Source organism: Plectrocnemia conspersa, unplaced genomic scaffold (assembly GCF_051122295.1).
Source record: "Plectrocnemia conspersa isolate PC_06_02 unplaced genomic scaffold, ASM5112229v1 ptg000013l, whole genome shotgun sequence".
NCBI classification, from domain to species: domain Eukaryota; kingdom Metazoa; phylum Arthropoda; class Insecta; order Trichoptera; family Polycentropodidae; genus Plectrocnemia; species Plectrocnemia conspersa.
In genome coordinates this window covers 3137418-3248452 of record NW_028277177.1, presented here as the reverse complement: position 1 = coordinate 3248452, position 111035 = coordinate 3137418, and the positions used below count along the sequence as shown (strand labels likewise).

The 111035-nt window shown below is 31.0% G+C and overlaps 5 protein-coding genes across 7 annotated transcripts; 4 read left to right on the top strand and 1 right to left on the bottom strand.

Annotated features, from left to right (window-relative positions):
• Positions 1-2196: 2196 nt before the first annotated feature.
• Positions 2197-2681, bottom strand: Spase12 (Signal peptidase complex subunit Spase12). The gene has a single exon (XM_088202795.1). It carries the CDS (start codon positions 2622-2624, stop codon positions 2337-2339), a length of 288 nt encoding a protein of 95 aa, XP_088058921.1. The 5' UTR covers positions 2625-2681; the 3' UTR covers positions 2197-2336.
• Positions 2682-6938: 4257 nt separating this feature from the next.
• On the top strand, positions 6939-8270 carry LOC148227026 (uncharacterized). Its single transcript, XM_088202794.1, has 2 exons — positions 6939-7735; positions 7870-8270. The coding sequence occupies exons 1-2, from the start codon at positions 7245-7247 to the stop codon at positions 7871-7873; spliced, it is 495 nt and encodes a 164-aa protein (XP_088058920.1). The 5' UTR covers positions 6939-7244; the 3' UTR covers positions 7874-8270.
• A 445-nt stretch (positions 8271-8715) lies between these two features.
• Positions 8716-15014, top strand: LOC148227025 (uncharacterized). Of its 2 annotated transcripts, none has more exons than XM_088202790.1 (4): positions 8716-8842; positions 9013-9119; positions 9198-9295; positions 13227-15014. In XM_088202790.1, the coding sequence occupies exons 2-4, from the start codon at positions 9020-9022 to the stop codon at positions 14082-14084; spliced, it is 1056 nt and encodes a 351-aa protein (XP_088058916.1). In that variant the 5' UTR covers positions 8716-8842; positions 9013-9019; the 3' UTR covers positions 14085-15014. The 2 variants fall into 2 exon arrangements, with proteins under 2 accessions (XP_088058916.1, XP_088058915.1); XM_088202789.1 differs by having other exon boundaries at positions 9009-9119.
• Positions 15015-17399: 2385 nt separating this feature from the next.
• LOC148227024 (solute carrier family 23 member 2) lies at positions 17400-29659 on the top strand. Its single transcript, XM_088202754.1, has 12 exons — positions 17400-17562; positions 20261-20395; positions 20463-20583; positions 20642-20875; positions 23549-23684; positions 23757-23877; positions 24576-24717; positions 28126-28239; positions 28306-28445; positions 28615-28762; positions 29127-29348; positions 29415-29659. Exons 1-12 carry the CDS (start codon positions 17530-17532, stop codon positions 29597-29599), a joined length of 1731 nt encoding a protein of 576 aa, XP_088058880.1. The 5' UTR covers positions 17400-17529; the 3' UTR covers positions 29600-29659.
• A 5212-nt stretch (positions 29660-34871) lies between these two features.
• Positions 34872-109687, top strand: LOC148227023 (uncharacterized). Of its 2 annotated transcripts, XM_088202792.1 has the most exons (4): positions 37945-38080; positions 90647-90832; positions 100553-100719; positions 109341-109687. In XM_088202792.1, exons 2-4 carry the CDS (start codon positions 90662-90664, stop codon positions 109567-109569), a joined length of 567 nt encoding a protein of 188 aa, XP_088058918.1. In that variant the 5' UTR covers positions 37945-38080; positions 90647-90661; the 3' UTR covers positions 109570-109687. The 2 variants fall into 2 exon arrangements, with proteins under 2 accessions (XP_088058917.1, XP_088058918.1); XM_088202791.1 differs by lacking the exons at positions 90647-90832; positions 100553-100719; positions 109341-109687 and adding exons at positions 34872-34984; positions 58357-59605 and having other exon boundaries at positions 37846-38080.
• Positions 109688-111035: the final 1348 nt, after the last annotated feature.

Genomic DNA, 111035 nt, shown 5'->3' with positions numbered 1-111035 from the left:
CATCGCAGTACAGAAAAGTTATCTCCTAGTCTCCCGCCTTTAACTAATAAGTGTCACGAAAAAGATGATCTCATCTTTCGCATACAGTGTTAATTTAATACCAATAGTCTTAATCATATATGTATATTTTTGAATTCCTAACTTGAATCAAAGTGAACAGTGAAAATATATACTTTATTAAAGATATTCTTAAATTACTAATACATTAATTTATATTCATGTATAACTCATATTTAAAAGCTTCTGCATCCGATAACTAGGCTGTCTTGGGTATAATTTGTTATAAAAATATAATTTTTCATATACACCAATAGCGTTCAAATAGTTATCTTTTTACTAAAAAAAATTGCTAGTCAATACAAATATTGTGTACAAATAAATTTGTTAACCATCTTCAAACCACGTTTGCCTCCGACTTTGTGAACACGTTTGTTGTGTAGTTTTACAAATAAGCGAATCGTTATAAAGATAGATTTAACAATGGTCTTACATGTTCTATGTATAATAATATAATAATGATAATGTTGTTCAATTATTCCTTATTGGATGCGAATTTGTATTCGAGTCATATGAACGAACGCATTTATGATTTTCAGTATTAATGTCTTCCTAACGACCGTCCACTACATATATGTGGTCACACTGAATAGTTTATAGTGAATAAAATGTTTTATTGCTTGCGAAACTTAGTGACAAAATCGACAATGGTCTAATGAAAACGAAAAGAACTGGTATTTTTAATCAATACGAAATTTAAGTATTTCTCTCTATAGTCAAATCAATTAGTGAAGTACGTACGTTGTACAGATCATATGCCTTATAGTTATGTAAGTGTGGATTTTAATTTTTTAAGGAATACATATTGTAAAAATTGTTATTATATTATACATAGATCATTTTAGCTTTCTTGCTTATACGGCTGTAGATGTTATGATTGATATCATACTATACATTATTTACGCAGTCATAGTTTTAAATAATATCGTAATGATAATTGCATAATTTTAGTGTAGAATATTTTTGCACGTTTTCCGGCACTGTGTTCTGTTTGCAATTTTTGTCAATTAATATTTTATTTTTTATTGCATTTTCTATTTTATAAATAAAATTATACTTACTATTTTTTTAATTAAAATATGAAGCACTTCAAATAGACTGTTATCGATTAAATGTTGTGAAATATTATATATAAAGTATATATAAGGTTTTATTATGTACTACTCATTTTAAATCGTTAAATATCAACTAGTCCAATTCACTAAGAGAAAAGTACATGAAGCACTACAGCTAAAATTAACACGTTGTGGTTCTTTATTTATAAGTTGAGCAATACATTTTATCAATTATGTATGTACCAGTATAGTTTCTAGTAACTTAAGAATTCCTGGAACTCATTAGCGTAAAACTCATACAAGTGGTTCTTACAAGAGTTCTTTTAAATTTACACCAATATGAAAATTCTGCAAAGCTCTTAACTGATGATAGTAGGAAAGAGCAAGATTCGAATATATAGTGTGTTCTAAAAATTTTTATTGACAAACACTGTCGACTGTTTGCAGCACTTAGTAGAATTCTGCTGCACCATTGATCTAGAATCGGAGTTGTCAACCTTTTTATACCTATCGCCCATTTTTGTGTATTTCTTATGGTAAAAATTCCTTACTGCCCGCTAATGTCGCAGTAACTCTATACATAGTTACTGTGACAAAGGAAAGGTTTATAAAAAAATGGCTGCTTAAATTATTTTTTTATTTATACAAACATGTGAGGTTATTAGATAGTAAAAAAAACATCCATGGTTTTTGTTGCTGCTTTAATATCTCCCCTGCATTACTTGTCCAACTATTTAGATCATAATTTACCTTTTTTAAAATCACATTACATGTTGAAAAATGTCACAATAATGACTAACAAAAAAGACATCTAATGTGTCTTGTAAATTAAAAATGATTTAAATTCCCAGAACCCAACGTGTTAATAATATCATATTACCAAAATAATAAATTGACTTTATATTAATATACATATAAACGGAGTATAAATATTTTTAAATTTATATGACTTGTTGAACTCTAGTTGTTAAGTCATAGTGAACAAATTGTAACGTAACGTAGAGCTTGTACTACGAAAACATAGAAGTAGATTAGTATTAAAATGTTTGAATCAAAAATATTACACGAATAAAATACGATTGAGTTGACGTAAATTGGTTTTATTTCATTTTCGAAATTAATACAGCACAATAGTGCAATGCGTGGAATAGAACGAACGCGTTTAGAGCGCAAAATAGTTATATAAAAAAATCAAAAGTTCATAAATTAAGTGTCGGTAGATCGTTAATCCTTGCTCCTCCCCTTCTTGGGGTTCTTTTTGTTCCCTTGGCTGCTCGACGGCTGCCACTGCAGCGGCTTCCTTCTAAACATGGGCCAAGGAGGAACGGTGAGGATCGTGGCCAGTATGACTCCGGCGCCCAAGATGTACACCGACTGCGAGAACTGCTGGACGATGTAGCCCCAAACGAGGCCAACGATGCTGAACAGCGTGATGATGAACTTGTATAGCTGCTCGGCGTGCGCCTGGCCAGCGTAGTCGATATGCGTCGGGATTGAGCGGAAAAAATCCATGTTGCTGGCTGATTCGAACGTCACACGTCAGAGCCGGCTTGACAATGGTCCTAACACAGCGTTTGTCGACCAAGTCGTAACAACGTTTTTATCGACCATATAAAAAAAGAATATATGTACATTCACTATCAAAAAGGGTTCAAAAAAATTATATATATTAAAAAATCGGTAAAGGTGACGATTAGCGTTCGATACTATTAAGTTGGCAGCACTACATTGCACGCACACGCACACATGCTCATTCGCAGTTTGACGTTTGATGGAATGCTGCACGCGCATTCATAATATGACATTTGTATATGTCAGCTTCTGCATACCTAATAGATAAATGATGAACATGAATAAAAAATAAAGTTTTGTTATTTATTTTATCGATAATTTGTAATTTAAAAAAATGTTCATCTCTGAAATGATTTCTATACGTAAATTCGTGTAGATATGACTCGAACAAATAAATAGTAAATAAGGATAAATTATGAATATGAATAAAAAAAATTAAAATATTTGTTTATTTATTTTATTGATAATTTTCAATTAAAGTAATTATAAATTTTATAAATATATCTTCGTCTCTAAAATAATTTCTAAACATAAATTCGTCTAGATATGACTTAAACAGACTCTCTTCAATCTCGAAATGCCGCTTTAATTTCGTCTTGGCCCGCATCCACAAATTCTCTATATTTTGAGTGTGGACAAACGAGTCGTTTGGATCCACGAAGTTTTGTTCGTGGATCACTACCGAGTGCTGATAGATTCCCTGGTTGATCCTTTCAATGTTTGCATATGATGCCCATCCGTCTGAGATAATGTGGGTACCGGGGAGAATATGCTGCAATATGCAGGCCTCTAAAGTGGCTGCAGTACGATTCGGTACCTCTACGAGAAAGCATTTGTTACTTCCTCTCTCAGTGCCGCCGAAGACCCAATGTCCCTCTCTGTAGTGGCCTCGATGGTACTTCCGGTGAAAAAATTTTGATTCGTCAATTTCCACGACAATTGCCTCACCATTATTGTCAGTACCACCGATTCCCTCATAATGTTTATTCAACCATGTTGAGCATTCAACCCGCATAAAGTTACACCAATCGATCACATTTCTTTTATACACATTGGCTTCACGGGCCATTCGCCGCTGAGGATCATCACAGCACCAAGTGTATAATAGTATTAAAACTTGTTGAATTTGGAGATGACTGCGGGAGAAAAATGAATTTTCACGCACAGACTTTTTGGTTCCGCATGTTGAACAACTCCATCTATACCCGTCTACTCCTTGGCTATATTTTTGGAGTGTGCAGAGTTGTTCACAAATACATGTCCTTGAATTTTGGATTAACTGCCGACGAGCACACCATCGAAGAACACCTTCCTTGTCAGAGGTTTCCTCCAGCAACGTCTTAAGACGCCAGGTTTCTTCACTTCGAATCTCTTCCAAGGTAAGTCGTTCGTCTGTTATTGTCGTTGAGTTTTGTCGTCTTCCTGCCATCGTGGGATCAAGAAACAGTAATGCAATGCCAATCGCGCGATACTCCCCAAACGTCAAACTTTGAATGAGTAATTGTGTGTGCATGCACGTGTAAGCTGTGCTCTGCAGTGCTGCCAACTTGACAATATCGACCGCTAATCGTCACCTTTACCAAAAAATCTTTAAGGTGCGCACTTTTTTAAAAATATATATAAATCGCAGCAAAAATATATAATACAGAAATGGCCTTATTTTCCCAAATGAACATTAGATGTACAATATTATGACTCTGACAACGTATTTTATTTCATATTTCTTTGTATTTTTTTTTTATTATTTATTCTAAATTAAATATTTAATTTCAATTATTAATAAACATACACATTCATCAAATATATTACTAAAATTATTTATGTAATATGTTAATATTACTTAAACATTTTTAAAAACAATAATACACGCAAGGAATCTTTGGTGCTTTTTATGAATATTCTTTTGTTACGAAACGGTCACGGCAAACAACATATCACCGGGACACAAAAACACCGTAAGGTCACAAATTCCTGTTGCACAATTCGACCTCAGATATGTCCATCAAGCAAATGTCACTTTCTAAAAGTGTTTCGTTGTTCTATGAAGCGAGTAAACATATTTCGTTGTTCTATGAAGCGAGTGCAACGATTGGCTGGATGATCGGTCAACATCCCTGCGCCAGCTTCTCTACCACTTCTCGGAGAATATAATACTCACCCGTTATAGTAACTCGCAATATATGCAATTAAAATAATAAATTATTACCAATTACGACCTACTTTTTACTGGTTGCGAAGTTACACCCCTTAGGGTTACGAAACCTTAAAGTCTCTTAACAAATATACTGTAATATTGATTTTAGAGATCGTAACTTTGAAAAATTATATTTATAGTTAACTTCCTCAATCCTAACATTTATTTCGAATTTCATGCACTGTGCTTCAAGTTAAAAAAAATATTAATTTATTGTGTTTTTATTCTATTTTAATAATTTAATTGAATTAGCCACGTATTTTTAATTTTATTATTATTCGAAAATGATTCATTTTTAAATAAATTTATATAAATGTAATTTTAAACTTTAAAATGAATTCATAAACGTTAGCAGAGCAATGTCATGAATTTATTTTGTAGTAAAATTGATTTGGAGGGAAAAAATAGTGATGATATAATTTCGATAAGCACTGACATGCCTATCATATATTCTAACAATGAAAACATTACACTAGCATTAAAAGAAATAAATTTAAATATTACTACAAAATTTACTAACAAAGTCAACGATTTGTTATGATCAGAAAAACAACACGATTTTTTCTCAAAAAAATATTTATTGTTAGTTAATAAAACAAAATTAAAAGTGTCGGTTGTTAAGTTAGTGCTAATTTAGAATTATCAAATGTAGAATCTGAGAAACATACTCATATTTCTAAAGAATGAAGTAAAATAAATACCATTACATACAGTTCTACTAAAATAATTTTATCATTGCTGCTTCAATAAATAAAACGAATAAAGAGTTTGTTTTTCCACAATTATTTTTTTTTAATTCAGTTTAGTCTTGATGTTGGGGTCTAATACAAAATGGATTCTTTAGGTTAGATACAAAATAATAAAAATCGAAAATGTTTTTCTATATTTCTAAAATAGATAAATTAACTTTGAAAATATATTGTAGTTATTATTTAAAAAATATATACATAGGATATTAAAAAATAGGAACTTTGTTTAAACAGTTAGGCTTTAATGATCAATTGTGAGTTGGTCTTTTTTTGTGTATTTTCAGGTAAAAATCTACAGTCATACTTCGATTTGCTCAGTAGATAGGATTTACAAAATTTCGCGTAAATCGAAACGTAGAACACATTCAACATTGAAAGATATGTTGCTAAAAATAAAAATTTGCGTAAATAGAGACTTACTCTATACAAAATTGGAATATAAATTACAAAATATCTCTGAAAGCGAACACATGCAATCATATATGTATAATACATATGTACAGTCTCGTATATCAATACAAAAAATGTCAGTGTGGTAAAAATATTGTTTATTATTACTTTACAACAGTACTATGTACCCAAAAATATGTTATAACAATTCTTTATAATATGTACATAGCTTTGAACGGGATAACAATTTTAATATCTCTTCGTCCTTAGAATTGATTCAAAATCATTATTATCATAGTAATATCTAGCAGTACATTTCTATTGACTTACACTTTAATAATCTTTTACCAATTCTTGCGTTTTATTTGTTCTCATTTGTTGATAATAAAATGCAGTAATTGTTGGGCTCAGTTTTAGTAATTCATAATGCAGAATCCATTGCATATTTTACCAAACGCACAAAATAACTTTACGAAGTGTCTTCTTAGCTTAGGGATTGAAACAGATACTTGGTTCTTCGAAAGCCATTATTTGTTTTGTGTCATATTATCGTACACTATCCACTTCTTATCCCCTGTTTTAATTTGAGACAAAAACGGATCGCGTTTTTGCCTCGACGATAGCGAGATGAACGTGCTTGTTGACACCGAACATTGCGTGTTTGTTTTGCCAATCAGTTTTAAGTGTTCCTATATTGTGAACCATGGAGATGCAAGTCGCCTTTTAAATCCCTGTTGCCCGATTTGAATCGTTGAAACCAAATCTGTTTACTGTCAGAATTACTCCATAAAATACTCTGTAAAGAGTTGAGTGGCCATCGAAATAAAGCAGCATACAATGTCTAACAAAATAAAATTGATGACACACGTAAAAAGAATAATAATATATATACCTATAAACGCATAATTGTCAAATAAATATTTGAAGTATGGTCGAAATCTAAGGTGCTAAGATATTAAAAAGTAGCAAGTTTGTCATTGCTACCGACGTTTACTTGTTTATGCAGTAGAACAGTACTATGTTTATTTATTATACTCATGCCGTCGCCTTGGAATCGCGTTAAAGGTTAATGAACATATTTTAAGATCGCTCGTTTAATTATGAACGAATTGGTGGTTTATTTTATATTGGCGACCAACTGTCTACAGTCTAATACAGTGACAGGCAGCAGACAATAATAAAAGATGATTATTCATTGACGTTTATCGATGTGAGGGAGTGCGAGATATGGATCTGGAGGGCCTGCGATCTATGGGCGTAGACTATGCCATTCTCGACAAGGAGTCCTCCGAGTCGTACCGCTTGTACGAAGACATCTGTCTGGGGGGCGAGACCAAAGCGAGCACCGTCAAAAGCGTCAAGGATCCCGAGGAGAAGAGGCTGCTGAAGCTGGAGATCAACCGGATCCGCATGGCGGAGCGCCGCGCCAACGAAACCGACGAAGAGCGGTCGCTCAGATTGTACAAGAACAAGATGCGCAACAAAATTAGGAGGGCCACCGAGACGCCGGAGCAGAGATCGGCCAGGAACCGCAGCAACATGGAGAGGAACAGGCAGCGCAGGATCAAGCAGAGGGAGCAGCACCCGGACGCAGAGAGGCTGTCGATAGCGACCAACGAGAGCGGCTCGTCGTATTACATCAACGATTTAGTGCGAGCGGAGCTGTCCGCTACGCCGCCGACGATACACGACATCGGTGTAAAAGACTATGAAAATCGGTAATAATAACATCCGTTGATTCGCTTTTACTAGCGACTTTGATCATAAGTGAACTATAAACTTTTTATTGTTAAATTAATTAGCTAATCAATTAGACTTATTCTCAACTAAGATATTTTTTTATATTTTTCAGATGAAGGAATAATTGGAAAGATTTATTAACTATTACCGAATTTATCAAGAGTACGCGAAAAACATATACTATCATACATAATAATTGTTTTGTATTCTATATTACTTATACAACTGGCGGCTATGGCTATGTGGAAATGTGGAAATGTCTATTAAAAAATTTAATAGTGTTTATTTGAAATATTGTTTTAATCATATTTCTGTATATAAAGATGTATTTTAAACAATCCTATTTTAAGTATTTATTATTTTTGATGTAATGAATTTATTCAGTCATTTTTTTAATAAAATTTACATTGTATACAGCTTATTGTTTTATTCAATAAATAAAGATAGAAAATGTTAATTGTGTAAACCAGTGTTTAGCAATCTTTTTTAAACAAAAATAAATTGTCAACAGTATTATTTTTTAATGGTTTTATTTGTAAAACAAAATTATTTACTACCATAATTAAGAATATGTTATTCCTTCTTTTGTAATAAGCATACTACACGAATTAACGTAAATACAAATTCGTATATACACTTCATAATTTTATAAGTCGTAATATTGTTATAAAAAGTCTATTATTGATCGCTAGATAACCAAGCGTTTTCTTTTGGCATAAAATTTAAACAAGGATTCCTCGAATTTGGCAAGAACAACTGCATGTCATTTAATGCAATATTATGAATCCTAATGAAGTGGCAATTAAATTTAAATTTAAAAAATAAAAAAACGACCACTGACTGGCCACTTTCATAGACGTTAGGGCCAAACGCACAACAAATACTTTTTTATTTGAAATTAAAAATAAATTATAAGTACAATAATTTGATTATGGTCGAAAATAAAGGTGTTGAGACCGCATCAGTTTACCGCTCGTCCGTCATGTCACCATGTTATTTGACAACCCGTCTTGTGATTTGACTTACGTGTTTTATACGCCGACATGAGACTTCTACAGACGTATTAGCGACGCAGTACTCGTTCGGTACACTGGTTTTATACTTTTGCGCAATCTTAGCCTTATTGTTGTTTTATTGAATTGTTTTTGTATGGAAAAACTTTTTCCTTTCACTGAATCGCTATTTTTATAATTTTGTGCCAAATATACGTATTCTATTCATATTTAGATAACAACTCTTGTATTCGCTTAGGTAGAAGTAAAATGGCGTCCAAATACCCAGAAGACGACTCCGACGATGCAGATAGTTGTAAGGTTAACTCTAAACAATCAAGTTTTTCGTCTTTAGAATTAATAAGCGATGGTAACTTATTATTGTTGTATAATCTAATAAACCTTGATGTATTTTTAATTACATTTGCTTTTTAATATTGTCATATAGATTTCGAAAACATGGTCGAATATGAAGCTCCGGAAGAAGATTATATGAATGACCTGAATGGTCCAGATTTACACTTGATATCGTCGATGGTAAAAAAAGTATGTATTCAATTACAATTCCTAGTGTTTTTGAGAAGTCATCCTTTTTCAAATAAATGGCTTTTCTTTTTTAGAACATATTAAATATTTTATGCGATTATTTTGGCTCATTTAGGCTCATTTCTCGATACTTTTAATGATCGTTATCTCGTGTTTATGATTATTAAGCTCAAATATCCAATTCAAATTTTTTATACTGGTGTAACAACAATCATGTTATTGTTTAGCTCCGCCTCCAATACATCCCTTAGTGTAACTGTAAATTTCAAGATGACTGTCTGATAATTACAAAGGATACTTGATCTAGACGTGTGTCTGGAAGCTTATGAACAAAAACTCTTCAATAGTATTGAAATGCCATAATCAGTGCATTTTTAAAACAAAAAAGATGCTGGAACTCACTTTTTATCAAGATTTTTACTAAAGAAAATTATATACGAATATCATTTAAATTTAGCACTATGTTTACGGGTACAAGTATATCAATTTGATGGTTGTCATTAAAAATAGGTATATAGTAACCAGATTTTCAAAAATAACAAGTTTTTGACAATAAAAATAGTGTTAATATATTTGCATTGAAACTTTGAATTTATTGATATTTTTTTTATTACATTAACACTTAGGCGGGTCTATTTACCGATTTCGTCCACTGGTGGTAGCTGGCGGGATAGGTAATAACTACCTTTTACGATTTCTGACGTTTAACAATGGGTCCAGTTGTTTCTACCCCGCAAACACTAAAGTGTTTTGTGATGATATCTATGAATGAAGGTTTGTACTACAAGAAAAAAAATATTTCAAGGCGAAAATATTTTTATTGTCGCCACAACTTCACATGTGGGGGACAATCAAAGAACTCTTTGCATCAACAAGCTAAAGTAATAAAACACAATCATAAATTACTTTTAAAGCGTGACAAAGCTTGGCATAACAAATTTAGCCCATGGAAGACCGAAATATAATTTACATATGATAATTCACATAGTTTATTTTATTTACATAATTAATTATTATCTATTTTTTAAACTAGAGATATAATAAAGTAGAATAAAGCAAATTTTATGATATTAATAATTATTTTATGCAACACAGATTGAAAACCATTGATAAAATAATTTTAACATATGAACCAATACAATGCAGAACATTTGATAAATTTTTGTTTTTTAATTCTGTTTAATTCAAAAATTATCATATATTTTTGTTATAAATCTGTGTTGCGTAAAGTTCTTGCGAAACAGCCCATTTTTACAGATCATGCGGGAAAAAAACGACCCCCCGGTTAAGTGTTAATATATAAAACACTAAATATATTTATGTATGTACATTACAATTACTTACATATTTATATACTTGATGTTTGATTATATTTGTCCATCGTATGATATTTATCGAAGTAATCTTTCATATGAACATATGATTTTAAATTACATTTTTAAACATCTTTGTTTTCCTTTACCAGTTTTTTAAACCTATTTGATAAGCCACGCCTAGTCCACACTATGACGATTTTTAGTCCTTCTATCAAAATACTATAATATTATTATTCATTCATATATATGTCACAACTTCTCCCTTGCGTATTTTTTATTGCTTGTGTACTAGTTAAATGTAATTTTTAGAAAAGTAAATTGGCCATTATACAGAGCAATCCAATTCGAGTTTCAATAATGGCAGCGCTGTAAATCAGACAGCTGTCAATAATCACGCATGTTCAAAGTATCAAATACCAGGACGTCGTTTTAACTTTTTCCATGGGGGAAGGGCGCGAAAGTTGGTTAGTCAGTGGTCGTTTTTTTAATATTATGATTTCATTCATATTCATAGTATTTCATTAAATGGCATGCATTTTTCTAGCCAAATTCAAGGGGGCGTCCCTGTTAGTGAGAATCGAATGAAGCATATCTAAACCGAAAACGGTGCCGTCGCTGTCGCAATGGGCGTTCACACTACGACTTATAATAATATTACAAATTTAATAAGGAACATATAAACCTAATTTTGCCCAATAGGAGAGCGCAAAAAACAATTATCGCTTCTCAGAAGTTAAAAATCCACATCAAAAGCAATAAAATCGTGCTGGCGCCATAGCAGTGGGAACGCCGACACGATTTTATTGCTTTTGACGTGAATTTTTTACTTCTGAGAAGGGATAATTGTTTTTGCACCCTCCTATTAACCAAAATTTGCTTTGAATACACTGACCAATATTCTTATATCAGAAGTTCATTTTAATATTGATAAGAATAGCTATCATATTTTTAAAACAGCGCCGACACGATTTTATTGCTTTTGCCGTGAATTTTTGACTTCTGAGAAGTGATAATTGTTTTTACGCCCCCTTATTAACCAGAATTCACTTTAATCTACACTTACATATATTAAGTTCATAGTAATATCGGTAAGAATAGCTATCATATCTTTAAAACATAGCTATGAAATCTTTAAATCATATCTTTAAACATTATTGAAGTGCAGATGCGAAATCTGTCTGTACTTCTTCTTCTGCTTATTTTCCCCCGAGAGTAATATTTTGGACTTGCATAATGAAAGTTTTAAAACTTCTAAATTAGTTTTAGAACTTTCATTACGTTAGGTTTGCTTTTGAACAGAAAATGGATGTTTCGCAACCGTCAAATAGTTTCATAGACATTTAAGAGCAGCATATAATTTCACTTGCGCCTATCAGCTAAATTATATTTTCGCTAGTAGAAATATATATCTTGGTGAAAATGTATTTAAACTTCACCAGTGAAAATATAACTTCACTAAAAAAAATACAACCATTTATACATCACATGTAAATAAATAATGATAAGTATGTATGTAAACATATTTATTACTATGTATGCCAGATAAATTATATTTTCACTTGTAAAAATATATATATATCTACCGGTGAAAATGTATTACGATATAATTTCATTGAAATGCCATATTTTCGGGATAGATTCAAGACTGTTTTTTTTTATATATTTTGTTTGAGGGATAACCCGATAATTTCTGGTTTAGAATCAGGTATGTTATTTCTAGAAGAGGGGGGGGGGGGGAAAGTTGGCCAGTTTGCGATTATTTTTTTAATATTTCGTTTTAATTAAAATTCATAGTATTTCATTAAATGACATGCATTTTTCTAGCAAAATTCAGAGGGGGGGAATCTCTCCCCCTCCCTGCAAACGCCGTCCTTGTTGAATATACGAATTTGTTTCGAATAATAAATTATATTTTTTTTGTATTAAATATTTCTAGTTATTATTTATGTAACTAGAAGTATTTAATAATAAATAAACGGAATAAAATATTCTAAATTGTGGTAGTAAATATTTTTTTAATACAAATAATACATCACTTAGAGCCGAACCGAAAACCACGTTAATTTTTCTGCAACCGAACTGATATATTTTTTTTTAATTGAACCGGAACGGAAAATATATTCTGATATAATTTCACTGAAATGACATACACCCAACTCTTTTTTTTCACAGTGGATATGTTCTACAAAAATCGTTCTAAAAAGTGATAGAATACATAACAAAATCGAAGATTGGTTCCCTAAATGATAAATATAAAAAATATAGTAATGATTTTAATTTCTATAAATTTGTTCAAAATATAAACAGGAGTAATGATAAGTATATCGAACGTATATCCGTATCGTGTGCTTTAGAGCTAATAGTAGGGACGTATACCCAAACTTGCCATCTCTTTCTCAATTATGAATAATGATGAGATGAATAGCTCTTGAACTGACTGTGTTAATGCAAATAGGGTATAGTTAATATTTAATTTCGAAAATACGGAAAATTCCGTTGCCTGCCAATAACGATAGTCCAGAAAAACATGGAATTTTTCATAACCCGACAAGTGTTAATAATACAATTTTTTTAATACCGTATAAAAAATTTTAAATTTGCCATTATTTTTTTAGGTTGGGTGCTGTTCTTATTTAAACGAAGATGTTGAAGCAGCATATGGAGCAAACGGATATTTATTTTCGGATCAACCTCAGCCTAGCACTAGCGGAATATCTACCAAAACTTCATTAAATCCGTGTTCGTCCGAGTTTTACCCCGAAAAGAGCAATAAATCTTCCAAAACTCCATTAAATCCGATCTCGCCTGAATTCAACCCCGAAAGGAGCGATAAAACGTTTTCCAAAATAGAAGAAACAGTCACTAAAGGTACCAAAAATAATTTTAAATCAAAAAAACGTCTTCGAAACAAAGGTGAAAGTGATGACTACGATAGCAAAATCTCAGAGAATCCGCGTAAAGAAATTAAAAACTGTGAATATGAATCTAGTAGTACAGATGTAAATAAAAAGATACGATGCGTCGCATTATTGAGCATCATGCAAAATGAAAAAAAAATAACGGGAGTATCTGAAATCTCTGAATCGGACAAATTATGTGACGGCGTGAAAAAAGCTTTTGCAAATATAACCGACGATGACTTTGAATCGTCTTTGAAGCGTATGGAATTGATGAACATCGACAATGATATTAAAGAGGGCTTGTCAGATCGCAATTTGACCACGCTCTCGAGCGACATTAACCCTATACAGAAAGTCTTATGCTGGCTAGAAGAACCGGGTAACTATGGGAAAAAAATTGGAGAAGAACCGAAACATATCCTGTCGACCGAGCCGTCGGTTTACGTGCCAAAGCAAGAGGTCCTAGATTTATACAATGAATTAAAGAAGAAAAAAGAGCTGAAGCACAAAGACGCGCAAGAAAATCAAATATCTTGGGGATGTGTTCAAGATAAAGTGAACAAAGCAAATTGATATATTTGTTTATTATTGTACATTGATCCCTGGTTATAAATGTAGATAATTCAACTTTCTGGAAATTTCGTTAGTCAGCGTAAAAATCATAAAATATCCTTTCACGTCCGGAACGATTATGTAATTCGATTTTTAATATTTAGTTAAAAATCTGGACTTTTATTGCTACAAACTCTTATCTTAGAATTACACTGTTACTTTTCACTTATCTTATTTACAAACCAAGGGATCGATTGAACGATATATTGTCAAGTTTTTGCTAAAGTTGTATCATTATCGAGCTGTTAAAATCAGTTTTTACTATTTTTATTCCGGACAGCCTTTCTTTAAGAAACGGCCTCCTTTTAAATTTTATATCATCAACAATTTTTACAGTTCTATTTTGATATAAGAACACTTCATCAACCACCGAAGATCTACCAATCAATCTTCTGTTGTTTCTTCGGTGGTTAAACGATATCCATTCTTGCGATGCGATATGCACACATGTTTTCCGATTTTGATAAAGATTAAAAATAACTCCCTTATGGAGACTAGAGCTTCTATTGGTCCTGATGCATCAGACATTGCCCTTTTATACTGATCTAGCAATTGACTTTCCATATCAACACAGGCTTGAGAATGTTATAAACATTTGTAATTTTGTCTAATAAAATAGTATCATCGGCTTTTATTGATTTATTAGACCGAAATAACATTTATTTAAAGATACTATTCGGATTTTTTCTTTCTAATACTACTAGTGTTAGTTACAAAGGTTTAACGTTATGTAAAAGGTTCAACCACCTTCGAAAGTATATCCATTTACTTGTATGTTTTAATAATCTTGATCCCGCCGAGTTGTGTGTTTTTCAATGCTGTAAATATTAATAATTTTGTATCATGAGAATGCGTATTTTTACATTGAAATAAATTTATATTTTAAATGTTTTATTTGTTTCTAATTTTCATTAAAAAATCCATATATTTATTTCACCGATATACTAAATGCTACAAAAAAGAGAAACAACCAACACGTAAAATATCTTTATCATACTGAAAATAAGTTTAAGAACTGCTGGTATTTCATGAACACTAATTAAATAAATTTATACACGGAAGTATTAAGTAATAAAACCTAAGGCTGTGTAGAATTTTACTGGCAAACAGACTTAATACTATTTGATGTACCAGTTATGGATTGACGACAGTGCTGTCCAATATTATTTATAAAACTATAATCGTTTTAAGAGTGTTATGGTAAGAATCATGAAATTAATCTTAATAATAAATTGCTGATTTTAAAATAATTTTACGGGATCACTCTTATAAACCTAATTAATTTGTGTCCCTTATAGTAGTGAGCGTCACGCTTCCACTTTTTATCCAAAACACACAGACGCTGGAACTAACACAACGATACGATAGGAGTTGACTACCAGTTACTGTGATATTACATATTTATTTTGTGCGAAATGGGCTGAAATATTTATTTTTATAGCTGGATGTGACATTGTGTGCGCCACTGCCGTTACCAGTACTTGGACCCTACAAGTCCAACCATCAAACTGTCTGGATTCGATACACTCACAATTTTTAATAGTGACTTTTTAAAAATTGTAAATGAACTACCAATCTTCTTATAAAAGTATTTTTGGAACGAAACCAAAGAAAACTGCCCAAAGGAGGTTTGTTTAACATTATGTAATTATAATTAGTCTGTATTATTTTTTTCTTATAAGCTAAAATTTGCTTTTTATTCATTTTAAGATATATAATAATTCTGCTTTTATAAAATATGAATTTACCAATATCAAACATGATGGAGTATTTCTTCCCAAATGCGTCAATTGTCATTGAATGTTCTCAAATAATTCGACGAAACCTTCATTATTTAAAAAACACCTGTTAGCATTTCATCTTGGATTGGCAAACGAAGACACCGAATTCTTTAAGCAACAGTTTAAAATATGTATATTATATATTATATGTATGTAATTTTTATCACCATATAAAAAAAATATTTTATTTATTTTGGAAATATTTTTAATTGCATTTTTTAAATAATATATTGTTTTTGATTGTTATCGACCTCTGTTAAACTCGCCAAGTATAATAACCGTTATTGCAGCGCAGATTGAAACAAAAACAACACACAATCATATTTTCGTGGAACTTATACGACTTTCTTCTTGTGACTCTTGACTCTATGTGTGTAAAAATTGGAAACTGTGGCGTACACTGCTTTAAGCCATCGATATAATATTATTGAGTACCATTTTTGTTAGAGCCTCGTATATTTCACAAAACATGGTTGTAGTTCCTGAAATACAACGGTTAAGTAATGATTTATTTTATATATTTTAGAATATTACTTCCGTCGATAGTAGGAAGAGCGAATTTCATCAATACCTTTCATGGAACACTAGACTAAGTAAGCAGCCACTTCACGTAAACCACTTGAAAACTACATGACGCAGACAAGGCTATGAGAACATTACGTATTTATACAAATTAAACAATACAGTTATTGAGATGATGAAAGAATAAGTATTTAAAAACATTTAGTCGTGCAGCGAAATGAAATTCTAAAAATATATTTCCCAAAGTTTGAAGCACAGTTTGTGTGGAAATATTATTAGATTTTAATTAAACTATGTTTTCGTATGTCTATGGATTCTCATACTAGCTTTTGTAATAATATAAATAATAGCTAACGTACAACACATTTTTATACATATTGTTCTCATTTAAACGCGTGAGAGGACTCGGACAAAACAATTATTTATGGTGGCCACCCCTAAGAATTTTGAATAATATTCTCTAAAAGACTTGTCTAAAAAAAAACTTCATGCATTAATTTTGAACAAAGTCACACAAAAAAGATATGCTTTATTCAAAATATTTTGGTGCGAGGATGGCTGACATTTGTGAAAGAGAGGGGAGGGTTAAATATTTGCCATATCTGTGATATTTATCGTTCACACTATAACGGACATAGAATGAAGATACTTGGTATTGATATGTTATGCAAAAAATATTCACTTTCCGGAAGTCGAGAATTAACGTCAAAAGCCTGAACCTTACAAAATACCACTTTGATTTTTTCCAAACTATAATCCAGTTTTTTAGTGTCGAATGTAATATGTTTAAGTAATTACGACTACGGTAATGTATTCTAATAAAGTGTACTTAGCAAAAAAAGTCTTGTTTAAGTAGTTATTTAAATGCATATTTACATATAGTTAAAACATAGCGTTTAACGTCACAATCCCAATGTAAACCGTCTTATTTGCTCGCGTTAAGACACTCAATTAGACTCAATTTACGAATCGCTCCGAGACATGTCACATTGATCGATATCTCATAACTGAAACGAGCGTTGACAAAAGTCTTATTTTGTCTGGCGACAAAACCAGTCGTTGTGCCATAGTTTAAGAATGGTTAGATCACACTTCTAATTAATATGGATAATCAAAGCTTTGAAATGGCAGAAAACGTAAGTATTGACTATAGATTATAAATTAGTGTATAAGAAAATTGAAGAAAACTACTTACAAAATAAAAATCCATCATTTAGATAAGAATATTATTTGTTTTTGGAATATATTTATTTGATTTGAATTCAAATTCATAAAAATTCATTTAACATAAAAATATATTATTTTGTTTAATTACCTTACATATTTGTTAGTAATCACCTATTTATCCTTGAAGTATAAATGGTTATCGTAATAATTAATTATGCAAACTGTCGGTAGTAAGTATATTAAATTATATTGCAATAACGATAATCACACGTGTATTAGCTTGTTTTATTGTGCTTTGTTTGATAATGATTGACTTTATTAAAATAAATTCATATTTTTTTTTATGCTTATATTTGCCTATTTGATCAGTATAATGCTATACATTGCTATATATTATATCTGCGTTATACATTTCAACCACCTAAACATGATTTTGACAATGTTCAAATGATTCTAATTTATTATTTACTTTACTTTTGTTAAATATCTATCATCTTAACTTAGAATGTTAATGATTATCAACCTCGTTGAAAAATAGAGTTACAAGAATAATTCAGATTGTAAAGGTTATTTTTTAACTATTGCATCACAGACAATTCACAGTTATAACAATCCATCGTACAACGAAAAAACTCAAATAAATACACAATTAAAACATAATATGCATAATAACCTATATAATATGTTCAATAATATATAAACCTTAAATAGCACATGCCTGCTATGTAAAAGATCTTGAATGTAAATAGTGATTTATATAGTTTTTCATGTGCTGGTTGTTGAAAAATCGACTACGCACAGTTTATTCACTAATCATAATTTATAATTTTGCCATTTAGTAGAATAAAAAGTATAGTGAAACGGTTTTTATGTACAACACATAACAATTAACACTTCTAAAGAGAGTATTAATCAGATTCAGAAGTATTTGCCCCCAAAATAGTTGATACTAGCATAATTACAACAATAAAACTAGTGTAAACCAATTCAATAGCCTGTTGGCGCATCTGTTTTCCTATCCCCAACATATTTCCTTTCCATCTCAGTGTCTCTTCGGTCCGTTCATCCATCTATAATGTGTATATAGTCTCTTTTCAATACACATGTCAGTGTCAGAGTGTTTGTGTTTGTTTTTTTAAACGACCATGGCTTCCCAAGGATGTGTTTCTACTATATTTGTGCCAATTATACTGTAAAAATACAGCAAATAAACATTTCAGAGTTTGTGGAAAAAGTGTACTTTGTTTATTTTGGCATGTTGGGGATCAGGAAAAGAGTTTAGTCCCCCATAAAGTTTATTCGATTTGCGTGAAAGGATTGAGGCAGTGGTTTCATGACAAAAGGCCATCATTTTGCTTTGATATACGAGGGTAAGTCAATAACTTCTTACAAAACAATAGAAGAACACATCATTTTGGGTTGATTCATTTTTATTTCTTAACATAGTCTCCTTTTAGCTCGATAAACTTCGCCCAGCGCTTTTCCAACTTTGTCAAGCCATCCAAAAAGTAAGATCCCAGAAGGAACTGAAAATAGGCTTCTGTTTCGGCGATGACCTCCTCGTTAAACGTGAATCTTTTTCCGGCGAGCTATTTCTTCATGTTTGGACACAGAAAAAAACGCTGGGGGATAAATCTGGTGAATACGGTGGATGCGAAATGTAATTCATGCATTTTCACCTTTAAAACTGCACAAATGTATACCCGTGCATTGTCTTGATAAAAGAGTTCTTTCATCTTAACCAAACGTGGGCGAATATTCTGATTTTTGTTCTTAGACCGGTCCAATAACAATGTATAACACTCTCCATATATCATTCGTCCTTATTCCAGGTAGACAATGGGAATGATTCAATGTGCTTCCCAAAAAACAGTGCCGGCCGATTTCAATGTCTTTGCTTTCTTCGGAGCCGGATCATTTCCAGAAACCGGCACCCATCTTGCCGATATCCTTTGCATACCCAATTTAAACCACTGATCCATATGATATGCATATAGCTTTAACAAGTTCGCGCACATTGACTCGTCGATCATTTCTTGCGTAGTCACCGCAAGTGGACGTCCCAAACGATGTTCATCACTTGTGGATGTACGACCACGCTTAAACTCATTCACCCAATTGTGAACAGTTTTAAACGCCAGTATAGATGTGCCATGAACTTCGTCCAACTTGGCTTTAATTTCTTATAATAGGCTACAAACTGTATACGAGCAACTAAGGTCCTACAATTTTTTAATAATAACCGATGAAAAACCTTTAAGAAGACTCTCTCAAAATCAGTTTATACGACGTCTTAATTAACGTCTATGAATGAACGCAATAGAAGTGCATATCGGAGCGCCGGCGCACATAGCGGGGGTGCGCGTTACATGATAAATGGCAATCTTTGATTAATTAACAGTAATTTAGCTACTTTTTCAGTTTGTTTTAATTTTATTATAAATTATTATTATATAATAAATAAGATTATCAATAAATTAATTTGTATGGTTTAGTGTTCCGTAGAACGCGATAATTTTAACGTAATTTTTCTACGCCCAGTGGTGTCAAATCGTTGGTTTAGGTTCCTCTAATTATTATTTATGATAATATTATATAAACATAATATTTTAAAATAAACCTGCATGCTTGGTAATATAATCATCTCAAATCGAAATGCAATTCTAGGGCATCGACGTAGAAACAAATCAAACGACAACCAATCATCAACCAACGGCAAAAGCTGCTAATAATAGATCAGATATAACATACGGAATAGACGACGCACCTCCGTGGTATCTCTGTATCTTTATGGCCCTACAGGTAAGTTAACACCTTTATCTTTCCACACGAATAAAAATAACCATAATAACCACGTATTTTTTAATAGCATTATTTAACTATGATTGGGGCTATAGTAGCGATTCCTTTCATCCTGTGTCCTGCACTCTGCATGTCAGAGAATAATCCTTCTCGCGGATACATAATTTCGACAATGATCTTTGTTACAGGTAATTATTGTGATTTCGATACTAAAAGCATATATTTATTACTTATTTTATCTTTCAGGTATAGTTACATTGTTTCAAACGACGTTCGGATGTCGACTTCCGATAGTACAAGGGGGTACTATATCTTTTTTAGTACCCACTCTGGCTATTCTTAATCTCCCTCAATGGAGATGTCCTGGAGATCAAGATTTAAGTTTAATGACAGAAGAACAAAGAGAGCAAGTGTGGATGACTAGAATGTGCGAGTTGTCTGGCGCAATCGCAGTATCAGCGCTCTTTCAAGTTTTTATTGGTAATAACATATAATTAATTTTAGACTACAACATAAAATGATAAAATAATATTACTTCCTCGTTGATCAATAGCATGGATTGATATCTACATATTTTTCCGTCACCAATATTTTTCCTTTTAGGTTATAATATTAAAAGATAAGCATAATTATTTAATCTTATCAACTACAAATCTCAAATTTTTACATGATCTAACGAGTATCTAGATAATCGACAATTTTCTGCTTATGATTTTCAATATTCAAAAGAATATTTAACGTACTCTGAAACGCCGCAAAGATCAAATCTTAATCCATTATTGCTTCTGCTGCTAGTAAATGGCTTAACCACATAGCAGTTGTTCACTATATTTTTTTATTATTCACTGAATATTTTAAGTGTTATCGATAAGATTAAACAAATATTGACTTCTCTTATTACTTAATCATTCTCATGCCATAAAAGATAGCTTGTGCTCTCATTCATACTTTCTAATCTATTTATCTACAGATTTTTTTTGCCAGTTTTTTTCTGTAGTACCGCGATGACTTAACCACACAACTCAATACTTTGTCAGTTTATATTTCTTTTTTTTAGAATTTTTTGGTATATCATGAGCTTACTAGATATCAGTTTTTGCTTTAACTTACACCAAATCTAGACCTTATGGATGTTATTTTTCTTTTGGCGTGGATTTTTAACTTCTGAGAAAGGAAAATTGTTTTTTGCGCTCTCCTATCGGTCAAAATTCGGCTTAGTCATTCCATTCTCAGTTACTGTGAGTCATAATATTGCTATAAAAGTTTTAACCCTCTATGTGCTAGGTGCGGACAAATCCGAATCACCGTGTACGGCTCTTAAGTGCGAAATTCATATTTATTCTTTTGTTGAGGTGCTGAATTAATATTCTAAGTATAACTATATAAAAAGTCACGCAATTAGCAAATTATATAGTAATTTTATCCTGAATGTGAATATAGATGTATATACATATAAAAAAATCATAATTAAATTGTCGGGTTCAATAACCTCATTTTATTTTATTAAAAATAAATTCGCATAGCAACGAATAAATTATTATAGAAACATGCTACAAATTTTTAAAATTGTATGTAATTAATTATTTACATTAATGTGTTATGCCTGAACTACACTCTCTGGAAGTTGGCCAAGGTGATCGATCATAATGGGTTACTTCGGTCGAGTTCAGTTCTGCCCGCTCTAAAATCTCTCAGAAGTTGTCCGAGGTTACCGAGAACGGGAGGTAAAGTGGGGGTAATTCAGTCGACTTGGCCAGTTTCAAGCGCTTCCGAACATTGTCAAAGGGATCGAAGTCGGAGCTGCTCTTTCGAGCGCGAGCTGTGAGATACTTCCCCTTTCGCTCTCTCACGTGTTAAGTGACGAGAGTGAGAGAGATAATGATATGGTGTTTCGCAAATGGAGATAGAACGAGTAACTCGGTTCAATTTCAGTATGCGCGTAGGCGTCCTATGGTTAACACGCATGTCGAGCACTGCATCGTGGTCATGTGGTCAAGTTATAATACCACATGCTTATCGGGGACTTCAACAGACTCTTACTGACATCTTTGAATATTTTAGGGCAGCAAATTGGATTATTTATATTTTTGATAGTATATTATTCTAACAGATATCGTTATTATATTTTTTTTCATATAAAATTAAATAATTAAAAAATAATTAGTGGTACTTGATTTTGTTAAAAAAAATCTTTTCCAATATCCTTATGTATTTTTCTAGATCGGTTTATATAAATGTCACACCATAACGAATTCTTATTTAGAATCGATGGTGACAAATTCTAGGATAGTCACAGGTGTAGTGTTCGTATTCTAAAGTATCATTTCTATGCCTTTTGGCATTTTGCAAAAGCCGACAAAGATTTTTGCGTAAATTGAATATTTACGACCGATAAGTCTTCACTGATATTGTATTGGTGAGTGCCCACACAAACTTTTATAGTTATCAGTAGCGTATTTTTAATAAAATGACAATTTAAAAATTGCGATTATTTGGCACATTTTTCGATCGCGCGCAAATATGCCGACTATATGTGACAGTAGCCACCGTCCGGACGGCATATGAAATTTGCGACAGTGTGGTCGCTTACTCGAACTCGTAGCTCTCGGCTGACTTCAGTTGTAACTTCGGCTCGGACAACTTCCAGAGAGTGTAGTGCAGACATTATCATTATTCACACGTGTCATTGTAATGCTTTTTTAATAAATATATATAGAGTAAATATTGAAAAAAGTAGGAGAAAAACACATCCTTGTCTGACACCTCTCTGTAATATAATATTTTCAGTTTAATCTCTCTCAACGCTTATTTCTGCTAATTGATTATAATACAGATCATGTTTTAATGGTCACAAAAATAATAACAAATGACAATCACTAGCGAGATAAGATATATGGTTTTTGACGCGTGTTTCGAATGGTAAAAATGAACTGTATATGTATTCATAAACGGCTAAAAAAATTGTGACAGGGAAGTCTGTCGCAAAATCTAAATCAGACGATTTTGTTTGTAAAGCACCTTTGTTTAGTCGTCGCTTTCTACCGGGCAGATATAAAAGAACCATTCAGTTATCTATTTAAATATACTGTAGCACATATTTTATGTGCTTGTATATTGTGTGTGTTATGTTCAAAATATATTATTAAATTTTAGGCGCCACTGGCTTAATTGGAAAGTTCCTCAAATTTGTATCACCGCTCACGATTGCTCCGACTGTAGCATTAGTCGGATTAACATTATTCAAGAATGCTGCTGATGCAGCATCCAAACATTGGGGAGTCGCCGCTGGGTAATATATTATATAATAGGAAAAACATAATATAAATATAAATCAAAACTTTATTTAAAAAAAATCTTCTAGGACTATCATCTTACTAACGCTATTTTCGCAGTGCATGGGTAACGTTAATATACCAGTTTTTACATACAAAAGAGGCGAAGGTTGTGTCTTATCAAAATTTCCGCTGTTCAAACTTTTCCCTGTAAGTATTTAGTTAATAAATCACTTTTTACTATTTTATCCGAAACACGCCACATCTTAAATGCCTCCCGGAGATATTTGTCTAAAAACTTTGTTCTAAGACGTAATTAAAGGAAAGTTTAAAACTTCCGCACAAAGTTTAATATCTTAGAGATTCTTCTAATTTCGTATTTTATCGTTGAAACTTTTTATCGTCGTATCAGCATTGAAGAAAGATTATTAGTACCTCCTTTAAGATCTTTTAATTAATTTTTAAAGTGATGTAAAATTACAATAAAAGTTCAAAGATATTTGCAATACTATTGTATAAAAACAAATTTGTTAAGCTAGAACATCGTAAAGAACTTCTTAATAACATAATACTAAACAGAATATAACCCTTCGTTTATGGATTACAAGTATATATATTAATCTATGCTATCAAGACATCCTACATATTTAATATAACTCTATTCACACCTAGTTGCTAGTGGTAATATATGGCAGAAAAACAATTGGATTACTTCAACTGAAACACTCGTAACCCCTAATCCAAGATTAACGCTCAAGGGTTGCTTTATGTATCTGACGTGATGTATCCGGAATTATTCATCACAAGTTTCCGTATACTAGTTAATATGTAATACATGTACACTGATATTGTATATGAAAATCAATCAATCTACATGGTTACCATAATTGTTTGTTTGTTTGTTTCAGGTGCTGTTGACTATATTATTAATGTGGGGCTTATGTCTTGTGCTAACGATTACCGACCATTTACCAAAAGGTCATCCTGCTCGCACTGATATCAAAATAGCAATCCTCAACGATGCCCCATGGTTTCATTTGCCATATCCAGGTATGTATATTTTTTATTTTTTCAATAAAAAAATGTATCGTTAATTAAACTGATAAAAATCAGATTGTACATTTCCGCAGACATTAATTATCATATATATATATGGGTTGCCAAAGCGTCAATCGCTATCGACCTGTCGACAGCAAAACTATTTGTGATCGCCCGAATTTTAATCCGTTATACATCATATCCAATATTAAAACATTTGTCTAAACAACATAATGATTGGAATAAGATAAAAATATATTTTAGATTGCTCTATCACATATACTAGAATAATATGAAATTAAGCAACATCACAACAACAGGAAGTAAAAGTCTGGTCATCCCTGATGTATATAAATTGCATTGTAAATACAGCTGTCCCCAATTGTCTTATATAAATATCGTGATAAATTCTTTGATTTAAATTGAAAAGCAGTTGCTTTCTTCATCGTCTAAGTTCTCCTGACCTGATAATGGTAGCTCCGCTTGGTACGAGCTTAGCTTAGCACCTTGAGATAAGTGAGATGCATAACTTTTTATACTCTTGACTAGGCATTCTGATTTCTCGATGATTTTTATTTCTCGAGAAATGAAAATTTTTGACTTTACTTCTTAAATTTTTCTCGAAAATTCTCGAGAATTTTTTTCGATTTAAATATGTTGAACTCTTTCTCCATTAATCTGTAAGCTTCATAAGATTCCCATGTCGTCTGGACGAAGTACTGTTACACGAAATAGCATGTTTTATTACACCCCTCCCACTTCTATTTCTAGGGGATCAGCATCAGTTCTGGATTGTTAAATGAATAAATTTGATTAACCTACAATACAACTAACTTTATTCCATAATTTTGCTAATTATGTATCTGATTTTTTTTAATTTTGGGCAGAATTTCAAAGATTTTTTAAATAAATATAATTATTATAGACATTATTAAATGTGTTCCTACTATTGTTGTTTCCAAAAGCAATAAAATATTTTTATTTATTATAAGAAAAGAGCATTATTATATAATACAAATAAAATGGTGAATATTTTTTTAGAAGCGCAGGGTAACACCCCCCACGGTGTATGGCTGAGAGGCAAATAGTAGTGGATTCTAATTAGAATGTAACGGTAAACCGTCGAACTCAATAGGGAATATTATGATGCAATCTGTAAGATGTTACTTTTCTTACACTACTTTCTGTAAGGTTAAAAGAAAATTATTTTTTTTAATTGTTGCGCCAATGATAAATTTTTAATTTCATCAATGGATTCTAATGATTTAATGGAATCGCGAGCGTCCTTAGAATTCGTCAAATCATTAAATAATCTGCGAATAATTTCTTTCTTCATTTTATATATTTCTTCTTTTGAAGAATAACTAAAAAAGTCATTCTTTTTTTGACTGGTGAAAGATTCTGGATTTTACAAATGTTTAATTAATGACATCAATGTCTGGTTTCTTCGATTATATAATTTCTCTTTTTTTGCCCGTTGAAATTTCGAGCTTAGCTCAGAATTGATATTTTCTAATTGTTCATTTTCGTCTATCGATAATAATCGTGAGACAATTGTCAATAACAGCTGTGCCTACTTTACAAAAACAATATAAATTTTTTTTTGGATCATCAAAAATAATAGCCCTTAATCGTTTTGCATTCTGCAGATTCTCATGCGTAATTTATTTTATCGAAACAGGTTCTTAGATCACCAAAGCAAAGATAAAGCCGCCGGCAGGTTAGAGTAGAAAAAAATACCAAAAAAATTGTTGTTCATTCAAATAATTTCGATCTGCCGAAAAGTATGCATATTTTCAAACATCTGTCACGAACACCTTCGGAATGGTTTCTTATCTGAGTATCTTATTTTATTACTTAATAAAAAATCAAGTATTAAAAATTTGTAGACAATTTTTTGTCATTCCCGGACCATTTTAAAACCTTCCAAAAAGTATGCACATTAGTGTTATTAAATGATTCAAAATATGAGATGGAGCTAAATACTAACGCGAATGGCTATCAATTAGCCTTTGCTTCCATTCGTCCAAGCTTTAATCACTCATCACTAAAGACACAAATATTCGAGTACGACATATATTGACCTGTTTTTTTAACTATCCGTTATACAAATATTCGTTTAAATTCATAATGAAATATAATATTTAAAAAAAATATTTTCTAGTTGAATATTGCTACTCTAATAATAATATGTATTTTCAACAACGCAGGTAGTCATCACCTCTTCTCCTGATATACCGACTGTGCCCTATTTTTACTTTGCAAAATGTATCTTCTTATTTTAATTTTATTTAAAAGACAAAATAATCGACAAACAAAACAATAATGAAATAACACTGTAATTGCCAAAATTCTATAAATGACTCATATTACTGGGTTAATATTATATAGCCGTGGAGTTTGTAAATCAATACTAATATTGTTTTATTTTTAGTATATATATATATTAAGATAATATTTTTTAAGCATACTGAGTTGAAGTTTCGGCAACACATTATTGACAATAAAGTCCATAATAATACTAACTAAATGAGTATTTTCGGCAGCAGGAATAATTAAAACGAAGCTTCGTTTAAAATTAAAATATTTTAATATAATTATCATTTACTAACCAAGCAAATATTTAGATATTCTACTTATCATTTATCGATCATCAATCATTCGATGGACTCGGTAATTCGATTCAGCTGTCAGACAAGATGCCAGAGACCAGAGCCATTTTTTTTATCAAAACTGCAATGATCTATAATATTTTAGGTATTTATAACGGTATAAATGATACATTTACGTGTCAATTAAATACTGTACCTAACAGCTCTTTTGACGTTTAAATAATTGCAACAATCACAGAAAAAAAATTGAGAGCAATGCATGTTGGTGGAATGTGGATAGCAGATATAAAATTTCGTGTGTCCAGTGATAGCGTTGCCAAATCTCCAGCTGTTTAAACTTTGCCCGGTACGTAAAAGGGCATTCTTAAAAGGAATGTATTAGAAAATAAAAATCTGTTTCCGCTACAAAGTGTCACATTGGACTAAAGTAATGTTTCTTCTCGATAATTTCTAGAAAAAAATGTCAAATCGAGAATTCTCATTTCTCGTGAAATTTTATAAAGCATTTTTTAATATATAAAATTTAATTTGTACGAATATTTTTAAAACGTTGACAACCATTGCCTTCATTTTAAACAAAAAATATATTTATGCCATGTTCTGTCTTAAAAGTTTACCGATCTCTGCTAGCTTAGAACCTAATCTATTGCCTCGTCTTCTCACTTGATGAAATAAGCTCGTAAAGACATCACAGGAAATACGTACTTTCGCACACACATTAAAAACATATCAAGATTATTTTATTGAATTCCTGTGAAACGAAAACATATTTTTACCAATTATTATAATATAATATATTTTAAAACAGGTCAATGGGGTATGCCTACCGTGAGTCTCGCTGGAGTTTTGGGTATGTTAGCAGGAGTACTCGCTTGTACTGTGGAATCCATTAGTTACTATCCAACCACAGCTAGAATGTGCGGTAAGCACCCATCAATAAACTATTTTCAAATATAGCCTTAATCTTAAACCCGTTCAATATTTTCAGACGCTCCGCCTCCTCCCTTGCACGCGATAAACAGAGGGATAGCCATAGAAGGCTTGGGAACCGTTTTAGCCGGTTTATGGGGATCAGGGAACGGAACGAACACATTCGGGGAAAACGTCGGAGCTATCGGCGTCACAAAGGTACGAAAATTCAATATCGCTCATCCACGTTTACTATCTCGGGAAGAGTATCAAGTTACAGCGTTTGAAACTCGATAAGAAAACAGAGGTCCATTAGTTGGAGTGGTGCCCGACTAATGCAGCGCTGTATTTTTTATATGATTTTAAAGTGAACTTATCGTAAAACTAGGTCGGATCGAGGCGCGTCATACAGTGGGCTGCTGTGCTGATGATCATCCAAGGGCTAGTCAGCAAGTTTGGTGCGATTTTCATTATCATACCAGAACCTATAGTCGGTGGACTCTTCTGCGTCATGTTTGGAATGATCACTGCCTTTGGTAATTAAACTGCGTCCATTGTTACTAACACCTTAACATGTAACACAGCTCTCTTAGACCCCACTTGCCCCTCCTCCAAATGACTTTTTTGGCCATAACACATTTAAAAACAATCTTAATTAGCAAACTGTGGGAAAATATTTGAATATGTTTCAAAATTTCAATATTTTCATATGGAACGTCAACGGTTTATCGCAACTCACACAAGAAATATTTTTTTAACAAGACTAAAAAATTTTCATATTCCAAATTCGAAGCATATTATTTCATATATTTTTTTGAACACTAATTAAAATACTCCAATTAGTAGAGTTAGTGAAAGTAGAACGATCTTGTTTATAATTTAAATTATATTTCATTTCAGGCTTATCTGCTCTACAGTATGTCAATCTAAATAACGCCCGGAATCTGTACATAATCGGTTTTTCAATATTCTTTCCTCTGGTGTTGAGCAAATGGATGGAAGCAAATCCTGGCGTGATACAAACTGGCGTGGAAATCTTAGATGCTGTTCTTGGCGTTTTACTCTCCACTTCCATTCTAGTCGGAGGAGTGGTTGGTTGTTTTTTGGATAATCTTATCCCAGGTAGAACTTTATAAATGTATTTTTATTGTACTAATGTATTTTCTTAATATTTATTTTTGTTTCAAGGCTCGGATGAAGATCGTGGTATAATTGCTTGGAGTAAAGAAATGTCTCTTGGAACTGAAGATAGTACAACAGAAGATAAACCAAGCACATACGATTTTCCTTGTGGCATGAAATTTGTACGAAAAATAAAATGGTTTTCACATCTACCGTTTATGCCAACGTATCATCCGAGAAAAAACCAATAAAATCAAATAAAAATGAATAATACAGTTTGCATCATTATTATTAAAAGTTTTGAAACAATATTAGTAAAATTTCGTAATATCCTGTAACATACCGAAATCTATCTAATTCTTTGGGCAAGCACAAGTAAGAACTTTTTATGGTCCTGTTATGTTCTATATTATTTATACGTGAATTTTAAATAGATATAAAAATATTTTTATATGTATGATATTTCATATTATTTTAGAATATTACTATACCACCAGATAAAAGTATAAATGTTTTACTTCTCCTTAATCTTACTATTTATGATAATAATTTGTTTTGGAGATAAGCAAATATGCTTACTGTAAAAAAATGAGCGAAACGAAACACAGGATGAGGCTTTACGTTAGGGTGTGTTTTGGTAACACGTAAGCAAATTTGTGTGGATGCTATACGCTACAACTAATTTTCATGCAAGAATTAATCCCTAAGAGCTAGAATATTCTGGAGAAATGCTTTTCAAAGGTATTACAAGAAAGAGAGTTGTTATTTATAAATATGGACCTTTATCAATGCTGACGTATGTTTACTTGACACATTTAATAAAAAAATCCTACATAATCTACGGTTCAATAAAATAAGCAACGAATTGATAAATCACCAAAAATCTTTTCAGAAACTTCCAGAGAGAGTATTTATAGGGAGAAAATAAATCTCATCTAGAAGCTATTTATAAATAAAATATACGAATAACAAATGTAATATTCAGTAACGCTATATATTTATATTTGTTTAATAGAATTAACTAAGTTTTACATAATATTAAGGAAATGCTATCACAGCTTTTCAAAATACATGAACCAGCTAAAAAAAAAGACTTAGCAATAGTAGCAAATTAAAAATAAAATAAAAAATAAACAGCTTGAACGAATAAAGAAAATATTTATTTAAACCAACTACGCCGTGTAGTCAAACTGTATCTCTAATGTACGCTTTAATGAATAAGCAAAATAAATATAGATATTGCTTCATAAACATATCTATCGTGGTGGCTCCACGGTCTTTTTACGCACTGCGCGTTTTAATGTGTGCAATACATTGTTTAGAGGTGATGACGGTTATAGAAATTTTGGCCACAGTAAATAATGTTTATGAAAGTATAGTAGAAAGTTTGTGCTATTGAATATTTGCATCTAGAAAATATATAACATGCCTCTGTTAAAATGACAATTTAACAGTAAAGTATGTATGGGCCCCTACAGCTTTGTGCAACTTAATTATTTAAAACAAGTCCCCCCCCTCCCCCAAAAATGCATGTTATTTAATGAAATACTTTTATAAAACCGTAATATTAAAAAAACGACCATTGACTAGCAAATTTTTGCCCCCCCCCTCCTTCTCCCTAGAAAGAGCTGTTAAAATATTTGTTCCTTGTAATGTTCATCATTATTTTTGATTAATATTGCTGTGTCTTGCGCTATAATTGAATAAGCCGCCAAGGCGTCTATTATGTGTTGTTTAAGAAAAAAAATATTTCTTCCGTGTGTTGCGATAAACCGTTGACGTTCCATATGAAAAAAATATTAATAAGACAGTCACACAATTTTTTTAAATATATTCAAAACTTTTTTTACAGTTTTGCTATTAAGATCGTTTTTAAAACTAATCCACGTGAAGCAATTAATTTGTTACGCTCAGCAGGGCCGGTCCTGGGTATCTGGCCGCCCGTGTGCAAGCCAACTTTTTGCCGCCTTCTTTTTTCATTCAAAAATATTAACTCATATTTGATGTAGGATAGGATGAAAAAATATTTATTTTTGTAACCTGACAGGTGTAAGCCCAATGCGTTACAATCTGTACCAACTGAGTAAGTCAATCAGATGTAATTTATAATTAATAGATTTCACTGCAGTTTTATAATAGCTCATTTTTTATAAATCAAAATTCGAGTGCCGTTGCGGAACTCGATCCTGCAACCTCAGAGTTAATAGTCTGAGATTTACGGATTACGCTATTCCGTCCTTAATATTTATATTGACATAATAATTTTAAAATGTATTGTTTGTACAAATAGTTAAATAATACGTTTATTTATTAAATATTATTAATAAATATGAATAAACATAATTCTTTTATCTTTTTTAAATACTATACAATTAAACAAAAAATAATAATATAACTATGTTTTTAAAAACCATCTTCTGGCTTTTAGAGACACGAATTTGTCAATTAGTTCTGATAAGTCTATACTTTCTGATAAATGATGTTCAATGGATATTTGTGCTATAATACTTTGGTTTATCTGAGACATCGTAGATCGGTGATATTTTTTAATTAACATGAGTTTTGAAATACTTCTTTCACCATAGCAACGGAAACTATCAGTGTTAAAAAAATTATAACGGCAGTGGTAAAATTTGTGAAACGTGCTATTAAATCTACTTCTATGATTTTTGTAAAGGATTTTTCGATGAAGAGGAATCGAAAAAAAATTCCCGGTAAGACAGTATTTTATTAAATAGCTGGATCCCATCTAGATCTCTTTTTGACATGTTCGTTTTGTCTGACTATACTTTTACGTCTAGCTCTATACAATATTTATTTAAGGTAGCATTATCCACTTTTTTTTAAATTATACAGAAAACTAAATAAAGATTCACTTTCATTTGCTAATACAAACTAAAAATACTAAAATTATAAAATAAAATTTAGCTTATAGACGCTGGTGAAATTGTCTACAATATCAATTTGGCAGTTGCGAAACGTACATTTGCTATTCAAACCCAAACCTAACCTACAAGAAATAATCAAACCCAACTTGACAAAATGAAAGTTCTAAAACTGTTATTAAGTCAAGTACAAAATATGAACTAAAGCAACTCAACTCTCAGGGGGGAAAAATCTGGAAAAGAGAAGTCTGCATCTTGCATATTGCTCCATAGTTTGTCTCCACTTTATGACTAGGACTTCTGACATTAAAGTATTGGTTAGAGTATATTCAAACCGAATTTTAGTCAATAGGAAGGCGCAAAAACAATTATCACTTCTCAGAAGTCAAAAATTCACGTCAAAAGCAATAAAATCGTGTCGGTGCCGTCGCAGTGGGAACGCTCGGTAACGAGCGTTCCCACTGCGACGGCACCGACACGATTTTATTGCTTTTGACGTGGATTTTTGACTTCTGAGAAGTGATAATTGTTTTTTACGCTCTCCTATTGGGCAAAATTCGGTTTATATGTTCCTCATTAAATTTGTAATATTAATATTAGCATTTTTAATTTTATTACTTTTGACGTAAATTTTTTAGTTCTGAGAAGGGATAATTATATTTTGCGCTCTCCTATTGAGAAAAAATCGTTTTATTTGTTCCTTAAATTGTTAATATCATTATAAGAATAGTAGTATGAAACTTAATTTACAGAGCGTTCCCACTGCGACGGCGTCGACATGATTTTCTTGCTTTTGACGTGGATTTTTAACTTTTGAGAAGTGATAATTATTATTTACTCTCTCCTATTGGTCAAAATTTGCTTCAGTTATGCTTCATTCGATTCTCACTTACTGTAACTCGTAATATTATTATACAATTCTTAAAATGAACGCTAGCGCTTCTAGTGCGACGGCGACGGCATGATTTTATTGCTTTTGACGTAGATTCTAAGCAGGGGCCTCCTTGAATTTGGCTAAAAAAATGCATGTCATTTAATAAAATACTATTAAATATAATAGAAACATTAAAAAAACGACTACTGACTGGCAAATTTCACCCCCCCCCCGCTCCTTTGAAAAAATCTTAAATAACATTCCTGATTCTATCAATGTTATTTTTATCTGCATGAATAGAAAAAAAGCAGAATAGTATGTCTGGTAAATGTAGTATTTTTGGCCAAAAATTCAAGTGTGAGCTCGTGCGTTGTCGTGGTGCAAAATCATTACAAAAACAATGTAAAACTGCAAATATATTATATTATACCTCTTATTAGATCAGAATTAGTTGTTACTGTTCCATTATTATTGAAAAAAACAGTCAGAATAACTTTGACATTTGCTCGAACTTGACGTGCTTTTTTGCTCTTCGTAACGCTTTCATTGAGACTATTACACATTTGTTTCGATGTCGTAAAAATACAACCATAGTCAATTACTTTATATGACGTGTTGGAGCAATTATCGTTCAAAACTTTATTTAACAATTTAAATTTTAAGTTGTAGAACAAATTTAGTTGCTACTTACGTCATGCCCATAATGCCTTATAAGTAGCTTTGCATGAACCGTACGAAATACTTAGTATTCAAATCAGCAAACTCCTTAATATTATTTAGGCGTTTATTAAGCTAAATATCATAAATTTTATTTTTGTCGGGACCACCCATGACCGTCGCGATTAAAATAGCTTATAAAATTAATTAATTTGTTGTGTTCGTTTATACAATAAATTGCGTTTGGCGCTTAAAATATACGTCAAAAAATATTGTTGCTGTTTAAATATCTGATAAATAGACACCTGAACAAAACCGAGAGATCAGTGCAAAATGCAATGGAACGCTTTGCATATCTCATAAAATGTCAATTTTATGGATTTTTGCATCAATGTATTTAGTTACTCTAACTTAATATTTATTAGATAATAAATTGTATGTTTCTGCCTAAAATCATCGCATTGGATAGATGATCATGAACTGAAATGAGAGTAGAATTCCATGAGCTCTTAAAACCGATCACTGCCGCAATGAATTCACTGCCATCAAAAACTTTAATCTGAAATATTTTTCTGAGATACTTATTAGAAAATAACAAATTGTTTGTTTCCACTATTGACAATGGTCATCAGTACTTTGCTTCTGAATTGGAATAAACAAGAGTTTAACTGACGACCCTTAAGATAATGAAAAAATTGGGCGCTGTTCACTTCAACTAAGTCCACTAGTCCAATTTTTCAATTTCTATCTTTTCCAGATCAGAAATAGTGTATCATTTTGCTCCCGATCGATCATCACACATTAGGTTTTCCTACATTTTCCTAAGCTCGCTGATGTATATATCTGTTTTAATTGATCTTAGTCGTAAAAATTGACATCTATTGTTTGCATATTATTACATGTCACTAGTTTACAGATTTGATTTTAGTCTGGTATCTCACTACTTATTTGTAGGTGTTGATTGTATTATCCTCATAAACTCAAACAATTTGGAAGGTTTGGAAGATTCTTATCGAAAACGATAGGAGAAGATCCTTTCGAAAATCAGACCGATTAAATCGTGTTCAGCGTGGGCGGTGAAAAGCTGCGCAGAGCGTGTGCGAGTGGCTTTAGTCTAATGTTTTGCGCTGCGCGCCGGTCCACAGGGCGGGGAAATGGAAATGGAAATGGCAGTCCGCGCCGAGCGTCGGATCGGTGCGCGCGCGACTTAACGCCATAGGGTACGAACCGGGCACACCGCGACACTGCGCCACGCGAGACATGCACGACGCGTAAACAAAGCAAACTGACCGAAGCGTTCGCCATTTCATTGTACGGTTTTTGCGGAAATTGCGTCAGAAAAAGGGCGCCATTTGGTCTGGCGCTGATGCGACGCCGGCAATAACACCGCGATTCTCAACCATTGATCGCCCATAGACAATTGTTTTGTTGCTTTGTTTCAATCATCAACAGTTATTCCAATGCTATTCATATTAACAATTGGCGACGCGATGACCTTTGAGGGCTCGAGGCAGTGAACTTTGACATTTAAATCTTTGCAACCGTGATTTTTTAATGGACATATTATATGAGATGCGTCAGATTTAGAGGTAATATTTTAATTACGAATATCAGATTTAAATTTAAAAAAAATGAATAATAAAAAAATGTATTCGTTGCATTTTATTTTTATTTATAATAACAAAAATCAGATTTTGAACATAATAACTTTACAAAAGGTTGCTTTAATTAATTGAACTATTAAGCAAAATTTTAGGGGGAGGGGTAATTCATATAAATTATTATTTATTTAACATGAAATAATACGACGCAGTAATAATATCTGATATATTTAATATTTTTTTCTTTAAGCTACAATATCTAAAAAATCAACTTACAGTTAATATGATATATAAAATAAATTTTTGATATTTCTGATCATGATTTTTTAAGAAAAAAAATATTAGCACTGACTGCAATTATTAATCATTTTTTTCTCTAGAACATTTTTAAATTATCGCCATTTTGTAAATATAAATAAAAACTTTAGGCTGTCTTGAAAACTTAAAAGAAATATATATTCAAGATTAATATTTCAGATAAATTTGATTGAAATCTGACTAAAACAATGAAAATTCATATTTGTCTTTGTGCACAGCCTATTAACAATCTATTTTTATTTATTGTAAATTATTCATAATATCATTTATATGTGTTTTTATCGATAGCCGCCATTTTTTAAATATATGGAAAATATTTACATGAATAAAGCTATGACGTTATATCATATTTATTTCAGAGATTTGTTCATATTGATTGAACAATATTTACAATATAATTTTAATTTACAATATAATATAAAGAAACGTAATCAGATGTCAAAACACATTTATGCTCATTAAAAATAGCGCAAAATTTTTTTATATAAAATATCGGGTAATTTGCAAATTTTTTAACATAACTACACCTTTATTATATTTTCTACGAGTTAACGTAGAAACAATATTTTGTATTTAATTTTTTAATAGCCGCCATTTTGTAAATAAATATTTTAGATGAGCTTGATGTAAATCTGAAGCTACATTATATTTAATTCAGAGGTCTTTGTTCAGAGCCAATTAACAATACTCAGACAAATAATATATGTATGTTTATTTATTGTAAATTATTTTTAATATAATTTTAATTAGATTATATACACATATACACATAAATACAGATTATTATTATAGTGGTATATATTCTAATAAAACAGATGTATAAGATACTTTTTGTACATTATTTTATGTTTGTCAGGAAAGCTCTAGTTGAATCATCCTGTTCAATTATAGATCATTTAAATAAAGCAGATGTACTATTTACATATTACTTTTTGTACATCTGTTCTGATTCATATTTTCTTGAGAATTGGGGAAAAATCTATTTTCGTTTCCAGTCCTTAAACATCTGACCAATAACAGTAATTTAGGGTGAAACCAGACTCTTTTTGATTGTCTAATATAAATATTATTAGACTGTGCAACATTAAATTTGCAATCACTAATCTGAGCTGAAATGATTGAGAATCAGGGTGAAGTCTAACGTCTTTTTCAGTTCAATATAAATATATTTAAGGACGGAATAGCGTAGTCCGTAACATCTCAGACTAGTAATTATAAGGTTGCTGATTCTAGCCCCTGCAGCACATTATTTTATGTTTGTCAAGAAAGCTCTAGTTGAATCATTCTGTTAAATTATAGATAATTTAAATAAAGCAGATTTATTATTTACATAGCACTTTTTGTACATTTTTATTTTTGACAACATAACTGTATTTGAATCATTCTGTTCAATTGTAATAAAAAATATATAAAAGGTATTGTAAATATTATAGCCAATGATATTTTTCAGAAGTTCATACACGACATACACTTCGTATAAAAGTTATCTTTCTGGGGTCATTTTTAATTCAAAGAAACAGAATCAGTAATCAAAAAATATTTATACCAAAAACATGTTCACTCTGTGCTCAATAAAAATAACCCAAAAAATTTTTGAAAGGAAAAAAGGGCTAACATATTATTTTATTAACACAACTATATTTTTTCACTATTGGTTAACGTATTTAATATCTGTTTTATCTTATTTTTAATAGCGCCATTTATTAATGATTTAGCCGAAATATTTACAAGATAAATTTGATGAAAATCTGAATAAAACCCATGACACTCATTTTTGACAAAATTCTCAGTTAATACGTTCTTTTCTTAACACTATTATATTTTTATTTTGTAATCATTATAGTCGTGAGTCAAAAGCTTTGACAGCTAGGTGTAACAATACTCTGAGTGATAATCAGTTACAAATATTAGTTAGTGATTATTAAAAAAAAAATATTTTTAAGTACATTCTTAAATATTGTTTATGATAATTAGTTTTTTTTATTCATACATAAAATAATAACGCATAAATTTGAAATTTTGCGACACATGTCATTAAGTCCTTTGCGAGGTCTAAGATAATTTTGAGGTCAAAAAATCCTTTGTTTACGCGCGAACATGTCGAAGAGTGTCATTATGTAAACTTATATAAACAATCTAAACACTGTCTAAATTATTTACAGATTTTTCTAATTGAAGAGAAAAAACTAGCTATGATATTCACAGACCGCTCTTTAGAAACGTGAACGTGAATGGATAACATACCGTAGAATGAGTGCGACCTTATTTTGATATATTCAAAAAACATATTTTAATAAAGCTGGTGGTAAATCAAGACTGCTTGACGTAGAGGAGGCTAGCAGTTCGTCTATTCTGGGACTTCTGAAGTAATTCAGGACATCTTTCGCCGAAGTAAAGGTAAATAAATTTAATGATTTATATTATATTATTGATTTTCTGTACTTGTATATTATGAGTGTTTTCCGTAATGTGCATATTCACATATCTACCGATAGGGTTGAATCGCGTGTTCATCAGCCATTAAGTATCGAGCGCTTCGAAGCCCATTTAGATATAAAGAGAAACCTTCGTAGTCGTTAAACTTAAACGTCCAAGGGTTAAATCCATTTCCTTTGATCGTTTAATGCCTCACTACGATACATCGTGCGCTGAACTAAAAAATCCAATAAAAATGTTAATCTGTCGCCGAAATATGTATTCAATAGATAATAAATCAAAAATATCTCACTGCGCGGTCTCAGGTATTGTTAAACATGATTCTGAAAATTTGACATTTAGACTTCAATTATTGGTTATGGCGCAATTCCATCGCAAGCAAAGCTATTAGCTAAATAAATATATCAAATTTAGACAACAGACAATTCTCTAAATGCTTCATTTCTACTGTTTTGTGTTGAAGATACGTAAATGGTCGTATAAATTGCGAATATTGCGTCAGAATAACAGATGTACATAAATTAGTTAAATATATAAGTTAAAAATTAAATACATTTATATAAAAGCGCAGCAGCTTAATATTTTTGTATTCCAGAAATATTCGAATTTTATATTGTTGTATTTCATACACAATACAATTAAACGAAAAATTAATTACATAAAATACTATAGCAAATTTTCATACAGTTTTCATATGATAAATATGTTTCAAGAAAGTAAGAATTCTGTGTCGAGAATTTTTATTAAAATTTTCCGGGGAAGTCTCCAAGTCGTACCAAAGATCAAATTAAACTCTTATGATTTAGGCGACTGTTTAACTGAAGCTAATGCTGCAGCTTTTAGAGCTTTTAAGGAACATATTAGTTTCTTGACGCAAATTCGGCTGAACTCTTATTTATTCCGGAACGAAGTTTAAGAAAGTGTTCTGATTCACATATGCTTGAGAATTAAGAAAAAAATATATTTTCGAACATCTGACCAATAACAGTAATTTAGGGTGAAACCAGACTCTTTTTGATTGTCTAATATAAACATTATTAGACTGCGCAACAGTAGATTTGCAATCACTAATCTGAGCTTCGTTAATTATTCGGCAAAAATATGCACCGACCCATGGTTTTTGTGCTAATGGATACCGTTTCGAATAAGTCAAAAACGAAATGTTTGAGAATCAGTTTAAAATCTAACGCCTTTTTCAGTTCAAGATTCTCTTAAAAGTATAAATATATTTAAGGATGGAACAACGTAGTCCGTAACGTCTCTGACTACTAACTCTGAGGTAGCAGGTTCGAGCCCCGGCAGCATCACTCGAATTTTTATTTATAGAAATGCGCTATTATTAAAAAAAAAACAGGCCCCAGCTAAAGTGATATCTATTGATTATAAATGAATAATATAGATGTCACATATTCCAAGGTGGTTAATACATACTTATAGGTATTCATTGTGTCTGATTGAATTACTCAGTTAGTACAGATATGTCCGTTGTAACGCATTGGGCTTACGCTTGTCGGGTTACAAGAAAACGTATTAATGCTTCAGGGCGGAAACAGACTCATTGTTATGTTTTCATACAAATCATTTTAGACATCTGGCAGATATAGCGGCGTATATAAATTTAAAATCAGTAAAATTCACAACATCGTCATTCTATCGAATGCGTAATCCATGGCTTCGATACTTGTTTAAATCACATTCTTTCGCATTTTGCATCGACCTTAGTCTTTGTTCAAGTAAGTGTGTCAATTTTTATGTTTAAGTTGTTTAAAAATTAAATATAAAATTGCTGTTTCTTTATCAGAGACACAAATAAATTAAATTTATGAATCTTTTAGTGACGTAACGAATATTGCTGCTAACTATAATCCATAGTTTTTAATAGAAATCTTAATTATATTGATTTTGATGAAACTTAAATGATTTTTTTAAACTTTTGATGAAAATTAAAAATAATAAAAGTAATATTTTAGGCAAAAAAAACTATAACTTTTTATTTATAAAATTAGTGAGATATTGATACATTATTTATAAGATCTTGTCAAGTGTGGTAAATGAGACGCATTTCAGCGTCACTCAAACATATTGATTTATATTGTTACACTACTTCAATTTTTTTATTGGTACAGCCAATGCATTGTGCTCTAGTGGCATTACTTTCTGAAGAGCGTAGGCGTGGTGGCGCAGCCCCTGGAGGCAAACTCTCTGGGAGCCAAGTCTCCGCGGCGCAGCACTAGTGGTGCCGATGGGAGTCCCTCTACAAACAACGGGTTTAACCAACCAAGGGCGAAGTTCTGGTGGTTGGCTCAAAACATATATCCATTTAATTTATACTACTAAAATTTTAGAGATTTAGAGATCTAGTGAAAATTATTGATAGTTTCCAGCATCGCAAATTAATTGAGAAAGGATATGTAGCGATCAGTCACGCTCCTTGTAGCTAAGAATTACTCTCATGGAAAGAGCAAAGCGAATAAGGAACGCTTTCTATATGTTTTACAAAAATACCTATATGTTTTCCCCTGGACGGAGGTTTCTTTTAATTAAGTTTCAGCTGTAAAAATTCTCACAATATATGTTCCAAATCCAAATATAGTTCAAGTAATTCTCTAGAAAAAATCGGACTATATATAACTAAAAAACTTTGTGATGAGTCAAGAAATGGATGATCCAGAAATTACAACTAAACAGCTTTGTTGATTAAACCTGTCTTCGCTCTACGGAGTTGCCATTTCTCAAATACAATAGCCAGAATGACCATCGATGAGTCGTCCCTGATCTTGCCGCACCATTGAAATTTCATTTTTACCGTCTGTGTCACAGTGTTGATAATTTATTATTTGTGCACTCACAGTTTTTTTAAAAGTTTGATTTACGCATTAATTTTGCAATTATTTTAAAATAAACATGTGTTGTTTTAACAATTTAATAATTTCATTAAGTAGTATTGAATACGTGTTCAGATTTTCTGTAAGCTCAGAGATGTTTATAAATTAAGCTTTCGTTAAACTTACTTAAAAGTATGTTTGATTTTTATAATTTTAATTAAATATAAAAATATTTTTTGTTTATTAATACATTTTATAAAATACAACAATATTATTCTCACATGTCATAATCAATTTAACGGATTTGAAAGTGCATGTTTTAAGTACTGCTACATGTTCAACAGTTTATAAATATTTAAATGCCATTATCGTTTTATTTTTATAAATTCATCCACTTCGTATTTTCTCACGGTCGTACAAGTTGTAATATATTTTTGCAACACGTGTTTCTTAAAGTATACAGGTCTTATAAATATTTAAATTCTGCCTGGAAAAGTTTGTAATCACTTTTTCGTTTTTTTACATTGGATAAGAGAAACCACTAAAGTATTAGTTTATATCAAAATAAAATTAGAATAGTCCTTTAAATTCTTAATAATTAATTCAGTAATATATATTGTCCAAAATATTAGCTTTTGCAATAATGTAAAAAATCTCTATTGAAATATGACAAACTTTTGTAGCTATCAAATGGACCTTATCTTATCTTACAATGTCGCACAATGTTTCCGTTTTCAGTGAATAAGTTGTGAATTGATATAAAAAATTGTATATTTCTGAAATAATATATATACATTAGAGAAAAATATTAAAACACGTTTTCGCTATTCTACTGTAATTGTGTAACTTATAAGACTAGAAAGACATCTTTCAGATTTTTCTCAGAAATGAGATATTTTAAAATACACGATACAATGTATTATACCTATAAACTTCTGATAATATATCGTCCTCACATAAATCTTATTTTTTCAACAATAAAATCCTGCTTCAGGCTTGTTTTCGTTTTCCGTCTATTTTCCCACGAGACACGAGTTGTCGGAATCTAATATATTTGTCATTTTGCATGACATGACCAAAATGTTCCAATTTTATTATCTCGCCCTTTTGTTCCATCTAACCTTCATATTTTCACTTTGTTGCAAAAAAATACACGTATGTAAAATCCAAAGGCATAAATAAACAATGCTGCACCGATTCAATTCGATATGAACACAGCGCTTCCAACTCGATGAACTCCATTTGGGTTTCGAATCGATTTGGGCCGGCTACATTCGTATTGATGTACCTGAATTGAATTCTATGCTTTTAATTGAAGCAACTGGTGTATTTTGGATAACAAGCTAAAGTAACGTTCCTATTTAGCGAGTTAATACATCTAGGATCGATTTAGAATGATTGCATTTATGACAACAGGTCTCTTTACATTTTTTAAAGATTCTTATTAAAAAAATATTGCACGATACTAGCTGCAACTCGTATCACTAATTTGTGACGGTTTTTCAGTCGTTTCAGGGTAGTTGTACCTCGATTGTTATATGTATACCATCATCCAATATTATAGTCCATAGTTTAAGAAATCATCTTGCATTCCATGAAAAGTTTCAGCTGCAAAAATATTGTAAATATATCATTTTTTACATTTTTGTGTATGTCTAGTACTGTATTTTTTATAAATTCATACTAAAGATAACGCAACAAAGGATGTAAAATTTGTGCATGACACCCAAACTTGCACAATAACCACTGATTATTAATGGTTAATCAGAGCAAAGTTCCGCTCTACAGCCTTAAAATCGAATCAAAAAATAACTTATGTCTATTCAAACAAAATTAAATAAGAATAAATGTATATTGAAAAAATAAAATTATTTTGCAATAATAAACTATCTGGAAAATTTCGCCATTAGTAGCAGGCACTTTAATAATATACAAAAATGTAATATGTGCAATATTTTTGTGTCTGTTTCTCCCGTAGTTTTGCGCCACTTAGTCATATCTAAGATCATGTTGAACTCTTGTTACCTATTTTTGATGTGACAGCTACTGCTTTTTCGAACTTGTCTCGATCGATTTGTCATGTTAAGCTGAATCATTAATTGTTCCAAGTCAAAAGCGAAGTAGTAGTTTTTATTAGATGTTAAGTAAAAGTTAAATATGCTATAAGGAATGAGGAATTCAACTTTACTTTCAGTACACGGTCTAATTTAAATTTTCAACGTAGTCAATTTACGTAATTTTTAATCTGGGGTGCTTGGTACCTGCTTAATATATTGCAAAAATTTGAATCATTTTCCAAATATTTCGTAGAGAAATATAATATTTTTATAAAAAACGTACAAAAAAAAGAAATTGCCACAATCTCAACATACGGTTTTATGTTATAAATAAAACAATAAACACAGAATCGCACATTTTTTTCCTCATAAATTAAATGGACGGAATAGCGTAGTCCGTAGCGTTTCAGACTAACAACTCTGAGGTTGCGAGTTCGAGCCCCGGCAGTGTCACTCAAATTTTTATTTTTTAAAAATTCGCTATAAAAACGGCCTAGCTGCAGTGACATCTATTGGATATAAATTATATTACACATAGTAATTTATAATTATTTATGCAGATGCCACCCATTCCAATACTTTCAGTCTGGTGGTTAATACTCACTTGTATGTATTCATAATATCTGACTGACTTACTCAGTTGGTGCAGATTAACCCCAATTGTAACGCATTGGGCTTACGCCTGTTAGGTTACAACGGAAGATTTAATAAAATAAATAAATAAACATATAAGGTAAAATCCAAAGCTTTAAGAAAATATATTTTGTGCTTGTTTATGTATTAAAATAATACTGTGTATTGTTTTCGACCATGACGCATTGGGGTAACCTGTTGGATTACGATGTTTTTAATTTAATTTAAAAAAATATATTTTTTTATTTATATATTATAGACTTTTATACGTTATTATATTTAACGCATTCAGAGCCATGTTTTAAAGTTCTTGAATAGATTATCTATAAAACAAGTTTTTTAATACTTAGGGTTCTATCTTAATAGAATATGGAGAAAGCTTAACGTCACTTCCAGTCCTCGTTTGACTGTAAAAATTCACAACGTCACCATTCTATAGAATTTGTAATCCGGGGATGCTTTGTAACGGTTTGATCGCATTTTTTTGCAAATGTCACCGATTGCTTAGTGCCCTTTGATTTATTGTGCACTGACTCTATATTTTGCTTTAATCCACGGTTTTTATACAAATGTTAATGGATTATTTTTATCTTAAAAATCCAAAAACACTACTACAAAATTTATTATGTGGCAACTGGTAGTCCTGTCTATTGTTTATTTAATTCTAACAATTAAAAAAATATAATTAAATTATTTAATAATAGAGATGGATAATCAGAGAGCTGTATAATATACTCATAAAAACTATATCATAAAACCATATTGAATAATTGTATACACGCTTACGCGACGTAAAATAATCGTATTCCATCAAGCATTGCAGAATTTTTGTGACGAAATAATTATGTATTTATATCTCATTCTATAAGGATTATTAAAAATAATTTGAATATAATATGTAGGAAACGCGAATTAAGTGATTATACAAAGCACAAAGTGCTCTCAAGCTCTTTTAACCAATAACAATAGCCAAGACTTAACGACATGTATTTATTTAAATTCTAACAAAAATAATTCAATTTACGGATAATTTAATATTGTATCTGATTACAAGCGAGGATTTTAAACGAACCGGAACAGCATCCGGAACAATATGACTTAATTTTCATGAATCACAAATATTAACTAAATCACAAGAAAAATATAAACCTAAAGCTGGAACTGCCCCGAATTTATAAAACGGTTCAAAGCATTTAATTTAGATTGATTAACATTTTTTTGTATAAATATGCTTTTAAACAATTTTTTATCCTTTCTTTGTGACTCGAATACCAATGGTCAGCTGCCTTTTTTAGTGTGTGTTTTATTAAAAAGAAAAATGTTTGTGGATCAGTGGTATTTTTTAAAAATGTGAAAAATTTCTCTTGCATTTCGTTCCGTTATTATTATATAATTTATTATTTCACAATATGTTCTTTTACTGAATTATTTCTATATGCTAGCTTGCTAGCACCAACAGTATTTTGCATGTTTTACTTGTGACATTATGACATAAAATTGACTATGAAAGAAGCATTCATCTCTCAAATTAATTTGCCATTGCAATATGAATGCGAATTAAAGCAACTTGCGTTGGAAAATCAAATCGGAAATAAATAATACAATTCTTGCTTTTAACCTTTTGCACTTGACATATTTTTGTATGTGCCTACTGGCAACTCAGAGCATTTTTAAGGAAAAAAAATATTTACATTAGGTTTGTTTATAATATTTTGCTAAATTGCATATGTAATGAATAAAATATATTAGAAAAATTTTCTAGAGTCGAATTTCTCATTATCATTACAGATCTACCAACCTTTATTCTCACAATTTATGTTGTAATAATCATCATAAAATAACGTACTACAACTGACATCATCTCTTCTAGTGAAAAAATATTTTTTATAAGCCATTTGCTGTATAGCTAATTATTTTAATTTGGTTCAGAAAAAAATATCAAAGCCAAAATTATAAAAAAATATGTGTTTTGATATTGCTATTCAAATGCTTATTTAAGTACCTACCCACATAATATATTAGAGTTCTTTGAGTTCTAGTTTTCTATATAACTGGGACAAAACCATTCCCAATATGCTACCTACAACTATTCACATTTGTGAACATTAAAGTCGCATTTTATGGAATTTCTATAAATTTTCAACCATTCAATTCGAGTAAAAGTTTCAAAACACAGTTCAAACACATTCGTTTTCTGGTTAAAAATACACCAAAGCGCTTTTACAATGATCGACTTCCAACATGGACATGAAAACTATTTTGGTAACCGTTCAAGTGGCATTCGTTGAGATTGGAGACTCGATGTCTACAGCGAGGTTAATAGACATATCTTAAATGACGTAAAATTATAATGAAGACGTCTTTTTAACACATACTATGTAATACGAATTAATGTATATGTACATTTACTGTTGACTGTTTCTCACTGACAATAATTAAAAGTCAACATAACAACAAACAATGTGTTAAGCTTGCCTGATTGATGCTGCGGCGAGCAAAAATTATATACCCATTGCTTTAAGTGCAAACATTTTATTCTCGCCTTTGGATGAGTCATTCAAAATTATACCACATAATAATATATCATTTTAAACTTGCAGAAAATTACAAAAACATATATTAAATATGTATCCACGCAACTTACTCATCAGAGTAGACTTAGTACTTGTGTACTTTTAACTGTCTTAATAACTCGATTGTATCAGTAATTCTGTACACCAAAAAGCAGATCAATAAAGAGCGACGGTATCAATATAATCCTAAACGTCAAAGTCGATTAGAGGAGGTGTCAAAAGTGGCAGAGTATTTATTAAAGTCAACCCTTTTATACGTTTTCTGCGAGCAGTTTTGATAAATTTATTTATTTAGAGGTAATGGCCCTAGGGGTGATTAAACTCGTGGCAAATGAGACTCAATGTGTCTCATTAGATACGTTTCCTACAAGCGGTAGTGATGATGCCCGTGTATGCTCCTCACGGTTCTTGTGGCTCTCTGCAGCGAGTTTCTGGAGGTAGTTCTTCTTGCGGCGATGGTCGTTCGAGAGTTCCATATCGTCTCTTCGCGTCGATCGGTAGGGGCGCGTCTGCTGGTCTCTTCGGGTGGCTGCTGGTGACTTCTGGTGTCTACCTCTCCTCGTTAGAGTCCGGGCTTATATACTTTAGAGTTATAAGGCTTGCTGGTCAATCGCATATGTGCAGCAATCTTTCAGCCAATCGCTGCAGCCGCTTCGTAGAACGGCGAAATATATCTACGCCTTTAGAAAGCGACGTTCGCTCGTATTGCATATTTAGCCCCAAACCCCAAAAAATTTTCGTTTCATAGAATATTCAAAAGACAAAAATTAATAAAAAAAATGAAATAGTATAAAATCAGCAAATTTTTATTTATATTTTAATTTTTATAACTAAAGATTTTTTTCCAAACTAATAATTTGATATTTTTTAACGCATTTACATACATGTCGCAATAAATTTTAGTTTTCTAAAGCTTTGCTCGCAATATCCACATAAACTACATCAGAGAATTTGCTGATTATGTGTAGCGTTTGCGGCCACTGTTTCGTTTAGCGCTGATATACTAATGCAGTAGGAAGTTCCAAAACAATTGTGCTATGTGACACGTTTTAGTAGTCTATATTTCTAAAGCAATTATAGACAGAAATAATCGACTACGTATAGAAACTATCCAATTATGTACTACTTTTGCATGAAAAAATGTATTTAAAGTATTATTTGGACTGACCCTCGTACAATGTGTAATTGATTGACTGACGTGCAATAAGCATAAATCCGAATTTGATTGGCGATCCGACAAACAAATTCTGCGGTGGTTCTAAATGTGTTCGACCGCAAAAATAGAACTAGCAAAAATCAGCATTGCCAATTGTTTATCGAAAAGCGGAAGTTAATTATGATTTCAGCCGCGAGGCGTAAACACTGCACATTATTATGGCCGGCATATGGCGTCGCTTGTGGCCAAAACGGCTAACGACACGCCTTCCTGCACGCCACCGACGGCGAGTAAATATTTTGATTGTAATATATACAAACATTCGTAATTATGGTTGATCGATTGTCGGAACGGAAGCGAATTTAAAATGCATCAGAGTGTGTATGGATATATTGTAGTTTCTTTTACGTTTGAAGCAAAAGCGAGTTATCGATCATATCATTGAATAGAATAAGGAAGACGCGTATAATGTGAAACGGGGGGAAAAGCTTTTACTATTCACAATAGGTATCTTTTGTTGAAAATGTTTTATTCGCGAAGTGGAAGGATACGATATGGAATTTCTGAGGTAAAAGAAAACCGCAATTGAATTTTAAAAGCAAAGTAAAATCAACGGGGCTTGTTTTATATTATAATAAAATTTTAATATTAGTGTCGATGCGCGTGTCACAGAGTGGTGAGCGATTTACTTTGTAAAAAAGCTATATAAAAGCATGGATATTAATATTGATGAAGTGCGATCGGCACTCTGCTATTCAGGGCCTAATGACTAAGACCAACGATTTACCAAATGACAACCCATAAAAATAAATGTGTCACAAAGTTAAAATTAGCTTGGGCAAAGAATACTATAAATCATTTAGGAGAGACTTCGTCACTGCGATGGCGCCGACACGATTTTATTGCTTTTGACGGGAATTTTTCACTTCTGAGAAGGGATAATTGTTTTTTCGCTCTCCTATCGACCAACTTTTTTTTTTATGTAACTCTACTTAGTGACAGATCGGTTGAACTCTAGTTTATTCCTAGCTGGAAGCGAAGTGACAGTTTTTGATTAATTTGTGAAAGTAATTGATTGAATATTTGCGTAGTGTGCCTTTTATACATGGTAATTATATGGAATGTGTAATTTGTGAATAATCTGTGCCTGTTCGCATCGAATTTGTTTACATGTATTATTGACATTTTCGTGCAATTTGTTTTTCTATTCTAGTCTACGGTTTTTTGTGCTTTTAAAACTAATAATGTTTGCTCGGATAAGCAATATCGTGTGTTTACGCCGACGAGAAAAACTTCGAGGTGATATATTCCATTTAAAGATATTAGATCAGTGGTCACCAAATAGTAGTTAATAAACCGGCAATTTTTAGTAGCTCTCGACATTTTTTTAAATACAATGTATTACGTTTTAAGAGAAGTGCTTAAAACATTTGCGCTGCGCAGTCAAATGTGCTTTGACGCTTTCATATTATATTAAAATAGCAGCTAATCAAGATTCTACCTATTTATATATATTTAAAAAACGCGATTCACTGTAATTAAGTCTGGAAAGTCTATATATATATATACAATAATCTGATACCGAATAAAATTATCAAATTAAAAAAAAATATTCGTATACACAACAATTTTATAAGCCATTGCTCTTGATTTATGTTATGGATTTTGATGCGAAAATGCGAGTTAACTGTATCTTTGTGGCAAAAAATACAATTATCTATATTAGTTTCCCCTACGCATTTACGTTTACTATGCTCTATACGATTTTTATTGTATTTATATTGACACATTCGATTTAGCTAACGAAACGCACCAACACTCGATCTTGGCAATCAGATAAACCGGAAAAATCTTGATTGACAGATGGCAGACATAAAGCGATTGCCCCAGCTGGAATCAGATTGAAAAAATTAAAACAACGTGTCGAGGTTGATTGTTTATACCTAGACCTAAATAAATATAATATAATATTTACATTATATTTTTAAATTATTAAAAGCAACTAAAATTATAAATATAAAATTTCAGTGGATAAGTTAAAATCATTCTAAACATATACTTTTATTATTTATCTATATAGTTAATTAATAATATATTGGCAATCTGATTCGGGTTAAAGCTACCTGAACGATATTATCTATCATGTACTACCACGTGAACAATAATTAACTTATTTATCAGACCGTGAATATCAAATAGATAAGCAAACCCTACTAAACCAGAACCGTATTTTTTTATTTCAAAACTATTACATAACATAAAAATAATATGAATTAACTAAAAGTTTTTCATATGCATTATAAATTATAGTTATTTATGAAAGTAGTATTTATTTATAACACATACAGTTAATTTAAAAAGTTATAATCTAATCCTAAAATATTTTAGATACAGTAGAATAACGCGTTATTTTTTTATGATTATTTATTAATTTTCTTACTATTTCTGAAGTTAAGGTATTCTAGATAAAAATAATAATAATAAATCTGTGTGACATTACACGTTCTTTCCATGCATGCTTAACTTATAAAGTACTCGAAAATATTGTTGTATTTTTAAAAAATAGATTAATAGATAAGTTTTAATTTTAAGAACCGAATGCCCTGTTATTTTTAACGGGTACCCAGTCATTCTAATTGCAATATAATACTTGATTTCTTCATATGAAATATGTGTCACACAATTTGCAATATGCAGCAAATCTTCTATTTTGCAAAACCATTTAGTGATTCAGTGTATCGAAATGGAACAGGAAATCCATATTTAATAGTCTGAAAGTATTGTTTCACAATGTTAGTTTTATGACACGTTTTGGCATCCTCAAACATTTACCGTTTAATAAAAAAATTTAAATGCGAGTATTTGCAAAAATTACACACGGCATGTACGGGGGACGGTTGTACACAAAAAAAATCAGATTTTAGTCTATTATTTTTTTTACCGTCAGTAATATATGATCGAGAGTCTTGCTCGCTCGTTATTCATCGGTTAATGGTTAGTACCGCTAACATGAGATATGAACAGATTTTTAAAACTATTCCAATGCAATTTTAATGCAAACTACGCAGAATAAATTATTTGAATATATAATTAATATTTGTTATCGCTTAAGAATTAATAAAAAATATTTACTCCCTACTTTTACAAATTCTGCATTAAAAATTAGGTGATCCATAAATAGAAGATTATAAAACTTTCTTTCAAAATGTTACGATATTTTCAAGTTTATAATCCGCTATAGTTGACAATGGTCAACTTGGTTTCTGTTAATCCTTTCACTCATAGTAGACACATATTGGGACGGGTGAGCCATTTTGCGTGTTTTTACTATAAAATTGTCCCACGTTCACTAACAACATGCAAAACAAAAGTGTTTTTGAAATATTTTACTTTAGTTTCATGACAAAATTTAATCTTGACTGTGAACTATAAAATTTATATATTATGAATAAAATTAAATCTTTCTTAAAATTACATTAGTTTAGTCTGCGGTGTTAAGTTATCAAATTCTTTATCCGTTACTCTACTATTATTTAAAAACTGGTCAATTTACTTGCATTTAGTCTAAATACATTTTTTCCATTTTACTAACCAAAATATAATTTAACTGATATATCACTCTGAATGATCCATAAAACTTAACTTGACAGTTGCGAAATATTCATTTGCTATTTAAACCCAAGCTTGACTAAAATACACTCTAAAGCAACGCATCTCTCAGCCGATGTCACATCTCGCATATTGCTCCATAGTTCGTCTGAACTTTTTATATATGGATATAACACTGTGTTTTAAAAATATTATAGATATCCTTACCCGTATGAGAGTATTGGTCAAAGTATATTCAAACCGAATTTCGGTGAATAGGAGAGCGTAAAAAACGATTATCACTTCTCAGAAGTCAAAAATTCACGTCAAAAGCAATAAAATCGTTCCCACTGCGACGGCGCCGACACGATTTTATGGCTTTAGACGTGAATTTTTTACTTCTGAGGAGTGATTGTTTCTTTATCGCCATTAAAGTAGATGCATTTCGTTCGTCAACTGTGAAATTATAGCTTCTTGCTCGGAGACGATATTTTGACGATTTTTTGGTACGGTTCTAATAATTTCATTTAAAAGTTCATTCTTTTTTTATATTGTATATATATATATATTGTTGCTTTAAGTAAAGAAATGCATAACTGGTGTTCTTTTGTCCTGCATTAAAGGCCGAATTTCGTTGTAAACGTGAAGGACACGAGTCCATTATTTTTATGGTTGTACAACTAATTACAATTCAATGATTATATTTGCTCCCAAAAATATAAAATCTAGCTTTCTAGAAAATACCACATCTTCCATACATTCTTAACTGGTACGTTAATATGTTTTTATCTTATTTAAGAAGCAGAAAAGTTTATAATAAAATTATTTTAAAAACACAACTTGAGACTTTGGTAGAGGGGGAAGAGATAAATTATTTATTTATTTTATTCATTCGATAGAAAAAAAATCCAATACCATATGGATAGACTTGGACCCATATCCTACTGATTTGTAGGTCGACCCCTACTGATATGGCACTTTCCTTTCGGTATCAATTTCAGTTATTGTGTCTCCGACCCTACATTACTCATTCAAGCAACTTTCCTTTATCGTGTAAAATAAATGTAATATACATTTTCACCATTATGTATAATATATTTGCAAACTAACGATATAACAAGATTTTTTTCGCGAATATTTACTGAAAATAGGTTACCTTATTATTTTTTTATGATATAAATACTATTTTTTATAATGTTATAGTATATTTAAAACTTATTTACAATAATGTGCTTTACGTTATAATTATTATTCTATCAAAAAAAGCGTCATAATTATAGGCCACCGAAGTTTAAACTAAACGGACGTTTTTGAATTATAAATTTTCAATCCTTGTCCCTTTCACGCAACGCCCATGTAATTTTCATCCTAACGACCGACTCTTTTGTATGTATGTGTATATATGTGAGCCCTTAATCGTCGACCCGTAAATTCGAAAGCAAGCAAAGATTATTTTAACCAAATTAATTATTTTCTTACTCGGACTCCAACCGAAACTCCCTTCGGCGAATAATTACACGTTAATAATGATTTTATAAATTAAAAATAAAACTATTTTTTTTAATAATTATATACAATACAGAGCTTCTCTTTCCGTAAATATGTATAGTCTCAAAGGCTTTCAAAGCTCGAGGATTCCTCTGGAAAAAATAAATCGCGTTAAAGATGGTGCCATCGAACTTACACGGTTTCAGAACTATGGTGGTATTCTCGGAATCTCGAGTGCTAATGCCATTTTCGACCTTGGAGTTCTACAGAAAATTATAACAAGAATATACTCAACTACAATATATGTTTTATTATATGACATAACATAAAAGATTATATTTAAAAAATAGTAGATATATGTAGGTAGCAACAACTAAATCGTAAATGTTCGAAAAGCTGCTGTTTAAAAATTGTGGTCGTTTTAATCGTTCATATTTTTCAAGACGTCATAAAAACGTAAGAAAAATACTCATGGTCTCGCATTAAATATCCTTTGTCATTATTAGATGGTCGCCCACAAATAGTCTCATAGCTTTCGCTAAGGATGTAACGGAGGTTCAATATTAAATGTAAGAGTTCTGACAATGACCCTTTTGAGAGTTTTAAAACATACAATATATTACAAGCTTTAAGACACATACAAATATAGTACACCAGAGACGGTTTTGAAGCAGACTTAAAAAATATATTGAATAACTCTTTCCAAATGCACTGATTGCATTAAAAATTCTATTGACTTTTCAATTAATCTTGAAGTAAACTTTTTTTAAATCAAAAATAATCAGACCTATCAGATTAAGCATAAATAAAAAATAATAGTTTATCAATAAGTTTTATTATATAAATAAAATAGCACATTTTTCATAATATTTTTTTTTAAAGTTACAGCAGGTTTGCCAAAACAAAACAAAAGTTAAATCTGAACTTTTGAACTCACAAGCTTTGAGATATTATATGAATAATACCTTATTATTGTTCTATGTATTTGTAATTATAAACACATATAAGAAGTTAAACAATAACAACATTGGTCCTGTATTGACTTTCTCTTTTATTCGTTTAAGCTTTATCAAAGGATCAGTATAGTCTTGCACTTAATCACTGCATCACTTCGTCACGAACTAATCGACGAATGCTCTCAGGCTGACCTTAGGCAGAGCTAAACAATAACACAGTTGGTCATAAATTGGCCTTCTTTCCCATTCGTTTGAGCTTCATCAAACGACAGTGCCTTCGTGGTTATGTTTTAAAAATTTGCCGACTCCCGTACTCTAATTAGATAAATTAAAATAAAATCCCTAATCTTTAGAACATAAATTACTATTTATTATAAAATTTATGTAGCTACGTTTTAGTATAATATCGATTCTGATCTTTTTTCGTCACTGAGCACGCTCGGATAAGCGTCGTTGCGTAAAGCAAACACAAAGTGTCTTATTTGATTTTCCAGAAGTTTTTTATCCTTTCCTCGGATGTATCTTCGCAATCGGAAAAATCAGGAGAATGAACTTCGCTTAAGCCCCAAGGGGGCTCATCCGACCCGATACCCAATAATATCAAAAGATTTCCTGGGCGTGTTGATTGAATCGTAAACTATTTACGTTAGAAGAAATGCTTAATTTATATATGCAGATGTATACCATTATGTCTAGATATATATACGTGGATTAATGCGCGTTAATATAAATACATTATCATAACTATATATTTATATAAATATCATAAATCAAAACAAAATATGCCTCTGTTGTTTCTGTTGCCTCTTATTGTAAATATAAAGCTTCACAAATATCACGCGATTTGGAAATCTAGGGTTGAAATTATATATATTAGATTTCATACTTAAATTTCAATATGTTACAACAACATTATTACTTATATATTTATAAGAACATTATATTTAAGGCTAAGACCCAAAGAGGCAAATGTAAAAATATTACACTGATTAACTCATTATTTTTTTATATATATTTTTAATCACAAAATAATGATTTTAATGTGTTAAGCCTGCACTACACTCTCTGGAAGTTGTCCGAACCGAAGTTACAACTGAAGTCGGCCGAGACCTACGATTTCGAGTAAGCGACCACACTGTCGCAAATTTCATATGCCGTCCAGACGGCGGCCTTTGACACGTACAGCCGGCATATTTGCGCGCGATCGAAAAATGTGCCAAATAATCGCAATTTTCATTTTATTAAGTTTGTTGTGGGCACTCACCAGTACAATATCGGTGAAAACTTTTCGGTCGTAAATATTCAATTTACGCAAAATCTTTGTCGGCTTTTGCAAAATGCCACAAGGCATAAAAATGACACTTCAGAATACGAACACCTGTGACTATCCTAGAATTTGTCGCCATCGATTCTAAATAAGAATTCGTTATGGTGTGACATTTATATAAACCGATCTAGGAAAATACATAAGGATATCCGAAACGATTTTTTTTTTACAAAATCAAGTACCACTAATTTTTTTTTAATTACCTAATTTTATATGAAAAAAAATATAATAACGATATATGTTAGAAGAATATACTATCAAAATTATAATTAATCCCTTTTGGTGCCCTAAAATATTCAAAGATGTCAGTAAGCGTCTGTTGAAGCCCCGATAAGCATGTGGTATTATAACTTGACCACGTGACCACGATGCAGCGCTCGAGATGCGTGTTAACCATAGGACGCCTACGCGCATATTGAAATTGAAGCGAGTTACTCGTTCTATCTCAGTTTGCTAAACACCATATCATTATCTCTCTCACTTTCGTCTCTTGACACGCGAGAGAGCGAAAGAGAAAGTATCTCACTGCTCGCACTCGAAAGAGCAGCTCTGACTTCGGTCCCTTTGACTCCGGTCCTTTTGCCGACAATATTCTGAAACGCTCGAAGCTGGTCAAGTCGACTGAATTACCCCTACTTTACCTCCCGTTCTCGGTAACCTCGGACAACTTCCTAGAGATTTTAGAGCGGGCAGAACCGAACTCGACTGAAGTAACCCACTATATTATCCGTCTTTGGCCTTCCAGAGAGTGTAGTACAGGCATTAGGAATGTAACTGTTTGCTAAATATACAATTTTTTTATCACTTTTTTAGGCAAAATATAACATTTTGCATCAGAAAATATTTTCCTCAGATAACTATTTTACTTCTGATCAGAATTTCTTACAAATAAAAATTAATAATCTGTCTTGTATTTCAAATACTGTTTTTTTGTATTCTATACTGGGGTTTTCCAAAAGTTTAAGCTCTGAATTTTTAACGGAATAATAAATAAGTAAATTAAAGCGTTGGGATAAAAATAAACATAACTCTTTAAACAAAAAAACATGAAAATTGTAAAATAAAATTACAATTTCCATGACTTTGAATTACTAATGTTTTTGGTATCAGATACAATATTAGAACTAAGCTTTCTGGTTTTTCGATACTAATTTCACTTTAAAAAAATTCTTGTAACGTATAGTATTTTATTACAATAATACAGTATATTTTCGTAGATATATTATACAAACTTAAATAGGATAATGATCTCTTATAAAGGACCAGAACAAATCAATCTACTTCTATTGATTACAGAGTGTGGTGTTATAAAGGAATTTCAACAGTGTAATGAAAGTAAAGAAGTAAATGGGATAAAAATTTTTTGTACACAATCGTCTTTTTGATTTTTAAAAGTAAATTTCGGGCTCCCGTATTTAAGTTAGTCAACAGGAAAATTTTATGGCGTAACCAAAGCCTCCGTGAATTTTTGTAATCTGTCGATTCCCACGCAGAGTAGTTTTTTCTTATCTGATTATTAACGTAGTTCTTAAATCACAAAAAAATAAGGCCGATTGGAATAGTTAATAATGGATAAAATCGAAAACAATATTTTGACATTAAATATTATACTTCCAACTTCTACTAAAAGTTTCCAAGGAAGTATGAAAATTTTTAAACATCTAGCACGGACCCGTCTGTTCTTAAGCGTTTACAAATATTCGTAAAAATTTAATTTTTAACGATGAAGGCTATAGCAAAATAAAAAATTTTAATTAACTATTTTTTTCGAAAAATTCATGAAACACTAATTAAAACGTGAAATTTTTTAAATCTCGTATTTTATGTAATAAAAAAATTCTCAAAATAAAAATTATAAATTAACTATTTTTTTCGAAAACTTCATGATACACTAACGTGAAATTTTTAAGATCTTGTATTTTAGGTATCAAATAAAACCCAATTCTAGATTTAAATTTAAAGCAATTTATTTATAAACACATATTGATAATCTGTAACAATTTTTTTTTCTCTTTCGCAAAAATATTTGGGAAGTAAAGAAGCAAATTCATTTAAAACCAGAACTTTTAAAAGCCATTTTATTGTGCAGTAGATGATATAGATATTCATTATCCATTTTACTTACAAAATCTTTATTAATATTAATCTAAGAAATAAGAAATTTTAGTATGCTATATTTCATTCAGAAGTCACAGTCAGTAGATCAGAATCTCTTTCTTTAATGGAAAAATGAAAATATTTCGGATATAATATTAAATAAATTATTTTATTAAAAAGTAAATAACTTCAATTTATTATTTAACAATTAGTTGCTTTAAAACTGATGTTTTTATTTTTACTACTATTCTAGGAATCGTGAATTTATATGAGATTTAAGCCCACAACTTTTTAATAAATAAACATTATACTATCATATAGAGTTACAGATCTTTAAATGAATTTTCTATTATTTTTCCAATATTTTACCAATAAAAATAATCTTCCTTACATTCAGGTACTTCTAAAAATACTTTACACGCTGATGTTGTCAATGGCATATTAAAATTTTTAAAATACAAATTTCATCGTCTATTTAAATAATTTGTAAGTAAAATGGATAGTGAATATCAAGACCATCTAATGCACAACATCATTTCTGTTTTATAACGTGTTTACAAGCTCATTCAAAAATGTATTTTAATAAACTAAATGGAGCTATTCGAGATCCAGATCTCATTCTTTCGAAAGATTTAAAAACAATTCGTCCTACAATTGTAGATTCTGAAATAACATTTTTGGCTGCCGGTTTTTATTTGCACGAAAATAATATATAAAAAATTCACTTAAAATAAAATTTTTGAAAAAAATTTATTTTACTATTATTTTCATTAAAAATTAAGTAAAATAAAAATAATAATGTCAATACCGGTATTGGCTGTTTTTCTCTCGGTAATACCGATATTATTGTGACAAATAATTTGTAGTGTCAACATTTTGAATAGGAAATGTGTTGACAGCTCTATTCGAACATAAATTTCTACTTCTCAATGAACATAAAATATATCTTATTCACAGTATCAAAAGTTACAAAACAATGCTACATATTTGCATACTTATATTATATCTATTCAATTTCCATAACTTTGGCATGCGACGCATCTCATCTTGGAATCGTACCAAAATTCTTGCTAACGTTCTTTGAATGAAGACAATGCTTTCATTTACTGTTTTATTAACTCGCTAAATCTGCACCACTGTAATCTGCATTGCAACAAATTCGATATTGCTATTCATGAGTCATCTTTTCATGTATGTATGATATTTTTATCGGAAAACACTCAATCGAGCGCGTGCTTCGTTTTGCATTTTTATAATATGGATTGATTAGAAGATAATTGTATTTATTTTCTAATCGATCGATGATGTTTCGTCTTGTCCGACCTTCACCACCGTAGGAGTCATTATCCCAGAACGCGGGGAAACACTAACCGAGACGGATCTTTGTTTTCGTTTGTGTTACTCGAGTCTACAGTATACGATTAGCAGTGCGCGTGAAACTGGTGAGAATAATCTGGTATGTCCGGGATGATGGCAGGCGGTGGTGACGGTGCAGACACAAGGCAACAGACAATGAGCTGGTCGTGTCATGTTGCAGATGCACGTGGCCGGGCTGCAATCGGCGCTGGCCATCAGGCGGCAGAGGAAGCGGCGCGAAGAGCAGAAGAAGGCCAGGGAGAGGAGGTTCTCCACCCACAGCAGCGAGTCTGGTCTCACCTCGCCCAGAGGCAGCCAAGCGTCCCTGGACAGGGCCGGACATGGCAGGCTCAGAAACACCCGTCGCACCGCCCACCCGGACATACTGGACACCAAGGTTACATCCATCGGTATGCTTCACATCGGAGTCGTGTTCTTAGTCCTCGGTTTCTTCCTCATCGGCTCGGGTCTTCTGCCCGATCAAGTCACGTCTTGGAGCTCGCTAGGAACGGTAGGCTGGTGGAACGAACTCGTCTGCACCGGAGTCTTCGCCATGGGCATCGGACTTTTCTTGATCATACTCAACAAGTACATCTCCAAAAAGGAAGATCAAGATCTTGAGAAATACGTGCAGAGCCAACTTACGCGCTCTAGATCCGGACACAGATTGGAGAGAGACGTTGAGACCGGAGGCATGATCACCAAGCACACTAAAAGAGAGAAGAAACAGCAAAAGGAAGACGAAGAACGTAACTTGAGCGGATGCGATTATGAAAGTCCTCCGAAGACACCCAGATCGCCGAACGATCTCACAGCGCCAGTTCATCACGGCTTCTTGAATCCTGTAGCTATCAACGGAGACGCTAATAGAGAGCATCACTTGGATCAAATCATCGAAGAAGACTATTCAGCGTCCGAGAAGGGAGAAGAAGACAACAGGAAGATGGACTACTTCAACAAAGAAACTTACTCGAACTACTCCAACGCTACCAGCATGAGTCCAGTGACTCCCTCCGACACCAGAGAGTTAATAAGCAACGGGAGGCACATAATAATGTCCAGAATGTAATCTCTTTATTTCACTTTTATTGAATCGGTGTTTTTAGCTTTTTTATGGTCAAACATTTGTAATTCGTGCACGTGTATATAACATATATTTATGATTTTGAATGTTTGGTGTTGATCTTTTTACTAGTTCATAATTATTATACAATCTACTTAGCACGTAAGCTCTTTATACTATGTACGGATATCATTTGTGTTATATTATACATATACAAATTATACGTAGAACCCTAGAACTTTTCCAAATCATGAGTTGCAGGGTGGGTATTAATGATTGTGACGATGGACGCTAAATTGCTTATGGGACGTTTAAAAAATGATGACAAGTCAAAATCAATGAGAACCAAAAAAATATAAATTAAAAATAATGTAATCTTATGCGACACGCGCATTTTTACATATAGCTTCGAATGCCTTATATATTTATGATTAATGATTAATTTTCAATCGATGAAAAATAGCATCTAGCTCAATTATTGTTGTGTATATAATTGTAATTTTTGGATCGACTGAAAATATATTAGCGTAAATCTAATAATCGATATAATTCGCGAAGAATTTTTATGATTGGTGAGACTGTGCCATTATCGGGTCTTGTCTTATTTAATATTTGCGAAATCAGTGCTGATTAATAAAAAAATCATTCCATTCCTACAAGCTTTAGGCTTGAAACAGACGTATCTTTTATCATTATGTTTAAACTTGGCTGTGACTGTGCGAATTGATGATCTTCAATCATCATAAATGGTTTTATTAATTCATAGCTTTTTCATAAGTGTGTGTATGTGAATGTGTTTATAATTATAAGTATTGTATTATTCTACTCTTGCCTTATTTTATATTTATATACAATATTTATTGTGATAAAAATTATTTAAAAATATTCTACTTATGGTTTATAGCATTTATATATAATATCTATAATCAGCACTGAAATTAACCAATAAACCATCATAATAAAAACAAGATGCATAAATAAATTATACCTAAATTAATAACTTATCTGTAATTCATCGAAAATATACACTAAGGGTTAAATTTAAATATATATTCAATTTCTTAGATCATTTTTGATCATTACTTGATCTAGTCCAAATTGTTTGTAACCATAAAACGCTATAAAAAATATATAGAATAATACAAAATAAGTATATAATTGTAAAGTTATCCCTTGAGGGTGAGTCAAATGAAATATCATAAAGTGACAATGAATATTTTTATATTATTTATATATATATATATATATATATATATATATATATATATATATATATATATATATATATATATATATATATATATATATATATATATATATATATATATATATATATATATATATATATATATATATATATATATATATATATATATATATATATATATATATATATATATATATATATATATATATATATATATATATATATATATATATATATATATATATATATATATATATATATATATATATGTTACAGTGGCGTAGCTAAAGGAGACGGACCACCCCCGGCGGCACATGCTTGGGGGTGTCATTTTCGCGATGGAAGGACCGTTTTTTAAATTTAATGCGCTAAAAAATATACATCCATGAATAGCCAAGTTGAATATGTAAAAACAATAAACAACAGTTTAATAAATGATATGCCGACCCAAAAATTGCGCGTGTTAAAATAATAAAATACCTGATAACCATTACCTTTTGCATATTTCGTGAAGGGGGTAAAATTTTTGGCATATTAAAAACATGGATTAATTAAATTATTTTTGGAATGTCAGATTTTTGTATTATTTTGTATTAATTGTATGAGAAGGAGGGGGGAGTTAAGAACCGCTTCAGCTACGCCACTGAAGGTCAATCGTGTATCGAAAACTTTAGAAACTCGCCTTTTCAGCATTTATTTTAGAAGTAATTTAATTGAACTCTTCACAAATATATCCATTTAAGCACTATCAAATGCAAACACAGTCCAAATGTCTCTCAAAGTCTCCGACAAAGCCACTTAGATGTTGTCCATACCGACTTATCGATTTTAAGTTTGTCATGAACTTCTTCTTGCTGAGCTATGGTACCGCAGGGATACAATTTGCGTCCTCTACTATTTGTTTTATCAATGATTTTCAAAAAGCACTTGACTAAATGCTCATAAATCTTTCTTTGGTGTCTTGGACAGTATTGTAAGCTTCTTCCTTGCTCTTCTTAATACTGCTACCAATATCTAAGCCTAAAAAAATGTCAGATACTCTTCAATATTCAATTTTATTTGACTTGTACGCAATTTATATTTTATTAAAAAACTGGCGGAATTCCTTTACAGTTTACTTTGTAGTATAAACACCTTTAAAATTTTCGATAAGGCGTTGAAGATGCTCGGTTTCGTTATGCGGAGCGCGTGTCACTTTAACAATTCATCAAATAGCATGTTCTGCAGTGTAGCGGAGGTCAATTTGAGAACTCTGCCATTTTTAATGAATGAAAACTCTGATAATCTTCAAGTGTTTTATAGTATTATCACAAATACGATTTTCAGCAACGCCAAGTATAGCATTGTTTTGTTTTTAATATCTCTTTGCCGTAATATATTTATAGTTTAAGCGAAAGTTTTTTTAATAAAAAATCTAGCAATAATGCATTGATAAAGTTGATGATGCTCGGCTTTATTATGCGGAGCGCGTGTCACTTTAACAATTTTTGCGATACACGTTTTGTACGATATGATAGTCGTAGCGTTCTCTTATAATCAGAATGTGTTTTTATGTGTTGAATTTAAAGTATTATATATATTTATACAAAAAGACTTCTGTCGATCAAAAACAAAGTATCACATTGCAACACTTCTAGAACTCCCCATCTAGAAGTGTATCGATTATGAGTGATGTGACGCAAGATGCTCGACTTCATTATGAGGAGCGCGTGTCACTTTACCAATTTATCTAAAAAATTGTTCTCGAATATGGCTTCATTGAAAATGTCTCGTGTTTTGTAGCTGAGGAATGGTTTTAATGAATATTTTAGCTTCGGGTGTAGAGAGCTCTAATAAGTCGCTATTGCGTCCCATATTCTTACTTGTTGCGGACAGGATGTCAACGCTCAAAATCGCTCCACTACACACAACGATACTTCAGATATATAACATATTTTGTGGTTTGGTGCATAATTCTTAACATTTTTTTGTGTTTATGGCGAAGCTCTAGCATCTTTATTTTATTTTTTCGAATAAATTGCAAATTAAGCAAACAGAATGTAGATGCTTTAACGAGTCACGATTGCATACCATATTCTGATCCGCTGCGGCTAGAACGTCTAAGCTCGAGAACGCTCCCCTTACATGAGCTAACAAATTTATTTTTATGAATTTGAATTTTTATATTTTAGTGACCGATTAAATAAAATAATAAACCATATTCCTAAAGTTAGTTTGCGACCAGATTTTTACATAAACAAAATATAAAAAAAATCATGCGATTTTAACTTTTATTTAAAAGTATTGGTTTTACTTGTATATTAGCAACATCCTCCCGAAGCATATCCATATTAATTTAATAATAATTTTCAATATATAAATTATTTCTAAATCAATTTTTCTTGACTCATAGTAAGTGGCAGTGTGAATACAATTCATTGCATTAGCAGTGTAGCGTAGCGTGTATTGCTGACATGCGCTAACGAGCCGCGATCGCGTCCCTCGTTCTATACCTTGCGGTCAGGACCTCAGTGCTCGAGAAAGCTTTCTTTACACGATTTTCGCACTTAGTTCAAACATTACAATATGTATGTAATATTTTCTTAATATTTTGTTTATGGGCAATGGAAAATTCAGTTCCAGTTATATTATTTGTAATTTCGATTGTTATACTTTTAGGACAAAGCACAACGATTTTATAGGTTTCATTTGACTCACCTTCGCATAAATTTAACAAAACAAGTCCGGGAAATGTTTTCAAAATAATAAAATAAATCAAACAAAGGGTTAAGGCGGATAATATTATGATGGTTTATGAAAAAAACATCTATGGTGATAAATTATGCCTACGCGGTTTATTATTACTATATTATTGTATAGTATATATAGTATGCTTTCCAAAATTTCGTTGTTCGCTCGCTGAGTCGCGTCGATGTTAATTTTCAACCCTGTTATTAAATATACATACATAATATGTAGATGCTGCTCCCCAGATGCGAGCCGATCCATAAAACCACCCCGTGTGGTCCATATCTCTGCCCGAGATGAACTCGGGCGTTTGCTTCCTATGTTTTCCGTGATTTACGACCGCTATTCGGTTACCGGGGAAAATTTTCTTGCACATGGTACGACAAAAAAGTTCGTAGACGGTAAAAAATGTCATCATCAACTTAAAAGAAATATTCAGGCACTTAATTTATCATTATTTTTATATGTATAGTGACGCTCCCAGTTGATATCATTGTGGCACACCTGTAAGTGAAAGTAATTCATATAATATATCATATAGATAACACGTTTCATTTCAGTACATACCTACATATCATTAAATATATGTACTTATTATTCTAGAGTGATTTCTGTAGTCTACGAACTTTTCTATCACACGTCGCTAGTTTTGCCATATTTTCAAGAAAGTGCTCAAGTTGGGTTTGAAGAATAAAAATGCGCTTTAGCACTTAGGCGTATAGTGGCGCATCTAAATGTATATTATTAAACATATACTTATATACAAATAAACGACGTATAGCTTAAGAATAAAGTTTTTATATTTTCTCACTCTAGCTGATATGCACAAAGCCTTTTTTACTGAATCTATTGCTAGAAGTCTTTACTTAAGTAGACTTTTTTACGAAGTTTTATTATCGAATCGACGATGGGGCGGCTATGAGAATTTTGTGATAAAGAGCGACTTTTTAACTAAAAAATGTACAAAAAATATATGCACAGGTCGATGCCAAGATTTTTTCTATTTATATATATTATACATTAAATTAAAACGTGCATGTTATCGATTAAGATTATATTATTTATTATCGATAATTATTGTTATTATACATTAAATGCACAAGATCTATATGTCGTGTTTTTTTTATAAGGCAATTAAAAAATATTAATCGTTTACTAAAAATATTTTAAAGCTCTTTTGTGTGTTTTTGAATTTTTATCAATTTGTGTGAATGTGAAAAAAATATTCATATTGTATAATTTCATAAGTCTTGTGCAATTATTCGATTAAGATAATTATCATTAATTAATTTGTTAAAATTATATCTGAAGTGAATCATTCCGTTACAATAGACCAAAAATCTTCGTATACCTGATAATTGTTATTGTTGATGTTAATATGTTTAGGTATATTTATTTAATTTGTTGAGTGTATCTCGCCGTTGTTTATGTATCAGTGCCAATAAATCAATTTTTACAAATCTTTTTAGCTTAAAATTTATATACTAAAACCAAGTTATTTTCTATATGCATTTTAAATATTGTATTTTCAATTTCAAAATCCGAATTCTATGGAGTTATTTATCAAAACTGTATCTTTTTCTATAGCATGTTGAATTCCAACTTTGTGATAAAATACAAATTATGTTTAATTTATAATTAATCAATGCGAATGTATGGTTGTATTGTGTATTTTTCAATTTTTGTATTGAATCTGTTGTTATTTTTTTGAAAATATAAAATACTCAAATCTACAATAACTACTTCGTTTTATTTATATGTAATTTTAGGTTATCCCAAATTTAAAATCGGTTTATAATGAAAAAATATATTCAAAATAATAGCTACGGTACCTCACGACAGTGTGGTACCGACAGCTAATAAAAAATATAATTTGCATTTTTTGTGTTGCATAGATCGAAATAAATGATAGTCAGAAGGAGCAAGGTCTGGAGAATAAAGTGGACGAGTTTCTTAATTTTATCTTCAGTCAATTTAACGACATTATTGTGTTGTAGAACTATTTTTTATTTTACTTTCTCGTGTATCACAATATAAACTTGCTGTTCTTATTAAGCCAGATTTATGAGTTTCGTAATGCATAATCCCTTCACAATCCCAACATACACATTTATTTTACAGTGAGCCATGGCTTTAAGGTAGGTGTTGCTACCTTGAAGCCATGTTAGATTTTACATCCTGAATTTTGTAAGCCTAATGAATGGTTTCTGTGAATAATTGAAAATATAATTTCATTTTCTTTTGGCGATTTAATCTCGGCTCGGTTTATTTTTTACCAGTAGTAATTTTGTTTTGATTGAATTTTTCTGAAGTTAATATTAATTTTTAATTTCCTCAATTCAGCGTGTTTATGTATTTAAAGTAGATGAAATATCGATTTGCTTCCAGAGCATTTCTTTATGAATATATAATATAATAAACTATATTAGTGAATTTACAATAACTTCAGTGGTTAGCAATCATTGATCGTAACAAGTTATTGACAAAACCATATCAAGTAAAAACTTATGTGAAAAAATTCTTAGCTCTTTTAATTTATTTCTTGTGCTAGTTTTAAAATTTAAAAATTGAGCTTATGGATATAACAATTTTAGCATCCATTAAAAAAATAGCAGATAAAGCTCAAGTGAAATATGAATATAATATGAATATCTTTATTTTTCCTAATTTCCTTAAGCATTATAACTTATTTACTCTTAAGCTTTGTAATCTTGACCATAAGTTATTTTAAGGTAATACAGACGAAAAAAACAGAGAAAAACCAACATATTATTTTTTATAATAGCTCAGAATGCAATGAGCCGAATAATAACACATTTTAAAAAGTACTTAAGAAAACTCCATTAACCATAATGATGATTTAAATCACAGATACCCAAAGTGGATTTTACTGCTCTTTTGAAATCTTTAAAGATAAATTATGGCTAAATAAAGAATTAAAAGGGGGTTGAAGAGAAGTTTAACTACGCGTTATCTTTACCATAATAAGGCCCTAGGAGTCCAACCCTTCGGGTGGGCACCCAGATTATAACGGCCGGGTGATCGGCTTTCTAGCCCTGTTTTGAGGATTGTATTATATATACAATAGCAAATAATTTTTGGAACAAATTTGACACACATAAAGATAGGATTTGTATCGGCGTTAGTTTTGTGCAGATTTGCATATAAATTAAATAACTAAAAATAAATTAACCGTAATTATTACACTGATCAAAATAAAATCTATGCGTCTTAAAACAAATACAAAAACGTAACAGAACCTCACAAAACTTTGCAACGCACACCTGTTTTTGAGATATGCATAAAACAATAATAAAGCGTTGGCCTTTCCAATCTTTTGTTTCGTTCAAATAAGTTCAAATTCTGTAAATTTCGGTCAAAATAGTTACAGCCAATAAATGTTTTTCGAATGCGTAAAAGTATTTTTATCTAAATTAAATAAAGGCGCATAAATGAATATATTAAGAGAAAAAAACGTCTACTTGTGTTGCTCAAGTATACAAATTGTTTTATGCAAAAAAAAAACAGATTCTGAAATATATTCTAGCGGAATAGCGTGATGATAGAGTGCAATTTTTTTTAATGAATATTTCTGATTGGGTTTTTAATCCGTTGTTGTGGCATGCCCCAAAGTGTTGAACAATCAGAATTTAAATTACAAAAGTTAATAATGTACGAGTAAAAATTTGAGTTAAAAAACTGGCCCTGATTTGAAAGGCAAATTTACATTTAATCCTTGCTGTATCAAGTAAATTTTTGTATGTATATATTTCCGTCAACCATTGTATTTAACTTACTTAGGCAGTCATATATTATTTACTAAGAAGAGCAACCGACTTTAAATATTCAATCACGCAATTGATGAATGGGAGATAATGTAAATTTAGGACCAATAGCGTAATTGTTTAGCTCGGCCATCGGTACATCTGTTGTTGACAGCGATACTTTTCAGATGGACATTTAAATTTTTTTTATGTTGTGGTAATGGTTTTAGAACGACTGCTTTATTGTATAATATTTAATTTGGCCAAAGTGTTGCTTTTCTTGCATTTTAGATATTTAATAATTAATGAATAATTTTTTTTTCTAATGTTACGGCATTTCTATTATCATGGTGTTTATTTTATTATTTTATATCATGTCTAGGAGATCGGAACTATAATAATTTTAATTGATCTTTACAGATTATGTTTTACAAATCGTGATGATTAGATAAAATAGAGCTAGGTATTAAAATAATTTATTAATGCTCATAAATAACATATTATAAGTGATAACAAAATGTAACTAATACAATTAAATTCCCAGTATAACGAATTTTCAATTTGTCCCCGTAAAACTTTCATACAAAATATTTTCATTGTAACGAAGACTGCTCTCAGTATAACGAAATATTTTGATCCGAATTTAAGAATGACGTTACAGCTTGCATTTAGTTCATATGTTCACAAGCGACATTTAAGGTGTTTCGCTGACCCTCAAACTTTTTTTATAAAAAATTTTCAACAAATTATTGTGTTTATTATCCTTAAAAATCTGTCGATCTTGTTAGAGATTATTTTAAAACTGTAGTAATATGGTAATTAAAAACAAAATAAAAATATATCATCTTCCTTACATTCAATATAACGAATTTTTTTTTTGCTATACCTGGATTCTAGTCCTATATAAATTCTAGCACTTTTCAATTTATATTTTGTATGGGAGATCAGAATTAATAATTATTATTTAAATATATTTCCAATCGATCATTACAGATTAGGTTTTCCTAAATTTTCCTAATCTCACATATGAATATGGTTATGAAAAATTAAAATAAAATCGAGTTAGCTGTATTATTAGTTGATAATAAATAAAATAGATGTCACTGATTTAATCTGGTGTTTCACTACTCATTTAGTAGTTGTTGATTGTGTTTACCTTGTAACGCATTGAGTTTATTGCCTGTTATTTTTCAACAAAAGATTTTTAATAAATAAATTAATAATCTTTTAGATGTTCTTTACAAGTTCGGACAAAAAATAATATAACACATTTTGCTGTGATGCTTTTAGTGACACGTCTGGTTGAGATAATTCTATATTTGAAGATGCTAGTTTTTCATAGCAAATGTATCGGAATAGTGGGAACAAAGAAGCATTATTACATAATTCTGTTAGTCAATTTACACCTAAGTATGTATTGTATAATATATATATACATAACAAAAAGTATAGCATAATATAAGAAAATTTGCGTTTCAGCCATTAAAGAAATTTTATTATTCATGCTTACTACTCTTTTTCATATATTATAATCTGCTATCCTTTAATTGTATAAAAGGTCTTTTGTTACTCGTGTACTATGTTGTTTTCCCATTTACATCGTCGTCTTAAAAGCACTCGTGGATTAAGTGCGACAATTGAAGGCTACGCTACACCCGAGTTTATAAACTTTATGATAAAACTGAATTTAAATTAGTAGTTAAACATTAAAAATACATCTTAATATAGATGAAAGTAACAGTTAGCATACTATGGAATAAGTTACATATTTGATTTATTATAAAGAATAGCAAAAAATATTAGGCTACCATATTTTAGCACCAGGCTGTCTTCAATTTGCGTGGTTAGGGGCTTTCCCGAGTCACTGGATAAACACAATGTCCTAGGCTCTGCCGCGAGCATGTAAAGGCCATATTTCACTAAAGACTTGGCCCGTATTCGACTCATGAATATGTAAGACTTCAGAGCCGATAGCAACAGAGGCTATATTGAAAATTCACCCCACCACCATTGACTAATTGTCGCGAATGGAGTATTTAATTATTTCTATAGCTACCAAGCCAACGCGACGACAGACAGGGGCGTGTTTTAATTTACTTAAAGTGATGGATAATAAAAACACGTAATAAGCGTAGGCAGCCACTGTGCGAATATCTCTATCAATATACGTCATGAAATATTAGTAATCAATCGACTGAAAAAATATTGTCACATTATGTCTCAATCTTGGATTATGTCAAAAAGAAAGCAGTATATATTGTTGTTCTAAGTATACCATTGTAACATGACAGGCGTAAACCCGAATCATTTCAGCGTGATAAGAATATTTTAGACATGTTTATTCATACGTTATTTGGTCTATGTTACAAAAACTTTTTTTATGAAAATATATGTTCTGTAGATATTAGCTATTTATAGACCATATGAAAAATAGTTTCATGCAAAAAAAATATTTAATATTTTTATTTTTTTAATTTAAATATTATTTTCTAAAAATATTTAAATACTTATGGACCACTGCAGATTATGAAAATAAAAATATTTTTATTTTTGTGTGTGAATAAATGTGCAAAAATTATTTATTTATTGTAAATCATCCGTTGTAATATTGCAAAGCGTTATGCCTGCACTACACTCTCTGGAAGCTGTCCGAACCGAAGTTATAACTGAAGTCGGACAACGTCGGATTTCATATGCCGTCCGGACGGCGGCTTCTCTCACGTAGAGCTGGCATATTTGCGCGCGATCGAAAAATGTGCCAAATAATCGCAATTTTTAAATTGTCATATTATTAAAATTACGCTACTGATAAATATAAAAGTTTGTGTGGCAATATTCAATTTACGCAAAATCTTTGTCGGCTTTTGCAAAATGCCACAAGGCATAAAAATGATACTTCAGAATACGAACACCACATCTGTGACTAACCTAGAATTTGTCGCCATCGATTCTAAAAAGAATTCGTTATGGTGTGACATTTATATAAACCGATCTAGGGAAATACATAAGGATATTCGAAACGATTTTTTTTAACAAAATCAATTTTTTAATTATTTAATTTTATATGAAAAAAAATATAATAACGATTTATGTTAGAAGAATATACTATCAAAAATATAATTAATCCAGTCAGAGTCTGTTGAAGTCCCCGATAAGCATGTGGTATTATAACTTGACCACGTGACCACGATGCAGCGTTCGACATGCGTGTTGACCATAGGACGCTTACGCGCATACTGTAATTGAACCGAGATACTCGTTCCATCTCAGTTTGCAAAACACGAAATCATTATCTCTTTCACTCACGTCACTTAACACGCGAGAGAGCAAAAGGGGAAGTATCTCACCGCTTGCGCTCGAAAGAGCAGCTCCGACTTCGATCCCTTTGACAATGTTCGGAAGCGCTCGAAACTGGCCAAGTCGACTGAATTACCCCCTCTTTACCTCCCGTTATCGGCAAAACCGAACTCGACCGAAGTAACCCACTACATTCTCAATCCTTGGCCAACCTTGGCCAACTTACAGAGAGTGTAGTGTCGGCATTACAATGAGATAAATATAATCAACACTTAATAGTGAAACATCAGACTGACATCATACTGTAAATTTCGCACTTATATTTACTATAACTAAAATATAAAAAAACGATCGATCAAAAATATAATCAAATAATAATCACTAATTTCTATCTGCTAGACACGATTCAAAATATAGGATTTTAACCCAAGTCTTTCATGTATTACTTATTAAATTATACAACTCATCTTTCAGGAGAAAATAAGCGAAAGAATAAGTACAGACAGACATCGCATCTCACATATTGCTCCATAGTTTGTCTGCTTTTCGATATTACACTATGTTTTAAAAATATGATAGCTATCCATACCGATAATACTATGGACTTCTAATATAATATAAGAGGGCTGATCAAAGTATTATTCGATTCATTATTCTCAAACATGCACCTTTTTAGAAAATCGTTGATTCTAAAAGTAGCTATCAATATTGTATATTACTATGATTCTATTTTTAAATGTATATATTAAAACGTAATTCAACAATTGATATATTTTTTATTAATATATTAATTATTCAACTATTTTTTTTTTAATTTTAATTAATATTATTAAATGCGTTGTTTCGTGATTTTATTAAATTCGTTTTTATTTTATTTTTTACATTTTTATTATTAAATTAATGAACCCATAAATATTAAAAATCGCTGATGAAATTAGCTTACAAAAATAGAACCATTAATATGCAATCCAAGATTCGCGATTTGAGCCAACGAACATATAATTGCTGATCGTATATCTGGGCATCTTGGACAAAAAATATTTAAATTAATAATTAAATTAATTTTAAGATGAGCATTTAATACTTTTTAGCGCCCACCCTTCAGTGGAGCGCTGTTGGTAGCGGAACCTAGGAAACGGTGAGGCGCGAATTTGATTTTCGTGTCCACGTCACGTCGCTGGGTCACCACTTTAGCGCCCGCCTTCCAGGGGGGCGCTGTGGTGGCGGAAGCCAGGCAACGATAAGCTGTGGATACTCCAAAAATAATTCGACGGTTTCTCTAGCCACTTTCTGATTAAGTACTGCCTTGCGACCATCTTTATTTGCATAATTACTTCATATTTAATTCATAGATAATGACACAATAATTAATTTGTAACATGTGTCTTCAATAATTTTATTTATGCAAATTTATTTTTAATAGAATAATATGTAATTAATTTATTGGTTTTAATTCTTTAAAGATTTAGCATTCAACATTCAGAATTCTACATACGGTAGCTCGCAAACCACCATACCTGATTGGTCAGTTAGTTAATTATTACCTGCCAGCCGACCTAATTGCCCTATACGACAGCCTACCCAGATAGACAGCAGTCATTCAACCCTATCTGATCTTGACACCAGACTTCCCGCCTATATGTCTACTTGTTTTTTTTTAATATAAAGATATTTCAGCTATGTATATATTATATAACTTGTTTATTGCTATATAAATATAAATTAAAACAAATGTGTTTTTGTGAATTAATTAATTTGCAGCACGGTATACGATATGATTTATAGGACGGAATAGCATAGTCCGTAGCGTCTCAGACTAGTAACTCTGAAGTTGCGGGTTCGAGCCCCAGCAGCGGCACTCTTATTAATATAAATATCACCGATTCTCAGACTTTCGGTCTGGTGGTTAATACTTTCATTATATTTGATTGACTTACTCAGTTATTACAGATTTACCCCGTTGTAACGCATTGGGCTTACGCCTGACAGATTACAACGGAAGATTTAATAAAAAATAAAATATAAGTCAGAGACTAATAGTGTTTTTTTATTTCCATCGTATCTGTGAGATTGTAATAAGTGATTAATATATAATTAAAACACCGATCGAGCATCAAAGATTCGGTTTTCTTTGATTTTTTTAATTTCATAAATAATAATAATAATCAAACTAGGTTTTGTATAGTGACATATATTGATTGTAAGCTTTATTTATAAGCAATAATTATTTAAATAGATGTCCTTCATTTATATACTTTAATTTCAATCTGGTGTTTCACTACTTACTTAGTAGTTGTTAATTGTATTGACCCCATTGTAACGCATTGGATCATACCTGTCATAATGCAGCGGAAGATTTACAATTTAAATTCTTTTTTATTACGCTCATAAATAAATAAATATATTTATCAGATTCATTATATAATGTTAATAAAAAAAAATCGGTCTAGGATTGTAGACAAAGAAGATTGAAATTTTGAGTGTCGCTATTTATTGTTAAAAGCGTAATAAAACCAATTTCAATGAGTATGTGTTACTTGCGGAACAAGTTAATTCGTCACGCCGACGTTATAAAAGCGCACGTGATAATTGGAGATTTGGATACATTTGCAATGCACCGAAACAAACGCCACTTAAATCACAGCATTGCCAACTCAAAATGGGATTTTAAGAAAAGTAACAGACAACAACATAGTATGTTTCTACCGTAAATTATCATATTGGCCGGAAGGTTGCACCTCCCCTATTTCCATTACTTTCTAAGAATTGAATCGTATTTTTGGAAAATACTGCACATTACAAAACTGTTGCAAAGATATTAATAATTTATAAATAATTAACAAATAAAATGATTTATATGATTATCGAAATCATATTTTATAAACACCCTGTTCAGAAGGAAATGAACTGGGAAGCATCTGTAGACCACAAACTGACCCTTTAAATCATTTCCAGTCCGATAATCTTTCACCCTATATGTTTGCCTATTATGTATCTATTACGATATTATGTAAATCCTTCTTTATACCTTACATATTATTTATTGATACATAGTTATTTTTTCTTCAACGTTCAACATACCTTAATGGATTATTTGCGCCATAAAACTGCCTCATCTTCATTCCCATTACCCGACATAATCGAGAACACCATTATACACATGTGTGGTTAAACGAAGCGCTTGAAATATTCATTAATTTATACCACAAAGTTGGATTCGAGCTCTTAAAATATATTTTAGGGAGGGTTGTGTTTATGAAGTGTGATACACTTGTTTTAATTAAAGGTGTTCTTTCAATTTCAATATATTATATTAAAGCACCAAATTGAAATTACTTGTATGGAGTGACATCATTTTAAAAGTGACTTCCACTTATACTAAGTGCGTGTCGTTAGGAAGAGGTGGGATGCAATTAGGTTTTAGATAACATAGTCATAATCTTGTTGAATAAAATCATATTTTAATTGAATTACTTAACGCTTGCCAAAATAAAGTTAATTCGAGGATTTTGTAAGATAAAAGCAGACATAATGAGAAGATAAACGAGAGAAATCCTACGCGTGGAATTATTTTCAAATACGGATGTATTAAATGTATAATGTAGTACCTTTGTAAGTATGAAAAGGCAAGAATAACACTACCGAGTGAAGCGTGTATGTTTGTTTTTGTGCTTTCAAACCAACGCGGAATGGGAACATTTCTGAATTAGTAATAGCTATCACGGTTGAAGTTGCTAATTGGTCATAATATGGATCAGGATTGTTATAACACGCGAGGAAATAATCGCATGTCATAATATTTGATATAGGGATTACAAAAAATGTTGATATGCCCCGAGCTATAATTATGGTTACATACATATTGTGTGTATGATGTTATGTCTTATTTCTGATACCATAATCTATACAAACATATTTTTTTAACCGTTATAATAAATTTAAATTACGATATGTTACTGATTTACATATTGTATCTCACTACTTACTTAATAGTTGCTGATATGTTCACCCCGTTGTAACGCATTAGGCTAACGCCTATTGTGCTGCATTTTTGCTTACGGTGTGCTGTAGAATCCTGCCGTGAACAAGAAAAATGTTTTTAAAGTACTAATCTATAACACAAAACATAACTTAAATTAAAACTAATATAATGTAGTGCGTTTAATTTGGTTTCCGGGTATAAATATTATTTCTTCTTATCATAAAAAAAGCGTTTGTTATAGCCTGAGATGTTCAAAGAGCTCTAAAAAAGTATCTTATAAACTGCTTAGATTTTTTCAGAGCTAAAATATACCCATTTGTTCGCAAATGATGCACTATATAATGCGTCTATTATGCTTAAAATCCGCTATTCTAATCTCTCCTTTGCATTAACGATTTAAAAGATAACCTTTAAGATTAATTTCAAAGCGTTTGGTTAAATATACAAGTGATGCAATTGGCTCACAAACATCCGTATCTGTGATTCACCAGAGACGACTCGAATCAAGAGTATAAACGATCTGACATTTTGTCACATCAAGACGAGAGACAATCACACGATCGGAGACGGAGTGATCAAACGATTCGACACTCTTTTTCTACGTTAATAAATTGTACCGCGGCAGATATTTTTGCGCGCCATTTCGAAATTTGTTACTATGTGAGGGCTATATTTTTTATTATTGTTTCAATAAATTGAAGTGATTTGCAGCTTTAAATTATACTAAATAACCATATTATTAGGCTTAAATGTTATGGCACCTTTATGTGCCCAATGATTAATAAGAGTACCGGACGAAAATTTTTGTCCGGTATCAGTTGTGTTTCAGCTGTCGAGCTGCTAACACATATTTTTTATTTCATTGTTTAGCAAACATCTATAGGACAGTATTTAAATAATAATATATTTTTTTCTTTTTAAGTTTATGAATCCTGACAAACAATTTTTGCGAAGTTACATTTTGTATGAATATCACAAAAAAGCAATGCAATACCTGCAGGGAAAAATATTTATAATGTTTACGGTAGTGGGATAAGTGTTAGCCAGTGCCACAGGTGGTTTTAAAAATTTCATTATGGAAAATTTTTTTTAAAATCAACGTAGAAGGGTAAGGATTGTGAATGTAGACGATGACATTTTACTTGGATAATCATACTCGAACGTGCAGGAACATTTAAAAAATTCATAAACAGAGTGTATGTATACCTCACGATTTGGTCTGTGCGCGTACAGATGTGGCAAAACCATATTGAATTAGAATAGAAGTCGCCATTCATCCAACATCTTATAACTGGAATCGAGAACTGGGAGATGCACAGTAACCAAAACCGCAAAAAAACAATGGCTTTCAAAAGAACAGGTAGCAAAGGCAACTAAAACTAAGAAAATAAAATAAAAACTAGAAGATAAATTGTTTTCCAACATGATAATGCGAGACCTTATATGGAAAAATCACAAGAGATAAACTAAAGGAATTAGAATGGAACATAATTCTTCACCCACCATTCTCATTTGACCACTACTTCTTCTGATTACTACCTATTCTGATCGATGCAACTGTATTTGTCTGAAGAAAATAAAATATTGAACAACTAAAATCCGGTCTAGTGGTCAATTTGCATCAAAATTGGCAAATTTATACTCAAACGGAATCAAAAAGTTGAAAGAATGTTGTTTCTATTGAGGTATTAATTGAAAAAATAAATGTATTTTTTTAATTAATAATGCACAATGTAGTCTAAATTATTTTTGTTTATTTATTTATTTTTTCTGTACGCTGTATATGTATTTTGTATTAACCATTTCATACGCCACTTTAGATAAACATTTACTACAATGCTCGCTATTGTCACACATGTACTACATTATCACAAAAATGCGATATTCTTCATAGATGCAAAAATACAGTATTAAGATAGCAAAGCGAAGTATTCGATATAACTTGACGATTCTAGAACGATATTCGAGCTCTTTCTAGATTGCGTCATAAAGTTACAAAGAACTTAAAGTACGTCTAAGTTTATGATACGCTATAAAACCAGTGGCAAATTTTTCTTCGATATAGAGAAGCATAGAAATAAAAATTTATTGTCTACAATCATAATAATTAAATTAAACAAAATTTGTAACAATCTCAAATTGGACCGATGCCCAAGAGACGCAAAGAAATAAATCCAAACCCTTATCGGGGTCAAAGTTGACTGAGCTTGCGGGGGGACCCTATCTCCCGCAATAAAATTCATACGTACGAATGCGAGTACGTGACTTGGGGACCCGTGAAGTGGGCCAAGACCCAGATGTTTGAAAATTGGCGGCATTTTCAATACCCGCGTACTATTTTGACCGAAACACCCCTCTATCGATTAGCGTGCGAAAGAGAGAGAGAGAAAAGCGAAGCTCATTTCTATAGAAACAGACTACGCTCTCGCTCTGGCACATTTGCCCGGCGAGCTGAGAGTCTGAGGGATGAACCCGCAACGCATATAGAGTTCTGCGCAAAAATATTAGTAAAACCACCGAAAGAAACGACAGTAATTGGCAAAATAATGTGCTTGTAGCGTGTGATGAAACCCTTATTTAATAAAAAAATCGTAAAAAAAATTTAAACTCCTTTTTTATACCTCTCCTTAAAAGTTAGTAAATACGTTTTTACTTAAAGCTTTGAACATACAACGATAGACTGCAGTTTTATATATTAAATAATATTTAAAATTTAAGAATTAATATTAATATCACAATTACATAAAAACTTCATTATTTTTAACTTAATTAATGATTTTTTTAAGCATACCAAATAATAGTTTGTACCATACAAACTTTTTAAAATTGATTAGGTATCGTTTTTTTTAATTGTCTTTGGAAAAATTCGATTTTTATATTTTCAAAAATAATTGTTTCAACAAAAGGAGAAAAGGTCTATTAGTCTGAGAACTGTTCGATTGTGGTTTGAATTTTTTTATCCATGCTAAGCACACACTATAATTTATTTTGAAGTTAAAAGCGTTAAATGCTATCAATTTATTTTGATTATGATATACATTGCTGATTTCTTGTCCTTTATTATTATTGGACTGTCCGCTAAAACGCTGTTTTATTTGCGCGTGCATAATACAATAAAAACATGTGTTTTATACCCTTTTAAAGATATTGTACAAGTTTTTCTGCAATTCGATTTTACACTATGTTATAAAAATATGTATTAATAGAAGTATTAGTAGAAGTATATTCATACCGAATATTGCCCAATAGGAAAGCGCAAAATACAATTATCGCTTCTTAGAAATCAAAAATCCACGTCAAAAGCAATAAAATCGTGCCGTCGCCGTCACGATTTTATTGCTTTTGCCGTGAATTTTTGCCTTCTAAGGAGTGATAATTGTTTTTGCGTCCTTCTATTGAACAAAATTCAGTTTGAATATACTTCTACCAATACTCTAATATCGATAAGGATAGCTATCATATTTTTATAACATAGTTTAAAATCGAATTGCAGAAAAACTATGGAGCAATATGATAGATGTAACGTCTGTCTATACTTCTTATTCTACTTATTTTTCCTGAGAGTTAAGTACTTGCACTTGACCTTGAAAGTTTTAGAACTTGTTTGGATTTGAAAAGTAAATGAATGTCTCGTAACTATCAAATTGAGTTTCATAGACAATTTAGTGAAGCATATTATTTCACTGGCACCTATCAGTTAAATTATATTTTCGATAGTAAAAATATATATCTACTGGACTTCACTAGTGAAAATATAAGTTTATTCAAAAACACACATTTACTGTAAAATTTATACATCGCATTGAAATAAATAATGATAAATATGTAGTTCTCATGAAATTTTCGAGAATTTCTCGGGAAAAATGTCAAATTAAGAATTCTTGAGAAATGTGGTTAGCAGATAAAAAAATTACATGAGTCCAGTGATAGCGATGCCAAGTCTCCAGCTGTTTAAATTTTAACTGGTACGTTCTTAAAAAGTCTGTTTCAGCCCCAAATTGTAACATTGCACAAAGGGTCAAGAGCAGTGTTTCTTCTCTAGAACTTCTCAAGAAAAATATTAAATCGAGAATTCTTAATTTTCGAGAAATTTTATAAAGCATTTTTTAATATAAAAAAAATAATTTGTACGAATATTGTTTATAACCACTGTAATGCTGCATAAGTTCATGCCTAAACATACTACTTAAAAGGTTTTAATAGGAGTCTAAAAATGACAAAAAAATTGTTTACAATTTTTCAATATTTGAAATCCCCTTTTTTTGCCTTAGTAATAAAATAAGATACTCAGATAAAAAAACCTTTCTGAAGGTGTTTGTGCTAAATGTTTGAAAATATGCATACTTTCTCGGAAGATCTAAAGTATTTTATTGACTTCTATTACTCTAACCGGCCGGCGGTTTTATCTTTGCTTTGGTGATATAAGAACCCGCTTCGATAGGAAGAAAATACGCATGGGAATTGTGAGAATGTAATACATTTAGGGCTATTTTTATTTTTTGAAAATGCAAAAAAGTTTTTTTATATTGAAAAAAACATAAGAAACCCAACATCTTCCGGATGAATGGAGAAAGAATTCAAAATATTTTAATCGACGGGCAAGTAAGCAAATAATTTTTAGTGCCTATTTTAAGCCTTGTTGTCAATTAAACCAACATCAACAAAAAACAAGAGGAATTTTTCATCGGCCAAAATTTTTTAATGAAATAAAGAACAAAGATGTTTTTTCTGCTTTAGATGGCCTGTGTTATTATAGTGTCATTTTAATAATAATATGTAATAATTTACATTAACCCTAGAATAATTGAAATATTTCAAAATAAAGTGATACGAACGATTGTAAATCCTCTGTTATATTTTTGCTATAAAAACATAAACGTTTTGCTGTTAAACACGAATCAAAGCTCCGACCGGACGTCAACATCAACGCAGCAATTTCCTCAATATGAACAATTTAAAAGACTTCTATTTTCTAAAAATAACATACATGTAATATTTATTGAAATTATGTGTTAATTATATAGAATTATAATATTACCAGTAGCTTTTCCTATAAACATCCTGATTTCTCAAAATAGGTTAATGCGTATATCACGTATCATATTATTACATTAAACCACCAGTCCAATCCAATACTCGCTTACTTCAATCGATTTTCTTTTCTAGTAAAGCTGCTGTAATAACATTCGTTATAAGTCATAAAAATAGGTCATAAAAAACTGTTTTATCTTATATATGGGTGTCTGGAGGATCCTTTGCCGTTTACAATTATTATTATTTCACATAGGATTTTATGTAGTTATAATATTGTGATTGCTTTAATTTCGACTCCATATTATTATTAGATGATCCTTTTCCCGTGTACAAAATATATTGTATTTACTCAAATTCTCAAGCCAGAAGTCTTCAACTTTTCTCTGCAACTATAATTTTGAAAAATTATTGATGATTATATATCATTATAGTATTAAATAAAAATTAGACCAATACCTTAAAAATATGATAAATAAAATCAATTTGGAAACAATGGTAACGAAATCCAGTGGAAACGTGGACCGTCACGCTGATGTAATCCTGTGGGATTATTGTTCGTTTTGGCTGTTCAGGCACGATTTCCCGATAATTCGGAAGGATCAGCAGAGAATGATAAACAATGAGAGCAAAATTTGAAGACGTGAATTGTTCGTACGGTTTCATGTTGCACGTTATATAAATTTTGTAAGGTGAAATATAATCAATTTACTGTACCACAGGTGGGTGTGACCGTTCTAAATAATTTATTCTAAGAGCTACAAGTTGCAGAAGGACGATGAATTTTAACTCTACTATAAGTGAGAAAAATATATATATTCATAACCTCTATATTAGTTATTATTAAAAAAATATTTTTTGTTTCTTTTTTTTTTATTATATTCAAATGGTTCAAACGTGTTTGAAGTTGCTTATCATGTTGTTAAAATTATAATATATAAATTTTTAGTTTTTCCAATTAAGTTAAAGTACATAAGTGATTGAGTATAATTTAAGTGCATTTCCATGCTCTAACTTAATAGCATTTTGTAGGATTTTTACATACTTTTATCATTGTCATTGTTGCGACCTCTCCCCTTTGGAGATGGCCGTCTTTTCTTCTCGAAGGACCACCGTCTCTCGACGGAATTAAACGCCTCTAACTATAGAAATGCTTTATTATCAGAGTTTACATCCTCAGAATCCTTGCTGACGCACGACCATACGCCGCGACAGCCGAAGAGCCTTCAGGTTATTTATACACAAAAAACCACGAACGGCCATAACACACTTTTATTCGGCCATGCATAAATATATGTAAAATTGTCGGAACAGTCATTAAAAAATAGCTTGTACCAAATAGAAATACAATTTTAATTTGTTTTAATAAAATCTAAAATATTCTATATATTCTGAACTAAGTAAATAGATGATCATATTTATTTAATCAAAAATATGTCACGTAGAATTTGCATAATTATTGTATATACGTCAAATTATAATAGCCTTGTCTACGTCTGATGAATCCAGTCGTCTCCGTGATGAAATCTGGATTTTGAAAGTAGTAGTGAAGAGGGAAGCGGTTGCTTTCTCATCGATGGTCAACGGTCGGCGCAGTTCAACTTTACACGAGCTCGTATGAACTCTCTTACGTTGAATGTCAGAGATCAGGTAGAAGTTCTTGTTAAAAATGAATTCCGAATGGAAGTGCTGAAGAGCTTATACAAGCTTGGTATGACTTTCGTGCTACGGCCAATACGAAAATTTGATGGTCTACTTTGATGTATTTATATCCAACTTTCTTAATAGAATATTCAAATCCCCTTGAGATTTGGTAACCTTGCATTTATCAAATAATATGTATATAAATACTAACACAGCTCAAAAACCTTATTTTAAATATGTTATTAATTTAGTAGGAGTTTTAAAAATGATATTAAAAATCTGCAAATTAATTGTTTGGCTTAATAATGCTTATTAGAAATGTCATTGTTGAGCACCCATAATTGCACAATAGCCACGCAGACTTTATAAAACCAAGAATTATTGAAACTATCTTCTCTGTAAGCTTCGAGACTTGCCTATAAAAACACTAATAGCATCAAATCCAAAAATAGCTGTTTTAACTATCCTTTGTAATTATCGGACAGCCACCTAAAAACGTAAAATTTCACAGAGAGTTTTATTTGTACGTGGAGTTAAGCACTACGTAATTGGATTTTAACTTTCCGTATATTCTATTTGTCCATGCTTTCCCGAAGGAGCATTATAAAATATGTGTCATTGAGTCACATCACCCATCACTTCTCAGACAAATTATTAGCGAACTCATTCAATTCATTAATTTGATCAAAGACCAGAGCCACTGGATTGTCACAACAATCTTTCATTACAGATACTATATAAAATCACTTCCCAAGTATCAATTCAACATCATCACCACTTCACTTCCTGTCCATAAATGCTAATTTGCTTTGACATTTTTAACTTTGTCACACTCGATTGTATAAATTAATACGTATGAATTAACATAAAGTGACATCAGGTAAACAAAGACTCGACCCTGTAATTGTTACGAGACGAAAGAAAGCTCAAATGCGGGAACGTTCACCCGGTAGTTATTGATCCGAGTTTAACAGGTGGTTTATATATGGAAATTGGAGCGACCTGGTGATATGGTTAAGGCTCGGTAAATTGGTCATCGTTCGATGAACGTAATTAATTTTCCCCTTCTGGATGCTCTAGAGCCCTAGAAGTACAAGAAAACACGCCTTTATTAATTTATATGCGGTCTACGGGGTATTTGCACGTTTTACGGTTCATTAATGATTCCACGCACGTTATGTAATAAAATGAAACATTTAATAAGAAAGCTATAAACAAAAACTCATATTAAAAGTATTTTTCGTTTTATAAAGTCTCAATCTTATCGGATTCAATTGAATGGCTTTCAAACATCATTGACTTTGATTCGTGTTAAGTAGATCGACTTCAATCTTATGCAAAACAGACTACTATTATATTAACTTCTTTGAAGTCGAGAAAAGCAAAGTTCTATGAATTCGTGTAAATGTCAAGCTTGACGATAGCTTTGATCACAAAAATGCCCTGATTTCGCGAAGTAGGTCAATACATGTATCACGTATCATATCACTGTATTATAAACACTCTAATCCGATATTTGTTTGCTTCAATTGCTTTTATTTTACGATTTAGCTGTAGTAAAGTTCGCTGTAAGTCGTAAAAATTACTCATAAAACACTGTTTTAGCATAGCTACGGTAGCCTTTAGAAGACCTTTATTTATTATTGTATGTACAATTTAATGTAAATGTGATTGATTTTTTCATTTCTTTCTAAAAATAGAGATTCAAATGCCTAAGCCTAGAATTTTTTAAGAGAACTCCAAATCCACGTACACCCTCAGCTACGTGATAATTTATGACTGAAGAAAGATAAAAATGCCTAAAATAAAACAAAATGAATAGAAGCATAATTTTCACGTCAGAGTGTAATAAAATCCCATTATTAATATGTCACAGTTACACTATTTTTTTATACTACTTAAAATTTGTCATATAAAAAATTAACCTCATTTGTCATATAAAAAAATTGTAAATTTGTAATTTTGTATAAATTTTAAAATATTTAATAATATTTATATTATTAATATTTATTATTTGTATAATTTGTACATTTGTAATAACCTAGCTTGTTAAACAAATTAACCTCTCATAAAAATCATTCTTCGACTCACTTGGTCGGTGGCGGATTATTTAACTCCTTATCGACCGACCCCTGAAATCTGCTTATATCCGGTCTTGACCTGCGACAGCAAAATCTACACCAACGACTCTTATTTACCGATCATTGACTGCAGCGTGAGATACCTACAATCCACACTTGATACAAAAGGTGTTTTGATACGCCGATGACACGATGACTTTCATTGATATTACCGACCTCTTTGGCCTAAACAAATCCGCTATTTTCAACTTATACAGTGGTACCTTGATTTTCGTCGATAATCTGTCCAAAAACAATCGTTGAAATCGGAAACCGACGAAAACCGAGGCAATTATTTGTAGTTTGTATTAACATTATAAGGCACGTGATTATAGTATGTATTAACACTCGCAATCAATAAAAAAACACAAAAACGCAATACTGTGCAGCGCGTGGGTCGTGTACGCCGATGAAATCCGGGGCAACCGACGAAAACCGAGACAATTCTTTCGCGGAAATATTGACGATAACCGAGGTACCGCTGTATATACAACTTATGATACATTATGCTAAATCAAAATTAATTAATACAAAACATTAATTAAAATTGTATAATAGTGGTTAGCAGCTGTATATGCCTATCCCGATTTATTTACAAAAATGCATATTATATTTAAATTGCAGTTCTTAAGTATAAAATTAGTAATAAAAAAACACAAATTTTTGTTACACAGCAAAAATTAAAAATAGCGCTCCTAGAATTTAATTAGTTCTAAGAGTTTTAAACGGTTCTTCCTTATTTTCTATAAAATATGTAATAAGATTAATTTATTAAGAAATAATTATTAAGGATAAAAATAATTATATATTGTTCTTCTACCAATATATAATTATTATTGCACATGACCTTTCCAAACAAAGAGTAGTTTTTTCTGCGGTACTTTTGGATGATTAGCATACAGTCATACGCAACCTTTTTTCCTCAGAACCAAATAAAGATGTTTGCTATGTTACGCATAATATAATAATATAAAAATAATTCTCAAATAATTAAATCTTTTTCTATCTTATTTTTATTTCACCCACATATATATATATATATATATATATATATATATATATATATATATATATATATATATATATATATATATATATATATATATATATATATTAATATGTATAAACATACATTTATACACCTGTACAGCTCAACATTTTGGCCCAAATCACTCATGGACAACAAACAAATAAATATATTAATATAAATACAATTGTTTACAAAATATTCAAAATTATTTATTCATTCGTTTATTGAAAAATTAACGTCATATCTGATGGCGAGACAAACCTATAACTATTTTAGACAAATCATGTTCCTGATTGGTACAGACTACTCTTAATTCATCAGCAGAGTGAGCATCATTAATCAGTAAGCCGATTTCTATTTATGTTCTTTGCATATTTCATTTTAGAATAAGATGATTCACAAAAATATTTTGAAGCGAACAAGGTGGGCACAATTTTGTACAGTCTTGTATTTTTCATGTACTAGTTTCTCCCTCTTTTCTTTGAAAACTGCTTTCGGATTCGTATTGTTTCTTAAGTTCGATGAATTCGCATAAATAAATCCTAACGCTGCTAGTTGTTCAATCTTTTCTGTTTTCATGTGCCAGGGTTTTTTTATAAGCAAAAGATATTTATTGATTTTTATTCAATCCTGAAATCTAATGTTACCTTGAATAAAGCAGCTTAATAATTTGAAATGATACTATAGCTTTTCGGAGAAATGTCAATACCACCTTGTTTAGCTTCTATTAAAGATATTATTTTATTTTATTAATTTATTTAGCTTAAAATATAAAAAAAAATACTTTATATTAAAAAAAATTGTCTGTATTAAAAATTTATTTCTTTATTCCATTTAGGAAACCCGCTACAGTTTTATATTTGCTGATTGTCCTAAGAAAATTATATAAAACACATCTCCGTACATAATTCCCCTGGCCGTACTCGTTTTCTTATACCTAACTATCCCTAAATGATCTCTATTTTTAGTATTATATTTATATACGCTTTTATTACTTATTAAAATACTCTGGTAACATATTATTTTTTAACTTATATATAAATACTAAAACATTCGTCTTCAATATTTTTTGAACATTTAACCATTCCAATATATCAATCATACTTCTATTTTTATTTAACACTACTCTCATTGTCCTATTTTGTAATTTTTGCAACATCAATTTATCAAATTTATTAAGCATATCTAATATTGTTTCACAATAATTAAAATGGGACAATATGATATTTTTTGTTTTTATACTTAACATATTTTTCATTCTGGATAATATACCTATTTTTCTAATATTACAATGTTCCTTAAAATTATATTTTTAATCTACAATTACTTCTAAATATTTTATATTATCAACTATAAATAACTATTTTTATATTATTATCTACCATATTTTTATAATTAATAAACATGCATTTAATTTTATTTTCATTTAGTTTAAGTACATTATTTTGTAACCATATATATATTATAATTAATTCTTTATTTTAATTATTTACAACCTCTTTAACATTATCACCTTTGCAATATATTAATGTGTCGTCCGCAAACAGGTGTATTTTACACTTTTTTATATTATTAACTACAGCTGTTGCGAATTGAAAATTGACATGGTAGTGTTTGTGGTAGATAATTATAATTGTTAACTTTCGTTTTCATTAATACTGTTGAATAAAATTGGGAATGTATAATTACGTCAATTTTGGAAAAGGTGAATTTTTTCGTCGTCCTAGCATGTGCATAATGGCGAGCCTCCAACTCAACACGCGCGCGCGACCTTTTTTGTTCTATTCATAGAAAGCAATATCGAATAGAAGCTTGTAAACAAAACATTTTTATAACATCTTAATAAAATTATTTTGACGTAATTTCACCTTTATTTGGCATCAATAAATACAGATTTTCAATTATTTTGCATTTTTAATATAAAATATATCAATAATATATAATATAAACAAAAATGGACTTAATTTATACCTAATTTTTAAGCAACCTCAGAATTACTAGTCTGATACGTTACGTACTACGCTATCCCGTTCCTTAATATTATAATAACAATATAAAGATAATCTGTGTAAAATTTTACGATGCGATCAAAAATCTTTTATGCAATTTCTGCAGAGTATCCAAAAGCTGTATTTTCTTATTTTCCGATAATATTTTTATTGCTAAATTTATCAAACAATATTTTAGACGCATTGATAAAACATTTCATCACAATCTCCGTGGCAGAAAATGGCTGCACGTGTTTACTAAACAAATTTCATTTTCAACACATTTTTCACCGCTACGTCTTGTGATATGACCACTGACATAATATCTTGTTGTAGTTGCAATGACGTTTTAAAGAAAGTTAACTTTTCAGATTTGAAGGTCATTAAATGATTTGTGTTTTGTGGTACAGTGACGAAAAATGTATTTTTTAAATTAATACATTTTCACGGTGCTTATTTGATACAACAAAATATTATTATTGATAAAAATAGAAGCTTAGCCCTTCATCAGAGAAGGGTGGCGAATTCCTAAGAATATACATTTCTGTTGGCCGATAAGGCAACGGAAACTACGCGCATTATCTACGAATGCGAATAATCATAAACCTTAAATATTTATGGGACGTATATAATCCTTTAAGTTGTTTATCAACTGATTTTATTTTTAAACGCAAAAACCCGTTTTTCTTCAACAGTAAAATAATATTTTATCGCGAGTAGAACTGGCTCTTTTTTACGATGATATGCGTTAATCGTTCAATCCAATTATAGATCATAGATATGATTTTGATATGACAATGGTGCGTGGCGAATGGAGATGAGTGTGAGTGAGATAGTTAAATAAGCGATTGTTCCAGTGCAACTCAAAGTTTTGAGTTGCACAATTTCAGATGCTTGAAAATTTTGGTATCGATTATGAGTGTTGGGCCGCACATAAAAGCTTGGCAGGCAGGTTGAGTATCACCAGGCTTAGTCGCGAGATCTCTACAACAGTGTTGTGTAAAACACTGTGTGCCACATAGCTTCTGATTTATCTTTAAGCTTGTTCGAAATGGTCGTTAGAATGACCTTTAAATTTAACAAATGTTATTGATATAATAAACATGTTTTCAAAAGGCTTGAATTTCGTCTACTTATATAAACTCAACCTAAACATATGAGAGGCCTAAAAACTACCCCGATAGAGCTTATCAAATATTTTTTCCCGAAAGTAGAGGTATCCGATTTACACTTAAGGCCATCGATATGTTGGGTGACATTTTAGCCCACGCTTTATTAATTCATGGCTTCAAAAATACGTCGCATTATGGTTGCTCTTACCTAATGTCTTTATTTTCTTTATACATATTAAAAATATATGAAAGTAAACAGCTAGATATAAAAGGCGTTCCACAAAGCTTATTGTGCTCTTGACCTTTGCCAAACAGCAAAAAACTTCCATCGGTGTAGCCAGATAAACATCTGCCATCGACCTTTCGCGTCAAAAGCACACTATCGCGTTGAGCATCAAAACGTCGACTTAACCCCTTGCGCGTGCCATTTTTCACTCATGTTCGTGAAAGTATTTTCTAAATGTTTTTCACACCGCGTAAAATTTATTTGGCATTTCTGTTTTCCGTATTGAATAGTGTACCTAATACTCAATATTTCACAGGGCTTACGATGAATCTGCATGCCATTATATATATTTGTTGTGAGCAATTGAAAACGTCTGGTTTGGATCGTTCCACTTTAATGGAAATTTCCGACATTCCCGGATTATTCCTATGACCTTTTCCGATGCGAGCCGAGCTCTCGTTTTATCCCGGCTGCATTCATGTCAGAGATCGATAGGGTGTGGTCTGCGTAACGCTTCATATTGCCACAAAACACACGCTAAATAAATTTACAAATTCAAGATTACAAAGCTCACGAGGTTATGATGTATGGTTATTGCTTTAAGCTCATTATTACTGGATTAGGTTCATATTGCAGTCATTTTTCACCAATATAAATATCGAAAGCTGAAGTCCATTAAATAAAATAATAGTAAAATCTTATATCTACATGTTTTTTCCATGATTACTCGTTATTTTGTCGATGTTAAATTATTATTTATTTTTTTCTTTAATTTATTTATTCAAAATTTGGCCATTATGACTCGACAGGATAATCCCCAATGCGTCATGATGGTTTATTTTCCTAATATTCACACCTATATTTCATACACATACATATGTATATATACATTCATATTCATATTCCAATTTACACTTATATAAATACATACGAACAGATCCGACTGAGCTTGCAATGCAAACAAAAAACGCGCATTAAAGATAATAAATATAAGATTTTTATTATTATATTTTATTAAACATGATTGTGAAAATATTTTTGATAACTATGTCTTCTTCAATTATCACCTGCTTCAATTCACCTGCCCTTTATTAAATTTATCGAATATTAATTGTGTCAATGATATATATAGCTGTAAACTAGATTAAATTTTAACTAACGTCTATGCTAATTGAGATGACGTAAAATGAAGCAGTTACAATTATAAATATGGCAAAATCTACTTTATTTCGAAATTTGTTTTATTGTCGAAATTGGGCATTCTCTACAAGCTTCTTTCGGAATTCTAGCCCTGAGAAATGGAGCCCACAGGTGGAAACTAGTGAGAATTGCGAAAGGTTATGATGGGCGCAATCGTTATTCTACGAGCGGTGGTGGAGAAACTGGCGCAGGGATGATATCCATGGAGTTCTGGTTGGTGTCACAGCGACAGTGTTGCTGAGGTTGATATCAGGATGTTCACGTCCATGACCGTATATTGTCCGCGGGTGGACGGGCGTCTGCTAGTCTTTTCGAGTGTCTACCTTCTCCTCATTGCATCTGCAAAGCTTCCTGACCAATCACAATCATGCAGCGATCATTTAGCCAATCGTTGCACTTGCTTCTTAGAACAACGATATATGTATACGTCTTTAGAAAGTGACATACGCGTGATGGACATCTCCGAGGTCGAATTGTGCAACGGTAATGTTGTTGTCTTACGTTATTTTTGTCCTCTGGTGATATATAGTTTCCCGTGACCGTTTCGTAACAAAGAAATATTTATTCAGTGCACCGGAGAATCTTTGCGTGTTATTTATGAGGAAACTCTTTAGTTCTAATCGTAACGAGGGCTTTTGTATAATCCCACTATGGTCGCAGATTTTAACGCGAGTTTCAAGTATAGGATCCCTCACACTTCGCTAATAAAAAACATAAACACCACCATTCTCACAAAAATGACACCACTTTTTTCCAAACATTTGTATTCAGTGGTGGTTCTTTACAATAAACTGACTAAACAATGCAAGTATAAATTTAAAACTTTAAATGATGTAAATATAAATAATTTCGTATAAAAATATTTATATTCCTCGTTTTTGTTAAATGCGAGTTGGTCAGTTTTAAATAACATCATATTCGACAAATAAAAACAAATCTCTGATTTTAACACTGAGTGTGTTTTTTTCTAGATGTTCTAAATGATAATTAATTGTATTGTCACTTAGTAATGTCTACTAAAAATTGTTTAAAAAAAATCGCTAGATATTGTGATCATTGTATCTCGTTGATAAACTGGTATAAAACTTTATCCTAAAATTATTCATATATACACCACTAAATTTAATGTATAAACAATTATAGTCCATCCAAGATGTTAACGCTCATCATCGTTGTGTTGGAAATAAGGATGTGTGTACGCATGCATGCATACATACACAGTTTTCCGCGAATTTGTTTTCACCGATAGGAGATCGTTACCAATACTAAATCAGGGCTGTTTTAAGGGTAGGGTGACCATACGTTTGAAATTGAATTAAAAATTATAATGTGTTATATTTTTATTATAAATTATTGTCATGTTGTGGTCAATAAAACAAATCCTGTAATATTCTTTTGGTATTTTAAAAAAATATTATATTGAACAGATATTCAACCTGGAGAGTGATATCAAAACTGCTCTCATGTTTTTGAGTTAAAGTTACAACATAAGTAAGAAAGTGATATTTTACACTTTCCTCAACAAATTAAATTAAAAAAGTAAAATGGTCACCCTATTATATTTTCTCACCAATACTGTGATGATGAGCGTTCATATCTTGGAAGGACTGTACATCGTTGTCTATTATCTATTAATCCAATTATTCTACTATTAAAAAGAGATTAAAAACTCACTCTGGCCTTAAAAAATTATACCTCAATCAAACGATGCCATAATTTTGACAAAATTACAAAACATAAAATGATTAATGTGCAAAATATAAAAGTGGTGTAGTAAAACACAGCTTGTAGCAGCATACAATTTTAGATTGAAAACCGTAAACTACAAGCTTTACTCTCCGCGTCGACCGTTTCAAAAGAAAATGCTACGCCATTTTTAATCGGGTTGAAAGCCTATGCGCTCGCAGAAAAATCTCGAAACCCTTTCTTGTGACGTATTAAGATCTCGACTTTTCCACCGCTGTCAACAGGTCTTACTAAACCCAAAGCTCCTTTTATTCTAAGAGTTGTTAAGGGACCGTTGTGGCGGATGTCGATTCTTGAAATTTGGGTCATTGTAACGATTCTTTTTTGTTTTCAGTGAAAAAAACACAAGATGATCGGGGCTATGCCTGCTGTTGCCGTTAGGCACGAGAGAAGAAGACAAGACAAAAGGGGCAAGCGCCCCAGTCAACTGTATCTGGGGGGCCCTTGGTTGCCCCCGTCGCCGAGTGCCTCTCCGAGTCCGCATCTAGATCGTTTACCTGAATATTACATGTGTGGAAAGGTAAGAATTTTTTAATCTTACTACATATATAATAAGTTTTTTCATGGCTGAAAAAATTTAATCTTACAATTGTACAATTAACTGTTTATCAAATAGCTCTTCCAGATCTCGGCCAATATACCCTTAAGTCATTATAGCTGTGTCTACAGTGTCCTATAAATGTCTCTGATTTAATTATTCTGTAGCTACTAGTAAAACCTTAGAAATTATTTTATATTTTACACGGACAAATCTCGGTCAATTTGATTATAAGAAAGGCGAACTTGTATCAGAGTACGTGCCTTAATAAAATCGATACCCTTTGAATAATGATGAGAGGTATATTCTTCTTATTTCTCGGCATTCACAGATCTAGAACTGTTCAACAAAAGCCTTTCATCGGACACAGTATTGAGCTACTATTTTCCATTATATTTTACTTTAAGCTTTTTCAGATTATTGGCCCAATTCTCACTCTCTTCGTGGTCTGTTCTCAAAAAATATTATACAATTCAATGAAATAAACAAACTGTAAAACATAATTTGCATGGCCAATATAGGGAAGAAGCTGAGAAATTTGTTTGCTATATATATATGATATGAGCTTTTACTGTACATATTATTATTATCAGTGATTAATACCTGAAAGACCTGGGTTTAAATCCTATAATAATAATACCTATGGACCTTAGTAAATTTCTATCGTGACTGTGAGATCAAAATTAGTGATTATTATATAATTATATATCTGATCTATCCTTGATTTTCATAATCTCAAAAATAAATGTCATGTTAAATAATTACAATATAATTGATTTAGTTCTTGCATATTGACATATATTGATTGTAGGCTGTGATAATAGTTATTAATTAATAAAATAGATCACTGATTTACAAACATTGCTTTCAGTCTGGTGTCTCACTACTAACTTAGTAGTGTTGATTTGCATTGTAATGCATTGATCAAATGTAATGCTTAGTTGAGCCAGTCTCAAACATTTATATGTTCTCTTGCGTCTTCTCTTGGCCAAATGCGTCTCCCGTGTGCTCTTTTATAAACGAAACCATTGTGAATGCTTCTCAAAGACCACGATATCTTCCGAAAAATATTAATTATTTAAATCTAAATATTTTATATAATATATTTACAATCTATTGCCAATAAAACAATTAGAGATATTTTAGTTACGTTGATTATTTTTTATGGTTTTTAAAAGTCTCGTTGTCATTGTTTACGTCTAGCTCTTTGGTGTTCTAATGTAATGACTTTTCTCAGTGGTTTGTTCATGAATTGCATCTGCTTAATTTTCATATACTATTTATAAGGAAAAAGCGTACGAAATGTCGCTCTTATTATGACTGAACTACACTATCCGGAAGTTGGCCAAGGTTGGCCAAGGACGGAGAATATAGTGTAGTTCTGTCCGCACTATAATTTCTCGGAAGTTGTCCACGGTTACCGAGAACGGGAGGTAAAAGGGGGATAATTCAGTCGACTTGGCCAGCTTCGAGCGCTTCCGAACATTGTCGGCAAACGGACCGAAGTCAAAGCTGCTCTTTCAAGCGCGATCGGTGAGATACTTCCCCTTTCGCTCTCTCGCATGTTAAGTGACGACAGTGAGAGAGATAATGATATGTTTTTTTCGCAAACTGAGATAGAACGAGTAGCTCGGTTCAATTTCATGATCAACACGCATGTCGAGCGCTGCATCGTAGTCACGTGATCAAGTTATAATACCACATGCTTATCGTGGACTTCAACAGACTCTCACTGACATCTTTGAATATTTTAGCGCACCAAAAGGGATTAATTATATTTTTGATAGTATATTCTTTTAACAGATATCGTGATTATATTTTTTTCATATAAAATTAAATAATTAAAAATAATTAGTGGTATTTGATTTTGTTAAGAAAATCATTTCGAATATCCTTATGTATTTTCTTAGATCGGTTTATATAAATGTCACACCATAACGAATTCTTATTTAGAATCGATGGCGACAAATTCTAGGATAGTCACAGATCTGGTGTTCGTATTCTGAAGTATCATATTTATGCCTTATGGCATTTCGCAAAAGACGACAAAGATTTTGCGTAAATTGAATATTTACGACCGAAAAGTTTTCACTGATATTGTATTGGTGAGTTCCCACACAAACTTAATAAAATGACAAATTAAAAAATGCGATTATTTGGCACATTTTTCGATCACGCGCAAATATGCTAGCTGTACGTGACAGAAGCCGCCGTCCGGACGTCATTCACGGCCACCGCAGTGTGGTCGCTTACTCGAAGTCGTAGGTCTCGGCCGACTTCAGTTGTAACTTCAGTTCGGACAACTTCCAGAGAGTGTAGTGCAGGCATTATGATTTTTAATTTCAATAATTGGATGTCTAATCTAATTAAGGATACTATAATTATAATAGTTTTGAAGTAATAACTACTATAATGTGTGGCGCAGTTTATCTTTTAAATTTATTTTAATTACAGTTGGAAGCTTTCTGAAAGTAAGAAAAAATAATCTTTTTATAAAATATATTTTTTTATAAATAAAAAATTTAAAAAAAGAAAATGCAAATTAGATTTATATAACTCACTTCACAATTATATGGCAATTTCCAACGTTTTTTAAGAAACAGTTTTGCACAGTTTGAGATATTTCAATTTATTATTTTGTTTTCTTTATTTAAATTGTATGGATTCGTCCAGTTGCACAGTTAGGGTCATTTAAACAACACTTAAACGTAATAAAGAAAATAACAACTCGTTTAGACAAAATGTTTTCAATAGTTTTTGTTATGCTAATTTATTTAGTACATAAATATAGCTTAAAGTTTCGTGGTAAAATACCAAATAAAACTCGATTTTGTATTCAAGTAACAGGGCGTTGTGACGTATATAAATATTTTTGAACTCCAGTTTTTCGCCACGAAACATGCTCATGCGTTGCAATCTCGCACACTACAATTTTCTTGCCAAAAATCCAAACGTTTATTTTAGGGTTCTAACATTGAGTTGGAGAATTTTCTAATCGGATTTTAATTTATTAAATCAAAAAAGAATACAATTTCTCTGTTTATATATAGTATATTATAATTATTGGTTATTGTTTTATGTGCACTGGCGTTAAGCTGTTAAGCTGTCAAACTGTCAAACTGCTCTGCGCATATATTCACGAAATAAATAAATAAATAAAATATCGATTGCTTATATAAATGCTAATACAATTTACTAGATTAAACACGTTCAAATTACGCGTTTAAAAAAATATGTAGCTCTCCAAAAATAATTAAATAATTTTAGTAATTTTCCATTGAACGAATACCTAGCATACATTTTATGGAAATGCAAGACAAAGCATTAAACGATTTTTGTATATAAAATGTGATATGAATAATGTATTATTCAAATGATTTTGCACTAATCACTCATAAAAGAGCAGTTTCATCGATGTAAGAATGCTTCGCATATTAAATAAACGTATTCTGTTTGAAGAAAACATTTACTCGCCGGGTGTTTTCGCGTTAAATAACCATTTTTCTGGAGCAATTAGGTGGTAAATGGGGCGAGAAAAACAACGAAGAATATTTTATATCGTTTTAGCTCAGAAAGTCTGGTTGTCTTAATTTAATACAAAAATATAATAATGGAAAGTAAAATATTCATAACATGTTTAGTAAAAATGAATTTTATCTCACTTAATATATTATGATACATAAGACGCAATATTGCTTTTCTTTTCTTAATATATATGTATATATATACATATATACTCACTGACTGAATTAAGATATTTGCTAGCAACATGCTAAAACATTGTCATGCATCGACGGATTGTCGACACCACCACCAAACGCCCTAGTAAAAGGCTCTAAAATATAAATACGGATACTGTTCCTATTCTCTTTTATAGCGATATTTAATAAAAAATGGGATGTTCAAACTTTTAGTAATGATTTTTAAAAGTCGGTATGTAGTACTTCAATAAACTTTTTCACATAAAAGGTTAGTGACCGTGAAACGACGTGTACGAAAACCGTGTTTTTGTCTACTAAAACCTGCTTACAATAATTATGGATATAATTAGCACGTCCCTAAGGTCTAAGCGTATGACCCAAATTAAATCTAAACGATACTCCAAAGCGAGTGAAATACTTGTCCGAGTATTTGTCTATTTATGTTTAAACAAAAATAGTAATTAGAGCAGTTAATTATATTAACACACTACAACTATGATTATAAAGATAAAAATAAATATGAGTGTGTTATTTGTTTTGTATGTATAAGCTTAGGTATTTTTATAAATATATTATGAAAAATTGTATATGCTCGGATACAAAACAACACGAAAAGAGAATTTACGAGCAACAAAGGTAAAAAAGGAATTTTGTACACGAGTACTTTGTAATAAATTGCCAACTGAAATAAAACATTGTAAGTTATTTTATAAGTAAATTAAGAACATACCTCTGCACAAAAGAATGTACATGTTTAGAATAAATTTTATTAATTAAATATTATATAAAGGTATACGAAGGTTATTAATAAAAACGCGATCAGAAAATGCAAGTTATTTTTCAATACAATCTTTCTAAACTTAAAATTTAACAATAATTTAGTGATTTGATATGATCTTCAAAAAATGATTTATTTTGGTGATTTTTTTTATTGAAAGACACTTGTGTACAAATTTTCATTATCCTGATTAAAATGACTAGCTATTTTTACAAATTTACAGGTTAAAATAGTCCATAAGCTTAGTAATATATATTAATTATTTATCATTCACCCCTTTAGAACTGTAGTGCGCAAACTATGTTCATTTCTGACCCCCTATTTCGTTAAAAAATAATCCCATGGACATTTTTTTAATCGTCAACGTAGTTAAAATTAAAATTGTTGTTGGTTTTGCATTAATGCTTCTGTCTTGTTATAAAATAATCGTTTTATTTATGCATGTGGGTTTTTTTATTGTAAAATACTTTCTTGTGTGTTCAAATCTGTATTCTGGACACGTCATAGGTTTTGATTGTTCTGAGGGAATACGCGTTCTATTGACTGAGGGAGTACGCGATTTGCATCGCGTCGCTTGGCACGACATCTGGTGGCAATTGAGACTATCTCTTGTTCGCCCCTGCTGCTGTCACATAAATTAATACAAATTTTGATATAATTATTACATTTCGCTATTTATGGGGTTTTGTAGACAGAATAAATGTTAACATATCTTTAAAAATATCAAATAAAATGTTGATATTTTAGGTATTCCTTCACGAAGCATAATAAATTATATAATTACAATATACAGTGAAATCTCTTTGTAACGAAAACCAAAATAACGAAATTCCGAGTATGAAGAATTTTAAATTTGCCTCCGAAAAACTTTTATAAAAAATGTTTTCATTGTAACGAATACTGATCTCAGTATAACGAAATATTTTGAACCAAATTTGAAAATTACATTACAGCTTGACACAATATTTCTTCGAATTCAGTTCGTCCTTGACTTGGCGTGTGCCGGATGTGTTCACAAGCGACATTCAAAGTGTTTGGTCCATCCTCAACTTTTTTTTATTAAACATTTTTCTAAAAATTTTTATTGTGTTCATTACAATATCCTTAAAAAGGTCAATTTTGTAAAAGGTAATTTTGATGCTGTTGTAATTGAAAATAAAATAAAAATATATCATCTTCCTTACATTCAATATAACGAATTTTTTTATTCGGTTTCGTGAGCTTCGCTATACTGAGATTTCACACAATGTGGCTATTCTGTCAACCCAATTTTTATTTACAGTCAATCGTGTTGAAATTTTTTGATTACGATGAGAATTATGTTCGCTTACAGATGCTTTTTACCTATTTTTTTAATATTATTTTCGTAAATAAATATATAGTACGTTTATTTTTTTATACATATGAATATTTTATCTCACTTAATTTCTGCATTAATACAGAATTATTTCAATGTGCAATTATATTACAAATACATATTATTATGATGGTTATTTTGTCTAAGTCTAAGAATGACATATTTTATATCAGCGAATATATCAGGCGTGTACGGTGAGATGTATTTCCTTTCGCTTGCTCGCGTGCTAAGTAACGAGAGTGAGTAAGAGATAAGTGCGTACGTTACATGCGTTCCGCACGCCCACTTCTTCTCACTCACTCTCATCACTTAACACGCGAGCGAGCGAAAGGGAATGTTTCTCATCATACGCGCCTGGAATATATATACTATTTGATTATTATACATATTACAATGCTTAACTATTTTAGGTTAAATTAAAAAAAGCCTATTGCTAATTTCAATTCGTTTGCATTCTTACAAATATAATTTCGCAAAATTATTCTAGGTTTTATAATATAAAATTTTGTTTTCGTGGTATCCACTTCGGGAGATGAAATATGTGATTTGTTTTTATTCCTCTAGTAATATTGAAACACACGTCGAAATCAATATTGCGAGTTTTATTAGATAAATAAAATCTGTAGTATAGATACATTTTTTAAAGGAACACAATCTTTATAAAACACTTTAGTAAATTAACTCTTCAATTGAACTCAATTCAATGCTCATAAGTAACTGAATAAAAGGATTCTTTCAAATGAAATTGAAACAAACGTTTCATTAATTATTAACAAATTAAAATCCAAACAACGCATAATTTGGCAAATGCACAATTTCATTCGACTAATTAAACTAAATGCAAATTTAATTTAAAATGGCATTCGACCCGCACCCGTTGTTTGATAATGGCAACGTGTTTAAATTGATGCTTTCAACGTAATTAAAAGTCAACTACTGGTAGCTACGATTAAAATATGACGTTGTAAGTAATTGACGGCCCCTTGGCGACAGCCTCGATGCTGATTAAGGCCAAACGGCAATTTAGCGGTTTTTCGATGCAAGATACGTAATAAGTGATAGTCGTCGAGTGGATGTTATTCTCTCGAGTGCTCCATACCTAGAGACCCTCTGGGAAATTGCATGCCACTAACGAAGGATGCACACGAGCTGGATATTTAATGGATTTCAGAGCAGTTGTAATTGCCACTTATGCATGCGCGATTTCGAAAGCGGATGTATAGTGTTATGTATGTAAGTATAGGCACTTTGTATTTTTATATGCCTATGTGGAATCGTTTAAAGATACACGAGAATACTATGGAAGCTAAACAAGTGCGTGCTAATATTGCACAATACCAAACGTAATGATCCGATTAGTCTTATTTACATTTACATCTTTATTATTCTAACAAGCAAATTTATATTATGTATGTAGTAAAAACACATTGTTTTTTGTCTCATGTATATACACAAGGCGTTTCGGCACATTTTTTACGGTATTTTTACTGCTTCAGAAGCACTTGTTACTGAATACACGTGCGATAGGTGCTAGTAAAATTATATGCTTTTCCAAAATGTCTCTGAAACTCAATTTAACAGCTACCCAAAAAACCCAAACCCAAACCTAACTTACACAAATTAACCAAACCCAACTTGACCTAATGAAAGTTCTAAAACTAATTACACTTATAGTCTAAATACAAGCTTAGCCAACTCAACTCTCAGAAGTGCAGACAAACGTCGCATCTTGCATATTACTCCATAGTTTGTCAATTGTTTATAAAAATAGACATAGTAAAAACAGTTACAGTAATAATTTCTACAGCAATAAAATAATTTTATAAATAAATTTTTAAAAACTATATTTCATTAAAATCTGAAATTTCATTTTATATGATATTAAAAATATTATTATTGGCAATATTATTTTTACCAATTTTTCCCCTACAAATAAAAGACATAAACATCTGTAGTCAATTATATAATTGCCATTTATCTTTATTTAATTGCAATAAAAAAGGTATTTTCGTATGTGTGTACTCAATAGACTCAAAAACTACTGGACAAATACCGCTGAAAATTTCACAGTTTGTTTTTATTAGTGCCAGGAGTGTTTAGAGAGTTTATTTTAAATTAAATTCGACAGATAACGCTGTTATTTTTATAGTGTTGTCGAGCTCAAACGCGCTCGCCATATGACGTCATGTCATAATGTCGCAGTTGCATTTTTATTTGATTAAACATATCTTAATTTAGTATTAAATAATCACATCGTATACGTACAACCTATAAATTGAGTTTTAGATGCTCACCTCCGTTCTAATTATTATTTATATATATCACAAATACCTGATATAATGACATCATATACTTTTGTCATCATGTAAAACCCGTGTAAAATATGTAGAATGTATGTTTTAAAATGTATATTTTATAAAATAATACATTTTTTTAATATTCAATTGTTTAATATTAATTGTGATAATTGATTTTAGATTATTTTGTTGTTGGCAAGACAACAAAATGTTGTTTGTCACACAAATATCAATTGCATTGGATCGAACATTGGTGCGCTAATATTATTAGCAGGTAATTTTCGTCAGACATTACCTGTTTAAAAGCATCAAATTTGCGGCGACACAGGAATAAATTTACATTGACGACCATTATAAGTGTTTCGTTGCAAAACGATGCTTCGTTATATTCCATAACATTGTAATAATCTTGAAGGTAAATAATTGAATAATTTCAAATAAAATTGATATTGTACATTTTACTGTTTTGGTAAAATATCCAGATGGCGCTTAAGCTGAAAAAGAAAAAACATTATCAAAAACAAAATAGCATTGAAACAGAAAAAAAACTTAATCCACACAATTTAATTAATGTAATTTTAATTAGATAAATTAATTCAACTTGAGAAATAGTGAAGCATTAACGGATACGCTAGTTATGAATATTATTAAAAAAATTAAGAAATTCGACTTAACCTAAAACAGCATGACTCTCAGATGACAATTAAACACAGATTTGTTCACTGCAGTAATATTTATTGAATAAATATATTTGTTACAAAATTTATTGAAAATTATATAAATGATCGGTGGACGAGGCCCCGCCGGCCGTTGCTCTTCTGTCGTGGTCCTCCGCGTGCTGTCTAGTTCGTAGCCAAATAAATCGATTATATTTTAACATACAAATTGAGTTATTTTATCTTAATGAGAAAAGTTATTTTATGATGTGATTATCATTATTTATTCCAATCTGATAAAATCGCCTCTAATGTGGGATTTGAGACCTTGACATTTAAATTTATTAGCTATGAAATACCAGTGATATATTGAGATGGTTTTGACCTTTATAATTATATTTTTAAATGCTTATTAAACTTAATCAATATACTGATACTATATCGATAAAAATACACATGTAGAAAATGGTTTATTCGCAAATGTGACGCAACTTAAAAGGTTCAATAAAGTTCACTACATTGTTTAAAATCAGTATTTAGGTCACAGGGGAAACAAAGAAAAACCTTCTTTATTTGACTAGACATTTACATAGTTTACTCCGACTATCGCCTCATTAGCTCATGCTCTATTCTTGGTGGTTAGTTTAAAATTAAGGCAACCTATTTGAAACATCCCAAATAAATATTGATATATAATTGGCAACGTCTTGATGCGTCAGAGAAAATTGATTCTTTGTACAAAACGAATATTTTGTTCCAAATATTATATTTACTCACGGTCTAAAATTGAAATTTGCCCATGTAGCAAACGAATGGAAAATAAGTTGGAAAGTAAACAAACCACAGTGTTGACGTTGGCTCGTTTTCTTTCGCTTACACTACTTGTATTTTCAGCTGAATTTTATTTTTTCAGGTTTCTGCTCTGCACATGGTAGTGGGATCTCTGCTTTTGGGCGGAATAGTGTTAATCGTTGGATTGGTCCAGCTTTCTCCAGGGGCGGAAGCTGCTGCTCATAGATACTACTTGTTGGCAGCTGGTTCTGCGCTCATCTGCGTGGGATTAGCGTTTACTGCTCTTAGGTATGTAATGCAGTTTGATGTTATTACTTTAAAAAATATACATAAAACCATTTTCAATCTTGCGACTTGAAAAACACTAAGCGCGGGTGACCATATTTTTTATATTTTATTTTTTAAGTATATTCATAAATCCAGAAATGCATGTCGTTTTTTTGATGAATCATAAAATCACTTTTATATATTTATTTATATTTTATTGATTTAAAATATAATTTCATTCCAACGATATAATCTTCTCCCACCACATTTTTTAAATATTCTGATAGCACCCTTTTCATTTCGTCTGCATTTTTTTTTTGTCTAGGAAAAGGGTTGTTTTGAAATGGCCTGCGAGGCGTTTTTTATATATAGTAAAATCTTTCCAAGTTTTGATCTATTCAAGCATTACCTCAAAATGTTGTCTTTCATTGCTTAATACAATGGTTTTTTATTTGTAATTTAATATCGGGCTAATCTAAAAAGCGTACTGTGGGATGAGTATTTTTTTATACAACACAATTGGAAACTATGCTATCAAAAGCTGTTATAAAGAAGTGTAACGTAAAATTACACTACAAAACCAGGCGCGTACGATGAGATACATTATGTTTCGCTCGCTCGCGTGTTGAGAGACGAGAGTGAATGAGAAGAAGTGGGCGTGCGGAACGCATGTAACACACGCACTTATCTCTTACTCAGGCTCGTCACTTAACACGCGAGCAAGCGAAAGGGAATGTATCTCACCGTACGCGCCTGTACGAAACGAAACACAATGAAGAAATTGACTGCCTTCAGAATTATCAAAGTAAACTATTTAAGAGAATCCCACACCAATCAACAAAACTGTTTTAAGAATATTTATATTCTACTGTACGTGCTAGCTACAGTAGAAAAAATTATATCCCAATCTGGAAGACGGTACACAGATACAGAATTTTTAAAAATATGATTATCAAAGTGATGGATAAGTGTCCCGAAAATTAAAAATTAATTAAGGACGTCAAGATGAATTTAAGAAATTAGAAATGACATACAAGATGTTTTGAAAGCAAATGCAATTAACCTTTATTGCCATAAATAACAGCTAACAATTAAAAAATACTCAATACCACAATTGCGTAACTGAACAGATTACTTAGCATGCCATAAAAACTACCCTTTTGTTCGTAAATAAACAATAGGCAATGCGTCTCTCTTGCGTAGCAATATAGTAAATTTTATTTTAACTCAAATGCCAATTTTAACAGATGACACACATGTTTATGTCAAAATTTAGGGTAGCAAATGACGTCCCTGTATCTCAAAATAAATAAATACAAAATTTGAGAAAATATGAGGCACGTATTTCAAGAACTTTAATAAGAAAGTACACTTTTACTAATGGATAATACTACGAATGTATGTTTTCATATCACGATGTAAGACAAAACACAGTTATTTTTCAATTAAGTTAGTTAAATACATAATTTTATTCGAATTTATATACAATAACTTATGTTATATTACTGTTATATATAATTTTTTAAACAAATTTGATATACATATATAAAGAGTCGTTTCATCGTTTGTTTTGTGCGGAATTGCAATGTAAATTAAATCACTAGCTGCGATTGAATTAATTCAGCAAAATTTATGGAATATTTTAAATACATAATTTTATAGAATTTATTGTATATACAAAAGCTAATAATGTTTGGAACGAATTTAATATACATAAAGATCAGTTCCGTATCGTTGTTTGTTTTATGCGGATTTGCATATAAATTAAATAACTAGAAATAAATTAACCACGATCGAATTAATGAACTGATTGAAATAAAATCTTTGCGTCTTGTAACAACAAAGAAAAATAACTTTTAACTTCACAAAAAATTGCAACGCATACCTATTTTTGAGATAAGCGTTAAACGATAATAAAATGTGGGCCATTTCAACATTTTTTTTCTTTTAACGAATCAATTCTGCGATTTCGGTCATAGTAAATACGGCCACAAATATTATATTCACAAATGTTTTTCGAAAGCATTTTTTTGTTGAGAAGGAGTGCATAAAGGATCATGGATTTCAGAGCTGCACTAGTCACTCAGGTATATGGAGAGAAAAAACAAATATATGTATTGCCCAAGATTTTTTCAAATTTCATTTAAGATAGGCGTTTTTAGTAAGAACGATTTAAATTTAAAACTCCATGGCAAAAGAAAATTAATAATGAGAAGGACGCTATAGAATTCACAGCAAAAGAAGAACTGACTTATGTTTTTATCATCTCTAATAATTCGCAGATATGAAATTTAATGAGCTTTGTTGCTCAGCCTGTACTTTTATCGATTTATAAAGCCCATAAGTTTTCGAGTTAATTTTTTGCTTCAGTGAAATCTTCACGGAGCTGATCGTCAATGTCTCGTGAAATGTCATGAATTTTACGATAAATCGTTGTGGCTGACAAAGGAATGGTTCTTATTTTATTAGATAGCTTTATCACTCATTGTAAATGTTTTTTTAATCTTTGCCAAAATCTGAGAAATCTTGTAACTATCGATTGAGACTTTCTCTGGAATCGAATGGAATTTATTCAACCTTTTTGATTATTTTTTTTAATTATTTTTCAGCCTTTCAAAATATTTTTTTGGTTCGTCTTTATGTTGACGATGATTTTTTTATTAAATGATGTTAAAGTTTACTGAGAACCATGTTGTTAAACAAATTCTTAAAATAGGAACCGAGTTATCTTTTTCAGATATTTTTCATTCAAATTTGCTTTGATCAGGTGATCAGGTGTTAGTCTTGTTTGCTATGACTCTCTTCCATGTTTTTTGATGTCTCATTATTATTCTTTATTATTTGACTTTTTTTTAATATATATGTTACTTTCAATAATATAAATAATTTTACAAACATACAAATTAAATACAATATACAAGTAACTGGTTTTAAACGGTGGCTTTTACAATTTGATAAAATAATAAGGATATGAAATAAAACGTTTGCGGTTTTAATTTAAGGAAAATAAAATAAAAAACCTATTATAATTCAGACGAAAGAAAGAAATACAATATTACGTGATTATTTGAGTACATTTCATTAAATAACTAAAATCATTAATATATTGTCTTGAGCCGTTGTTGGTGGTTGTGGCTACTCTTATGCCTGCACAACACTCTCTGGAAGTTGTCCGAACCGAAGTTATAACTGAAGTCGGCCGAGATCTACGACTTCGAGTAAGTGACCACACTGTCGCAAATTTCATATGTCATCCGGTCGGCGGCTTCTGTCACGTACAGCCGGCATATTTGCGTGCGATCGAAAAAAGTGCCAAATAATCGCAATTTTTAAATTGTCATATTATTATAATTACGGTACTGATAATTATAAAAGTTTGTGTGGGCATTCAACAGGACAATATCAATGAAAACTTTTCGGTCGTAAATACTCAATTTTCGCAAAATCTTTGTCGGCTTTTGCAAAATGCCATAAGGCATAGAAATGATACTTCAGAATACGAACACCACATCTGTGACTATCCTAGAATTTGTCGCCATCGATTCTAAATAAGAATTCGTTATGGTGTGACATTTATATAAACCGATCTAGGAAAATATGTAAGGATATTGGAAAAGATTTTTTTTAACAAAATCAAGTACCGCTAATTATTTTTTAATTATTTAATTTTATATGAAATAAAATATAATAACGATATCTAATAGAAGAATATACTATCAAAAATATAATTAATTTCTTTTAGTGCCCTAAAATATTCAAAGATGTCAGGAAGAGTCTGTTGAAGTCCCCGATAAGCATGTGGTATTATAACTTGATCACGTGACCACGATGCAGCGCTCGTCATGTGTGCTAACCATAGGACGCCTACGCGCATACTGAAATTGAACTGAGTTACTCATTCTATCTCAGTTTGCGAAACACCATATCATTATCTTAACTTAACACTTAACTTATCACTTAACACGCGAGAGACCGAAAGGGGAGTATCTCACCGCTCGCGCTCGAAAGAGCAGCTCCGACTTTGGTCCCTTTGACTCGGAAAATAATGCTGACAATGTTCAGAAGCGCTCGAAGCTGGCTAAGTCGACTGAATAACCCCCACTTTACCTCCCGTTCTCGGTAGCCTTGGACAACTTCAGAGAGATTTTAGAGCGGGCAGAACCGAACTCGACCGAAGTAACCCACTATATTCTTGGCCAACCTTGGCCAACTTCCAGAGAGTGTAGTGCAGGCATTAACCGTTTATCCAATGAGACGATTTGGGACGAAAATAGACTTTGTTGGTGTTCGTTTCTTTTTTCCATAATTCTTTTCGGTAACGTATATTTTTCAAACAGCTGGATATTAGCTATTTGCTTCTAGCCACATTCCTCTGTCTTCTGCTTAGCTCAATTTGTAAGTGACCTAATCCGTCTAAACCTTTAATCGTCACTTTGTTTCATCATGTGATTTAGCTAGTTTGAATCAATCAGAATCAGATATACGCAATTTTAAAAAAAGAAATAAAATAGCGCATTTTTATAAATAATCTGCTGCCGTGACTCGATCTCACGGCCTCTGGGTCACCAATTTTGATCTTACGAACTACGCTATTCCAACCTTTATATATAATATATAATCAATAATAATATAAATAAAATTATTTAGATCTCAAAATTTATTGTTGACCCTTTTTTATGATAAAATTATGTTTAATTTGTACTGTATAAAAATATCATAATATATGATACGTTTATGACAATAAATTGTATTATTCTGGTCTCAAATTCAGACCACGCGTCGCCTATAAATATTATTTAAAAGGATTTAGATGACCGCACCCTCTAAAAGTGAACCAAGTTTTCTTTGTCCTATATTTTAAAATTTTACTATATCGAAACGGTTTAATATTTCGTATCGTAGTAACATGTAGTATATAAGATACTTATTAAATTAGTCACGAATATTAACAATATTTAAGTTGATATAAAAATTGTTTTATTATTGATGTCTACAAAGCAACGAAAAACAAGCTTATTTAAACCCTATTAACTTTCTTAACACAAGAGACTGTGTAATTTTTATTTTTTTAATAGGTAATGGTCACCCGATCTGCAAATATTTAACTTATTAATCTGCAGTTTGTCGTATTGTTTCACTAATCACATTTGCTTTTAACTATGGGTTAAAAAAAATATTTCTATGGTATATTGAAAATAGTCGTATTACATTTGAAACAATTTAGTGTAGCATACCTTGGAGATTTTTCCATGGAAGATATTGGCAAACTTCAAAGATGGATATTGAATTCGTTTCCTGTTAATCTTAATTCTACAGACGTCGGTAACTTAATAATATACTGTTTTATTGCTTAGATTTTTAAAATTTTGGTGCGCTCAAATAGAATGATTGCTATAGCTGGCGAAATCAGCATTGCAGATGCAGATTATTTTTACTTTTCTACCAAAATATTATTTTCAATAAGCAATAACTGCCTAAGCATACAAAATTGAGTCAATAAATTTATTTTCATAACCAAAAATCATAATAAATATTTCAACGGCGTGCGAGAACGTATTTTTAGATTCAATGGGATGCCGTTTAATAAAACTGTTAAGAAACACTGCTAAGGAGACTGTAATTTTATTCTCTTTTAGAAGATAGTCCACAATAATTATAGCTTCATAATCTTAAAATACCGTGATTATCTTCTCGATAAAAGACACGAAATGGCAGAAACTTCTTCTTATTATAGACATTTTTTATTTTTAGATTGGAATAGGATAACTAGGTTTAATATGTCGTGATGAATAACCATATCTTGTCATAATACATAAAGCACTTCGCTAATAATAAAAACACTTCGCTCATCATCGTCTTTTTAAATCGATCGATCCAATGGTACATGAGAAATTAGTGTTAGTTAAGTTACTCCTCACCTAGCAAGCATAAATAGGTCTAATTTATTTATTTGGTATTAAACTAATTCCAATTTAAATAATTTGGTTGCTTTATTAAGATCGTAATGGCTCGCTAAACGTCTGTAAAATATTAATAAAATAAAATATAATAATCAGTTATTATTAATTATTTTAATTAATCATTAATAAATTTTATAACCTTAAAAAAAATTAATTTCATAAAATATGCATAGCATAATTAAATGCTGTGCGAATTACTGACTAGTGAGAACGACTAATTTTTAAATCACCAAAACTAAGATTAGCGGCGATTTAATTGATTCACCAAAATTGATACATTTTAAAAAAATAATTTGCTCTTTACTATGCATACTTTATAAAAGTTTGACAATTATGAAATTAATTAATGATTCATTAAAACAATTAATATTAACTAATAATTATATTTTAATTTAATAATATTTTACAGGCCATTAATTGACTTTTGCACTAATTAGTTAAATTAATTAATAAAACCGAGAAAAAAATACGAATATATTATATTTTTTTTTCGAATAGTTACGAATAATTGAGAACCTTAATTTAAACGTCCTATTAAAAGCTGACTACAAATTTCATCAGCATAAAGAAAAAAAATAGCCTCAAAGTGTCTTGCGATATTGAGGAGCTCAAAGGCACTCTGCGCTTTGTAGAGTCACCTAATGCGCAGTACTCTTGAGTAAACTTTTCTAATCTAGTTTGCCAAATAATGCAATCGACTTAATTTTATGAGGGAATATAAATATTATAAACTATTATTTCCCAGAAAATTCCTACAAGATATGCTGAGCTGTTATTCTTTCGAGTTGCGTTGACGAGCACTTTTAATTGCTGGTAAAGAATATACACAATCCGGAGATTCTGGAAGAACTTCGTGTTTGTGTGCCACCTTATAACAAGTGCTTACGTTTCCGAGTATTGATTAAAATACTGCATTCAAGAACAGGATTTTTGGACAACTCACCAATAAGCAAAGTTATTATTTGGATGGTATTGTTTTGTTCTCATCCAGATACTCACAGTTGTTAAGCCCATTGTTGGTTAACTATTAAAGCATATAATTTAATTTAACTTTTCTGTATATAGTTTTTAACACAGACGCCGGAGCTTGAATTGACTTTTTTCATAAACGTCGGGGCACGCATATGTGCGCGTTTTGACACGCGAACACATGCAGCTTAGATTTTTTAATACTAAGAGATGTTAGTTTTATGATTTAAAAAGTGATTTACTTTTACAACTTTTCATTGCCATTTATCGTGCAGTAAAAAGTGTAATATACTTTCTGGTCTTTATAAAAATAACGTAAGGGATTTAGAAATAGGTCTTTTATATTATGCAATTTAATTTTTTTCGACATTATTTTTTTAGTAAATTATTTAATCAAATGTATGTAACGATCCGTCGGTCGCTCACTGTCATGAGGTACCGCAGCTAGTTATAATATTTATTTTTTGCGGTCATACTCTAACATATTTGACGCCAGTAATGCACAACTCGCGGACCGCTACTATAAATATATTTTCTTTTCGTACTAGATTTTACATCCAGAAACAAGCAATTCATCAGAAAAAAAGGCGCTAGCTAACATTTCCACCTTCTCCTGATTAGTATTGCCATAGGGATTCTTTTAAATCCTGAACCGTTTAATCCGTCTTAACCATCGGCAAAAAGTTCAGATAATTAATACCTATGTTTTAAATGATTATTTAAAAAAATAAATACATAAATATTTATTTAAAACTATGCAAAAAAAATCTAATTTCATTGCTTATAAATATAGGTTAATAATGTAATGCATGTATTAAGAATGTATGTATTATATACCTACATATAATACATGCATAGAGAGAAATAAAATAATTTTTAAATTGTGAAAATTTTTAAATAAAATACATTATATTGTACAAAAACAAATTTATTTACAAGGAATATACAAAAATATTATTATTTTAAACTTAGCCAAAATTTGAAGGAAATATATTCAAAAAATTATAATACAAAAATATCAAAAATACAAAATTATCAAATTAAGGCAAAAAGAGTCTCATCGCTGTCCCTTTGCTTAACTCATTCAGAAATTTTGTGCATTATTTATATTTTTTGAGAAAAAAATAATATTCTTTATTTAATTTTAAAATAATCATAGAGAAATCGATTAACCAAGTCAAAAAATCTAGTTTTTTAAAATGACCGAAAAACCGGTTCATAGGTTTTGGTTTTAACCGGTTTGGAAGCACTATCATTGCTTACGTTACTTATCGTTAAGTATCGTCCGATAATTTTAAGAGAATCGAATATTTTTATAATTTTTATATATAAATATTATCTGCCGGATTAAGTCTTTAGAGCTTGCGTGACATTTTTTTTATTATTTTTACGCGAATATCATAGGTAAATTTATTAATTAATAATTAATTTTTTAACTGTTACTTTTTTATTTATTTTTTAGTTAGTGCCGGGGCGGCACCCCGATCCGCCCCGACCCCATTACACTATTTACCTAGTAATATTGAGGTTGCTTCAAAATAATCACCCTTTTCTTGACTCTTTAATCAATCATAATCAAGACTTGTTTTAATAGTGTCACACAATTATTAATCACAGAGGGTGTGTCAATCTTTTTCTAGCATATAAGAGTTGAAAATAAATTAGTTTTGTGCCATGCCAATTTTCACTTAACATTTTTATGCCATTTTTCAGATGTTTCTGCATACACTGTCACGTGAAAGGGATGCCTGGTCCCCTAATAGGTCGCGTGACCGGGGTCGAAGCAGTCAGTTCCGCAACGGAAACTGCAACTCACCACACGGTCAGCTCCATAGAAGGCCTGGTGACCTCGACGGGCTCCCATTTAGGCACTCCGCCCTCGGAGGCCGACGCCCTCATACGGCCCCATCGCCCCCATGCGGAACACCATTCGGGAACGTAAACTGCAAGCCGGCGACCGAAGTAAACCAACCAAAAAAACCCCGACCACCGACATGTAATCTATAGGTAATATGTTATATTATAATATAGATCTGATGACCTACCCTTTGGTCACTGCGACCCGAGTGCAATAGGTCAAATCGTGCGCTAAAGCGACGATTGTATATCTTTATGAAAAATAATCTTACATACACACATATATGTGTGTACTATATACGTGTGTATTTAAACACTACCATTCGTACTGTTTCTATTTATGTAATATTAACATTTATAAAAATAATAATGTTCAAAATTATTTATATATTATAAATATATATATTATACATATAAGCATTTTGTGTATGTATATGTGTGTCCTACGCTCGTTCAGTATATATCTTTTGTGTTTTATTATAATTCACAACAATACTATTGCAAAGTTTTTAAAACTGTATTATAAATATGACGATTGAATTTTACACATATCAATCCCTCCAGATCATTTATCGATACTGTATTTATACATTTTTGTATTTTAAACAAAACTCTTTCAGTTTGTGACTGCATTGATGTACTTTTGAAAAGGCATATTCGACAGGGTCTATGGCATCTGAATCTGTTCTAAAATTAATATTTTATCTATTCAAGAGGCCCATATAAGTACAGGTTGAATGTTTTATATCTTCATTTTTTAAAGAAGTCCTAAAAAGTATTTAACCTCCCCGCATCGAGCTTCCTAATACACGTCCTCAGATTGTGCACGACTGCCCTAAAAAAATATTAAAAAATACTCCCTAAAAATCCTATTTTAATTTACAATCATAAATGTTGTATGACTAAAACCTTTTTATATATAAAAAAAAATATTTTTAACAAACCAAAAAAGAATGGATAATTCTCTTTAATGAAGACATGCCTTTGAAAAGACCAAGTATTTTATATTAATTATTGTGTGTAAAAGAGCTACGAGCTTTCGCGCTGTAAATTGGGCCTTCGTATCTTTTTTTATGTATTTACACTTAATTTTTCTATCCCTTCTATGATTTTCATATAAATACACTTTCGAGTAGATATCTATAACTTTTTTGGAGATCATTGTTATTATTTTCTTTTCTTCTTAAATTATATATAAATAAATCGCTGCAGTTTTTCACGATAGTCCTTACTCTTCCCTAACACTACAATAATTGATATTATACTATAGCTCATCTAAATTCTTGACTACAACTAGCTGCTTCCAAAGAGTAGATAGAGTGAACGATTTTTTTTACATCTTAGATAAACTAGTTCCACTTAATAATGTCTAATTAAATAATTCACTCCCTGTGATTTATAGTCTTACCGAAAAACTTATAGAGAGTGGAAGAAACATGCCTGATTTAATAAATTAATTTTACAGTGTATAATCTTCCTTCATCATTCAGGCAAAACTTTTAGGCTTTAAAGCAAAATATTCTTTAGTACTGTATATATTCTTGCATTATA

Bases quoted from the DNA above. Each gene is read 5' to 3' on its own strand.
- Spase12 (XM_088202795.1), bottom strand. From the start codon at position 2,624: ATGGATTTTTTCCGCTCAATCCCGACGCATATCGACTACGCTGGCCAG.
- LOC148227026 (XM_088202794.1), top strand. From the start codon at position 7,245: ATGGATCTGGAGGGCCTGCGATCTATGGGCGTAGACTATGCCATTCTC.
- LOC148227025 (XM_088202790.1), top strand. From the start codon at position 9,020: ATGGCGTCCAAATACCCAGAAGACGACTCCGACGATGCAGATAGTTGT. The intron at 9,120-9,197 runs GTAACTTATTAT...ATTGTCATATAG, and splicing joins TTTAGAATTAATAAGCGATG to ATTTCGAAAACATGGTCGAA. The intron at 9,296-13,226 runs GTATGTATTCAA...TTATTTTTTTAG, and splicing joins TATCGTCGATGGTAAAAAAA to GTTGGGTGCTGTTCTTATTT.
- LOC148227024 (XM_088202754.1), top strand. From the start codon at position 17,530: ATGGATAATCAAAGCTTTGAAATGGCAGAAAAC. The intron at 23,685-23,756 runs GTAATATATTAT...AAAATCTTCTAG, and splicing joins CATTGGGGAGTCGCCGCTGG to GACTATCATCTTACTAACGC. The intron at 28,446-28,614 runs GTACGAAAATTC...TCGTAAAACTAG, and splicing joins GAGCTATCGGCGTCACAAAG to GTCGGATCGAGGCGCGTCAT.
- LOC148227023 (XM_088202791.1), top strand. From the start codon at position 58,357: ATGCACGTGGCCGGGCTGCAATCGGCGCTGGCCATCAGGCGGCAGAGG.